General features: G+C 44.0%; 2 protein-coding genes across 7 annotated transcripts; one reads left to right on the forward strand and one right to left on the reverse strand.

The window, feature by feature from the left end:
- Positions 1-32,135: 32,135 nt before the first annotated feature.
- On the reverse strand, positions 32,136-57,498 carry LOC120940115 (zinc finger protein 250-like). 3 transcript variants are annotated; one of them, XM_040352764.1, is made up of 5 exons: positions 57,358-57,498; positions 49,674-49,831; positions 47,236-47,359; positions 43,511-43,624; positions 32,136-34,926 (listed from the first exon to the last, which is right to left on the reverse strand). In XM_040352764.1, the coding sequence occupies exons 2-5, from the start codon at positions 49,749-49,751 to the stop codon at positions 32,231-32,233; spliced, it is 3,012 nt and encodes a 1,003-aa protein (XP_040208698.1). In that variant the 5' UTR covers positions 49,752-49,831; positions 57,358-57,498; the 3' UTR covers positions 32,136-32,230. The 3 variants fall into 3 exon arrangements, with proteins under 3 accessions (XP_040208698.1, XP_040208699.1, XP_040208700.1); XM_040352765.1 differs by lacking the exon at positions 57,358-57,498 and adding an exon at positions 52,191-52,298; XM_040352766.1 differs by lacking the exon at positions 57,358-57,498 and adding an exon at positions 52,208-52,292.
- Positions 57,499-57,598: 100 nt separating this feature from the next.
- WDR48 (WD repeat domain 48) lies at positions 57,599-110,037 on the forward strand. 4 transcript variants are annotated; one of them, XM_040352767.1, is made up of 20 exons: positions 57,599-57,702; positions 62,777-62,917; positions 65,109-65,187; positions 66,772-66,854; positions 69,237-69,366; positions 72,428-72,516; positions 75,143-75,244; positions 75,405-75,629; positions 77,737-77,811; positions 77,986-78,088; positions 79,881-79,978; positions 83,114-83,221; positions 83,666-83,762; positions 85,238-85,270; positions 90,064-90,159; positions 90,254-90,362; positions 98,655-98,742; positions 101,105-101,181; positions 103,413-103,605; positions 108,192-110,037. In XM_040352767.1, exons 1-20 carry the CDS (start codon positions 57,655-57,657, stop codon positions 108,285-108,287), a joined length of 2,070 nt encoding a protein of 689 aa, XP_040208701.1. In that variant the 5' UTR covers positions 57,599-57,654; the 3' UTR covers positions 108,288-110,037. The 4 variants fall into 4 exon arrangements, with proteins under 4 accessions (XP_040208701.1, XP_040208702.1, XP_040208703.1 ...); XM_040352768.1 differs by having other exon boundaries at positions 65,112-65,187; XM_040352769.1 differs by lacking the exon at positions 85,238-85,270.
- The last annotated feature ends 11,859 nt before the right edge of the window (positions 110,038-121,896 follow it).

Consider the following 121,896-nt stretch of genomic DNA (forward strand, 5'->3'; position numbering starts at 1 on the left):
CGCTATTGTCTTCCGGCTTCTCGTTCCGGCCAATCAGGACAGGAGGCGGATCGTGTTGGCTGGGAGGAGAAGCCGAGGAAGCCATGGAGGGGTAAGTGAGGGGAGGAGACCGTCGCCATGGAGGGGTGAGTGTGGGGGGCCATCACTGTGGAGAGGCTGAGTGCAGGCGGACCTGGGGGGGTTTGATTGCCGCCCCCCCAAAAAGTTTAGCCATCACTGGTTCCCATATTACCTAGTAACACTACTACTAACTACTAAAATTACTTTCTGCTACAATTCATATCCCAAAAAATATATAATTATAAAAAAATTATATTCTTCTACATAATTTTGGTAAAATAAATCGCAATAGGCGTATATATTGATTGGTTTGCGCAAAAGTTATTTCTTCTACAAACTACCGGATCGAATTGGGGACTTTTATTTATTTTTATTGTTTTTACTGGTAATGGAGACGATCCACGATTTTTAGTGTGGAGCTCCACATATGTAAACAAGGCAGATCTTCGTTTTGACAGGGGGAAAGGATCAATTTTGTGTTCCTGGAAAGCAGCACACATAAGTAAAAGCAGTACACATAGTACAGTAAAACACTGGCTAGGCACACAGTTAACCCTGTGATCACCCGAGATGTTTTAACTCCTTCCCAGTCAGTGTCATTAGTACAGTGACAGTGCATATTTTTAGCACTGATCACTGTATTAGTGTCACTGATTCCCACAAAGTGTCAAAAGTGTCAGTTAGTGTCTGATTGTCCACTGCAGTCCAGTGTTTATAGTGTATAGTCCAGTGAGCTTTGAAGAAGAGGGGACAACCTCGAAACACGTCAGCTGCCTTTTGACTATACATCTCATCATTGATACTGCCCAGCTGATCTTGCTGGATGATGCAAATGATGGACTTTACACTATATGCTTGACTCATTACTTGTTTGTGAGTATGCATTTTTATCTTTTATGTAACCACTTGCCGACCACCTGCCGTCATTATACTGCGACAGGTCGGCTCGTTCCTGCAAACCACTGCACTTCGGGGGACCCGATGTCCGCCTGCCACTCACGTTTGCAGGCACGACAGCCAAAACGGGGATCTGTGTATGTAAGCAGACATACATAGCAGGGGAGGAGGGACAGATCTGCTGTTCCTAGTGATTAGAAACAGCGATCTCTCTCCTCCTCCAGTCAGTCCCATCACCCCCAGTTAGAAACACACATGAGGGAACACATTTAACCCCTTGATCGCCCCATAGTGTTAACCCCTTCCCTGCCAGTGACATTTACACAGTAATCAGTGCATTTTTATAGCACTGATCACTGTGTAAATGGTAATGGTCCCAAAAAAGTGTCAAAAGTGTCCGATCTGTCCTCCGCAATGTTGCAGTCCTGCTAAAAATTGCAGATCGACGTCATTACTAGTAAAAAATAATAATAAAAATGCCATAAATCTACTACCTATTTTGTAGACGCTATAACTTTTGCGCAAACCAATCAATAAACGCTTATTAAGTAAAAAATATTGTGTTTTTTTTCAAAATTGTCGCTCTTTTTTTGTTTATAGTGCAAAAAATAAAAACAACAGAGGAGATCAAATACCACCAAAATAAAGCCACTATACCTCTCTATACTACCTACATCTGCCACTATACCACTCTATACTACCCACATCTTCCACTATACCACCCTATGCTACCCAAACCCTCCACTATACTACCCAAACCTGCCACTATATCACCCTATACTACCCAAACCTCCCACTATACCACCTTTACTACCCAAACCTGCCACTATACCACCTATATTGTACCCTTCTGAACTCCCCTTTACTGTGTCCTCCAACCCCCCTGTACTATGCCCCCCCCCCCCTCGTACTGTATAAAGTCATACATAAATACAGGCCACTGATAGGCTAGAAGAGGCATTTATGGCAGGGAGCAGTGTGTACAGGGAGTTGGATAGATTCAAAAAGGAGTGGAAGCAGTGTGTAGGGAAAAAGTCAGTGTATACAGAGGGTCAGTGTATATGGGGGGGGGGTGCAGTGTGTAAAGAAGGCGGGACAGTGTGTATAGGGGGTGAATTTAATTTGGGATAATTCCCTAGTTGTGTATTTTTTGTTGCTAATCAGGTTCAAAAGCCACGCCCAATATGTAGCATCATTTAGCCACACCCACTCCTTGCCACCATGCGCATATCGTGCCACAGGTCACCACCTCCTGTAGGGGCCCTAGTGCATTACCATACCTCCCAACTTTCTGAGATGGGAATGAGGGACACCTATCAGCAAAAGTATGCAGGCATAGGACACTCCCCTTGCCACGCCCCCTTAAAGGAGAATTGTACAAAAAAATAAGATTGGTTAAACCCACAAGTGCTTTTTTTTACCACTACTATTCCTTTATATTGGCTTTTGGAATTTACAAATGCAGCAATTTAGAAATCAGATGAAAGGTTTAGCGCTGGGAAACACTTTTTGATAGATAAAAACTACTGTATAGATCAGACCAAAATGAGGGACAAATGAGGAGGAATGAGGGACAGAGGGACATTGCTAAAAATCAGGGACAGTCCCTCGAAATCAGGGACAGTTGGGAGGTATGCATTACTTTGCCCAGGGGCCCATGATTTTAATAAGATGGCCCTGCAGGCAGGGCTTGGCACTACATAGCTGCTGGCAAATCTAATGAAGATTGTAAAATAAGATTGTAATGTGTGTGATGAGCCTAAAAGTGTACAATCGGATTGTAACGTGTGTGGTGACCTTTAGTTTCTGATCCCTAACTAAAAATAAATAAATGCAATCAATGGATAACAATTTTTTTTTTCAAGACAGCGAGGGTTATCATAACTGTTTTCTGTTGCTACTTACAAAAGCCCAGACGTGACACCACAGGCCAGCTCGGGGTCACCGGAGGGTGTCGTTATATAAATAACGCGCGGCTCCCATTTGCTTCCTCTCTTATATAGTGTGCTGAGGGGTGGAATATCAGGTCAAGGGCTTCAGAAGGAGGGAGGAGGGACCTGACAAAATATCACGCAATATCCTTGTTTTAGGAAACGTTTAGAGAATCTTTGTAGCCGCCAAGCTGTTTGTTTCCGGCTGGCCTAGGTGACAAGGACAACTCATTATAATGGCAGCCTAGATATGTCTTTTTAAAGGCTAATGCAGGAAAAGAACTCAGGCTATGCATATGACCCCTGTGCTATGTGCAGGCGGCCTCCTTGCATGCTATGGGTTAAATGGTGACATTGAGGGCTCAGTATCAGAGAGGAGAGCCTGCACTATGTACATGACAGCTGCTCCAACACAACAGCCCATACTCTGCATACCTCCACTTCCCACCATACTCTGCATACCTTCACTTCCCACCATACTCCTAGCATAGGGGGAGAGGGAAGGGTGCTCTGGCTCCCTCTAGTGGCCGTGTCAGGAAAGTGCGCTGGAGGAGTCTGTTGCATGCGGTCTTATATATATATAACATTGCGGGAATATATTATACAATGATGACACTCGGAGCTCCGTTTGCTGCCATCATTACACTGTGACTGAGGATTCAGCACCTTGGACAGGACACAACACAGAGCACACTGATCATCACCGATCAGCCATAACATTATCACCTCTGACATTCATCATCTCCTTACACCTGACATTCGCTGGGATATATCAGCAAGTGAACATGTTGCCCCTGAAGTTAGAAGCAGAAAAACTGGACTAGTGTAAAGATTTGGGCAACTTTGACAAGGATTTTAGGGATTTTAGTGTTGCCGACTCTTTCTACTGTTTACGACTTTGACAAGGGCCAAATAAAAGTGACATTAAATTTTTTATTTCATTTTTTAACCACTTCAGCCCCGGAAGATTTGGTTCTCAATGACCAGGCAATTTTTTGCGATTTGCCACGGCGTCGCTTTAACCTCCCTGGCGGTATGATTCTGTCTGGAATTACATACCAAAAGCGGTACAATTATTTTGCAAGGAAATTTGGCGTTTTATACTGTAGGCCTGCAATTCTTAGGAATAACTCGCTTAAATCTGACCAAACAAGAGTCTAGTAGGCATCCCGGGTATGATTTTTTTTTTAAAACAAAATTATAAATTATAATATAATAAATAATTATAAATAATTATAACAAATAATAATATAATTATAATAAAAATTATTTAATAATGTAATCAACTCAAAATCACTGAAATTTGCTCAGTTGCAGAATTGTCGCTGTCATTACTTTTATTTTTTTATGACGTATTTCCCCACAAATCGCTATCGCTCAATTCTGCAAGTGATTATAATTTATTATCGCTGTTTTCTAGCTGCTCTAAAACCATTTTTGACATAAAGGGACACTTTTGGACAATCTACAGTTTTCAGGCAGAAAGAACAGTTTTTATTATATAAAAGTACATGTAGGGCACTGGGCAGACCACTAGGGACAAGGGGGGTGTGTATTTTTTACATACAGTACTGTAATCTATAAGATTACAGTATACTGTATGTAATGTGTTTATTTACTTTTTTGAATTTGGCGCCGTTCTCCGCCCCCGTGCGTCGTAACGTCGCAGGGAACGGAGATCGGCGGCACATGGGGACACTGTGAATCGAGCGAGGAGGAACCGGACGCTCACACAGCGGGGATGCATCTCAGGGTCCAGGGACAAGGTGAGTAACTTGTCTGTGGATGCTGCGAGCAGGTAAGCCGCGCCGCTGCACACTCTGCACATCTACCCTGAGCGTGACTCGGGGATACCGATCGCAGCATGAAAAATCCACCCCGAGTCACGCTCGGGGATACCACCAGGGAGGTTAACTGAAATTTGCGCGGTCGTACGAGGTTGTACCCAAAATTTACGTCATTTTTTTCCCTACAAATAGAGCTTTCTTTTGGTGGTATTTGATCATCTCTGTGGTTTTTATTTTTTGTGCTACAGACAAAAGAAGAGTGACAATTTTGGAAAAAAACACAGTGTGGGTTATTTACTAAAGGAGAAAACACTTTGCACTATAGTACACCTGGAAGTGCAGTCGCTGTAGATCCGAGGGGGACATGCAAGGAAAATAAAAAACAGCAATTTAGCTTGCACTTGATTGGATAATAAAATCAGCAGAGCTTCACCTCATTTCAGATCTACCCCTCAGATTTACAGCGACTGCAATTTCAAGTGCACGTTGCACTTTTAGTGGATTTGTCTTTCGTAAATAACCCCCGCTAACTTTTACTTTTAAATATCCCAAGTTTTAAAAAAAAAACTATAATAATTTTTTCCTCAGTTTAGGCCGATATGTATTCTTCTACATATTTTTGGTAAAAAAAATCATAATAAGCATATATATATTGGTTTGGTCAAAAGTTAAAGCGCCTACAAAATGGGGATAGATTTATGTCGTTTTTATTATTATTTCTTTTTTTACTAGTAATGGCGGCGATCTGCAATTTTTATCAGGACTGTGATATTGCAGTGGACAGATTGGACACTCTTGACACATCTTTGGCACCAGTGGCATTTATACAGCGATCAGTGCTATAAAAATGCACTGATTACTGTATAAACGTCACTGGCAGGGAAGGGGTTAACACCAGGGGGCGAGCAAGGGGTTAACTGGGTTTTCTCAGTGCGTGTTCTAACTGTGTGGGGGGGGGGGGCGGAGTGACTAGGAGAGAGAGATCGTGTTCATACTTAGTATGAACACACGATCAGTCTCACCCCTGAGAGAACTGGGGTCTGTTTACACACACAGATTCCGATATTCGCTCAATCACGAGCGATCGCAGGTGCCGGGCGCCCCCTAGTGGCCAAAAGGCAAAGCAACGTAAGGTAACGTGGTTTCACCCAGGGAAGCTGGTTGGGAAGGGGTTAAATTAAAATAACAAACATGTCCTAATCACCCCCGGCAGTGTTTGATCGCTCGGTTCTCAGTGTTAGAGACAGTGGGCTACAGATGCAGCATCCCCCTCCCCCTTAAAGGTGCCAAATGTGGCACCGGAGGGGCGGTGGAATCCGATCAGCGGAAGTTCTATTTATGGGTGGAACTCCGCTTTAATAATGTGATATTAAAGTTTTTTTTTATTATTATATTTATTAAAATAACAAACATATTATACTTACCTGCTCTGTTGCAGTGGATTTGCACAGAACAGCCCAGATCTTCCTCTTTTCGGGTCCCTGTTCAGCGTTCCTGGCCCCTCCCTCCTGTTGAGTGCCCCCACAGCAAGCAGCTTGCTATGGGGGCACTCGAGTTGAGCCACTGCTCTGTGTGTCTATTCAGGCACGGCAGCCCCACCCCCTCTCTCTCCTCATCGGATCACTGACTTTAACTGACAGCAGCAGGAGCCAATTGCGCCCGCTGTGTGCCAATCAGAAGGGAGAGTCCTGGACAGCAAGGCTCTCATGCAACATCGCTGGATTGAGATGCGGCTCAGGTAAGTATTAAGAGTAAAAGTAAGTAAAAATGAAATAAAGCCGGGACAGGGCCATATCATGTTAAAAATTGCAGAAGATCAGCGGGGAGGGGGATATAGATACTTTTACAGTATATCATGTGTGTAAACCACAGCTTGCATTCATTGTAAGAGATACAGTAGTTATAAATTGGGTAGTTGAAATAGAGGAGATTAACATATATAATGAGAGATGATAGCTATTTATTTTTATGGTACAGACAGGGGCGGACTCACCATTCGGGCTCTCGGGCACTGCCCGAGGGCCCCATGCCACTAGGGGGCCCCATCAGGGTTGCCAACCTCAGTAAAACCAGGGACAGTATGTAAAAATCTGCCTCTCCAGTACCTTTTCAGTGTGTGTATGTGTATTCCGTGTGTATGTATACTGTGTGTATATACAGTGTATGTATACTGTATGTGTGTGTATACTGTGTGGCCCCATAATATATCGTCTGGGGGCCCCATAACCTCCTATTGCCCGGGGGCCCCATAGTCTCCTATTGCCCGGGGGCCCCATAATCTCATATTGTCCGGGGGCCTCATGAGTTGTCAGTCCGCCCCTGAGTACAGATGCAAGTGATATTAGGTAAGGAATAAAGGGAGGAATATGAGAGAAATCTCCCAGGAAATGGCCACATGTCCAGAGATACCATTTTTAACTCACAATCATAAGTTACAATCCTGTCTTAGCCCTGGTTCACACCAATGAGGCTTTGAAATTGCACTACTACAGTACAATTTCAAAGCCGCAGATAAGTGAGATTTGAATCTCCGATTTCATTGCGGCTTGCGACCTCATTTAACAGTCAATGCAAGTGGCAATGAAATCGCAAAATAAGTCTAGCGGGGTCATACTGTCATGGACTATTGATAGTGATGTGGACTTGAATCCCCACCCGAGTTCCCGTTACATTTGTACATACGTGTTTATATTTCTTCAAAGCAATGCATTGTGGGACTAGAGGTACCAGGAGAAACAGACTCCATTGACATTTAGTAGGAATAGACTACACTTCCCACAATGCCTTGCCTTCTTGGAACACATGACACCTCCGCACAGCATTATGGGGGAGGTTACTTAAAGGCAGGGAGGAGCTGAACTCGCTCTTTTGGGATCTGCGCCTTCTCCTCTGCGGAGCAGAGGTGAGCATCACAGCCAAGCAGTTAGGCCTGAAGCCTGAGAGGAGATCCATCTGGAGGGTGGCCATCGGTAGAAAGACAAGACCAAGTGCCTCTGGCTCGTCCCTTTTTGAGACCGGAGAAGCTCGCCAGCTGACGATCTTAGCAGTGGAGAGCCGGATACCGGAGATCGTGTGTGTGTGGAGCGGTGACTGATTGGCGCGTCTTTCATGAAGTACTCAGATGGATTGGGCCTGTTCGGGTGAGAGGGCACATACCCAAGTTTCAATGCTACCCCAGCTTTTAAACTATTAGTACTCCTTAAACCGGAGCCACGTGTTGATCCCTGATTAAACAGAGAGGTCTAGCAACTGAGAGTTACACCAGCAGAGTACTGACGCTGACTGGATATCGGTCCACCAGTTTGTTGTGTTCCCCATACCCTTGTTTTCTTGACTGAGTTAATTCCTTCTCCTGTGGATTACAATTAAAAGTGCACCAACGTTTGCAACATAGACTTCGTCCTCAAGGGACACTCTGAAGCTATTTGAACTAGACCTAGCCAAGGTTTCTGCACTAGCAGTACTGCAGAACTGCCCACTAGGGGGAGCTTGTGAGCATAGACTCATTCGTATTAGCATTTTAGGCTTGTTTTATTGACTACTACAGGGACGCCTGCAGAGTCGGTTCTATACAAATGTTTATGAGTGTTTAACTTGTTGTCCAACCCTTTCTTCCCCTTTGTTACATACCAAGTAAAGTAACCCCCTTGGTTTTACTATATTTAATTGTGTGAGGTGTGTTTACTCTGAAGAGCCGCAAGTCAAAAAATCATAGTGTGCATACCGCCCAACCCTCCTGGATTTCGCGGGAATGTCCCGCGATCCGCGCTAAATCCCGCGGTCCCGCGAGCAGTGCTATTGCCCCTAAATTTCGCGCCACCCCCTTCCCCCCGCGATTACCGTGATACGCGTTCCCGCGATTGGCACCAACCCCCCCCGCTCAACAACTCAGATCTACGTAATCCCCCCCCCTCAACAAATTAGATCCGCGGACCCCCCCGCTCAACAACTTTGATCTGCGGACCCCCCCGCTCAAAAACTCCGATCCGTGGCCCCCCCGCTCAACAACTTTGATCCGCGGAACCCCCCCGCTCAACAACTCAGATCTGTGGCCCCCCCCCACTCATCAACTTTGATCCGCGGAACCCCCCCGCTCAACAACTCAGATCCGTGGACCCCCCCGCTCATCAACTTTGATCCGCGGAACCCCCCCCCCCCCGCAAAGTTGAATGACATGTGGCCATTCCCTGGGAGATTTCTCTCATATTTTCTGAACTTGCCCTTTAATCACTGGGTTCTGGTCTAACGTGTTGTCCGTAATTAATACCTGTGTCCTTAACCCTTGTACCTACAGCTATGGACATCTGCCTATTGGGTTGGTGGAGAACCTGATTCCTCCAGTAGCGGGAAGGACGTTGGTCGGTCTTCTTCTTTTCTATGCCAAAAAGGCTATTGCATTGCACTGGAAGAAACAGATACCCATTCCCCCACCCACTCACCCCCACCCCCCGTCCAATCCATTCTGGAAAACATTAGTGAACAATATTTTTCCATTACAGTATACAAAGATACTTATGCTAATCGGGGTTGCCCTGCAAAATAGGAGAGTGTGGTCTAAATGGCCAGCTGTCCCTCCCACGACATCACTGTGATTGGTTGATATGTTGTTACAGCAGAGTGTTTCCATTGGTTTTCCTGCACTTTAGCTTTGACGAGGCCACCTATGGAAACTCCTCTAATATTATGTTATTAAGTTATAGCAAACCTTATATAACTGCTTGATTTACCCTATGTGTTAATCTACACCTTAATGATTAAAGTGTTATCTGGGGTTATACATTACTGTATTTGCTGGGGTATAAGACTACCTTTTACACTTAAAAAAACTGGCCAAAAAGCAGGGGTCGTCTTATACACCGGGTCAGCTGCTCGGATGCCTGCTGGATGTGCGGTAATACTGTATGTAGCTTCGGCTACATACAGTATATACCACTTAGCCAATCCCGGTGAGTGATGTATTCAAATCGGATTGGAGTAACAACCACTGCCAATCCGAACAGGATACATACAGTAGCCTGCTCGGATTGGCTTTGAGAGTCAGAGAGGCGTGGGCTGATGACGTTACAGCCTCTGCCAATCCAAGCAGACTTTGTATTAAAGCGGGGGTTCACCCTTAGAGGGCACTTTTCCCCCTTAGATTCCTGCTCGTTTTTACTAGGGGAATCGGCTATTTGTATTAAAATATGTGCAGTACTTACCCGTTTTCGAGCTGCATCTTCTTCCGTCGCTTCCGGGTATGGGCTTCGGGAATGGGAGTTCCTTCTTGATTGACAGTCTTCCGAGAGGCTTCCGACGGTCGCATCCATCGCGTCACGATTTTCCGAAAGAAGCCGAACGTCGGTGCGCAGGCGCAGTATAGAGCCGCACCGACGTTCGGCTTCTTTCGGCTACGAGTGACGCGATGGATGCGACCGTCGGAAGCCTCTCGGAAGAATGTCAATCAAGAAGGAACGCCCGCTCCCGAAGACCCATACCCGGAAGCGACGGAAGAAGATGCAGCTCGAAAACGGGTAAGTACGGCTCATATTTTAATACAAATAGCCGATTCCCCTAGACCGAACGAGCAGGAATCTAGGGGAAGAAAATTATTTTTTTTAGAAATGGGTGAACTCCCGCTTTAATTTATAGAATACATCGCTCGCCGTGATTGGCTCCAGCTCCAGCAAGAATGAAGAAGAATATGGCTCCAGAAGGAAGAAATATGAAGTGTCGGAAGTGGGGTCGTCTTATACGGTGAGTACAGACAAAAAATCTTAAAAAAAATGTAAAATCAGGGGGTCGTCTTATACGCCCAGTCGCCTTATACGCCCAGTTGCCTTATACACCGGCAAATACGGTACTTCATTTGCACCCCTGCGTGGGTAGCAATGTCATATTACGTTTTGTTTTGGTTTTGTTTCATAGTTTTCTCAAGTTGTGATGTACGTGAGAAAAACCTTAAAAGGGGTTTAAACCCTTGGGGTATTTCACCCTTAATGCATTCTATGCATTGAGGTGAAAACCTCTTGTAGTGCACCAACCCCACAGAGCCCCCCTTTTACTTACCTGAGCACGATCGTTCATGCGCTGGGGACGAGCACACCCGCTCCAGCCGGTGTTTCGGGTCCTGATTAGATAGAGTGATAGCAGTGCAGCCATTGGCTCCCACTGCTGTCAATCAAATCGAATGATGCAGGTGCCCGGGCGGAACCGAGTCCTGCTGTCTGTGTCAATGGACGCAGCAGCAGGACACAGGAGTGCGCCCGCATGGGTGCACTGAGGGAGAGAGCTTCTTCGACAAGGCATTTGAGAGGAGGAGGAGCTAGAAGTGCCGCTGAGGGACCCCAGAAGAGGAGGATCGGGGGCCACCCTGTGCAAAACCAATAGCACAGAGGAGGTAAGTATGATATTTTTTTTTTTTTTTTTTTTTTTTAAAGGAACGTTTACATATCCTTTAATTAACAAATAAAAGGCATCTCTGTTTCCACCATACTTCACAATAATATGATCACTTGAAATTCATGAATTCAATATTTCAGTTCTTCTAATTTCCATTCAGTGTGAATCCGATGCTCATTGAGTCTAAATAAATCAGAAGGAAAGTTATGGCTACTCAGTTATTTGCTGATTTGATTACTTTGATAGAATCACACATCAGGGATAAGGAATAATTCAGTTAAAGCATGCATAGCCACCATGAAGTCCCTATTTCATTTGCATAAATACACATACAAGAGTCAATTTATACAGGAGAGTCAATTAACCTATCAGCATCATTTACAACATTGCTTTAACAGGGGAAATACTCTTATGTAAAATAGCTGGGTTACATTTATGCATATGTGTTTTATTATGTTGCATCCAAGTAGACTGAAACCCAACCACTACAATTGTATATAAGCTTTAACAGTGTTATTAAAGCTGAAATGTTGTATTTTTTTTAATACAGCACTAAATACATTAGCTATGTGTAATGGTGTGTGTTGCATTACGTGCAGGTGGCTGAATATGCTACAAATCCTCACTGCTGTGCCTTCTCAGAGCTATGGGATATTGTCCCGAGTGGCTGTCTTCCAGCGCTGAAAAGGTTAACAGCAGTGGCTGCTACAGAGAAAGGTTGCTCCACTCACCGGCCCCCTCCACCATTCATAGAAATTCTACTATTATTGCCCTATAATGCCTTCTCTGAATGGGCAGGGGAGATCCCAGTCAGCTGCTCTATCACCCATTTACAGAATGCAATGACAATGACAATAATAATAGGAGTTTTGTGAATGGTGGCGAGGGCAGAAGGGGGCGGGCAAGCAGAACAACTACAGTGCTGGAAGCAGTTGTGGCTGGCGCTCCAATTTTTTATTTTTTTAGGGTGGGGGCGGCAAACAAAACACACGACCCCCCGTACCCCCCCATAGTTCGGTCGATCAGTCAGTTATTAATTCGCTTTTGTCACACAACTGGCACAATGCTCTGCGCCCCGAGCCCACCCTTTTTTTAAGCCAATTAGAGCCTCACGCTCTAATCATGTGCTTCACAACAACAAAAAACATAAAAATCCATGCGCCCAGCACCCTGCAGGTATATTAGGGTCCGGGAGCATTGGATTAGCGGGCTGCGCCCCTGTGCCCCTAAGGCTCCATTCACACCTAGGCGACAAAACGCCCGACGCTCGATACGCTGGAGGGGCGAATTTCCATTGCTGTCTATGAGATGGTTCACATCTCACGCCGAACGCCGAAACGCCGTACGCCTGCCGCCTGAAAACAAGTCCCGGACCCTTTTTTTCAGGCGGCATTGGTGTTCGGCCATAGACAGCAATGGAAATGATTTGTGAAAAAAAAAAAAAGTTACACAAATCGCGGCAAAATACGCCGCATACAGTGTGAATGCAGCCTTATGGAGCGGCCGACACTGGCTGGAAGACAGCTGTTCAGGACAGTTTCTGGCAGCTGTGAAGGAGGCATAGCAGGGAAGATATTTTAACCAGAAGCAGCCTCCTCCAAGTAACGGGATACACACCATTACATATAACTGATATGTTTGGTGCTGTATCCCAAAAGAAACCCCAAAAACTAAACTATAGCTTTAAATCTTTCCAAGAAAAGCATTCATTTACTAGTATACCTTATATTTTATCTTTCTTGTCCCTTGTTTGTGTGAAGCCCTTCTTTGCTGGAAAAGTGGTCCTGCAAAGTTTGGTGCTCATAACCTCCACTTCCAGGGTGGTTCCACTGACTTGCAGGCTATCTCTGAAGACACTCCTGGTTGGGTCTTTGCGTGCTTGGGCGCCATCCATGGGCCAGCTGTGTTCAGTGTGTGTGGCAAGAGATGCGTTTCACGTCAGAGCGCGTCATCAGGGGAGCTTGTTTAACTTTATGACACGCTCTGACCCGAAACGTGTTGGGAAAGGCCAGAACCTTTGACATCATCATGCCCCCGCCGAGGCTGGCTGCCGATGTGCTGTCCTACCGAGGAAGGTGCTACATCATGATGAGTTATGGGGGCCCCTTTATAAACTCTAGGCAGTACTTCATTTAGCTATATATGACTGAAGGTTCAGGGCTGTGTTTTGCTTTTTTCTTAACAAAAAATGTAAAGTTCAATACTACTGAATTGTAAACTAGTAAGAGATAATGGCCCGGATTCAGAAAGACTTACGCCGACGTATCTACTGATACGCCGCGTAAGTGCACGGATGCGCCATCGTATCTATATGCCTTATTCTGCAAGTAAGATACGCCTGAATTTTGGCTTCATACGACCAACGTAAGTTTCCTACACCGTCGTATCTTGGGCGCATATTTACGCTGGCTGCAAGGGGGCGCTTCCATTGAATATGTAAATGACCTAGATACGCCGATTCACGAACGTACTTGCACCCGTCGCAGTAATCTACGCCGTTTACGTAAGGCGTACATCCGACGTAAAGTTATTCCACATATAAGGAGGCGCATCCCATGCAAAGGTATGGACGTCGGAACAGTCGTCGTATTTTACGTAGTTTACGTAAGTCGTACGTGAATGGGGCTGGGCGTAGGTTACGTTCAGTGATTCAACGTATCTTAAGCGTTAGGTCCGACGTGATTCTGAGCATGCGCACTGGGAAGCGCCCACGGGACAGCGCATGCGTCGTTCGTTCGGCCATTCATTTGCATGGGGTCACGGTTCATTTAAATGAATCACGCCCACTTCCTTCCTACTTTGAATTAGGCGGGCTTACATCGGCCACTTTACGTTATGCCGGCGCAACGTTGGGAGCGAGTTTTTTGTGAATACTGTTCTTGCCTCACTGATTTATGTTGGCGTAGCGCATATTTCACTTTGTGAAATCCAAATTATAATTTTTTTACTTTAAAAAACAATGCTGCACATACATAAACCAATTTTCAAAGTAAATTTTCATAAAAAAACGCCCATGTGTTAAATTTCATTTTTAGTGACATACAAATATTTATGGAACCAAAGGACTTCTTGCCGCTTTAAAATCAGAAAAACTCTCTAGGTAAAGTTAAGAAGACCATTTTTCTCTATTACAGATCAATGTCATTTTACAAGTACATTTTTGGATTTTTTATTTTTTTTATGGGAAAAATTAGACGTCTTTTGTTGATAAATACTGTAACATGGAGAGCACTTTACATTTGTCATATGGGTGAGGAAATTTTAAAAAGATATTATATAGAGCCAGGTTATTACTACATGCTGTGAGGCCATTCTTTGCTTATAGTGGTCACCAATCACTACCTATTGAGGAGATTGGACAAATGGAGGAAAGGATCAGAGCGTGTATGGCTTTTCAGGCTTACATTGACCTTTCTGAAATATAAGGGCTCATGCACACTGCAGCTCAAAAAAAGCTGCTTTTACAGGCATTTGAGCTTTTATTTCTGTGCCTAAAAGCTTGAAGAAGCTTGTGCTTTTTTGCACATTTTTAATGAGTTTCTTCAAGCTTCTTTGAGCATATCCATACCTCCCAACATTCTGAGATGGCAATGAGGGACACCTATTAGAAAATGTATGTAGGCATAGGTCACACACCGTGCCACGCCCTCTTATAGGAGAATTGTACAAAAAAAATATATTAGTTAAACCCACAAGTCCATTTTTTTTACCACTACCATTCCTTTATTCCTTTAAATCCTTTGGAATTTAGAAATGTAGCAATTTAGAAACTGGTAACTGGATGAAAGGTTTAGCACTATAAAACAATTTTAGATAGCTAATTAGTGCATTTTATATACAACTATATAGTTCAGACCAAAATGAGGGACAAATGAGGAGGAAAGAGGGACAGAGGGATATTGTTCCAAATCAGGGACAATCCCTCGAAATCAGGGACAGTTGGGAGCTATGTCATAAGCATTTTGTTTCACAAACCCTCCTCTCAGCTCATTTTATTTTTATTTATTTATTCTGCATTTTTGAGCTTCTTTGAGCCTTTTCAAGCTCTCTTTCATGCATTTTTGGGCACTTAGGTGTCTTTTCTGTCCGAAAGCACGAGTTTGGTGGGGGTTTGCCTGTAAGAGCATATGCCTGTAAACTCCTGAAAAAGCCATAGGCCCGGATTCAGATAGATTTGTCTATCTGCGGGCGTAACGTATCCGCCGTAATTTAGGGCGCAAGTTCCGTATTCAGAAAGGACTTGCGCCCTTAGTTACGACGGCGTAACATATGTTGTGCGGCGTAAGCCCGCCTAATTCAAATGGGGATGATGTGGGCGTGTTTTATTTAAATCAATGGTGACCCCGCGTATTTGACGTATTTTATGAACGGCGCATGCGCCGTTCGTGGAAAAAATCCAAGTGCGCATGCTCGAAATTACGCAGCAAGTCGTCATTGCTTTAGCCGTGAGCGTAACTTACGTACAGCCCTATTCGCGAACGACTTACGCAAACGACGTAAAATTTTCAAAACTCGCCGCGGGAACGACGTCCATACTTAACATTAGCTACGCCTCATATAGCAGGGGTAACTTTACTCCGAAAAAAAGCCTAACGTAAACGATGTAAAAAATTGTTGGATCTTAGGGAAATCTATGCGTAACTGATTCTCTGAATCAGGCGCATAGATACGACGGGCCGCACTCAAAGATACGACGGCGTATCTGGAGATACTCCGTCGTATCTCGTATCTGAATCCGGGCCATAGTGTGCATGGATACATTGGCTACCATGGAGGGGTGTTTCCAGGCATTAAAGCTTAAAAGCCTGTAGGAGCAGATTCTTTGAGCTGCAGTATGCAGCTCAAAGGGTCTTTGTAAACTGGTGAGTTTTCTGTACTCTCAGAGGTGGTGGAATCATTGAACTATGGGTGGTTGTTGTACAGAAGATTCTTTATGTTTACAGATTACACTGTTGGGACATTAATGTTTCAATGTTGATATAATATTAAAGTGTTTGGGTTCACTGGTTTAATTTATTTTGTTTATTATATCTTGAATATTTTGTTACACATGCAACTACAGTAGCTCTTGGTTGGAGACCATTTTTATGGAGGAGAGCTGGGAAAATTATTATATTGCCTTTAAAATTGCCTAATTCTTATTGCATTATGTTTTATCACTCTTTCTCTAATTTATTTTTTATTATTCTTCATTTAAATGACTGGACACTAAGTAAGCCTAACAGTACCTTACAAAGCTATAACCCTTATAAAAGTAAATCTCATCTCCTTATAGCATCAATATACAAGATGTTTTAGAGTGAACAGCTTTTCTATCTACAAACTTACTTTAAAGTGGATGTAAACCCACTCTCATCCTTTCTAAACTACTGCCATAGTGCCGATCTATACGGATATACATGCCTCCTGCATGCATCCTTACCTGTCAAATGTCTCCCCTCTGTCTGTTATGAGACCCGAAAAACTGCAGATTCTGTGAGTGGGTCTGTTGTCTGGAGCTCGGTGGGTGGAGTTGTGGTGTCAGTAGACTCCCCGCCCACCTCTACACTCCCCTTGTCAACATGCATTTTCTCCTAGGTATTCCTTACACTAAATTCAGAAAAGTAACAGCATGACTTCAGAAAAGGAGTAGGGGTGGGTATTAAAAAATAATGGGGTAGATTCAGGTAGGGCTGCGCACTCTTACGGAGGCGCAGCGTACCGTTTTAACGCTACGCCTCCGTAAATTACTTGCGCTACGCTTCATTCACGAAGCAGTAGCTCCGTAATTTGCGCGTGCGCTCCGTAAAACTGGCCGGCGTAAGCGCGCGTAATTTTAATGATCCCGTAGGATAATTTAAATCCCGTGGATCATTTAAATTAGGCGCGTTCCCGCGTCGAACGTAGTGCGCATGCTCCGTCGGGAAACTTTCCCGACGTGCATTGCGGTAAATGACGTCGCAAGGACATCATTTGCTTCAACGTGAACATAAATGGCGTCCAGTGCCATTCACGATTCACTTACGCAAACGACGTAATTTTCAAAAATCGCGACGCGGGAACGACGGGTATACTTAGCATTGGCCGGGCGCGCGTACGGTTGTGAATCGGTGCGAGTATGCAATTTGCATACTCTACGCTGACCACTACGGGAACGCCACCTAGCGGCCAGCGTAAGAATGCAGCCTACGATACGATGGCATAAGAGCCTTATGCCAGTCATATCTTAGGCTACAGTCGGCGTATCAAGCTTTCTGAATACAGAAAAGTCGATACGCCGGCGCAAATTAGCAATTACGCTGCGTATCTATGGATACGCAGGCGTAATTGCTATCTGAATCTACCCCAATGCCTGTCTCCAGGCTAGTGCATGAGATATGTAAATAACCTGATGTTGCAACTGATCAGGTGACCTCAGACACACACACACAATGCAATATAACAATCTGATCACTCAAGCTTCTCCTCTGCCCAGCTCTCACTAGATACATCTAACCTAAATCAGATCACTTGTCTGTGTATATTCTGCTTTCTGTTCTGTGTTTTCACTGCAATACGCATTTCCTCATCACACTGAACTGTGGATCACACCCCATGATGAGAAACATCCAGTCAAAACACAGTAATTGCAGCCAATTCTGGGAGAGCTGGGAGGGAGAGGAGGGGAGAGGGATGTGAATTGTGAACTTTTTACACAGGATGTGCCTCTGCCTCAGGCTAGTCCATGAGATATGTAAATAACCTGTCACTCACAGCAAGGGGGCGGAACGGACTAGGGTTTTTCTCTGTAAGTCCGTTTTATTTCACTGAACAATAAAAGAGGATTGCTCAGAGCTGGATAAACTCTGTGTGGCAAGACTGGGCACAGATGATAGGAAATCGTATACTGTACATTGTGACATTAAAAAAAAAAATCGGGTTTACATTCACTTTAATACAAAAGTATCTTGCAGGATTGCACTAAAAAACAAATTCTGATTGCATCGTATTTTATCTCTGTTTCTCAAATTACTTCTTCAATATCCTTGTCTTAAATTTTAGTTCCATCTGAACACTATGTGAGCCTAACAGTACTTGACTAAACTTTAAGCATATCTCTACTTTTGCAGTAAAATTTGAGAAAACCCTACTATATGTTTGCTATGTGTTTCCATTCACACAGCGTGTCTAATAAAAATTGTAAAAAAATATTTCTTATCTTTTAGATGTTTCTCAGGAAGAGGCGTCTTGGTTGACTGCAAGGTTTTTTGAACAGTGAGTCTTTCCATAATCTGTCCTCATTTACATACATATATACTTTATACTAAAATACCTCCCCTGGCTTCCATCTTTTCACTAACAAGAACAATTGTGTTTGTCACAAACCTTTATAAGGAGCTTGAGGTGACAAGAGTGGCCTCTTGCGCAACTCCCATACAAGCAGCCCTGGAAGTGGAGACAGGAACTTCTAGGGCAGCCGAAGTGCGCAGATGCAAGGAAGTCAGACCAGTGAACAGGCTTCAGGAACACAGATAAAAAGGGAATAAGCTTAAAGACCATTCAGCGATGATCCCATGCAGGCCTCATGTTTAAATAGACCATCGGGCACTAGGGTGTGTGGCGGAAGCACGCCATGGTGCGATTTTGTGTGCACATGCATGAAAGTAAGCATGACTTCTCAACAGCTGACATGAGGTTCCTGACAGTGGTAAAGAACTAATAAGCCCTTGTGTGACTCTTGGAGGTTACATATACTAAGGTGCAACAGAAAGCAGGAGGTTGGTAAAGGCAATACAAAGGAGTTGCAAGCACAGTTTCACCACATTATGACACATAGGGGTTGATTTACTAAAGGCAAATCCACTCTGCACTTGAAAGTGCACTTGTAAGTGCAGTCGCTGTAGATCTGAGGGGAACCTCTGAAATTAGGCCCCTTTCACACATGCGGACCGTATGTCCGCTTTTTCATCCATCCGTTTACGGATGAAAAAGGGACATACTTTAATCCCTATGAGATAGTGGGTGTCAGCGGATGAACATCCGCTGACACCCAATCTCATCAGTGTCCGCAATGCTCCGATTCTGCAGACGGAGGAAAATCCTATTGAACAGCATGACATTCCTCCTTCTGCTTCCCTGTGGCTACTGAACCCAGCTCCACTTGCTTGCAGAAAATGCTAGCACCTGGCTGCCTGGCTGATCTTCCTCCAAGTCCTCCTGACTGACATTCTGCCCCAGTCCTGCCTGACTGGCTTACACAGATGGAGACTTCCCAGGGCAAGGTTAGATGGAGACTTGGCACTATGTTGTCTTCAAGAGAGGCCTGCTGCAGATGTAAGTCTCTTGAGCACCCGGCCTGAGGTAGAATCACCCACTGATAAGAGATACCTCAAAGGCTACCGACACCCTCTTCTCAGCACTGCTTCTCCATCTTCCACCACCGACTCCCCTTCTAGAATGGCCCATGTCCATTTATGGGGTTGTCTCAGCCCCCTGCCACATTTGGGGATTGGCTGAGGCCCCATAAATATTCATGGCAGCTCCACCTAACCCCCACCCTCTAGTTCTAGAAGATTCTCCAACCTTATGGGGTTGTCTCAGCCCCCTGCCACATTTGGGGATTGGCTGAGGCCCCATAAATATTCATGGCAGCTCCTCCTAACCCACACCCTCTAGTTCTAGAAGATTCTCCAACCTTCCAGGCACCAGGGGGGGCACCAGAGATTTGCCAGGATGAGTCATCCAGCCCTGGCTTCTATTAACCCTGACCCAATTCAAAGATTTAGGTTATTCCTGGCAAGAATATACTTTTACCTACTCTCAACGCTAGTAGCACTAGAGGGTGCTACATATCAGTTTGCACATCATCCTCTGCATGCTTGCTAAAATTTTAAATCAAGCTTACAATGGGCGTACCTAGTCTGGTACATTTCTAATCTTCAGTGCAGTGGGTGTGTTTTGGGAAACTTTGGGCATCCCTTGTGTACAAGGCAAGGCTTTGGTGAAAAATGAAGGTGCTTATCTTGTCACTGTATTCAGTCTATTTTTTATTGGAAATGTATTCTTCACATTTTATAACAACGCCAAATGTGCACATTTCCCTACTGTGTCACTCTGCGCTGTGACAGATGACTTCCAAAAGCTCCAAGGAAACGGTAATACTAGCTGTACAAATTGATGTTAATTAAAATACAAAGCAGCTCAATAGAAAAGGCCTTCCCGAGGTAACATAATAATAAAATCAATCTGTACAACAAAGTATCGAACCGTATCCAATGGCACGATTGTTAGAACACTCATTCACAAAAAAAAATCCTACATGCACAAACAGGATTTCAACGGTCTACTAATTATATACAAATTATTCAATGACTCATAGAGCAGGAAATATCAGTTATGAATAAGTGAACCATGTGTATGAATAAAAAGAAATAATATGAAGGTTTGACAGTCTGTGAGAACAGGAAAATAGGTGGTTAGAAGCCAATAATTACAGATAAAAGTTTGACTATGTAGTGTTACTATATCAATCCACAGTTCACCTGCCAGCACTCCCATCTTTTTACCATTCTACAATCGTTAATTTTGGCTGCAGAGCTTACGTTATAGTTCCCTAGCAACAGCATTGATAGAAAATACAGAGGATTGCCAGTCTCAGGGTCTTGCTTCTTTAGAAGTGGGATATCTGTAGCATAGTAGCTGGATTCAGGTAGGCGGGCGCATCCTTGCGGCGGCGTAGCGTATCGTATTTACACTACGCTGCAAGTTAGCAAGGCAAGTACTGTATTCACAAAGTACTTGCCTGCTAAGTTATGGCGGCGTAGCGTGAATGCAGCGGGCGTAAGCCCGCCTAATTCAAATTAGGCTGAGGGGGCGTGTTTTATGTTAATATGGGTTGACCTGATGTGATTGAAATTTTTTAGGAACGGCGCATGCGCCGTCCGTGTACATATCCCAGTGTGCATTGCGGCAAAGTACGCCGCAAGGACCTATTGGTTTCAACGTGGACGTAAATTACGTCCAGCCCTATTCACGGACGACTTACGCAAACGACATAAAAATTTCAAATTTCGACGCGGGAATGACGGCCATACTTAACATTACTAGTCCAGCTATTTGATGGAATAACTATACACCTGAAAATGCCTTACGTAAACGGCGTATCTGTACTGCGTAGGCCGGGCGTACATTCGTGAATCGGCGTATCTAGTGATTTACATATTCTACGCCGACCTCAATGGAAGCACCACCTAGCGGCCAGCCTAAAAATTACACTTTAAGATACGACGGTGTAAGACACTTACGCCGCTCGTATCTTAGCCCAATTTAAGCGTATCTGGTTACCAGAATACGCTTAAATTTGCGTCGGCGCAGATTCAGACTTAGGCTGGCGTATCTACTGATACGCCAGCCTAAGTCTTTCTGAATCTGCCTACATGTGTTTATTCACAAATGTGCTCAGCCCTGCACAGCATGAAGAGCTGTCTGTTTACCTTTTTTGTGCTAGCATGTAGCTTGGTGCAGGCAGTGACTGGATACTTATTCATAGCTCCCAACTGTCCCTAATTTGGAGGGACTGTCCCTGATTTGGAGCACTGTCCCGCTGTCCCTCATTCTCCTCATTTGTCCCTCATTTTGGTCTGATCTGTACAGTTGTATATAAAATGCACTTTTTATCTTTCAAAACGTGTTTACAGTGATAAAACGCTCATCCAAAATCTAAATTGCTGCATTTGTAAATTTCAAAAGCCAATAAAAAAGGAAAGGTAACGGTTTAACTAATCTTTTTTTTTATGTTAATTCTTCTTTAATGGGGTGTTGGAGGGGCGTGTCTATGCCTACATGCTTTTGCTAGTAGGTGTGCCTCATTGCCATCTCAAGAGTCTGTTCATTCATGCCATGCATCCCTACATTCCTATCAAACATGGCTATGTAAAACAAAACCAAAGAATTTCCAAGCTCAACTTACCAACCAGCTTGCAACCAACTGAATTATTCTGTCTAAAGCCCCATACACACGGTCATACTTTTTGCCAACCAACTTCAAAATCGTCAACTTTTCTAATTTGTGTGACCGTGTGTACGCTCCATCGGACCAACTTTTTCGGGTTTCATCCAACAAAAAGTTGGGTCTGCAAACGGACCAACTTTTCGGCAACAAAAGTCCGATGGTGCCTTGTCTGACTGTGTGTACAGCAAGCCAACCAACTTTTGGACAAAGTGCAAATACGCATGCTCAGAACCAATGTTAAAATCAACCAACAAAAGCAGAAGTTAACCAAAGGGTGGCGGTAAAGAGCAGAAAAACCATGTGATGTTGGGTAATTTTTAGAAAAGTTTGCAGAAAAGTCTGAGCGTGTGTATGCTATGGGTGTGGCCGGACAAATCAATTAGGAAAAAAATCCAAGGGAAAGTTTGTTGGATGTGTGACTGTGTGTATGAGCCTTAACAGTATGCGTTAAAACAGGGGTTTGGTTTGCACACATTTGCAAATACATGCGTAAGTTACAGGGCCCCACCAAGGCACCCCAGTATTTTCTGTAGTCCTAACTCTAAATTTTGAGATCCTCCACAGTGGAAGCACATGCATTATAATAGATAGGCAAAGGGCAGGTGAGCCTGGAGGGAGCCCACCCCCTCTTTAAAGGCACAGGGACACTCGGGACACCCAGCACATAGCATCATGGCAGAAAAGTTGTCCAGTGTGTCCCCCTCACCAAAACTATTTTATTCCAGAGAATAAATAATCCTGCAACTTTATAAAACTCTGGTTAGGCCACATCTAAAGTATTCTGTCCAGTTCTGGTCACCAGTCCGCATGAACGATGTTCTGGAACTGGAGAGAGTCCAGAGAAGGGCAACTAAATGAATAAGGGGACTGGAGGACCTCAATCATGAGGAACGACTACAGGCGCTAAATTTATTCCCCCTGGAGAAGAGACACTTGAGTGGAGATATGATACTGTATTTCCCTGAAAATAGGACCTACCCCGGAAAAAATACCTACTGAGATTTTCCAGGATGGCTGCAATAAAAGCCCTACCCAGAAAATAAGATTTAGTTTAAAATGCTTGTACAATCCTATAATACACAATTACCTTATTATATAATGTACAGTTTGTGTGTGTTTCTGTAATATTACTGTGCCAAATACCGCTACTCTCCTCCTCTTCTCCCAGCTGTCAGCGGGGGATCTCGGCCCCCCTCTGCAGTGCTCAGAGCGGGGAAGAGAGCTGTGGTGAGTAATGTAAGCACCAAGCGGCGCTGTAACAAAGGTATTCAGCAAGAGTTCTGTGAATGGCAGAGAGGGCGAAAGGGGACAGGTGGACAGCACAATTTTTCTCTGTAGTTAACCTTCAGAGTGCCAGAAGACAGCCACTTCAGCACAGCATCCTGCGGCTGTGAAGGGGACACTGCAGGGATGATGTTTAGCATAAGCAACTGCTTGCTGGTAATGGGATACTCACCATTACATGTATGGGTCTCTACTAAAAATATATTTACTAAGCTTAAGCTTTAATTTAGATTAAGATAATTAATACATCATGTCAATTTCATATGCAATTTTTTTAAGTATATCCTCTTTAGTCACTATTTAAACACAAGTTTGAACCAACATTCCGTCAGAAAAAAATCCACAGTTTTCTTGTCGGAATTTCCGATCGTGTGTACGCGGCATTAGAGGACACAGGGCCACACAATGAGATTGGAGGAAAAGCGGTTTAACCTTAAGCTGTGTAGGGGGTTTTTCACTGTCAGGACGATAAGGATGTGGCACTCTCTTCCACAATCTGTGGTGTCAGTGGAGAGTATTACTAGTTTTAAAAGACTCTTGGACATGCATCTAAGTGAACACAACATACAGGGATATGGGAAACGATTACCGACATTGACACACATGCACCTTATAGGTTATACTGGATGGACTATTGTCTTTTTTCCAACCTTACCTACTATGACTAAGCAAATGGCCACTGCCCTCACCTATAACTTGCCTTTGCAGAGAGAAGCACATGGAAGGGCAACGCATGCAAAAAATAAATAAATGTCAAGCTCTTACCGACCAGCCTGCAACCAACTAAATAATCCTGTCTAACATGTGCTTCTCTTGTGGAGGCTCTCAAATTTTACAGTTAGGACTACAGAAACTACGGGGGTGCCTTGACGGGGCTCTGTAGCTTATGCATATATTTGCAAATGTGTGCAGACTAAACAGGATAATTCGGTTGGTTGCAGGCTGGTCGGTAAGTTGAGCTTGGAATTTCTTTGATTTTGTTTTGCATGCATTGCCCTTTTTATTTGCTCCTTGCTGCAAAGGCCAGTTATAGGTGAGGGCGGTGACCATTTGTTTAAACATGACTACGTGGGTAAGTCCATATAACTGATGTTTATCCATTCACTAAGACTAGGTTCCCATCTATACGCGTCAGGAACGCGCACAAAATCACACACTTTTATCGACATGCACAGAAATGCACTGCCTTTTAGCAAACGTGCAGCAATGCCATTAAGGTTTGGTTCACACCTACAGTCGCATTCAAACACAGGCGCTTTTCCATGCTTTTCTGCATGTACACTCTTCATGCTGTATGTGGGTGCCCATGTAAATAAGCCCCGAAAAACAACAATGTTGTGGAATTTAGGGTTACTAGAGATTATAGAACCAATCTTTCCAAACTAGGATTTCAACCTTAACATTTTTCCTGACGTAAAGGTTTCTATGAACATTTTGTGCCATTTCATGTTCCTGATGATCACTGAGGGGCTCCAGCATGCAGCACTATATGGCCTCTTCTCCTACTCTATGCTTCTTATTCCCACCAATAAAATGAAGTGATATCATGAGACACAATCCCTATATAAAGGCACTGCAAAAATCAGGGTGTTAACTTATTCCCAATGAATTTGTGCTAAAGGTTCTGCTCAATGTGCCTCAAAGGCTTAAGGCAGAAGTAAAGTCCTCAGTCCTAACCTCTGCTTCACTGGTCCAAGGTGACTCACCGGCACCATTGTCTTCTCTGCTTTTTCCAGGTGCCAGTCTTTGACCATCTTGATTGGCTGGCACAGGATGACATCACTCATGGCAGGGGTGTTTCTGAAAGCAACGGGCCTTTGTGAAAGACTATAGGTTTGGCCCCTGGGCTGCAAATGACATAATGTGACAGCTGAATATTGGGCTTGACCTAAAGAGATGTGGTTACATAGAGTCCAAGTTCACTTATATAATATAAAGTGAGGCAGTGGAAAAGGAAATGCACAGCACATTGCAGGGGCCAGGGCCCAACATTAGATGGGGCACCTGTTCAGACATAAGTAGTAGGTGACTTACTTACTACTGACCGCTGACCTCTGCTTCACTTACTACTGACCTCTGAACTCTGTGTGATTTATTACTGACCTCTGAGTCATTAGTGATCGCTGAAATATGTGTCATTACTACTGACGCCTGAACTCTACCTCACTTACTACTGACCAGTGAACTCTGAGTCACTTACTACTGACCCCTGAACTTTGCATCACTTACTACTGATCCCTGAGTCATTACTTACCTCTGAAATCTGCATTACTAACTACTGACCTTTAAACTTTGCATTGCTTGCTGCTGACCCCTGAACTCTGCATCACTTACTGCTGACCTCTGCATCACTTACTACTCACTTCAGAATGCTGCATCACTTATTACTGACCCCTGAACTCTACATCACTTATTGCTGACCCCTGAACTCTATATCACTTATATATTGATCGCTGCATTACTACTAACCTTTGACCTCTGCATCATTGCGTCTTCCTTGGACTAGGAGAAACATGGATAGTAATGTTTAAATATTTATGCCCTTTATTATTGTGTGTATAATTATATATATATATATATATATATAATTAGATAGTTAGGATATAAGGATAATCTTGATATATCTCCATTAACTTGTTGGGTGGTACACCACATGTTAAATTGAATATATATATGTTTGTTATTTATCTATCCTGTGTGAACTACCATTTGCTCATGCATGTGTTATGCATGTTTTTTTTCTGTGGTATGCTATGTAGGGGGAAGATGTAGCACCCTGATGTTTAGGCAGGGTTGCTAGTAAATGTACCTGCCAGGTATAGTTGCCTTAGCCAATTGATAGGAGATCAATTGATTTCACCCTAATTCTGTAATTGCTGCACTTTTCTCTTCTGTCACTAGATGACTGCGTATCTGGTGGCATTAGATAAGACAAGGGCATTGCAAGAACATATTAGGAATAGATTGGTGAATCCCAGCCAATGGGCAGGGATCTTCTTGGGTCCTTTGGCCTGCTGGGAGAGCCTATTTATTTTGGTGAGGTCAGGTGATCAGGGTTCGGTGCCACCTGGATGGCTGTCTGGGTGGACTAGTGTTGTGCTGCCTGGGGCTGCTAAGCCTATCCCAGAGACACATGGCTGCTAGGCTGTCTGAGGGCCTATCCAGAAGCAAGAGAGCAGCGTAGGGTTGGGACTAAGGCTTGCAGTCCAAGCAGAAGTGACAGTTCTGCCGGCCGGACAACCCGTCGTAGTCGGAGGTAGAAGGGAAGCTGTCGCCACAAAGGGACCATCCACTTTATTACCAGGGACCACAGTGAGTAGCTGAAGCAAGTACCAGAGCAGTATTCTCACCACCTGGGGACGGTGAAGAATTGGGAAACTTCAGCAGGTGTCAAGCCAGGGACCCAGCCAGTGGAGGTGAAAATTGCAGAGCAGCCTTGCGTGTCAAGCCAGGGACAGAGCAGGACGTGGGGTGACGCTTGAGGAGCAGGGCCGCCATCAGCGGGGTACAGGCAGTACACCTGTAAGGGGCCCGGAGGTCCCCAGGGGCCCGGATGGCAACCCCCTTTAAAAAAAAAAAAAAAAAAACTTTTTTTTTTAGGGGTCCGGAGGTCCCCAGGGGCCCGGTGGCAACTCCCCTTTTTTATTTGCCACCGTGGATCTTCTATTCCTACGAGAGCGCGCAAAGCGATCTATTCTGCAACAAGTACAGTGAGTTGGATCATCATTTTGGACTGGCTTTTATTATGCTAAAACTACTGGCTAATGGCTATTATTACTAATATGTGGGGGCAATGTTATACTAGTACTACTGGCTATTATTACTAATGTGGGGGCAATGTTATACTAGTACTACTGGCTATTATTACTAATGTGGGGGCAATGTTATACTAGTACTACTGGCTATTATTACTAATGTGGGGGCAATGTTAAACTACTGGCTATGGCTATTATTACTAATGTCATGTGGGGGCAATGTTAAACTACTGGCTATTATTACTGTGTGGGGGCAATGTTATACTACTGGCTATTATTACTATGTGGGGGCAATGTTATACTACTGGCAATTATTACTAATGTGGGGGCAATGTTGCACTGGAACAGTGATGGTGATGACGAATGGGGGCAATGGCGGACATTACAGTGATAAGTGGGGGCAATGGTGGACATTACGTGATGAGCGGGGGCAATGGTGGATGCAAGTATAAGTATTGCGGGATGCAGTAATTTCAACACAAAACAGAGCTTAAATACAGTATTTGTAAATCCAACGGACTGTTTAAATGTTAAATTAAAAGTAAAAATCATTTGGATCGCTATGCTGTGGTTCCTGTAGGCTTTGCGGGCGTTCGGGGGGGGTTGGGGCCCCCAAATTCCTTCAAACGGCCCTGATTAGACCAAAGGGGGTCTGGGACTTCGCTACACTTGGCTGCCCATGAATACAGACACACAGGTTTGTAAACCTGTCGCAAAGACTTTGCTGTAGGAGAGGCAGTCTGATTTGTAACTAATTGTGCTGCTGTTTTGCTGTATAAATGTCCCTCTGCTCAGTCTCCATATGTACTTTTCTGTGACAACAATAGAGATAACACAGTATTAGTTTAATTACTACTGACACACTGAAGTTAAGAGAAGCTAAATCTATTTTTATTAGTGTATTTGTCTACACTACAGTCTCACACCTCGCCCTCTGCTAATATTTATCGTCTGTCCTCACCTAACCCCACTTCACTCAGCGTCCTCTCCACTTGTCTGTTCAGTCAATGTTTTCCTCTGGAACATTGTTTTGTTCTCCTTCTTCTCCTGCCCTTTTTCATTTTCACTCATCAAACAAAAAGATAAAGCGTTCAATTTTAATAATCAGTAATATGTCAGAACACACAGCGGTACATTAGGTCTTTTTCAGACAGACACAGAAAAGGGATGCCTCATTTTTAAGGGCAAGAATACTATCTGTCACTATTTATTACTTCAGGTATGTTGATGAGAAGTTGGCATAAAAGCACCTGGGTGAGAAGTCTCAGATGAAAGTTACAATTCTAAGATTCATTGATAGCTACCAACCGATGCTTCTCACACCATCAGACGGAGTTCTAAGTACTGTATTTCACTATATAAACTCAGTTTACTGTTAAAAAAAGTGTAACATTTAAAACTCAGGTGGGTGTAACAAGATGTCCGTCTGTATTTTCTGTACTGGCTGAAAATGTTCATAACCTAAAAATGAAAATGAATGTAGCGACAACATGCAGGGATATGCAATTAGCGGACCTCCAGCTGTTGCAAAACTACAAGTCCCATCATGCCTCTGCCTCTGGGTGTCATGCTTGTGGCTGTCAGAGTCTTGCTATGGCTCATGGGAATCGTAGTTCTGCAACAGCTGGAGGTCCGCTAATTGCATATCCCCAATCTAAGGCATAATTCACACCTTTTTTTAACAGTAAACTTAGGCCCCGTACAGACGACCGAACATGTCTGCTGAAACAGGTCCGCGGACCAGTTTCAGCAGACATGTTCGGTCGTCTGTACAGCCGTGCGGACAGGATTCCACCATACATTTGCCCGCCGGGCCTTTTTCCAGCGGGCAAATATTTCCAAACTTGTTTAGAAACAGCCCGCTGGAATCCTGTCCGCTCGGACATGTTCGGTCGTCTGTACAGACCTACCGTACATGTCCGAGCGCCCGCCATCCCTCGCATGCATCGAATGACTTCGACGCCCCGCGTATTGTTTACGCACGGATTTCTGTATGATGGCGAGTACAGCCATCATACAGAAATCCCCGGGCATACATGTACGGTGAAAACGGTCCGGCGGACCGGTTTCATCGTACATGTTTGCTCGTCTGTACGCGGCCTTAGGCCCAGATTCTCAACGCCATGTACGCCCTCGTAAGTCCTAATCTGGGCCGTCGTATCTATGCGACTGATTCTTAGAATCAGTTACGCATAGATATACATTAGATCCGACAGACGTAAGGCTCTTACGCCGTCGGATCTTAACTGCAATTCTTTTTTTTGCCCGCTAGGTGGCGCCTCCGTCGGTTTCCCCGTTGAGTATGCAAATTAGCTAGATACGCGAATTCTCGAACGTACGCGCGGCCGACGCAGTGAAGTTACGACGTTTACATTAGGATTTTCCGGCGTAAAGTTGCCCCTCCTATATGAGGGGCAACCAATGTTAAGTATGGCCGTCGTTCCCGCGTCGAAATTTAAAAATGTACGTTGTTTGCGTAAGTCGTCCGTGAATGGGGCTGGACGCCATTTACGTTCACGTCGAAACCAATGACGTCCTTGCAACGTCATTTGGAGCAATGCACCCTGGGATATTTTACGGACGGCGCGTGCGCAGTACATTCGGCGCGGGAACGCGCTTAATTTAAATGCTACACGCCCCCTACCCGCCTATTTTGAATTAGGCGGGCTTGCGCCAGGTGATTTACGCTACCCTGCCGCAGCTTTACAGGCAAGTTCTTTGTGAATAAAGCACTTGAAAAACTTGCAGCGGCGTAGCGTAAATGAGATACGTTACGCCCGCCCTAAGTTACGCCATTCTACGAGAATCTGGGCCTTAGTTTATATAGTGCAATACAGTACTTAGAAGTCCGTCTGGCTGTTTACATGTTGAATTTTAAAAGCAGCGAACTTCAGTCTGATTAGCAAACCTGTGTAGCGCTACCCCCGCAGGAGCCGCTGGTTAGATTTGGGTCGGCATGTTATGTTACCTGTGATGCGTCTAGGGATGATGATGAGCAATGACGGAATGTCCAAACAGCAGGGTGTCGTTTTCTGTGCTTTTTTTTCTTGCCCAACACGGCAAACCATTAACTTGAGGTAGATAGAGATAGGTTGGTGAAAGGAGAACTCGCAGATTCAGGCCTATGGATGACGGAAACAATCCTGCTTCCAATGGGACTCTAATCCCTCGTCGCCACTCCAGCCGGAGTGGGTATAGTGTACCTGGACAGGCCTCTCACACCGACCTGGCAGCCAGGGTATCACTCGGAACTTGAGGAGAAATTAAGTCTCTGCCACAAACTTAATAGAACTGAAAAGTCAGAACGGGACCTCTGCCACAGGTAGGTAGTGAGGTAAATCCTCCTTGGTAGATTAGTGCCTGAATCTCCCTCAGGTAGTCTCTCAAATGGTCACCGACTGACAGGTTGCCATCAAACAAACTGTCAATGTCCGGTCACCTTGATCCCGATCAATTGTCTAGGCCCTGTTGGATCGCCTGCCCCCGGGCTCACCTCAGAATGACTCCCCATCGAACAGCACAACTCGCTTGGGATCTTCTTCAGAATTTTGGGGACCCAGTGGATGACTGGGGCCCCGCCACAGCTTTAGTTGCTCCGGGCCATCGTGGTCCCGGAACTAAGGACACCGCGTAGCACGTGCGCCACGGCCTGGTAGGCCACATCGCCGGGGCCTGTGATGTGCGCACACCCTGAAGGTGGGTGCCGCACCCGGAACCAGGAACAGAACTAAGATGGCGTCCGCTCTAGAAGTACCCTCCCCCAGCATGCCCCGCGAGGGAGAAACTCCTTTGATTGGCTGCTGGCAAGAGGCGCTTTTAGACTGAGCTCCACTGCTGCCACCTGTCGCCCAGAGATGGAAAGGTATCTCTGGAACACAGAATGAACTGGCAGTGCAGCCCAGCTAGAGTAGAGGCCTAATTTACATAAATTAGCTGGACGAGAGTAAACTAACTCTCTCATCCCCCTCTAAATTTAAGATAGCACCTGGACTGAAAGTACACAGGCGCTACACACCTGTGAGATGAGCAGGCATGCCGTTGCTTTTAAAATGCAACATCTAAACAGTCAGCCGGAGTTCTAAGTTCTGTATTTTACTATATAAACTCAGTTTACTGTTAAAAAAAAGTGTAGAATGCAAAACTCCGGTGAGTGTAACAAGATGTCCGCTTGCCGCCTTCTCACTCTATCCTTACTATGGAGGAGTGCGGGGTGTAGCAAGATGGCAGGGATGGAACGTCACTTCCGTTACACATTCTGACAGGTCGCATAATCTGATGAAACACAGGCAGTCCTACTGTACATTTGCATGCATACGGATCCATGCACCCACATGGATGTCACATTGGAAGCAGCAGATGTGTTCGTGCAGCCACTCGTCCCAATTGACAGCAATGGGACTGCCTGGAAACAGGGATGCACTGAACTCACCATAGGTGTATTGGCTATGTATGCCCCATGTGAATGAGTTCAAAAACAAGAAAACATTTTTCTTATCTTGCTTCTACAAACGAATAGTCCCATAAACCCTCATATACTGTAGATCAGGGGTATGAACTTCATTTTTTTTAGCCCTCTCCTCATATAGTACATTCCCTTACATCAGTGTCCTCATTGTCCATTACGGACAATAGGGTACGACTTGTCATGCAATTTGAAACTATCAAATTGCATGACAAGTCACACTGGTGTGACCAATCAGTGATGTTCGGCTCCGGCGCCCCACTCCACCTCAGGCCAAACACGGTACTGCACACTGCTTTGGCCTGAATCGTGCTTGTGTTGCGAGACACTCGCAAACCGAGTTACGATTAAAAAAAAAATTAAATACAGTGCTCGTATTGCGAAATGCTCGGTAACAGCGTTACTCGCAATCCTCTGAGATTCCACTGTGTATTTGTGTGTGTGTGTGTGTGTGTGTGTGTGTGTGTGTGTGTGTGTGTGTGTGTGTATATATATATATATATATATAAAAATAAAAAAAATATTCCTCTCTCTCTCTTATACATAAAATCTGTAAAAATGAGAATGCTTTGACACATTTTAGGTCTGGAAACAGGAAAGAGTGAATAAAGGTGATTTTCTAATACAATATTTTTTTTTTATAGACGGTTTAAAACGGTACAATTCTAAAGATGTGCATTCACAGAAAAGGCTCTATAAAAAGAAGTCTACAGATTCACGTAATTAAAGTGTGATCCCACGCGTTCCTCTTCATCCTCCAGTTTTACGGTGATGATGTTAAAGGTGACATCACTTCCAGCATTTGCAGACACACCATCCACATCTTCTTCACCATTGTTCTCTTTGGGAAGACCTGAGCTCTTGTGAACGTGTAGATCACCAGTGTGAGTTTTTTGGTGCTTTACCAGCAAAGCCTTCTTGGAAAAACTAACCCCACAGTCAGAACACGAGAAAGGTTTATCTCCTGTATGAAGCCTCATGTGTTCTACAAGAGACGCCTTCCAGTTGAAGCCCTTCCCACATTCTGAGCATGAAAAACGTTTGTTCCCTTCGTGGGTGGCCTTGTGCCTCGCTAGGCCTGCGCTGGTGTCATAGCCCTGCCCACATTCCAAGCAAACAAACGGCTGTTGCCCATTGTGCACCTTCTTGTGCTTATCGAGGTGCGGCTTCTGCGTAAAACCTTTCCCGCACTCGGAGCAAGAATACGGCTTCTCCCCGGAATGGATGCGCTCGTGTTTTACGAGAACCGAACGGACGCTAAAGCTTTTGCCACATTCCGAACAGGAAAAAGGTTTCTCCCCAGAGTGAGTTCTGGTGTGTCTGGCAAAGTCAGCCTTCTGCATAAAACCTTTCCCGCACTCCGAGCATCTAAAAGGACTGGCCCCTTTGTGAATTTTTTCATGCTGTGTGAGTGTGGAGTACTGCACAAAGCTCTTCCCGCACTCAGAACAGATGAACGGCTTTCTCTCGGTATGAGTGGTCCGGTGCCGTGCGAGGTGTGAGTTATTCATAAAGCTTTTCCCGCATTCATCGCAGGTGAAAGGTTTCCCACTCTTGTGCGTTTTCTCATGCTGCTTTAGATTATACTCCCTGGAAAAACATTTGCCACAATCAGAACAGGAAAATGATTTGGTCTCACCATGGTGGTGGGTCAGCTCGGAATCGATCTTCCCACAGTTTTGGTAAGAGGACTCTGTGGAAAGCTCTGAGACCTTGCTGTGGGTGCATTGATGGATTACCGCTTGGACCTTCTGGCTACAGGCAAAGGGTTTTTCCCCGATGTGGGTTCTTTGGTGGGTAGCAAGTGCATTTGTATCGGAGAAGCATTCGCCGCATTCAGCGCACAAGTGAGGCTTGACTTCTGTGTGGGTCTGCTGGTGCTCAGACAATATGGACATGCTACTAAAACATTTCCCGCACTCAGGGCAGGGATATGGATGCTCTTCGGAATCAACCTGCAAGTCTTTATGGAATTCCGAATCATATGATAACATTTTGCCAGAGTCTCCATTTGGACATCCTTTCTTCTCATGGACTTTCCGATGTTGCTCAAGGGTGGCCTCCTCAGAGAAAAATTGGCCGCATTCAGCACACAAGTGAGGCTTGACGTCTGTGTGGGTCTGCTGGTGCTCAGACAATATGGACATGCTACTAAAACACTTCCCGCACTCCAAGCATGAAAATGCTGCCTTTGTGTTATGAAGGGTGTCATGCCTTGGATACGGTCGTTCTCCAGAATGAACCTGCAAGTCTGTACAGATTTCTGAATTGTATTTAAACACTTTGTCAGAGTCTCCAGTTAGACATCCTTTCATGCTATGTTGCTCAAGGGCGGCCTCTAAGTGAAAACACTTCCCGCACTCAGAGCATGGAAAAGCTGCCTTTGCTTTATGAAGCGCCTGATGCCTTTTCAGGTTCCTCCTGCGTGAGAAGCGCTTGTCGCAGTCCGAACACGCAAAGGGTTTTTCCCCAGTGTGCATACTCCGATGTTGCTCTAGGTTGGCCCGTTTATAAAAACCCTTCCCGCACTCGGGGCAAGAAAGCAGATTATCAGTAGAGTGGACCCTCAGGTGTTCCACCAATGACGACTTCCAGTTAAAAGCTTTCGGGCATTCCGAACACGCAAAGGTTTTCTCTCTAGTGTGGATTTTAACATGTTCCAAGAGCAACGACCTCCACCGGAACAGTTTCCCGCACTCGGAACAGGAAAAGGGCTTGTTGTACGAATGGGTCAGTTTATGACTAGCGAGGTCGTCTGCAGATGGGAAAGACGCCGAGCACTCCCAACAGAAGTAACACTTATCCTCTGAATGAATGACCTTATGTTTGTCCAGATGGTTTTTCTGCCTAAAACACTTCCCGCACATAGGACAGGCAAACGGTCGATCACCGGTGTGGATTCTATAATGTTTAATGAGGATGGAGCTTGCGCTAAAGCATTTACTGCACACATTGCAAGAAAACGGCTTCTGTTCTGTGTGGGTTTGGATGTGTTTACAAAGGTCGGCGTTCTGGCTGAAAACCATCCCGCAGTCAGAACAGGAATACGGCACCTCGTCCTTGTGATCCCTCCTGTGAAGTAAAAATGTCGGGTACTGAGCAAAACATTTGCCGCAGTCTGAGCAAACAAAGGGCTTTCTGTCAATGTGAGTGATCTGATGACGGATAAGATGTACTCTGCTACTAAAACCCTTCCCACATTTATGGCACGGGAAAGGCTTGGATACTCGGCAAGGTTTAGGGTGTTCCTTAGGAACGGACGTGTCACAAAACAGCTTTTCATTTTCCAAGGGAGAAAGCGTCTGCTCCTCGGGGTCAGAGGTTTGGAGGTCTATAGGATCTGCGTTGCGAGGACCTTGCTGTGCCGTTAAATTGTGCTGCGCTGTTACACATTGCTCAGAATCTGCAAAAATATAAATAAATAAATAAAAATCATGTGCACACAATATTAAAGCCATACTAAAGTAAAATTTTTTAAAGTAAAAAATACCCCCAAATTTTTTTTTTAAATGCTTTTGCACAGAGCAGCCCAGATCCTCCTCTTCTAGGGTCCCTACTCTGTGCTTTTAGCCCCTCCCTTCTGTGCCCCCACAGCAAGCAGCTTGCTATGGGGGCACCTGAGCCGAGCCACAGCTCCCTGTGTCCATTCAGATATGGAGCTGTGGTCCAGTCTGGCTCCGCCCCCTTTCTATCCTCATTGGGTGACTGACTTTGATTGAAAGCAACGGGAGCCAATGGCATCGTGCTGCTATCCCAGCCAATGAGAAGAGGAGTCCTGGACAGCCGAGACACTCCTACAACATCGTTGGATCTAGATGGGGCTCAAGTATTAGGGGGGCTCCTACACACAGAAGGTGTTTTATCTTAACCGCTTAAGACCCGGACCATTATGCAGGTTAAGGACCTTGCCCCTTTTTGCGATTCGGCACTGCGTTGCTTTAACTGACAATTGCGCGGTCGTGCGACGTGGCTCCCAAACAAAATTGGCGTCCTTTTTTCCCCTCAAATAGAGCTTTCTTTTGGTGGTATTTGATCACCTCTGCGGTTTTTATTTTTTGCGCTATAAACAAAAATGGAGCGACAATTTTGAAAAAAATGCAATATTGCTATAATAAATATCCCCAAAAAACATTTGTTTTCCTCAGTTTAGGCCGATACGCATTCTTCTACATATTTTTGGTAAATAAAAAATAAATAAAAAACGCAATAACCGTTTATTGATTGGTTTGCACAAAAGTTATAGCGTTTACAAAATAGGGGATAGTTTTATGGCATTTTTATTAATAATTATTTTTTTTTCACTACTAATGGCGGCGATCAGCAATTTTTTTCGTGACTGCGACATTATGGCGGACACATCGGACACTTTTGACACATTTTTGGGACCATTGTCATTTTCACAGCGAAAAGTGCTATAAAAATGCACTGATTACTGTGAAAATTACAATGGCAGTGAAGGGGTTAAGTGTGCCCTAAGGGGAACAGACGATCAGTGACACTGCTACAGAGAAGAACAGGGAAGGTTTGTTTACACTCACCTCTCCCTGTTCTTCAGCTCCTGTGACCCGATCGTGGGACACCTGTGGTGATCGGGTCCCGCGGGCGCGGTCACGGAGCTTCGCGGGCGGCGCGCGACCCACTGCTGGACAGTTAAAGGGCAACGTATCTGTATGTGCCTGTTCCCAGCCGTGCCATTCTGCCGACGTATATCGGCTTTAGGCGGTCCTTACGTGGTTAAAGTGGATGAGAGTGGGTTTACATCCATTCTAAACTCCTGCCATAGCGGTTATCTATAAGTTGTGATGTCAGTAGACTCCCCGCCCACCTCTACACTACCCTTGTGAACATGAATTTTCTCCTGTGTATTTCTTAGGCCCCGTACACACGACCGAACATGTCCGCTGAAACTGGTCCGCGGGCTCTTTTCAGCGGACAAGTTCGGTCGTGTGTAGGGCCTAGCGTACCATTTTCCAGCGGACATTTGTCCAGCAGACCGTTTCCCAGCGGACAAAAATTTCTTAGCATGCTAAGAAACATGTCCGCTGGAAACCTGTCCGTCGGACATGTTCGGTCGTCTGTACAGACTTACCGTACATGTCCGAGCGGCCGCCATCCCTCGAATGCGTCGAATCACTTCGACGCATGCGTGGAAGCATTGAACTTCCAGGGCCGCGCACGTCGCCGCGGATTTCTATATGATGGTGTGTACAGCCATCATACAGGAATCTCCGGGCGGACATGTCCGCTGAAAACGGTCCGGCGGACCGTTTTCATCGGACATGTTTGCCCGTGTGTATGAGGCCTAACACTGAACTTCTGCTAAGATCACTAACATCCAGTCAAAACCCAGAAAAGTCACCACATGATTTCAGCATGCCCAATCATGCTGAGGTGTGAAGCAGCCAATCCTGGGAGAGCTGGAAAAGAGAGGAGGCGGCATCTGAAGTACACAGAATGTCTCTCTCAGGCTCATGCATGAGATATTTAAATCACTTGTCACTCACAGCAGGGGGGAGGGGGGGGGGGAAGGACTGACTCCTATTTCTCTGTCTGAATGTTTTTCATCTTACTGAAAAAAAGATAAGGGCCCTTTTTACACTGGGGCGCGAGCGGTGTCGGCTGTAAAGCGCCGCTATTTTTGCGGAGGTATTCTAGCGGGGTGCTTTTAAAAAAAGGGATTTTTAATACAGCTTACCTGTAAAATCCTTTTCTTGGAGTACATCACGGGACACAGAGCGGCATATTCATTACTATATGGGTTATATGGAGTACCTTCAGGTGATGGACACTGGCAATCTCAAACAGGAAGTGCCCCTCCCTATATAACCCCCTCCCATAGGAGGAGTACCTCAGTTTTGTAGCAAGCAGTATGCCTCCCAAAATGGTCCCCATAAGAGGGGTGGGAGCTCTGTGTCCCGTGATGTACTCCAAGAAAAGGATTTTACAGGTAAGCTGTATTAAAAATCCCTTTTTCTTTCTCGTACATCACGGGACACAGAGCGGCATATTCATTACTATGTGGGATGTCCCAAAGCAATGCTTTAATGAGGGGAGGGAGACATCTTCCCAAGACAAAAGGATTTAATTTAGAGATATACTCAAATCATAATAAATCCAACTTAGTTGAGAAAAATAATTTTTAAATTTAACTCAAAAGGGAGCCCCCGGAATCCGAGGGTCTCAAACTGCAGCCTGCAGCACTGCCTGCCCAAAGGCTGTATCAGTATTCCTTCTTACGTCCAACTGGTAGAATTTTGTAAACGTGTGGACAGAAGACCAGGTTGCCGCCTTGCAAACTTGAGCCATAGAGATCTGGTGGTGTGCTGCCCAGGAGGCGCCCATGGCCCTAGTAGAATGAGCCTTTAATGATAACGGAGGAGGCAACCCTTTCAAGCCGTAGGCCTGAGTGATTAACTGTTTAATCCATCTCGAGATGGTGGATTTTGCAGCTGCCTGCCCCTTCTTGGGCCCATCCGGTAAAATGAACAACACATCTGTTTTCCGGATCTTCTCTGTAGCCTTAAGATAGGCCTTCATGGCCCTGACAATATCCAAGGTATGCAGCAACCCTTCCTTTCTGGAAGTAGGTTTAGGGAAGAAGGATGGTAATACCAAATCCTGGTTTAGATGAAAACTGGATATAACCTTCGGTAGGAAGGAAGGATGAGGGCGGAGAACGACCTTGTCCTTATGTAAAATAAGATATGGTTCCTTACAGGATAAGGCTGCCAGTTCCGAGACTCTTCTGGCGGAAACTATGGCGACCAAAAATACTAACTTCCTTGTCAGTAAAACCAAAGGAATTTCAGCCAACGGCTCAAAAGGTTGTTTCTGTAAACTTGACAGAACAAGATTTAAATCCCACGGACAAAGCGGGGATTTAACTGGAGGATTAATACGTAAGACCCCTTGAAGGAAGGTCTTAACCAGCGAGTGGGTGGCCAGCGGCCGCTGAAACCACACTGACAAAGCTGAAATCTGTCCTTTGATTGTGCTTAATGCCAGTCCTTTATCCACTCCTAGCTGGAGAAAACTTAATACTCTATCGATGGTAAACTTGCGAGAAAGCCATCGCTTGGACTCACACCAGCCTACATAGGCCTTCCAGACCCTGTAATAAATCACCCTAGAGACCGGTTTCCTGGCTCGATTAGGGTAGAGATTACTTTCCGAGACAGACCTCTACCCCTGAGAATCAGGGATTCAGCTTCCAGGCCGTCAAATTTAGATGCCGTAAGGCAGGGTGGAGGATCGGACCTTGCGATAGCAGGTCTGGCCGTAGAGGAAGAGTCCAAGGGTCTCCCACTACCATCTTCAGGATTAGTGAATACCATGCCCTTCTGGGCCAAGCTGGAGCTACCAGGATGACTGGTATGTGCTCCACCCTGATCCTGCGCAGCAGGCGGGGTAGTAACTGGAGCGGGGGAAATGCATAAAGAAGTTTGAACTGATGCCAAGGGCAAACTAACGCATCGGTTCCGCAGGCTCTGGGATCCTTTGTGCGGGACATGAACCTGTCTAGCTTCTTGTTTAGTCTCGATGCCATGATATCCACGTCCGGCACTCCCCACTTCTGGCAGAGTGTCTGAAAGACCTGTGGATGCAGAGACCACTCCCCCGGCAATAGAGTCTGGCGACTTAAGAAGTCCGCCTGTAGGTTGTCCACTCCGGGAATGAATATAGCCGATATGCAGGGCACATGGGCTTCTGCCCACAAGAAAATCAAGCTCACTTCTTTCTGAGCGGCTTGACTCTTGGTTCCCCCTTGGTGATTTATGTATGCCACCGCCGTGGCATTGTCCGATTGTATTCTCACCGGGAACCCCTGCAGTTTGGACGTCCAAGCCCTGAGGGCTAGCCGGGCAGCTCTGAGCTCCAAGATATTGATGGGCAACTGCTTCTCTGCCGCTGCCCAAGTGCCCTGGCGAGTGCAACCATCCAAAATTGCTCCCCAGCCGATCAGGCTGGCGTCTGTGGTTACTATCTTCCAGGTCACAGGACTGAACGTCTTTCCCTTCAGGAGATTCTGAGGGTTTAACCACCAAGATAGACTTTGCCGGACTCTTGGTGAGAGTGGCAAAGGAATCTCCAAGGCCTGAGGCCTCTTGCTCCATGCTGACAGGATGGCTGCCTGCAGGATGCGAGTGTGGCTCTGAGCATATGGTACCGCCTCGAAGGTGGCCACCATCTTGCCTAGTAGCCGCATACATAGGCGAACAGTTGGCTTTCTCTTGCTCAGAACTATTTGTATTAGCTCTTTGATGGCCTTGACCTTTAATAGAGGTAGAAACACCTTCTGTTGTTCTGTATCCAATCTCATGCCGAGATATTCCAGCTGCCTTGTGGGCCGAAATGCTGATTTGTCTCGATTTAGGACCCAGCCGAACCTCTCGAGGTACTGAACCGTGAGGGCGACTGCTCGTTCCAGGCCAGGAAACGAGTGGTCTACGACCAAGAGGTCGTCCAGGTAAGCTAGGACCGTGACCCCTTGGGTCCTTAGATTGGCTAGGATTGGGGCTAGGACCTTCGTGAATACCCGGGGGGCCGTAGCCAACCCGAAGGGGAGCGCCACAAATTGGAAATGACGCTGAGCCACCGAGAAGCGTAGAAATACCTGATGTGGCTGAAAAATTGGCACATGAAGGTAAGCATCCTTTATGTCTATGGACGCCATGAAGTCGTCCTTCTGGAGCACGGCGACAGCTGACCGAATAGTTTCCATCCGGAATGAGCGGACCTTTAGGTACGCATTTACTCCCTTTAAGTCCAAAATTGGCCCGACATCACCGTTGGGCTTTGGGATGATAAACAGGTTGGAGTAGAACCCCAAGCCCTGTTCCTGGACTGGTACTTCTACTATCACCTTCTGGCACAGCAGATGATTCAATGCCGCCATCAACGCGGCTCCCTTCACCGGGTCGCCTGGTACTCTTGACTCCTGGTAATGAGGAGGAGGGAATTCTGAAAATTCTAGTTTGTAGCCCGTGGCCACGGAAGACCGTACCCAGCAGTCGGGAATGCTGGCCTCCCAAACTTCTGCAAAGAGACGTAGCCTTCCCCCCACCATCGTGGGTGGGGGCGCCCCTTCATAAGGCCGACTTGGGGGCTGGCTTCGCAGGCTTGCGGTACCACTGCTTCTTGCCCCCAGTGGCTTGGCCTTGTGGCTTATTGTTAAAGCCTGATCTTGCAGGAGGCCGTCGATACTGTCTGGTATTAGAGGGCCCCTGTCCCGGGGAGGGCTGGCGCTTAAACGCGGGCCCTCAGGCTTTCTTCTTGACTGGCAAGAGAGTGCTTTTGCCGCTTGATATAGTCTGAATATATCTATCCAGATCTTCTCCGAAGAGTCGTCCTCCATGGAAGGGAAACCCTACCAGGAGCTTTTTGCATGGGGGCTCAGCCTCCCAACTCTTCAACCATAAGAGCCTTCTCATATGGATTAGAAATAAGGATAAACGTGATGCCTGCTGGATGGAGTCCTTGATAGCATCCACCGTAAAGCGTATAGCCCTCGGTATATCCGAAAATTCCTCTGCCTGCTGGGCAGGGATAAGTTTAAGCATTTGCTTAGTCTTATCTGATAATGCTTGGGTAATTCCAATAGCAGCCACAGCGGGCTGAACTATCGCCCCTGCTGAAGTAAAGGTGGCTTTCAGTAATGTTTCCAAGCGTTTATCAACCGGATCCTTAAACACCTGTACGTTTTCCACCGGACAAGTTAAAGATTTGTTCACATAGGAGATGGCTGCGTCCACCGCCGGGGGCGCCCATCTTTTGGAGAATTTCTCCTCCATAGGATATAAAACAGAGAATTTTTTAGGTGGTAAAAAGACTCTATCTGGCTTAATCCAATCCTGAAACATGACCTCCTCGAGTAGAGGATGGATCGGGAAAACTGCGTTGCTTTGAGGCGTTCTTAAAGAGCCTAAAGCTGAAACCGCCGATACTTGAGGTTCTGGTATGGGTAACTTAAATGCCTCATGGACCATGTCCGTTAAGGCCTGAACCCACAAACTTTCCCCTTGGGAGGCTGAACCAGACCCCTCAGTATCCAGATCCTCGATCTCTGAACCACCCTGGTCCAAAGCGTCAAGTCTATCCAATTCCCCTAGGGAAAGGATTTCTGTGTCTGAGGGTTCTTGCTCGGGTGACGGAGACCTAGTCCGCTTTCTACCCGATATAGCTTTAGCTATCCTTTTTGCCATTCTTTTCTCTAGTTCACCTAAAGAAACAGCAAGAACTCTCTCAGTGACAAAGCCGGGGTTGGACTGACCTGGATCAGCCCCAGCACCAGATCCCCCAGGTCCCATCAAGGCGTGCCCTGATATGTCCTGTGGGGAGAGCAGCGGCATAGCCGTGTCTGAGCCCTCGGATTTTGCGGGGGAATCCCCACCCTTTGTACCCTCTGACCCAGAAGGCATGGTACAATACCGAGGTACACCTGCTATCACCCAGCCACAGACGTAGCTAAGGGGATCTGTCGGTTTGGGAGCGATAGAGACTAACGCCCAAACTGAGAAGGGAGATCAGCAGTTCTTTCCCTTCTTCTTTTTCCTTTTTTTTTTTTTTTTTTTTTTTTGAAGAGGAAAAGAAACCACTCTGTCTCCCACTAAGTATTGCCAATAGCCATCTGCTGAAAAAAGGAAAAGAAAACCTATCTGTAGGTTTGACAGTCCTTAGAAAAAACTGCAATTCTTCCTTTCGCCACCGGGTGTCCTCGGCGTGCTCCGCTCTGTGTCATCCTCTCCTCTAGCTCAGGATGACACTGAGCTCTTAGCAGCTAATGGAAGGACCTCCCCTTCCTTTACTTGTGATTCGCCGCCCACCGGGACGCGCCCCCACCACGGAAACGGCGCGAAAATAGTTTATATCTCGGGCACGCGCGCGCGCCCCCGTCGGCGGGGGCCATCACACATGGAGGAGGACGGAGCAGCGCAGGCACCCAGGCAGGTAAGCCCTTTAGGTAGGTCACAGACCTGCTTTTAGCATGGGAAAAAGACTCCCCTCTTACAGAGATCCCACACCTAGCGCCAGCAGCCCAGCTAAGCAACACTTACCAGGGAGGTCACATATTACTGGGGAAAAAAGATTGAATCATCCTGTCTCTGTCATAGACATAGTGATTCCTTGCCAATGCAGAGCATACCCAGGCCTGTCCCCCTGTGCACCCCCTGTAGGGAACCTGCTAAGAACCAAGTTCCGCAAGCTCCCCCAATACTTACCTGCTCCATGCCGCAGGACTTTTGCACAGCAAGAGGTCCAATCTTCCCCCATCTCCGTGGGTGGCGTCTAGACCTTCAGGCCCTGGGTTCCTATGAAGGATCCACTGTCCTGGGCCCATATAGCACCCTGGCAACAGAAACATTAGGCCCCCAAAGGTTTCTAAGTTCTGGGCCCAGGGTCCAGCTCTCTGAACAGAAAGCATTATGGGCTACACCCCAATGGTTTGGGGTCCGGTTGCTGACCACTTTAGCACTGAGGCCTTTGGACAGAACCGGTTAGCCCACCTTAATCCCAAGGATGTGGAGGTAAGCTAAACCATGACCAACACCTAAGACACTGGCGTAAAAACTGAGGTACTCCTCCTATGGGAGGGGGTTATATAGGGAGGGGCACTTCCTGTTTGAGATTGCCAGTGTCCATCACCTGAAGGTACTCCATATAACCCACATAGTAATGAATATGCCGCTCTGTGTCCCGTGATGTACGAGAAAGAAAAAGGTTTACAACCCCTTTAAGCTTTGACAATAAAACCTGAAAGTGGATTGCTTTCTGTACAGAGCTGCACCAGATTTTGCATTCTTCAGGTTTTAGTAAACCTCCCCTATTGTGTACTATTGACATGTGACCAATCACAGCGATCACATGGTACCAGGGCCAGCCTGGTACAGGAGGGTTTATTCAGATAACCTGCATCATTTATTAAGGGTAACCCTCGTGACACAATATAGAAGGACATTTCAATGTTACTCTGGTTGTCATGTAATTACCTGAAGGGGGACCGAGGAACCTCCGCTTGGTTCTGGAACCATCTGCCTTGGATATCCATGGCTCTTCTCCTTTCTCAATCCTATGTATGATGTCTGGCTTTACAGGGAGGTATCCTTGCAAAAAAAAAATAATAATATTACGGGATCACTCCTTTTCCTAAAATCTTCAAGTACGTTTCACATGAGAGATGGATTTGTCCACCTGCAGGAAACACGAAAGTCTAGGAGTTTAACTACTTCCCACCCGGCCACTGCACATATACGGCCGGGTGGGGCTGTCTCCTGAGTGGATGTTCAGGAACGTCCCTCAGAAGGAGGGGGATCGCACGCGCGCGTTCCCGCGCATCGGCACGATCCCGATACACCCGTGTTGACATCACCTTTGAGAAAGCCACATGACGAAACACCTCAGGTGACCAGCTAACACAGACGTCTTGCGTCCCATCCGGCTTAGGGGAGTGCGGCTGTGGATCTTGAGTGTAAACACACCTTCCCCGTTCTTCTCTGTGGCAGTGTCACTGATCATCTGTTCCCTGTCATAGGGAACGACGATCAGTGACGTCACATGTCCAGCCACGCCCCACCTACAGTAAGAATCACTCCCTTAGGGCACACTTAATCCTTTAGTGCCCCCTAGTGGTTAACCCCTTTACTGCCATTGTCATTTTCACAGTAATCAGTGCATTTTTATAGCCCTTTTCGCTGTGAAAATGACAATGGTCCCAAAAGTGTTCCATGTGTCCGCCATAATGTCGCAGTCACAAAAAAAACAAAAAACGGTGATTGCCGCAATTACTAGTAAAATATTTTTTTATAAAAATGCCATAAAACTATCCCCTATTTTGTAAACGCTATGGGCTAGATTCATAAAGGATTTACGTCGGCGTATCTCGAGATACGCCGTCGTAACTCCGAATGCGGGCCGCCGCATCTCGGCGCCTGATTCATAGGATCAGATACTCCTCAATGTTGCCTAGATACGAGCGGCGTAAGTCTCCTACGCTGTCGTATCTTAGGGTGCATATTTACGCTGACCGCTAGGGGCGCTTCCGTAGATTTCCACGTAGAATATGCAAATGAGATAGATACGCCGATTCAGAAACGTACGTCCGCCCGGCGCATTGATTTACGTTGTTTACGTAAGGCCTTTTCCGGCGTAAAGTTACCCCTGCTATATAAGGCGTAGCCAATGTTAAGTATGAACGTCCGGTCAGCATCATATTTTGCGTCGTTTGCGTAAGTCGTACACGAATAGGGCTGTGCGTAAGTTACGTTCACAGCTAAAGCAATGACTATTTGCGGCGTAATTTGGAGCATGCGCACTGGGATTCTTTCATGGACGGCGCATGCGCTAGTAACGTCAATTACGTGGGGTCACGATTAATTAGCATACAACACGCCCCCTACCAGCCTATTTTGAATTAGGCGGGCTTACGCCGGCCCATATACGCTACGCCGCCGTAACTTCGGGCGCAGGTTCTTTCTGAATACGGGACTTGCCTCTCAAAGTTACGGCGGCGTAGCGTATATGAGATACGCTACGCCCGCCTAAAGATATGCATTTGTTTCTGAATCTAGCCCTATACATTTTGCGCAAAACGATTTTTTTCTACCAAAAATATGTAGAAGAATACGTATCGGCCTAAACTGAGGAAAAAATATTATTTTTTTATATTTTTTGGGGATATTTATTATAGCAAAAAGTAAAAAATATAGATTTTTTTTCAAAATTGTCGCTTTTTTTGTTTATAGTGCAAAAAATAAAAACCGCAGAGGTGATCAAATACCACCAAAAGAAAGCTCTATTTTTGGGGAAAAAAGGACGCCAATTTTGTTTGGTAGCAACGTTACACGACCGCGCAATTGTCAGTTAAAGCGACGCAGTGCCGAATCGCAAAAGGGGGCAAGGTCCTTAACCTGCATATTGGTCCGGGTCTTAAGTGGTTAATAAGCACACCTGCACATTAATCAATGCCCTCATAGGGTGTGAACTGCCTAGGACTTGTTTGCCTATGTTGTGAGGATTCGTTTTATATCATTTATTACTTTGCACCTCTACTGCATCAGCAGTCGGATTTAGACATTTGAAGCATCTTGGAGGCTTTTTTCACCACATTTACTCATTATAAGAGTTGCACTTCACATAATACACTCACCTCTAGGAGGCAGGGTACCATACCATTAACTCACTTACTTCTAGAGTCACCTACCTTTTTGGAAACACACCACAGGAAGAGTGATCCACTAACATATTGCTGTTCAGCAACAGGGTACACCACCTGACTGTAGAGATCACCCTACATGTCCAGCTTTATCTCTATAGGCCTCTCTGAATTAGCAACGGGAGCTTATACACCATATAAGCTCACCCATGTTGTGGTTACCCGTCATTTCATTTATTTATTATACATCTGTGGGATCACCAGCACCTAGATCTGCTTTTTTCCACACAGTCAATACAGGATTGGATTTCACCATCTATATACCAACCATTAGTGGGCAGCGCCATTCCCCCTTTACATATAACACTCATTTTCAGCCCCCATAACTGGGGTACTACAGGGGAGCAGCAGCTTTACCCAGCACCTCAGCGCAGATTTATTATAGGGGTTATCATTCTGTTAACCACTTAAGACCCCCTACCGACAAAATACGTCGGCAGAATGGCACTGCTGGGCACAATCACGTACCTGTAGGTGTCCCTTTAAGCCCAGCCGTGGGGTCGCGAGCGTGCCGGTCTGAAGCTCCGTGACCGCGCCCCCGGGACCCAATCAGGTCACCGGAGCTGAAGAACGGGGAGAGGTGTGTGTAAACAAACCTTCCCCGTTCTTCACAGTGGCAGTGTCACTGATCATCTGTTCCCTGATATAGGGAAAGACGATCAATGACGTCACACGTCCAGCCCCGCCCCCTACAGTTAGAAACATATATGAGGTCACACTTAACTACTAGGGGGCGCTGTAGGGGTTAACTCCTAAACTGCAATTGTCATTTTCACAGTAATCAGCGCATTTTTATAGCACTTTTTGCTGTGAAAATGACAATGGTCCCAAAAATGTGTCAAAATTGTCCAATGTGTCCGCCATAATGTTGCAGTCACAAAAAAAAAAAAAAAACCCGCTGATCGCCGCCATTAGTAGTATAAAAAAAATTATTATTAAAAATGCAATAAAAACTATCCCCTATTTTGTAAACGCTATAATTTTTCCGCAAACCGATCGATAAACGCTTATTGTGATTTTATTTTACCAAAAATAGGTAGAAGAATACGTATCGGCCTAAACTGAGGAAAAAAAAATGTTTTTTTTTTAATATATTTTTGGGGTTTTATTTATTATAGCAAAAAGTAAAAAAATATTCATTTTTTTCAAAATTGTTGCTCTATTTTTGTTTATAGCGCAAAAAATAAAAACCGCAGAGGTGATCAAATACCACCAAAAGAAAGCTCTATTTGTGGGAAAAAAGGACGCCAATTTTGTTTGGGAGCCACGTCGCACGACCGCGCAATTGTCAGTTAAAGCGACTCAGTGCCGAATCGCAAAAAAGGGGCAAGGTCCTTAACCTGCATAATGGTCCGGGTCTTAAGTGGTTAAATTAAGACTACAAAAATCAAAAAGTGATAGGGTGCAAAACTAACGCATCCTCAAAAAGAGAGGGGGGGGGGGAAAAAGCATCTACACTGGTATTGGGTGGGATGTCACAATAGGCAAAAGAAGACTATTTACCTAAAGATCTCATAGACCAGAAGTTCTCCATCATGACATTCTTATAGGTCTCCTTCTGTCCAATCTTCAGGGATTCCCACTCTTCTTTTGAGAAATAGATTGCCACATCATCAAACGATAACACCTTATAAAAAGGAAAAGAAAATTAATCACTTCAGCCCCAGGCCAATTCTGCCACTTGTCACACACTGTATGTAAAGATCTTACAAAATTGTTTACTAGAAAATTACTTTAGAACCCCCAACACACACACAATATTATATATACACACATACATATACATATACACACACTGTATATGTGTGTGTATATATATATATATATATATATATATATATATATATATATATATATATATATATATATATATATCAGGGTTTGACAAATTTGCTTGCAATCTAGGAGCCAGCCAAAAAAATTAGGAGCCAGAAAACACGCCACATCCCGCCGAGCTCGCACGCAGAAGCAAACGCATTCGTGAGTAGCGCCCGCATATGTAAACGGTATTCAAACCACACACGTGAGGTATCGCTGCAAAAGTTAGAGCGAGAGCAATAATTCTAGCACTAAACCTCCTCTGTAACTCAAAACATACAACCTGTAGAATTTTTTAAACGTCGCCTATAAAAGTTTGTCGCCATTTCACAAGCGGGCGAAATTTTGAAGCGTGACATGTTGGGTATCAATTTACTCGGTGTAACATTATTTTTCACAATATAAAAAAAATTGGGCTTACTTTACTGTTGTCTTATTTTTTTATTTAAAAAAGTGTCTTTTTTTCCCCATAAAAGTGCACTTGTAAGACCGCTGCGCAAATACGGTGTGACAGAAAGTATTGCAACGACCGCCATTTTATTCTCTAGGGCAGGGGTGTCAAACTCAATTTCATCATGGGCGGCATCAGCATTATGATTGTTTTCAAAAGGGCCAGTAGTATCTGTAAGATTAGATGTCCAGCTCATCCCCTTCCCTTACATTAGATGTCAAGAGCCACCCCACCATCAGAAGTGGAGCCCCTTCTCCATTACTCTCTCTTACATGACAGTGCACCCCCCTTCCCTTATGCTGCCGCTGGGAAGAAGCTGGATGCATTTCTTGAAAGGGGGAGGAGGACAAGAAAAGGTCTGGAGCTCTCCTGCAGCTGCAGGAGAGGTACGAGGGCCACATGAAATGGCCTGGAGGGCCGGATTCGACCCGCGGGCTTTGTGTTTGACACCTATGCTCTAGGGTGTTGGAATAAAAAAATATATATATATATACACACACACACACACACACACACACACACACACACACACATATATATATATATATAATGTTTGGGGGTTCTAATTAGAGGGAAGGAGATGGCAGTGAAAACAGTAAAAAACACATTAGAATTGCTGGATTGTTGTTTTACTTGTAATGCCAACGGCCACCACAAGATGCCGCCAGATCATAGAAGGAAGCTTAGGCCTGCAGAAGGCTGCAAAGCCACGGCCTCAATTACCGGCTGGCGCGGCAAGGGCGCACGGAGACACAGGATCCTGTATCTTCGTGCACCCCCACCTCCCCCGCTGCCGGATCGCGGCGGACCCGCACCGGGCGGTAATTGAGGCCGCAGCTTTGCGGCCTTCTGCAGGCTTAAAGCGGTGGTTCCCCCTTAAAAACAACTTTTTTTTATTCCACTGCCCCCCCACATTCCATCACGATTAAGGCTCTTATTATTTTTTTCCTGCTGTACATACCTTAGTACAGCATATTCACACGTGCATCCGGGTTGCGAGTGGGCGTTCCTCACATGCTGTTGATTGACGTTTTGCCCAAAAACGAGCTCTCCCCCCGTCGCGTAAGCCGCGTCACGATTGGTGAAAGGAGCCGAACGGCGATGCGCATGCGCAGTATAGCGCCGACTCGCCGTTCGGCTCCTTTTGCCAACCGTGACGCGGCTTACGCGACGGGGGGAGAGCTCGTTTTTGGGCAAAACGTCGAAATCAACAGCATGTGAGGAACACCCACTCCCGCGGGACTCGCAACCCGGATGCACGGGTGAATATGCTGTACTAAGGTATGTACAGCAGGAAAAAAATAATAAGAGCCTTAATCGTGATGGAATGTGGGGGGGCAGTGGAATAAAAAAAAGTTGTTTTTAAGGGGGAACCACCGCTTTAAGCTTCCTTCTGTGATCTGGTGCCATCTTGTGGTGGTCGTTGGCATTACAAGTAAGACAGCAATCCAACAATTCTAATGTGTTTTTTTACTGTTTTCACTGACATCTCCTCCTTGCCTCCAATTAGAGCCCCCAGGTGCCAGGTCACTATTTCTTCTCGCAATTGCGATCAGGCGCCCGGATTTTGTCGAGCCCTGCAATAGGGAATCGCTGGCTCCTGGCGTAAGCACTTAACCCTTAGGCAGTTTATGAACGTGATAAGAATGGGAAGTGGATCATTTATATTCACCTGTGGAGAGTGACGATAGGAAGAGCTCTGCACTGGAGTGATCATTATCCTGGGATTATAGTGATCTCTCTTCTCCATCCATATACAGTATATACAGAACCTCCTTCACAGCTTTACTCCAGGACATGAGTCTTCATTTGGCATTACTGGAAATCACCCTAAAAATAGACGATAAATGTTACATACACAGTACATCCGGAAAGTATTCACAGAGCTTCACTAGGTTGCCAGCACTGAACTTATTCTCTCTGGAGAAGAGACGCTTGAGAGGGGAAATGATTTCAATTTACAAATACCATACTGGTGACCCCACAATAGGGAGAAAACTTGTTTGCAGAAGGGAGTTTAACCACTTCTCCCCCGGGCCTATTCTTCCACTTCTCTCCTTCATGTAAAAATCTTTTTTTTATTCTAGAAAATTAATCAGAACACCCAAACATTATATATATATATTTTTTTTAAGCAGACACCCTAGGGAATAAAATGGCGGTCATTGCAACTTTTTTTTCCCCTCGCAATGTATTTGCGCAATCATTTTTCAAACGCCTTTTTGGAAAAAAAAAATGGTTTCATGAATTAAAAAAATAACAAAACAGTAAAGTTAGCCCAATTTTTTTGTATAAAGTGAAAGATGATGTTTTTAGGCCGAGTAAATAGATACCCGACATGTCACGCTTCAAAATTGCGCACACTCATGGAATGGCGCCAAACTTCGGTACTTAAAAATCTCCATAGGCGACGCTTTTAATTTTTTTACGGGTTACTATTTTCGAGTTACAGAGGAGCTCTAGTGCTAGAATTATTGCATACGCTCTAACGCACGCGGCGATACCTCATATGTGGGGTTTGAACGGCATTTACATATGTGGGTGGGACTTATATGCGTGTTCGCTTCTGAGCGCGAGCTACTAGGGACAGGGGCGTTTATAAAAAAAAAAAAATGTATTTTACTTTTTTTTTTAATCACTTTTATTGTAAACATCTCTTGTAATAGAAATCACTGTGATAGGTCCTCTTTATGGAGAGAGGCGGGGTCAATAAGACCCCACATCTCTCCTCCAGGCTGGAAAGCATGAGATCCTGAAAAACAAACAAACACAAATCTCATGCCGACAGGCGCGATTGCGGCTTTGTTTACTTCCGGGTACCCGGGCGTGGCGTCACACCGCGCCCGGGCCTCCAAAGGTTGTCGAGATGATGCCCCAGTACACATCAAGCCAAGTACTCTACACACCCCCATACACTACACACCCGTACTCTACAACAGGGTTTGACAAATTTGCTTGGAATCTAGGAGCCAGCTAAAAAAGTTAGGAGCCAGAAAACGCGCCCCGTCCCGACGAGCTTGCGCGCAGAAGCGAACACATACGTGAGCAGCGCCCGCATATGTAAACGGTGTTCAAACCACACATGTGAGGTATCGCCGCGATTGGTAGAGCGAGAGCAATAATTCTAGCTCTAGACCTCCTCTAACTCAAAACAAGCAACCTGTAGAATTTTTTAAACAATGCCTATGGAGATTTTAAAGGGTAAAAGTTTGTCGCCATTCCACGAGCGGACGTAATTTTAAAGCGTGACATGTTGGGTATCAATTTACTCGGCGTAATATTATCTTTCATAATATAAAAAAAATTGGGGATAACTTTACTGTTGTCTTATTTTTTAATTAAAAAAAGTAATTTTTTCCCAAAAAAGTGCGCTTGTAAGACCGCTGCGCAAATACGGCGTGACAGAAAGTATTGCAACGATCGCCATTTTATTCTCTAGGATGATAGGATAAAAAATATATATAATGTTTGGGGGTTCTAATTAGAGGGAAGAAGATGGCATTGAAAATATTGAAAAATTACATTAGAATTGCTGTTTAACTTGTAATACCAACGGCCACCACCAGACGGCGCCAGCTTACACAACTGGTGGTAATAACTTGTAATACCAACAGCTCACCACCAGATGGCGCCCCCACTTCCAAGCCAAGTCGCCAGGACCCTATTTCTAGTCGCCATGGCGACCTGGCGCCCGGGATTTGTCGAGCCCTGCTCTACGAGGGACATTTTTTCTGCTTTCCAACACTTTAACTTCTGGTACAACATGTTAACGTGCTGCCTAATATGTCTCTCCCACTTTCAGGGGCGAATGTAAGAAGATAATCAATGACGGTGATCAGAATGTAATGGTGCGGAGTGACCACACTTCCTGTACACTCCGGGGATATTATTGGAGTCTTCTATAAGACGTTGTGTCCCCTCTATGACCCCACACAATGCGAGGAACCCCTCATATCACACCTGTCTCTCAGGTGAGGGTCACACAGGAAGTTGGTGATCTGAGGATAGGGGGGGACACATTTCTGAGAACACCCATCCACATGTCTCAGAACATCAATCCATACAGAGCTGTGTGATGTGATCTCAGGCTGTGTGCACCATGTAATGTCTTCCCCGGGAGCTGAGAAGTGACAAGTACTCTATAATGATCCGGCTGCGTACCCTCCGCCCACTGTGACCCCGGAATTACCTCTCCTCACCGCTCACCTCCGGGGACACACCGACACCTTCTACAACAACAGAATCGGAAGTAATGGGAGGGGGCGGTGACAAGAGAAGGGAGTGGGAGGGACTCCCTCCGTTCCAAGACTTCCCTTCCCTCCCCGACCAATCCCAGAGAGACTTAGGAGCGACCAGACTCCTCCCAGGAGAAGTAATAGAAGTGATGGGAGTGGGCGGTGACTTCAGCATGGAAGGGGCGGGGTCTCGAGCTCCAGCCTGCCTTCCCAAATCCTCAATCCCGGAGGGGAAGGACCAAAGGACATGGTAGTGGGCGGTGACCGGAACTATAGCGAACGCTCCGATTCATCACCGACCCGAAAAGTTGCTGAGGGGGGTCGCCAATTTTATTCATAGATGAAATCCCTCCTTTATTAACCGACCAATCCTGGAGAGACTTGAGGCGCCCGTGTTATCTATTGGGCGGACGTGATGGAAAGCAGGCGGTAAAAGGACTAGGGAGTGGGCGTGGCTTGTCCATGATCGAGCACAGCTCTAATCCCTCTCTTTCCTGGTCGACCAATCATGCTTCACCTGGGGGTGGGACAAGGGGAGGGGTGATGTAAATCGGCAGTGACAAGAGGGAATGGGCTAGAACCAGCAGTAGAGGGATAATGTAGGCGGGGCGCAAATGCCAAGAGGGGGCGTGTACTGTGTGGAAAGGGGGCGGTAAAGAAAAAAACACACCTAGCTCCTCCCCCCGCACATGGTACTTCTGTCTGCTGCCCAACGAGCCCGGTCAGCTACAATCTGCTGCTTCTCTATATCAGACCCCAACAGGTTATGTTTTCAGAATTTCCTTTAAGGACTACAATGAGAAACACGGCTCTATACAGGTCATGTTATCAGGATTTCCATTATTTTGCACAGGTGATTTAATCAGTTAAACTTCCGTTTCGTCTCAGGGAAATCCTGAAAACATGACCTGTCAGAATATAGAGCCATGTTTCTCGATCTAGTCTTTAATGGAAATCCTGAAAACATGACCTGTTGGGGTATAGAGCCGTGTTTTTCTCATCTCCAGTCCTCTAGGCTATGTCAACAGATCATGTTTTCAGGATTTCCCTGAGATGAAACAGCAGTTTAACAGATTAAATCACCTGTGCAAAATTATGGAAATCTTGAAAAAACATGACCTGTTGGGGTATAGAGCCGTGTTTCTCATCTCCAGGCCATGTTTTCAGCATTTCCATTAAGGACTAGAATGATGAACATGGCTCCTTACCCAACAGGCCATGCTTTCAGGATTTCCCTGAGATGAAACGGCAGTTTAACGAATCAATTCGCCTGTGCAAAATAATGGAAACCCTGAAAACATGACCTGTTGGGGTATAGAGCCGTGTTTATCAGTCTAGTCCTTAACGGAAATGCTGAAAACATGACCTGTTAACATGGCCTAGAGGACTGGAGATGAGAAACACAACTCTATACCCCAACCGGTCATGTTTTCAAGATTTCCATTATTTTGCACAGGTGCATAACTAGACACAAATACCTACGTTTTGATGTATAAATTGTGTATGACAAGTAGATCTTGTGGGCGTGAGAGCAATTTGTTCCTTCTCTATAAAGATATTTGTTTTTAAAGCTCTGTGCCAAAGCGATGACATCATCCACTCCAACCAGCCCCATAGACGCTCTGTTTAATCAATACAATTTACTGTAAAGAACACTAAACTTAAACAGGTTTTTCACAAAAACTGTAAAAGATATCAAACTGAAAAGATATAGCCGGATAGCTGAATATGTTGTGAACATTTTAAAGTTTGTTTGGTGTCTGTAGGTGAAAGTATGAAGGAGCTGACACTTTTGGTAGCGGAAGAATGTTTTAAGGATCTAAAGCATGCTCTCATTGACTTCAATGTTTAAAAAAAAGTGTTAAAAAGCATAATAATATTTTAAAAAGTATACATAGTACAAACAAAGTTGAAGTCCCATCATTAGCTGAACATTTTAAAAGTTGAATAGTCTTAATTGGGGTTGACCTGATACCACTTTTTTAGGACTGAGTACGAGTACCGATACTTTTTTTCAAGTATTTGACGATACAGAATACCGATACTTTTTTTCTAATGTGTCCCCAAATGCAGCCATGTCCCCCCACAGATGCAGCCATGTCCCCCCACAGATGCAGCCATGTCCCCCCCCCCCCATATCCAGCCATGTCTCCCCCCATATCCAGCCATGTCTCCCCCCATATCCAGCCATGTCCCCCCCCATATCCAGCCATGTCTCCCCCCATAACCAGCCATGTCTCCCCCCATAACCAGCCATGTCCCCCCCCATATCCAGCCATGTCTCCCCCCATAACCAGCCATGTCTCCCCCCATAACCAGCCATGTCCCCCATATGCAGCCATGTCTCCCCCCATATCCAGCCATGTCTCCCCCCATATCCAGCCATGTCTCCCCCCCATATCCAGTCATGTCTCCCCCCCCATATCCAGTCATGTCTCCCCCCATATCCAGTCATGTCCCCCCCCATGCAGCCATGTCTCCCCCCCATATGCAGCCATGTCTCCCCCCATATCCAGCCATGTCTCCCCCCCATATCCAGTCATGTCTCCCCCCATATCCAGTCATGTCTCCCCCCATATCCAGTCATGTCCCCCCCCATGCAGCCATGTCTCCCCCCCATATGCAGCCATGTCCCACCATATGCAGCCATGTCTCCCCCCATATCCAGCCATGTCCCCCCCATATCCAGCCGTGTCCCCCATATGCAGCCATGTCTCCCCCCATATCCAGCCATGTCTCCCTTACCTGCAACATGGGAACATTACAGATATCATTTGAATAGCTGTAAACACTCCCCCTTTGCTCGGGATTGGTCGGGGGTATTTGCGGGAGTACAAGTACTCCCGCAAATACTCTTAATCGGTCCCGATACCGATACTAGTATCGGTATCGGGACAACCCTAGTCTTAATAGGTGAAAGTATGCATAAGTTACGCAGAGCCAAAAAACGTACGGAATAAAATTAAAATTAATAAGAATAATAAAAAACAAATAACAATACTGGGAATGCTATTGAGCATTCCCACTAATTAACAGCAGAATGTGTCAGTTGGCTGACTCTGTAGTTGACCGTTGGGCAGCCAATCAGATTGAAGGTGTCAGGTGTCAGGTGTGAAGGAGATGCACAGATCTGACAGGCAACCCAATCGTAAAGTAAAGGATTGCACATGACAGACTGACAGAGCTGCTGCCCCATCACCACCATCCCCATCATTGTCACTGGGAGTAGTTACATGGACAGTTGTGTTCTGGGCTCTGTATGGGGGCTGCAGGAGGAGATTCCTTCTATTTTATCATATAGTGTCCAGAACATAACTGCCCACCGGACTCACCCCCTGCTACTGGTCTTTATCACCAAGATCTCAGCGCAGTCAGAGATCACATTGTGATTTCTATCTCTTGGTGGCCACAAAGTATAAATATCGTTCAAGGTTTACAACCATTTTATATGTCCACAGATTCTGTGTAGCATCAATAAATGAAGTGTAAATAGCAGGAATAGAAATAATTGCTTTATTTTTTCTCCCCAGAAGCACAAAATGACCCAACTGCCAATGAAATGGAGCGCACAGTCCATGGGACATTTCCATCGATCCCATCCAGCATCCAGGTGCCTCCTCATTAGCGTACGTTGGTGCCTCCTCATTAGTGCACGTCGGTGCCGCCTCACTAGTGCACGTCGGCGCCTCATCACTAGTGCACCTCAGCGCCTCCTCACTAGTGCACCTCAGCGCCTCCTCACTAGTGCACGTCGGTGTCTCCTCACTAGTGCACGTCGGTGTCTCCTCACTAGTGCACGTCGGTGTCTCCTCACTAGTGCACATCGGTGTCTCCTCACTAGTGCACCTCAGCGCCTCCTCACTAGTGCACGTCGGTGTCTCCTCACTAGTGCATGTCGGTGTCTCCTCACTAGTGCATGTCGGTGCCTCCTCATTAGTGCACATCAGCGCCTCCTCATTAGCAAACGTCAGTGCCTCCTCATTAGCAAACGTCAGTGCCTCCTCACTAGTGCACGTCAGTGCCTCCTTATTAGCGTACGGCGGTGCATCCAGAGAAATGTAGTCTATAGAACTACAAGAGCCAGCATGCACTAGGGTATGATTACATCATTTGCAGATAACTAGGGGAACAACTACAAGCGCTAGGATGGCTTGTTTGCTATATAAAGACATTGCACCATTCAGCATATGTGATCTGTAGAACTATAAGAGCCAGCATGCCTTGTTTGCAACATGACATTGCATCACCCAGCATGGTCTAGTGTGCCCTTTGTCGCCACTGTGCCCATTGTCGCCGCTGTGCCCTGTAAAATGCACTTACCTTTCTGCTTCCATGTCTCTCGATGTCTTCTCCCGCCCTCGATGACGCTTCAGCCAATCAGGTTACCGATAACCAGAATCGGTGAACCTGATTGGCTGAGATGGCCATCAGTCTTATCCAAGGGACGCAGCCCCCGTACGTTCCGAGGATAAGACATCCGGGAGTCGAGGAGCTGTACTCTGATAGGCACTTCCGCTCAGTTAACCAGCTGCCGTTATTCAGGTAACCGGCGCCCAATGTCCGGCTATCTGAATAGACCAGGCAGCTGGCAACAATAACATACATTCATGCAATACATGAATGTATGTTATTTGCGTGAGGGGGTGGCGCTGCAGCGCCCTCTATAGACGGCAGCCATCACTGCAGTTAGTAAAAAGTAAAAACGACATTTTAAGCAAGATAAAAATTCTTAAAGGGCCCGTTTTTTATTTTTTTTTGTGACTAGGGGGGGGGGGGGGGGGGGGGGGGGGGGGGGCTGGCGGCGCCCCCTATGGACGGGCCGCCAATACGTAATATGGGAGAAAAAACAGAAAAAGTGCACAATAAATAAAAGAAAAGTCCACAATTATAGTGCCGAAGATAAGTGATGGTGATGGGTGACAGATTTCTTGTAAGGTAACCACACTGTGAGCGTTCTCCTAATGGTGGTGAGTGGATGGCCCCTTACCTCACTGCTGTGCGGTTACAGCATGTAAATAAACGCCATCTCCAAAGATATGCAATGCTGCGGTATAAGTGATAGGTGACAAATTCTCTGTGAAGTGTCCACACTGTGCTAACAATAAGTGGATGGCCCCTTACCTCTCTGCTATGAGGTTACAGCATATCAATAGGCACAATCCCGATCCGGTGTGTTTTCATATGATGGTTTCCCTTGTGTGTAGTGTCGTAAGTCCTCTGGAACGCATCGCACTTGCGGTTGGAACGCATCGCGCATGCGCAGTTGACCGCAACGTCACTTCCGTAGCATTCTGCGACTGGGAGCTGACTATGACAACACAGCGGAAGTGTTCTACAGCTATTGGCGATAGTATGGGCGGAAGAGTTCTGAGAGGGATTTTGCGTGCCGGAAATGACAACAGAGTGTCAACATGCAAGATGGCAGCTCATCACAGGCAGAACACGGCCGGGCGGAGGAAAGTTCAGGTAGGACAGATGGCGGGAGATGATCAGGGGGTGTGTGCGGGGCATGTAGTCGGTGCTGGGGTGGTGTTGTGCGCTGCCGCTCGCAGACATACAGCTGGCCGGGGCCCGGGGGAGCCCTGTGTGCTGCACCCCATAATATGACCCCGTGTGTACGGAGGACTCCCAGCCTGTTCCCGTCAGATGATGGCTCTGTTTGTACGGGAGTTCCACATTGTACAGTGTGCTTCTAATACACAATCACAGCACCCCTCCCCCTCCTCTGATACTCTTCTCCCCGGAACACATTCCAGTCCCAGAGGGTTAGATCCTTCAGTGTCATTACACACACAGTCATTGTACACACACACGGGGACAGTGTCATTGTGTACACACACAGGGACAGTGTCATTGTACACACACAGTCATTGTGTACACACACAGGGACAGTGTCATTGTACACACACACAGGGACAGTGTCATTGTGTACACACACACACACACACAGACAGTGTCATTGTACACACACACATGGGGACGGTGTCATTTTGTGTACGCACGCACGCACACACACACACAGGGACAGTGTCATTGTACACACACACACACACAGACAGTGTCATTGTACACACACACATGGGGACGGTGTCATTTTGTGTACGCACGCACACACACACACACAGGGACGGTGTCATTTTGTGTACGCACACACAGGGACGGTGTCATTTTGTGTATGCACACACAGGGACGGTGTCATTTTGTGTACGCACACGGGGACGGTGTCATTTTGTGTACGCACACACACACACACACACACGGGGACGGTGTCATTTTGTGTACGCACACACACACACGGGGACGGTGTCATTTTGTGTATGCACACACACACGGGGACGGTGTCATTTTGTGTACGCACACACACACGGGGACGGTGTCATTTTGTGTACGCACACACACACGGGGACGGTGTCATTTTGTGTACGCACACACACACGGGGACGGTGTCATTTTGTGTACGCACACACACACACAGGGACGGTGTCATTTTGTGTACGCACACACACACACGGGGACGGTGTCATTTTGTGTACGCACACACACACACACGGGGAAGGTGTCATTTTGTGTACACACACACACGGGGACGGTGTCATTTTGTGTACGCACACACACGGGGACGGTGTCATTGTGTACACACACAGGGACAGTGTCATTGTACACACACAGTCATTGTGTACACACACAGGGACAGTGTCATTGTACACACACACAGGGACAGTGTCATTGTGTACACACACACACACACACAGACAGTGTCATTGTACACACACACATGGGGACGGTGTCATTTTGTGTACGCACGCACGCACACACACACACAGGGACAGTGTCATTGTACACACACACACACACAGACAGTGTCATTGTACACACACACATGGGGACGGTGTCATTTTGTGTACGCACGCACACACACACACACAGGGACGGTGTCATTTTGTGTACGCACACACAGGGACGGTGTCATTTTGTGTATGCACACACAGGGACGGTGTCATTTTGTGTACGCACACGGGGACGGTGTCATTTTGTGTACGCACACACACACACACACACACGGGGACGGTGTCATTTTGTGTACGCACACACACACACGGGGACGGTGTCATTTTGTGTATGCACACACACACGGGGACGGTGTCATTTTGTGTACGCACACACACACGGGGACGGTGTCATTTTGTGTACGCACACACACACGGGGACGGTGTCATTTTGTGTACGCACACACACACGGGGACGGTGTCATTTTGTGTACGCACACACACACACAGGGACGGTGTCATTTTGTGTACGCACACACACACACGGGGACGGTGTCATTTTGTGTACGCACACACACACACACGGGGAAGGTGTCATTTTGTGTACACACACACACGGGGACGGTGTCATTTTGTGTACGCACACACACGGGGACGGTGTCATTTTGTGTACGCACACACACACACACGGGGACGGTGTCATTTTGTGTACGCACACACACACGGGGACGGTGTCATTTTGTGTACGCACACACACACACGGGGACGGTGTCATTTTGTGTACACACACACACACACACGGGGACGGTGTCATTTTGTGTACGCACACACACACACACGGGGACGGTGTCATTTTATGTACGCACACACACACACGGGGACGGTGTCATTTTGTGTACGCACACACACACACGGGGACGGTGTCATTTTGTGTACGCACACACACACACGGGGACGGTGTCATTTTGTGTACGCACACACACACACACACACACGGGGACGTGTCATTTTGTGTACGCACACACACACACACAGGGACGGTGTCATTTTGTGTACACACACACACACGGGGACGGTGTCATTTTGTGTACGCGCACACACACACACACACAGGGACGGTGTCATTTTGTGTACGCGCACACACACACACACACACGGGGACGGTGTCATTTTGTGTACGCGCACACACACACACACACGGGGACGGTGTCATTTTGTGTACGCGCACACACACACACACACGGGGACGGTGTCATTTTGTGTACGCGCACACACACACACAGGGACGGTGTCATTTTGTGTACGCACACACACACGGGGACGGTGTCATTTTGTGTACACACACAGTTGTACACACGCACACAGTGTATTGGTGTGTATGAATCCGCGTTATGGAATTAAATACTGGCAGAGGTTATATATGGGTATGTATGTCTCAAGGGGAATCAATAAAACTTCAGCCTCTGCGTGTTACTTCTACCTGAGTGGAGTAAAAGTGTAAAAGAAACGAAATAGTAGGTGTGGCGCTATTCTATTAAATAATTACTTAAAATAGCACTGTGCTTGCCTATAGTGCATTAATTAAAGATATAAATAAATATAACAAATATTAAAGGAGAAAAGTGCAATATATCAAAATGTCAAAATTCACAGTGAATATTCACCTGGTGCAATTTCAAAAAAGTGCATTAGATGAACTTGTTCAGTCATTTGGAAAGAACTTTTGCAATCATATAGAAGTCCATATTTGGCAGGTAAAACCGAACCCTGGGTTTGCCCACAAGTGCTGAATGATTTAATACGTGCTTAGTGCCCAGTGAAAGTAACACTTTTCTTTCAGTAGGTGGGCACTGCGATCCGTGCCCCTGCAAAGCCCCCACTCACCAGATTTTCCACCCTCTCTTGGGGTATGAAACCTTCACAATGTATGCCACTGTGTAGCACTCTGGCAATCAAACGTCCCTTGTGCTGCTGGTATGTTCCAGTATGGCCCATGTACAGGAGAAAAAGCCCCAGATAGTGTTTTATCGTTTTTTAAAAACTGTTTATTGATAAAACTAAAAATGGCTAGTCACATTTTAGGCAAATTAAAAAGTCATATAATGCTGACAGTTGTTGTCTACCGCCTGAAAGTGTTGTGTGAGCTGGTTTAGCAGAACGCCACAACACTTCCGGACGGTAGACGACAACTGTCAGCATTATGTGCCTTTTTAAGTTGCCTAAATGTGAGTACCCATTTTTAGTGGCATACACTGTGAAGGTTTCATACCCCAAGAGGGGGTGGAAAATCTGGTGAGTGCGGGCTTTGCAGGGGTATGGATTGCAGTGACCACCTACTGAAAGAAAAGTGTTACTTTCACTGGGCACTAAGCACGTATTAAAGTGGAGGTTCCGACGTTTTTTTTTTTTAAAAGCCAGCAGCTACAAATACGGCAGCTGCTGATAAAAAATGGACACTTACCTGTCCAGCGCGCCCGCAATGTCAGCAGCCGAGGCTGAGCAATCGCTCGGTCCTTGGCTGCTTCCGCCACCATCCTCGGTGAGGGAATCAGGAAGTGAAGCTTTGCGGCTTCACTGCCCGATTCCCTACTGCACATGCGCGAGGATCGCGGCGCGCCGTCACTGGTCCCTGCTCTCTTCTGGGAACAGTGTTTCCCAGAAGACAGCGCGGGGGGGTGACGTAACAAGGCTGGATTCCCCGTGGGAGTCAGAACCCGGGAAGTGGTGCACCCCCTCCCCCCTGAAAGGTGTCAAATGTGACACCGGAGGGGGGGAGGGATCCAAAAAGCGGATGTTAATTTTTTGTGTGAACCTCCACTTTAAATCATCCAGCACTTGTGGGCAAACCCCGGATTCGGTTTTACCTGCCAAATATGGACTTCTATATGATTGCAAAAGTTGTTTCCAAATGACAGAACAATTTCATCTAATGCACTTTTTTGAAATTGCACCAGCTGAATATTCACTGTGAATTTTGATATATTGCACTAGCACGTATGCACTTTTCTCCTTTTTAATATTTTTTTATATTTATTTATCTTTAACCACTTCAATACCCAGCCATAGTTATATGACGTCCACAGATGGGATCTACCATCCTGGGTGGATGTCATATGACGGCCTGGGCTTTGTGGGGGGATATCTGAATGATGTCTGCAGCTAGAGGCATCATTCAGATATCCTTCTCTTGATGATTCTGCGCACGATAAGAACGATCATAGCGGCAGTTCCGCCGATTGATCGTTCTTATAGGCGGCGGGAGTGGACAACCCCCCCTCTCGCCACCATCCGGTGCTTCTCCGGGCTCTCCCGTGCCATCGTCCGGCGCCGCTGTCTTGTCACATGACGAGCATAGAGATGACTGGTGACCAGATGGTCACCAGTCATCTCTATGACCGTCGGAAGGCCCGGGCGCGATGTGATAACGTCACGCCCGGGTTCCCAAAAATAAACAAAGCCACGATTGAGGCTAGTAAGCATGAGATCGTTGAATTTTTTTTTCAAGCGCTGGCGGGGCACTGTTAACCCCCGCTAGTGGCCAAATAAGGGTTGAAAGCACCCACAAAGCGCCGCTGCCAAGGCACTTCCCATTGATTTCAATGGGAAGGGGCGCTTCAGGAGTGATGTATTCACCGCTCCTAAAGCGCTGCAAAGAAGCACCACTATAAGACATGCTGTGAACTCTGATGTTATTTACTATAGAATTGCATTATTATTATTATTATTATTATTATACATTACTTGTGATTTCATTATGGTTTATTATTTTGTAGGTTTCATATGTCATTAGAGATGAAGTGGAGAAGTACAACCGCAACGGAGTGAATGCTTTGCAGCTTGATCCTGCACTAAACAGGCTTTTTACAGCTGGACGAGACTCCATCATCAGAATATGGAGCGTGAATCAGCACAAAGTAAACATGTTATTCTGTATATGAATAAACTTTTCCTTACCTCTGTACACTTGTGTAATCTCTCTTCCCGTGGCATCCTTTTGAAACTTTTTTTTTTTTTTGTAATATATTTTAGGTGTTTATGCAGGGGTAGGTAACCTCAGCACTCCAGCTGTGGTGAAAATTCAAATCCTTTTAGGGTAAGCCTCTGACAACCACCGGCATGATTCTGAGGGGATTTGCCGTTTCACCACAGCTGGAGTGCCGACGTAGCCTATCCCTGTGTTGGACCACTTTCACACTGAGAAGTTTTTCAGGCGGTTTAGCGCTAAAAATAGCACCTAAATACCGCCTGAAAAACTCCTGCCCTGCAGTCTCAGTGTGAAAGCCCCAATTGCTTTCACACTGAGGCGATACGCTGACGGGACCTCTCCAAAAGTCCTGCCAGCAGCATCTTTGGAGCGGTGAGAGGAGCAGTGTGTTTACTGCTCCTTCCTATTGCAAACAATGGGACACCGAGGCTATACCGCTGGCATTAACCCTCTTTCGGCCGCTAGCGGGGGTTAAAACCGCACCGCTAGCGGCTGAATACCGCCGCAATTCCGACGGTATAGCGCCGCTATACCGTCAGCACACCTCCCGCCCCAGTGTGAAAGGGGCCTAAGCCTTACTTTATATTTTCTTTATACTAGTGGTTTTAAACTATATATATATATTTTTTTTTCCCCCTGAAATAATAAACATGTTATACTTATCTGCTCTGTGCATTTGGTATTGGTGGCACACGTGCATGCTCGATCCCAGGCCGGGCTGTGTGCGTCCATTCTCACACATAGCGGGGCTTGCCTCCCACCCTCTGTTCACAGGTTTGACTCACAGCGGCAGGAGCCAATGGGGGAACAGTTTTTTTTACTTTCATTCATTAAGTAAAAACTTTAAGCCTTTAGATCCACTTTAATGTGAGTGCAGCAAGATGGTGTGTTTTTTTTCTGGGGGGGGGGGGGGGGTTGTACAGGAGCAGAATTGTGATTTTTTATTTTTTTTTTGGCTCGTAGACTCTTTAATTTGGAGTGCCTAAAAAAAATGTGTAAACTCTGCAGTTTTCAGGCACTGCTATTTAAAGTCTTTGAGGCCAAAAACACACAGTTCTTCCCTGAAGAAGCTCCTGTATTTTCTTTGAGCTTTATGTGATGGGCAACAAGTAACACAACATAGATGTGGCCAGGCCCATTGTGAATAATGGATTTCTGCATTTTAAGTGAATCGCACGACAAAACGCTCAGGGTGAATATAAGGGCTTAAAGTGTTACTAAACCCACAACAGTAAAATCAGTATGTATGTGCAGTAAAGCATGCTTGTTATACTCACTGTGGAACCTAACGGGTTAATCCTCCACCTTGTGTAAAAAGACTGTTTGTTCCTGTCTTCTCTGATCCTCCCATTTTTCCAGGGTACCCAATCAATCTGCTAATAGTACAGAGCCATAGGAGACACTCTGCACATGCTCTGATTGGTGTGTATTGCTTGAGAGTACTATTATTATTTTCTTGGGGGATGCATGTGATCAGCACAGGGCCAATCGGCACTGTCCAGGCAGAGGTTCAGTGCTCCTGCAGCCTCAGAGAATGAAATATCCCCCAACAAGTTTTAACCAGACACTGATAGAAGTCACAAAACTGGTATATACTGCTCATAAGAAAAGATATTTAGCAGGTTATAGTTACTAAAATAATTCCATTTCCATGTTCTGTGGGGGTCCAGATATAGTGAATGCAGGCTGCTGGGTTTAGTAATACTTTACTTATATTATGTACTTATGATATAAAAGTAATCAAATCAACCTTTTTTTTTAATAATTATCTTGTGTGTAAATATTAAAAATGTGAAAACAGTCCTTTTTTGTTCTGTAATCTCACACCTGTTTAAAAACAATTGACTTCTTCAGTTTGTGAATTCAGATTGGACAAACTTTCATGCAGCTATCCATGGGAATTGTGATTAATTGAACAGAACTTGATTCTCCTAATCCACCTTCATTCACAGAAAATTTGGTAATATCTGCCAAAAGGATTTGCTTCACAATATCATATCACATCGTTGTCTTTTTGAATCTTTGGGTTGGTTTTCCACATTTTCAATGGGATATCATTTTGGCTTGTATTAGAATGTACCTATGCCCTTTGAATTTACCTTATTTCGCTTTTGTTCTAGCAGGACCCCTACATAGCATCTATGGAACATCATACAGACTGGGTGAATGACATTGTACTATGCTGTAATGGCAAAACATGTAAGTATGTTATTGGAACTCTATCTTTCATTTATGAGTTTTGTAATCTGTCTCATAACTGTTGAAGTGGACTGAACCTGCTGGAACTGTTGCTGGAACTGTAGGCATTTAAAAATTAACTACAATAACACTGCTTGATTATTTCCCAAACTGCTACAATAGACTCATGTTTAAGTGGTTTTAGCTTATAATTAAGAATTGCATGGCAGCTTAGACTAAGCAAAGAAGTAATCCTTTCATTATCATCTAATAGCCCAAGTAGACAGGCGAGTTTCCGACTCTCCCAAGAAACCTTGTATGGCAGTAACACCAGCACAGCCAGATGAATTGTCAAAAAAAGATTTATTAAGTATACTTTCAGTAATCTAAAGCGATATTAAAGCCTTGTTTATTTCAAAATACTTACCTCCTCTGTGTAGTGGTTTTGCACAGAGCATCCCAGGTTCTCATCTTCTCGAGTCCCACATTGGCACTCCTCCCTCCTGCCGGGTGCCCCCACAGCAAGCGGCTTGCTCTGGAAGCACCCTAGCAGGAGCGCTCCGGACCCGCAGCTCCATGTGTGTCCATTCACACACAGAGCTGTGGCTTGGCTCAGCCCCACCCCCTCCATCTCCCGATTGGCTCACTGGCTGTGATTGACAGCAATGGGAGCCAATGGTATGTCCATAGACACACAGTACAGGTAAGCTACACCCCCAACCCCTCCCCACTGGAGGTTGACTGGCAGCAGTAGGAGCCTGTGGTTCTGCTGCCCTCTGTTGCTCTTGTGACCGCAGGAAGTGATGGGAGCGGTGCTGAGACAGCGTAACAGTGGTGACAGGAGCCAGGTAAGAGTTTAGGGATGGGGTGGGGGAGTGGTACAGATAGTGGGCGTTGTTTACCCCTAATGCATTAAGAAAGGGAAAAAAAACCCTAAGGCTAGGTTCATGCATGTCCGGTGCGAAATTCCCCTCCATTTTCACTGCAAATTTCCCCCCTCCTGAACCATACCAGGCCACATGCCTTCAACATGTTGGGGACAAGGGCCTCTTCCCCACAACCCTGGCTGGTGGTTGTGGTGGTCTGTGGGTGAAGGGCTTATCGGAAACTGGCAGCTGGAGTAACCAATTGTACCCCTAATCCAAAAAAGTGTCAAAAATAAACAAAAAAAAGAGACAGTTCTTAACAATTCCTTTTATTTAAAAGAACAAAAACAATTCCTTTATTTAAAAGAACAAAAATAATGTTCCCCAGTGTCTCTCCAGTGGAAATCATGATAAATGCCGCCAACACGAAAGAAAGAGGCGAGGTCTGTCAGTTCTTGGCTAAAGAGCAGGGCCACCCATCAACATCACCGGATGGCCCCACCCCTTGTAACGTCATGGACCGATGCATGCTGGGTCAAGGGCGTCACAAGGGGGTGGGGAGTAACCATTTACATCATCGGGGGTTCCCCTTTAAAATCTATACCTAAGGCATTTTGGGTGGGGGGGTTTGTGTTCATAGAAAGCCGATTTTTGTTTCACGTCATGCTCATCTGATGCAGTTTAAAACACATCCAAATATTTGCAGTCTCATTAATTGTGCTGACTGTTTTATCTGCAGTAATATCAGCGTCATCGGATACCACAGTTAAGGTATGGAATGCACACAAGGGATTCTGCATGTCAACACTGAGAACACACAAGGTAAGGAATCTTATTTCAAGACCACAATATAGTTCTAAACTAACTAAGATTTAAAGTTCATACATCCCTTTTTTTTTTTTTTTTTTTTAATAAGGGTGTTCATAAATATCAGACACTATGATAACCATTTCCTGTTTTTATGATATTTAATCATAATATCATTTTAAAGTGTGTCTGACCTGGCCAAAAATGATGTTTACTATAGTGCCTGTGTTATGCCGCGTACACACGGTAATTTTTCGGCATGAAATAAAATGACATTTTTACAAACGTCATTTAAAATGATGGTGTGTGGGCTTCACATCATTTTCCGTCTTCTGAAAAACGACAAAAAAAAATTCGAACATGCTTCAATTTTTTATGTCATTTTTGAAAATTTTGTTTTTTGTGTTTTTAAAAATGATCGTTTTTAAACAACGTTTTAAACCCGCACATGCCCAGAAGCAAGTTATGAGACGGGAGCGCTCAAACCAGCTAAAAGCAGCCCAAAGGCGAATATAACTTCCCATTTAGAGTGCCGTTGTACGTCACCGCGCTTTGTTCATCATTTTTCCAAAACGATGGTGTGTGGGCAACATCGTTTTTTATGATGAAGTTGGAAAAACGTCTTTTTTTTTTTCATGATGAAAAATGTCATTTTCTTTCATGACAAAAAGTGATCGTGTGTATGGGGCATTGGACTTCTAATCAATCCCCATGCCTGTGGTTCCCAATGGATCCTAGACCTAATTTGTACAGTGGTCCTTGACTTTTGCCCAAGTCAGAATTAAACCCTTCCCTGTCTTAGTGCTAATCATTATTTAAGTGTCAAATGCCGGTCATCTGCCACCCAAAGTTTTGGAAATCCAATGGCACGAGTGTAGCTTGGTATCAATAGTGCAGGGTTTAAAGTGATTGTACCTCGCCCCCGCTTTCTCTTCACTGGCTGTGACTTGTCGACAGCAGCAGGAGCCTCCTGCTGCTGTCTCTAAACCAATGAGGGGGGAGAGAGCCTCCGCTCTCGTGCACAGTGCTGAGTCAAGATTGGGTTCAGGTAAGTATAAGGGGGGGGGGGGTGCTGGGGGCAGAGCATTACAGTAAAAAAAGCTTCTAACTTTAAGCTTTAACTTTAAGTTTTACAACCACTTTAATCTCAACATAGGACAGAAGATGACACCAGGTTTAGAATCTATTGGGCCGCACTCGCACAGCGAGTCAATTTAAAGACTTTGGCCCGGATTCGTAGAGCGGCGCATATTTCGGCCGGCGTAGCGCATCTCATTTGCGCTACGCCAACGTAACTCAGAGAGGCAAGAGCAGTATTCACAAAGCACTTGCTCCCTACGTTGCGCCGGCGTAACGTAAATCGGTCGGCATAAGCCCGCCTAATTCAAAGTAGGTGGAAGGTGGGCGTGCTACATGTAAATGAACCGTGACCCCATGCAAATGAATGGCCGAACGAACGGCGCAGAATCACGTTGAACATACTCCCTAAGATACGACGGCTCAATGCCTACGACGTGAACGTAACCTACGCCCAGCCCCATTCACGTACTACTACGTAAACAACGTAAAATACGACGGCTGTTCCGTCGTCCATACCTTTGCATGGGAATGCGTCTCCTATAGGTGGAAGAACTTTACGCCGGACGTACGCCTTACGCAAACAGCATATACTCATGCGACAGGCGCAAGTACATTTGTGAATCGGCGTATCTCGGTCATTTGCATATTCGACGTGTAAATCAATGGAAGCGCCCCTTGCGGCCATCGTAAATATGCGCCCAGGCTCCGACGGCGTACGAAACTTACGTCGGTCGGATGAAGCCACATTTCAGGCGTATCTTGCATTAAGAATCAGGCGCATAGATACGACGGCGCATCTGTGCACTTACGCGGCGTATATAGAGATACGTCGGCGTAAGTGTTTCAAAAATCCAGGCCTTTTACTTTAAAGCGGGGGTTCACCCGAATTTTTTTTTTTAACATTAGATTGAGGCTAATTGTGGGAAGCACAATCGGGTGGTTTTTTTTAAATCAATGCAGTACTTACCGTTTTAGAGATAGATGTTCTCCGCCGCTTCCTGAATACCATACCTGGAAGCGGCGGAGAACATCTATCTCTAAAACGGTAAGTACTGCATTGATTTAAAAAAAACACCCGAGTGTGCTTCCCGTAATTAGCCTCAATCTAATGTTAAAAAAAAAATTCTGGTGAACCCCCGCTTTAATGTTGTTGTTACCTGAGAAAGTGTTAAGGCATATGGGGTTCACTTTTGCTCCCATTTTATTAATGCTCTTGGGCTGAAAGGTAGAACAAGGTCTACACATTCACCTGTTTTGTTTGCATTGAACTAAAATATTTCTTGCATTCATTATTTTATATTGTGTTCTCTCCCCCAGGACTATGTGAAAGCCTTAGCTTATGCAAAAGACAAAGAATTGGTGGCATCTGCAGGATTGGACAGACAGATATTCCTCTGGGATGTAAATACTCTTACTGCACTGACTGCATCCAACAATACTGTCACTAGTGAGTAGTGCTTACATTATAAAGACTGTCTCTTGCTGCTTGATTTCAGACTCCTGAAAATGCAGTAGACCAAGACAACTGATTATTGCTGGCCAAGACTGCAATAATCAGTTGAAAATCTTAAATCAACCGGACCAGATGGCTTACACCTTAGGCCACGTTCACACAGGACTTGTCCATTTTGACAGACTCCGCTTGCTCAGCAGGGATCCGCTGACCTTTAAGAGCCATAGCAGGTGTGTGCCTCTGGGGAACCCGATGTGTGTGGCCGGCGGCCGTGATGTCCACCGGCCATCCGTGATCGTGGGCACGAGAGCCAGAATGGGGATTTTTGTATGTAAACACCCAAATCCCCGTTCTGAGAGGAGAGACAGATCGTCTGTTCATAGTAATTAGATTACCACCATGACTAGTAATAATAAAAATGACATAAATCTATCCTGTATTTTGTAGACACTACAACTTTTGCACAATCAAATTAATATATGCTTATTGCAATTTTTATTTTATTTTTTTGTTTCGATCCATCATTTTATGCTTTGCAAGGGTCTACCTGACTGGATTTTAATTGAATGACATAGCTGTGTCTAGTCAGGCAAGCCTTGCGGTACACAGTTGTTGGACACTATACAATCAAATTGTATCCTGAATGATCATCTTTAGAAAGAGTGCACTGTATCAGATCAGAGCACGGTGAACACATTGGGGTTGATTTACTAAAACTGGAGAGTGCAAAATCTGATACAGCTCTGCATGGTAGCCAGTTGGCGTTCTATTTTCAGCTTGTTCAATTAAGCTTTGACAACAAAAAAATTGGAAGCCGATTGATTTCTATGCAGAGCTGCACCAGATTTTTCACTCTCCAGTTTTAGTAAATCCGCTCCAGTATAAACCTGTTTCAGAGCATGCTATGTTCACCTTGTCAAGTCAATAAAATTGCTGTGGTGGTTAATGAATACCATCTAGGTAAATAATTAAATGATTTTCTGTTGCATACCATTTTTATAAATGTTCTAGACCAGGGGTGCCCAACCACTGGCCCGCGGAGCCCTCTGATGTGGCCCGCAACCTCCTGCTCTGAGATGGAATAGAATACTGTTATTAAAGATACGTTTATTACTAAAATCAGAGTGTATATATGGGCATATGTGTTCTGCAGTGGTTACTGGGCTGCTTTCATACTTACCTGCACTTGAGCCATAGACTTCTATTACCTGAGTTTGGTATGCTTTCTGAATGTGCACCACACCTACGGGATATAATAGAAGTCTATGGCAGGAAAGCCACAGGTGAACTGTGCTGCACCCGCAGTGCGGGTAAACAACAGTACATCAGTGTGAGAGCAGCCTTAGGCCCCTTTCACACAGTCAGTCAGACCCTCCATTCACATCTAAGGATTGGCAAATGTAAATGGACTTGTGTCTGTTTACAAATGCCTACCGCCAATCCAATCAGTACAGTGCGCTCTATAGAGTAGAGTGGGCTGCCATCCACCTGCTCCGCGACCGGTTACCAAGTCGCTTAAGTGGCCCTTGGACTTGAAAAGGTTGGGCACCCCTGTTCTAGACTATGTTTACTCACTAGACCTCTAGAAGGGTTTACCCCCTTTATGACCAGGTCTGTGCTTTAAAAAATAAAATACAAATTAAATGGTTTTCATGGAATCTCCTTTTATTTTATTTTTATTTTATTTATTTTTTTATTTTTTACATACTCGCATCCAAATAGTACTGTACTGTATTGTACTACTCTTTGGGGGGATTCGCATATCTGGTGATCAAGATTTTTTTTTTTTTTTACACTGTAATTGCGTTTGAACTGTCACAAATGTCTGTCCTATGACTCATTGTTATTGTGATGCTGTGATTGGCCCACAGCTATTACATGGTACTGGGTGCTGTGATTGGCCCAGGTACCATGTGATCACTGGTGACCAATCACAGATAACACCCTGTTGTAAACAATGATGTCACGAATGGATGTCCTAGAAGGGCTTATACTCGCCTCTAATGCAGCCCATATCTTTTACCTCAACTCCTTTTCACTGTTGCAGCGTTTGTTAGATTCTTTTGCATTTAACACTTCAGAAATGTTGGATCTCCCTCTTGCATACTGTGCTTTCATCCTCCAAGCTCTGTGTCTATTCTGTGTCCTGTAGTGATGTAGAGGTTGGAGGATGGATCGTCTGGCAGCGCTTGTTTCAAAGGTTACAGAGTTTTAAATGTAAAAGACTCGAGCTGCCAGATACGTTTTGTGTTCTTTGATTTTAGGGAAAGATTTATTTCATATTTATTTTTTAGTTATTTTATTTTTTATATGCTCATAAATAATGTGTGCATATTAGCAAACCATGGAAATAAATGTAACCATTGTATGCACCTCTGTTAGTTTTGTAGTTGGCCATCCCTTGTCACTGTTACTTTTTGGTAGACCGCTTAATCTAGATGCAGAGAATAATGTAAATGAAAGGCTTTTGATAAAAAAAAAAATATATATATATATATATATATATATATATATATATATATATATATATATATATATATATCAAATCCTGACTGCCATTATATAACAGCCAGAATACACATTACCTTTCATCAGTTACTTCCTGGTTTCTCACCTAGGCAAATGTTCTACATCCCAGGAGTCTTCGGGGGGGGGGGGGTACTCAGCTAAGCACACCCTTCTGCCTGCATGCCTGAGCTAAGGGCAGATGGATTCCAGTAAGTAAATGCTACATGAATCATTTGCCCTTACTCAAGATGGCCACGGTCAGAAATGATAGGGGGAAGTTTTTCAAAGAGATTTCTCAGCAAAATAAAGCATGGAGACATGGATCGATGGGGGAGTTTTGCTTTTGAATATTAAAAATGTATTAGATCGTGTTTGTGGTGCTCAGATGTAGGGAAGATCAATTTTAATGAGCACTATCTATGTTGTTCTTGGATTTGTCTCGCATGTATACACCAGTACTTACAGTGACATGTTGGCGACTTTCATGGAAGGTTTTCCTATTGCTGGCGTTTCTCTTCATTTCATTCTTTCATTTTGTGTTCTTTAGCTTCCTCCCTGAGTGGAAACAAAGATTCTATATACAGTCTGGCCATGAATCAGATGGGCACAGTCATTGTGTCTGGCTCCACGGAAAAGGTAAATTGAAATAGTTTTGGAATCCTTTTATTTGGTTACATTTAGAACTGAATATGAAACGTTATAATATGCATTATCTGAATAGTTGGTATACATAAATATTATAAATGTGTTTTAAGTTTACTTACTTAGTCAATGGTCTTATGGTTGCTTCCATGTCATCTGCTTGACCATTTGCTGACATCACCCGGGTATTCGCATGAAGTCAGGCAGCTGATAGGACAGAAACCGTCAGACCCCTGAGTCTTGGAGCAAAGATTCAGGCTACAAAGGAACATGTACAGTGTATCTAATTAAAGGGACAAATCTAGAACTTGTATAGGGATGCCTGTACAATTCTAATAATTTATAAACAAATAGTCACAATAATAACTGTCTACCTTTTTAAAAGAAACCTTTACTGAGAGCAATATCTATCCTGTCATTGCTGACCTCCTTCTGAAAGTGCTATGTGCCTCTTTCATAGATTAGTATTTCTAAGTCAGTATAGCAGGGGTGGGGAACCTGCGGCCCGCGGGCCGCATGCGGCCCGCAAAATCATTCCATCCGGCCCCCCTGCTGCTGAGTGTGTGTCCGCGGAGCTGTAAAAAGGAGCCGCCATAGTGTTCTGTCCGCACCACTGACTGAGCAGACAGATGCATCGCTGGAGGCTGAAGTGACTGAGTGAGAAGTACAGCGTGTGTCACTTGTGCCCAGGGGCGGACTTACAATTCCTGTCTCCAATTCGGTTGCTCTGCCTTTCCATTGCCTTCTCAGCCAATGAGAGTGGCACTGTAACCCGCCCCCTTCTTGAGCCCGGCACATTTGACTGTTCAAGAAGGAGGTGCTGGAAATGGAGGGCGGCAGGAATAGGACACTGCTGGGACGGACCTAATGCCGAATGTAAGTTATCTGGATGCATGTAATCAGTAGCAGGGCTTGTTAGGAATGTGTGACATTTCTCTGTTGTCTTCCAGTCCCTCGTTCTGCACGAATGCTCAGAGCAGATCTTATGCCTGACTCCTGTCGATGCTCAGGTCACTGGTCAGGAAGGGAGAGAGGCTGCAGACAGAGACAGCAGTGTCCTGTGAGGGGGGAGAGAAATAAGAGTTTTGTCTAATGCTCCGAGTGTGAGGGAGATGTTATCCACTGACACAGCAACGTCATGCCTTCCCTCCAATGCTTGTCATTCTGTGCTGTCCTGACTGTATTCTCTTAGCTGTGCCTGCCAATAGACATTGCATTTCTTTGACTGTGTGCTGTGAGGAATGCAAAGTGGGGAGCAATATGATGAGTCTCTAAATTCCTTGCAACAGCATGTCTTCTGGGTGATAGGTCTGTGTAAGGCTCTGGGAGAAAGACCATCAGTGAACCTTGCAGAGTTATGGTTGTCAGTGTTGGTATGTGGATTACAGTGGCTACTAATACTACCTGGGCTGAGTGCAGGGAGGAGGGGGGGCTCTGCTTGTAGGGTCCATGAGCAAAGCACAGCATTTAACTGACCATAGACCAGCAAAGGAAAAGTCTATCCGATCACTAAACTGTAATTTGTGGATGTGTAGAAATGTATCATTCACCTCTGCTGTGTTCAGTACTAGCAGGGATATACTGTTGGAGGTCACTAGTGCACCCTATTCTGTGTAATTATGTATGGTTTATTGCAATGCATCACCATAAAAAGTGGCTTATTGTTATCCAGACAGATAGCAGCAATATTGTGCAAGTACTTTTACTGCAAGAACCATTGTTACCCCTCTCCTTCAGTGTCTGCTATTGTACATCTGCCATTCAACACAACAGGACAGACACATCTTATTCATTTATTCATGTACTATACACATATGATCAATTGCTGTGCCAATAACTCCTAGCACAGAATAATATATATATATATATATATATATATATATATATATATATATATATATATATCATATATTCATCCAAGTAGGTTTACAGGTGGCTGGATGTAAACAGGCTAGTGTCTCTTATACCCGCCTACCTTCAAGTTTGTTTGAATCCAGAAAGAAAATTTTGTACGGCCCCCGAATGATGTTACAAAAATCCGAATGGCCCTTGGCAGAAAAAAGGTTCCTCACCCCTGCAGTATAGGTATGCGTCAATTTGGGTCAAAATCAAATCATTATGTTTGATCTTTGTTCTTTTTCTGGGAAGGTATCTCAGAAGGTACTGAAACCAGTTATCCTTGTGACAGCCAGGCAGCTTGCATTTTCAGAAGATGGTGTTAGCAATCGGACTCCATATTTTTCTAAATGAGAATGGCAACTCCCCTCACTTCCTGTGGTTTTATAATAGTCATTGTGGCAGGAGGTGAAGGGAAATCTTCAATGAGGGCAACAGGCTACAATAAATTCGAATAGAGGTTCCAGCCTTTTTCCACCCAATATTAAGTCTTTTTATTGTTCTTTTGTACCTGTTAGAGAAAGTTCCCTGTTTTGTGTGTTTGTGTGACAATGTTGTTACCAGGACAAGAAGTGAGGGAAGCAACAGGACTTTAGAAAGCATCACAAAAAAACGGATGGGTTGTAACCGTTCCTATTCATATTTCATTTGTTTGAGAAGTTTCCTGTCTTACTGAATACATGAAAATAAATATTAATTAGGCCTTCCTATTTCTTGATCACAGGTGCTAAGGGTTTGGGACCCCAGGACCTGTGCCAAGCTGATGAAACTGAAAGGACACACAGACAATGTAAAAGCTTTACTGCTAAACAGAGATGGGACACAGGTACAAGCCCAATTTCCTTTATTCTCAATGTTCTCCGTATCTGTAGGTCTGTAAGTTGGCTTGTCTCTCCTTTTTTTTTAAGCTGGCCTGCTTGGTGTGTAAAACATAACATTTTCACAATGGATTTAATGTTTTTACTTAATGGGCCTCTTATTTATAGTGTCTTTCAGGCAGCTCAGATGGCACAATCCGTTTGTGGTCTTTAGGCCAGCAGAGATGTATAGCCACCTATCGGGTGCATGACGAGGGTGTCTGGGCTCTCCAGGTCAATGAAGGCTTCACCCATGTTTACTCCGGAGGGAGAGATCGCAAGATCTACTGTACAGATTTGAGAAATCCAGATCTGCGGCTGCTCATCTGTGAAGAAAAGGCTCCTGTTTTAAAAGTTCGTTTTTTTTTTTTCCTCTAAAGGTTATTTAGGGTTTTTTTTCTTTTTTTTTTCTTTCAATGCTGCAGAATTCCTCATTTCAAAGTAATGAATAATATTTTCAATATAATGGTTCTAGCCTCTGTGAAAATAAATTCAAGTCAGCAGTTACAAATACTGTAGCCACTGACTTTTAATATAAGGACACTTACCTATCCAGGGAGCCCGCGATGTTGGTACCCGACGCCAACCAGTCTATTGGCTCGGGGTGCAGGCGCCGGCATTCTTACTAAGGCAAACAGGAAGTGAAGCTTTGCGTTTTCACAGCCTTTTTCCCACTGCGCATGAGTGAGTCGCACAGTGTTTTCTGAATGGTCCCGTCCTCTTCTGGGACACACACAAGTCCCAGAAGGCACACAAAAGCAGTGTACCATGCTTCTGTAATCTTATCTCAAAGTTGTTAGACAGAGCCATAGTATTAGGTAATTCGCATAGAATAAAATACAACATACGGAAGAGGAAACATGTAAAAATGTCACATAAATGTAACTTCTAAGGTAAACACTGCAATAGTAACTTAAAACTTGTGCTCCTTGAAAATACCCTGTACCTTCAGTTTGGAACCATTGCATGCAGTTGCTCTGAGATCCATTGGGCTAGTCATACTTGGCTTGTATTTTTTTTTTTTATTCCTGCTGAATTGGCCAGAATCCTATCCATGAGTAGTGCCATCAGCATGACTCAGCTCAGCAAAAGTCGAAAAAAAATCAACTGATAAGGTGAAATAGTATTGGCTGAACAGTGACCACATCCTATGACTGCAGTCACAGTTTAAATATTCGGTACACCATGGGAAACTGAAGCTGTCTGAATGCAATAACCAACGGTGCATATTCCTCCATCCATAATGTTTATTGTAGATGGGGGAAACAAATATTTTTTCTTGTTCTGCCCCATGTGCTGAGTAAAACCTATGCATGTTTGGCTAGGCTTGGATTAAACTTCTTTCTACGCTGTTTTGTGATTGGATACCTCAACTGTCTATCTGCTTTACCACAATGCCTTTATAATTTATGAGTAAAGGAACTACATACTTGGAAACCAAAGGAACGTGAGCTATTAAGAATATCTTGCATTGGAAAATGGTGGTTTAGTTTTTATTGTGTAGTTTTCCATTTGGTGTTTTGTCACATATAGCTATTAGCAGCCCTCAAAATTTCCACTCGCCTACTAGCATTTGGCGAGTGGATTTAAGCTGGGGGCGAGTAATGACAGGGCTGTATGACCAATCTCCCTCCAATCTGTGCCTACACTTGGAGACCAATGTAGATGGAGAGCAGAAAGTAATGGGTGAGGTGGAGGATTGCAAAAATTACTACTCCGGTGCAGCGCTCACTGAAAGTTGCCCTGACATGAGAGCGGCAGCCTTCTAGTTTGTGCAGTTTTCTTCTCCTTGTGCTCTATGTAAGTTTAGCCTGAGCACTGTGAACAGACTGGTCTCAATGTGTGCTGTCAGTGTGCGCTGTGCTATGGTGTCAATGGCTGTGCAGTTGTGTGGATCTCAGCGCTGGATTGTACTCCCTCTCCTCTCTGCCAGCCTGAATAAAAGGGGGAAGTGGGGACATGCAAGCGTGGAGCCGCACACACAGGCTCCTGATGATGAGATGAATGGGGGAGAGAGGATGGATGAAAGTTGCAGAGGAGACAGCAAGAGAATGGGCAACCAGTTCTAGTGCCCTGTCCCTCTGGTCTGCCCCCAGTGCCCTGTCCCTCTGGTCTGCCCCCAGTGCCCTGTCCCTCTGGTCTGCCCCCAGTGCCCTGTCCCTCTGGTCTGCCCCCAGTGCCCTGTCCCATTTTGTTAAAGTTGTTGTTGGTAATATTTAATTTTGTAACTTGATCCTGCATAAAACATTGTCATTCCATGAGATAATCTACGAGGGTGTGTTTACGGGTGCAATTAGGCGCAGGGCAGTGTATGAATTAGGTGGGGCAACTGGTGGCGAGTAACTCTTGAGGCCTGGCTAGTGGCTCAGGACTTGAAATTTTGAGCCCTGGCTATTACTACCACAGTTGTCCATGCATTGTGTGATGTTTTACATAGTAAAGTCTCTGTATGTCTTTACAGATGGAACTTGACAGATCTGTTGACCCTCCAACTGCCCTTTGGGTTTCAACCACCAAGTCATCTGTTAATAAATGGGTAAGAATTGATTTTTCATTTTCATGTTTGTTTTTTTGTCCCTGCAGAACTACAGATCTCCAGCTCTTAGAACTAGAATTCCCAGCATGTTGGAAAAACTTGATGGAGCTTTTGTTTTTAATGTTTTATTAATAACTCAGGAAACAAAGTTAACAGGACACTATTCTCTTTTAGCCTTTAAAGGGTATTCTGAACTTCAGAGCCTCAGGAGAATATGAAAATGATTGTAGCACACCGTTGAGCCCAATCTGCTCACAGCCTGACCAGGTCATTAAAGGTAATCTTAAGCTCTCATTCCACACTAAGTAGACTGTTCGTGTGTATCTTTTAAGTACTGGTTTATGCCAAAGAAGTATACATATTTATGTTGTTAAAAGAGAAGACCCTAATGCCGCGTACACACGACCGTTTTTCGGGTTGTAAAAAATTATGTTTTTAATGGTCTAGAAAAAACAACGTTTTTTTCAACCCGATTGTTAAAACGGCCTTGCCTACACACGATTGTGAAAAAAAAATGCTCTAGCAAAGCGCGGTGACGTACAACACTTACGACGGCACTATTAAGGGAAAGTTCCATCCAGATGATGCCACTCTTGGGGCTGCTTTTGCTGATTTAGTGTTAGTAAAAGACGATTCACGCTTTTTCAGTATGTTACTGCATGATGAATGTGCTATCTCCATTACGAACGTTAGTTTTACCAGAACGAGCGCTCCCGTCTCATAACTTCTGAGCATGTGCGTTTTTTTCACGTCGTTCAAGCCCACACACAACCATTTTTTACGACGTTAAAAACAATGTGAAAAATTAGAGCATGTTTGAATTTTTTTTTTACATCGTGAAAAATATTCTGGAGCCCACACACGATCGTTTTTAATGACATTAAAAAAAAACGTAATTTCTTACAACCCGAAAAACGGTTGTGTGTACACGGCATTAGACTGAAAACTGAGCGAATAAACAATGCTGATCACTCGGTTCTCAGGGCTCCCTGAGCAAAGAGCTTGTGACAGTCAGTCTCCGGCTCCCTGCTCTGCCTCCAAACCCCCCTCCCCTAAAGCTCTCTGGAGCGCTGGGCTGTGGAGGGGCGGGAGCGTCGGGCTCAGCCTCTCAACAGCTTGCTGAGCTGGGTGCTGGTCCAGGCATGTGGGCGGATCCCAACCTCACTGATGCAATCTTGCCCGAGCATGGACCAGCTCTGTGACAACAGCCGACAGCGGGCTTCAGACTGCTGTCTGCTGAAAACGTGTCACAGGATTGCAGAACAAGCTTTGGCTTGTACCCCTTTTAAAACCTCTGGGGTAATGTGTATGTGCTTGCATTATAATTTTTATAATGTTTTCTGGTGCACAACGCCTTATTAGAGAAACATAATTCTAAATCATTCTATCTGATGGACAATGTTGCCATTCTATGCCAATCAGGATAAGCATCTCTAGTTAAATTTTATATGCATATGCTAAACTGTATTTGTTCCCAATTTTCTAAAAAACAAACAAACGTTGTTTTGGTCATCCTGGACACTTTAGCTTCAAACACATGCAACTGCTCCCCCCTCCCTCTTCAGCCGAGGTCCTGGCAGGGGCTAGGGAAGCCTTGCACAATCTGCAAACAATGTTAATTGATTCTGCCAGGACCTTAACGGAATGAAAGCCTGGTGACAAGAAGCAGCATCATGATTCTGGAATGTGTTTGGATGTGTCAAAGATGATTAAAAAAAATGTCAGCATAGCGGTAGCGATGAATTTTCAATTAAATACAGCATAGCTTATGTAAATACTTTAACTAGGGATGGTTTATCTTAATAGGAATGGGTTGGTTTGAGTAGCATTATATTCCTGAGCACTAGAAATTTGCTCTTGACTGTGTTTCTACTGTTTATACCCTGTATTTCAAAATGATCAATTTTTTTTTGTCCTCACTTTGCATGCATCAGCATTGTTCAAACTATAGATAACCTGAAAAAAACTGTACTTCTTATTTTATTTTTTAATTTAATACATAAAAGTGCATTTTTTTATTTATAGTTAGCTTTTCAGTTCGGTCGTTGTTTGTGTTTCTCTCTCTCCAGGAGGCGCTAGCATTATTCAGTGCAACATTCTCAATGACAAAAGGCACATACTAACCAAAGATACAAATAACAACGTGGCCTATTGGGATGTTTTGAAAGTAAGTACTAAAATGATACTGTAATAGTACCCTTAATACATGAATTGAAATCCAGGCAGTAAAGCAGGGACTGGCTGAATTTCAATATATGTATGGGCGCTGTGGTTGAACAGAAGTCAATTTTATCATTCGACTTCTGTTCAGCCGCCCTGTTGAAAAAAGAAACGCTGATCTGTGTATTCTGACGATGGGGGAGTCTCCCCGCTGTCAGAAGACAATGACACAGTGGAGAGGATTCCCCCATCCACCTCAAAAGTGTGGGTGGGAAAATAGGGTCGTCGTCTTCCTTCTTTTTATTCGTCCAGCAGGGTGGAATGAAAAAATCTGACCCATTTATTATACAGTTTTCTGGTTCAGTTTCCTTTAGAGTTACTGTCAACTAATGTAGTGCAAGGGGCCTACCTGATTGCATACACATTGAAAGTGTTTAGTTTTGACCTCCATATGGTTTTGGAAAATTGTACAAGAAAATTGTATAATGTATTGCCAGCCTTACACATACAGATCCAATTCGCACCAATTACAAAGACTTGGGGCCAATTCGCACTATGTGTGCTGTGGTAAAATGTCTGTCACGGCAGGGACACACAGTAAACAATTGTTTCCTATGTGTCCCATTCACACTGCAACGCAGTCTAGTGCTGCGCTTCAGTGTGCTGCGCTAGAATGCAGACATTACAGGCCCAACTGGCCTGAATCACAGGGCAATGTCAGGCAGCACAGTGCGCCGCCCGACATGGCAGTTTACGAAGTGTACATTTTCTACACTTTAAATGAAGCTTGTACAAAAAACAAGGAGGCAGTGCGTTGCGCTGAATCGTGCATCACACTGCTCCTTAACAGCCGGCAATGCAAAGCGGCTGAAACGCTGAATCAGTCTGGCTGCTCTGCGATTTCACATAGTGTAAGTATGAATTCGCTCTTAATCAGATTGGTAAGAAATGTGTTATGCTATATGCAGTGACATAATTTGCATGATTGATTTCTTAGATGATTGGATTTGCTTAAAATTATAGGTATAATTAGTAATTGATTGATCTCTATGATCAGGATGTGATTCCCTTTTGATCACATAAGAGATCATTTAAACATATGTGTTACAAAATCAATCCGTGACGGAAATGAAACAGCTGAGCTTTGATTAAAGTATAACTAAAGGCAAAACTTTTTATTTTGTTTGAGTGGAGAGGGATTGGAACACCTGTCAGTTTTTATTGCTGTCTGTGTCCCAGTTAAGGAGAGTCACCCTCCCTATTTGCCTGCTCACCATAATCATTAAAGAGGAAGTAAACCCTCTGCAAAAAAAAAAAACACCCTGCAAGACAAAGGCATAATGAGCTAGTATGCTACTTGCCTGAGATCGAAGCCCCCGCAGAGGTCCTCGTTCCCCCTTCTCCATCGCCGCCATCTCTCCTGGAGGGACTTTCAGGTATCACGGCTCCGGTGATTTGACTGGCCGGGGCCACGATGACGTCACTCCCGTGTATGCCTGCGGGAGCCTCCAGTCACCGAACGATCTCCTTTAGAAACGGCACGCTCGCTGTTTCTAAAGCTCTCCACAGTGCGCCTGCGCCGTTGACATTGGTGCCCGTCTTTCTTGCACCTACAGCTAAACCTTAATCTAGGCTTACCTGTAGGTAAAAGTGGTTTGTAAGGGTTTACAACCACTTTAAGAGTGGAAGTTAAAGAAAATCCCAAACTTAAGAAAAGTAATAGAGGGGAAATCTTCAAATGGGGACACTAGTTTTGGTGACCTGGGGGTCCCCAAAGAATTCCCATAATTTGCAGGGATTTCCTCTTGCTTCCTGTTTGGCTCTGGGACAGGAAGTGAAGGGAAATCTCTCCAATGGGACACAGATGGCGGAAAAAATATCTCTCGGGGCTTAGAACCCCCCTTACTCTATCCAAAATTACATAAATAAGGTTTTCAAACAAATAAAGAGATTTCCATGCTCAAGCTTACCAACCAGGAAGCGACAAAGGAAATTGACCTGTCTAACAATATGTGTTAAGAACAGGGGTTTAGTTGCACACATTTGCAAATACATGTGTAAGCTGCAGGCCCCGCCAAGGCACCCTATTTCCTGCAGTCCCTAACTACTGAAAGTCTCCATCTTGGAAGCACTTGCATTTATAACGGATAGGTAGGGGACAGGTGAGCCTGGAAGGAGCCACCCCTCCTTAAAGGTACATGGTCACACTGAACACCCAGCAAATAGCACTATGGCAACAAGGGCGTCCGTGCGTTGCCTGAACAATATATTCGGGTACAAAAAAGTGACCACTGGGAGGGCAACGTATGTCAAACAAATAGATTTCCATGCTCAAACTTACAACCAGCCAGCGACCAACCAAATTGACCTGTCTAACAATATGCGTTAGGAACAGGGATTTATTTGCACACATTTGCAAATACATGCGTAAGCTGCAGACCCCGCCATGCACCCCGATTCCTGCAGCATGACATAAAAAAGTTTTGCCTGTAGTTCTACTTTAAGTCAGCAATTAATCTGTTTCAAATTGTAGGGTCAGCATATGTCTTTTCCGCCAGGCTTTTTGTTATATATTATCTGAGACAGTTTGGACACTGTTGTTTTATTTATTTATATGTTTTTTTTTCTTGTATTGCAAATGCACCTAGCATGTACTACATAAATGTGTGTTACAGCTCAATGCTTGCTATTTTACGCCTTGCAAACAAGTATTTATGACTGTTTAAATGGCTCACTTATTGTCCGTGTATAGGCAATTGAAGCATGCATTACTGGACCTCTTAGCCAAGTGGTCTGGTCATTGCCTACATCAACCTCTTAATGTTTTTGTTGGGAGATAGTTTGATTATTTGTGCATTTTCTACAGTTCCACACTTACAAGTTTGGTGCTGGTCGAGATGTAAGGCTCTTCAGGCTCAGCTTAGACTACAGGAAAATGGTGCCCAGGCCGCTCACAAGATCAGCAGAATGTAAAGCTAAAATAGTAAAAGATGAGCAATGCCTTCAGCTCGGTTCGCCACCCATAAACGAAACCCCCCTCCCAATGCATTTCGCCCATGTGGGGTTTATTCATAAAGGCGCTATTGTGACTATTTGTCTTGCTTAAATTTGGAGATTGCCAACTGTCTGTTTGATTTTTCAGGCTTGCAAAGTTGAGGATTTGGGAAAAGTGGACTTTGAAGAAGAAATTAAATCCAGGTTTAAGATGGTTTATGTTCCAAATTGGTTCTCTGTTGATCTGAAGACGGGGGTAGGTGTCCTTAAGTGTATTTTTTTAAACACGTGTAATACTCAGAGGGTGCACTAGGTGGTAGTGCTAGAGAATACAGTACTGTACTTGGCTTTTTGCAATTTAAATATTAAAAAAACTCAACTTTTGTATAAAAATTTCTCATACCCACTCTCTCCCTCATCTCTTTGACTAGCTAATTTTGGGTAAAACTTGTTAGAGAGGGTGGAGTCTCAGCAGGGCACATGTTGTTCAGATAAATATTAAAATATTAATATGTAATGTGCTTGGGATGATATATGATCTTCCAGGAAAGTAGCTGACAGCTACATGTGTCCTATTATTTCTTAAGCCTCTCATTTAAAAAAATATATCCTGTTTTTCCAGTAGACTGGATTTTATTTTTTCATTGTAAATTATCGTTCTTAAATGTAACCTCCAGATTTTGTATTTATTTTTTGGCAGATGCTGACCATTACTTTAGATGAGAGTGACTGCTTTGCAGCCTGGGTATCGGCTAAGGATGCTGGCTTCAGCAGCCCAGATGGATCCGATCCAAAATGTGAGCTAAATTGTTATTACTGTTGTGACAATGTTTGACCAGGAAACCAGATTTGTTAAAACGAATCTCCATACAGAGACTTTTATGCATATAAAGGTCTTTTCTTACCTTTTTGCAAATCTGTGATTCATTGTGATTGTAATGATGCAGACACTGCCAAACCAGAAAAAAACATGCACTAATGGAAGAAGCGCCAGACCAAAGGATACAAGTTCAGATTCATTTATCAATTTATACAAAAAAAAAACGGCCAACACGTTTCAGGGGTCAGAAAAACTCCACCATCATCACAGCTTCAGTTAAAATAAGGAACCTGAATGGAATCAAGCTCTTGAGTGCGCAAGCAGATATTACTGACAGTAACTCTTCTGATCCAGCAGTTAACTTCCCTACATGGAGTCACACAGCAAAGCTCTGTTTTGGGTGCCTTCAAGGCTTTTATTTTAACTGAAGCCCTGATGAAGAGGGGGTTTGTTTTTTCTGCCACCCCCCCCCCCCCCCCCAAAACACATTCAATGTTTTTATGGTATTAATGAATTTTGACTCTTTATCCTTTTATCTGGTACTCCTTCCATTAGTGCATGTTTTATGTGGAAACCTTCTAGGGTACTCACTGGAGGGTAGCCTTGTCTGTTGCGAGCTTTTCAAATGTTTTTGTCCTCTTAAAACTTTGTATGAACTTCATAGACAAGCCATAGTAGTGGAGTGTATGGCTACAGTCCTGGCCAAAAATATTGGCACTGTCAGATAATGCACCATTTTGCCCAGAAAATTGTTGCATTGTAGGCATTCTTATGTTTATTTTATTTTTTTGTATTGGTATGACACAAAAGTGTAAAAACAATAAGCCAAATCTGACACATTCCATGCAAAACTCCAAAAATGGAGTGGACAAAATAATTGGCACCCTCAATTTAATATTTGGCAGCGCACCTCTTGGGGGGAAAAAAAACTGCAGTCGATCGCTTCCTATAACCATCAATGAGTTCTTTAACCTCTCTACTGGAATTTTTGACCACCTCTTCTTTCACCAACTGCTCCAGTTCTCTCAGATTGGAAGGGTTCCTTTTTCCAACTGCCGTTTTGCGATCTCTCCACAGGTGCTCTATGGGAATTAGATCTGGACTCATTGCTGGCCAGTTTAGTACTATCCAGTGCTTTGTTTTAAACCATTTCTGGGTACTTTTTGACATGTGCCTTGGGTCAGTCTTGCTGTAAGAGCCATGACCTCTGACAGAGACCCAACTTTCTGACACTGGACCCTACTTTGCACCCCAGAATAAAGGCATGGTCAAGATATGCAGTGCCTCAAGCAGCAAAGCAACCCTACAACATCAAGTAAACCTCCACCATGTTTGACTGTAGGGACTGTATTCTTTTTCTTTAAAGGCCTCAGTTTTTTTTTTTCCTTATCTGAAAACAGTAGAATGATGGGCTTTACCAAAAAGCTGTAATTTTGTTTCGTCTGTCCACAGCACAGTCTCCCAAAAGGATTTTGGCTTCCTCAGGTAAGTTTTGACAAACTCCAATCTGGCTTTTCTATGTTTCCGTGTCAGTAGTGGGGTCCTCCTTGGTCTCCTATCATAGCCTCCCTTTTCATTCAGATGGCGACATATAGTGCGAGCTGACACCGTTGTTCCCTGTGCCTGAAGGTCAGCTTGAATTTGTCTGGAAGTTGATCTTTATCAACCGTTCAAACAATCCTTCATTGCAAGCTTTGATCAATTTTTCTCTTTCATCCATGCCCAAGGAGATTAGTTACAGTGCCATGGGCTGTAGACTTCTTGGCAATGTTGTGCACAGTGGACGCAGGAACATTAGGATCTCTGGAGATGAACTTGTAACCCTGAGATTGTCCATGCTTCTTCACAATTGTTCTAAAATCATCAGACAATTCTTTGCTGCTCTTTTTTTTTTTCTCTCCATGCTCCGTGTGGCACACAGAAACACAACAGAAAGGTTGAGTTAATTTTTCTCCATTTTAACTGGTTGCCAGTGTGATTTTCTATATTGTCTACACCTGTTCATTGATACAGGTGAGTTTAATTACAAGAACATCACAAACTTGGAATGCAATTATTTGTGTCATACCAATACAACAAAAAGAAATAAACATGAGAATGCCTAAAAATGTGTAACTGCAACAAGCTATGTGGATGGAGTCAGAAGGCTATGACAGGCAGCTATGTGGGTGGAGTCAGAAGGCTATGACAGGCAGCTATGTGGGTGGAGTCAGAAGGCTATGACAGGCAGCTATGTGGGTGGAGTCAGAAGGCTATGACAGGCAGCTATGTGGGTGGAGTCAGGCTATGACAGACAGCTATGTGGGTGAAGTCAGAAGGCTATGGCAGGCAGCTATGTGGGTGGAGTCAGAAGGCTATGACAGGCAGCTATGTAGATGGAGCCTTCTGTTATAAAAGAAAAACATCTGTTACAGCATACACTTTTTGTAATTTAGAACAAATATTGCACATATTGCGTAGCATGAGATGACGTAAAAGAAAAATGACCCCTTACAGGAAATTATAAGACTCTCATATGCCAAAAGTAACCCTCTCACAGTGTACATCACTGTATAGACTGAGGAAAGAGTTCCACATATATTACTTTACTATTACTGTGCATTTGTTACTACAATGCTATATTGCACTGTCACCCTTAGGAAAAAGCCAAGTAAACAGCTAGTTTCAGCAGTGGTTCTCAACCCTTTCCTCAAGTACCCCCAACAGGCCATGTTTGCAGGTTTTCCTTTATCTTGCATAGGGGGTGCTTTAAATCAGAATCAATGGCTTGGGATTTTGGACAGCTATTTTATCTAAGAGAAATTCCCAAAACATGGCCTGTTGGGGGTACTTGAGGACAGGGTTGAGAACCTCTGGCTTTTGTCATCCAGCCCCTGAGGTATAGATGAATATATTGATTTATTAGTTTCTAGCCACAGCGGCCAATTTCTTTTTAATTTCTCTGAGCACCCTCTGTGTTTACGGAGAGAGGAGTTATGTATAGAGTAAAGTATATCACACCACTGATTATATGCCGTAGGTCAGGGATATGCAATTAGCGGACCTCCAGCTGTTGCCAAACTACAAGTCCCATCATGCCTCTGCCTATGGGTGTCATGCTTGATGCTGTCAGAGTCTCGCTATGCCTCATGGGATTTGTAGTTTGGCAACAGCTGGAGGTCCGCTAATTGCATATCCCTGCCGTAGGTGAAGGTGAAATCCACTTCTGTAAGATGAGTTTTTGTGCTAAATATAGGGAACGTATCCACAATAAATGCATTTCAGCAGGAAGAATATTTTCAGGCATTATTCCCAAAATAGCGATTTTTGGATCCACCAGCACCTGCGTAGGACAGAATGAATTAAGGTTCAAAAAGATAGACTCCCAATAATAATGGAGTTTGGGACAGTGCCACGTGTAGGAGAAAATCTGGGGGAATGTGGCGATGTTGCAAGTATAAAGCTTCAATGTGGAGTAATGTACTCCTATGAAGGATGAACTGCTGAGTCAGGCGCTGCAAAGGGGATAAAGAGACCTTTCGTCAAATTTTCCTGTGCTTGGCTGCAGTCCTTATCTTTCACAGAATCTGTTGCCATGACCAAAGGCTATATACCTGTATGTGAGCATTGACAGCTGTTTGCATAGTAAAGTATAAGTCTCCTATGAGTCCCCGCTTGGTGTCAGAAGTGGAGGTTGCCATAGTTAAAATTACAGAGGGATTATATTTAAGCTGATAAGTAGAGAAAGTTCAAAAAGGAGGGGGAGGGGAAATAACATATAAGCACTCACATTAGCCCACATCCGAAATAGTAGTTCAAAAAAAGGGGTTGTACTACACTAGGTAGTGACATGGCGGACTTTCAAAGGCAATGACAGGGACATTTTGAGTATAAAAGAAATATACATTTGTAACATACAAACAACATAGAAACATAGAAACGATTATGTTTCTATGTTGTTTGTATGTTACAAATGTATATTTCTTTTCAGACGTATACAAGTAGCAATATCTTCTTGTCATAAAATCTCAAAGCTCGTCCCGAAGAAGCCGCAAGGCGAAACGCGTCGGCGAGATAAATATATTGCTTTATATGTATTTATGTATTTTTCTCAACATTTATTGAAATTTATTTGTATATTTGTATTTTTGTAATTAAATCTATTTTTATATAACTCAAAATGTCCCTGTCATTGCCTTTGAAAGTCCGCCATGTCACTACCTAGTGTAGTACAACCCCTTTTTTTGAGATAAGTAGAGAAACTAACAATTTTTACTGACCTTTTCTTTTCTACACAGCTAATTACCATGTTTTGCCGAAGAGAGGCAGTACATCAAATGGGCTGTGTATAATGTTATCATCCCACTCCAACTCACACACAATCTGTTTGTGTCTTCTAAAACACTCCTCCTCTCCATACACCGCTTTCTGTCTCTTGTCCTTCTTTCCACTATGAACATGGTGCATTGTATCCATGTAGGCATGAGATCAGTGATTGAAGGAGTGGAAGCTCTATAAATATCGAAAAGCAAATTCCATAAATAAAAGATTTCTAGAGAAAATGTTAACTTGTAAGCTACGGATAGGGGTCTTATATTTTACTTGAATGAAAACTTTTATACCAACTATAAATTTTAACTAATTTAGCATGGGAATGTCACAAATCAAATCACCTGCTCGATTTATAACAAAAGAACACCACAGATATCTTATAATGCATCCCACCTGCTGATGGAAATGGGTGCTGGCTCTGCATGTAGGAAGGAATCGAAGAAAAGACTGGACAGCCACGCTCTGTTGACGCCTTTATTGAAGATGGTTTAAAAATTCTTCTGGTACAAAGACATCAGAGGCACAGGATTAATGAAAAGCTGTCGGCTGCCGCCCAATTCAATTTCTCTCCTTCTCCTTTATCTTTGGCTTTCACCTCTTTTCGGCAGCTCGAGCCTCTAGGAGGCCAAGAAGGATTACCTGTCCCTGATATTTTATATATATATATATATATATGTCTGTTATGTCTCTAGTCTTTAATGTGTTGATCTAATTTAAGCTTATATTGGCCCAGATCTCACTGTAATTGATTTTAGACCCCTCTTCACGTAATTCTTCTACATATCATGTGTTAGTTAGTTAATCCAAAAGGTATCAATTTTATTAATTAATTATCTAGTCAGTGCATTCATAATAGTTCTTCTTGTTTTCAGTCCTCTATGATCGAAATGTGTATATATTAATAAAAAGCTGACATGTTTCACACCACTATGGGGTGCTTAGTCATGACTAAGCACCCCATAGTGGTGTGAAACATGTCAGCTTTTCATTGATCCTGTGCCTCTGATGTCTTTGTACAAGAAGAATTTTTAAACCGTCTTCCATAAAGGTGTCGACAGAGTCAACCAGTCTTTTCTTCAATTTATACCTGCTTGATTATGCTGTAATAAAGACAGCTGTAATAAAGACCGCCAAATCTCCACTGTTTGGCCCAGGGTGGAGATTGTGACATCATCTGCCCGCCGCTTCACCCCAGCCAATAAAAGGAAGCCTTGTATTCACTGCAAAACATACAAGGTTTCCTGTGGTTTAATTTTGTTCTGGCAACAGATGGAAAGCCCCTGTATCTGCTGCTGGAACACAGCCCTGTATAATGTGGGTAGCTAATGCTACATAAAATGTATACAGTGCTGATAGCGGTCACATCAATTGGTAAAGTAACTCGTTTGTTTGGGCTGGCTTGGCCCAAAAGAGCTATTTAACGTGAAAGTAAACCTGGAGTTTGGCTTTAAGTAAATAGTATTATGGTATCTTTTTTTTATTTTATTAATTTTAATATATATATATATATATATATATATATATATATATATATATATATAATAATATATATATATATATATATATATATATATATATATAATATACGTATAAGGTAAACATATGTTATTTAATATTAGTTGATGTGGTGCCTAGGTTAGTTTCCTTCTTTATTTTTTTTCCCCGCCAGATCTATTACTTACCTATGGGAAAGACTGCGAGGCAGTGCTGATGAAGCCTACACACGGCCAAGATTCCCGGCCAAAGCTCCATGGCAGTTTTCCTGTCGGGTTCTCGGCTTTCCCCTCGGTTTTCTCGGCTGACTTTTTAACGCCGAGAAAACCGAGCGTGTGTACAGGGCTTAATTCTTCCTTTTTTTTTTTTTCTTGCGTTTAGGCTCTGGATCCTTAGTTTTAATTTTAGTTTCTTTGTCACCAAGACAGACTTGTGTGAACATATAGAATGAAAGTAGTGTTTTGTGTTTGCAGTGAACCTTGGGGGTCTTTTATTACAAGCATTACTTGAGTTTTGGCCAAAAACTCACATCAACCCCATGGAGGAAGAGGAAAATGAAGTCAATCACGGTGAGTTGACAATCTGTGAAGGGAAGCCTACATTGTGAATATGACTGAGGAATCCATAACTGATGTCTGCCATCTCTGTCATTTTCTTGTGCAGTTGTAAATGGAGAGCAGGAAAATCGGATCCAGAAAGGCAATGGCTATTTTCAGGTGCCGCCTCATACTCCAGTAATCTTTGGTGAAGCAGGTGGACGTACTCTGTTCAGGTATAGCCAAATCCATAGTGAAGGCTCCTCTACGATCTTATGTTACTTGCATGTCTCATGTATAACGTTGCTTTTTCTGCAGATAGTACCTTTTAAGATAAAAAAAGAGAAGAGGATTGTGAATGTATTCATCTAAAGCAGGGATCCTACAGCCCTCCAGCTGTTGCGGAACTACACATCCTATGCGGCATTGTAAAACTCCGACATTCACACACGTGACTAGGCATGATGGGAAATGTAGTTCCTGAACAACTGTAGGGCCGTAGTTTGAAGACCTATGATCTAAAGCAGGGGTCCTCAAACTACGGCCCGCGGGCCACATGCGGCCCGCGGAGGACTTTTAACTGGCCCACCCGACCCTGACAGGCAACGCCGGTTACACGGCAGGTTGTAACACAGCGATCCCGCTGTGTCACGGAGATCACAGTGTTAACAGTTCGGGGGTGCTGTGATAAATGTCCCGCCCTCCTCCTCCTAGACTAGCTCGTGTGATAGAGCCAGTGTTCTGTCTATCACACAAGCTGGTCTAGGAGGAGGAGGGCAAGACATTTATCACAGCGCGCCCGAACTGTTGATCCCGCTGTGTCACGAAGCTCACAGTGTTGGTAACAGTTCGGGCGCGCTGTGATAAATGACCTGCCCTCCTCCTCCTAGACCAGCTTGTGTGATAGACAGAACACTGGCTCTATCACTCGAGCTAGTCTAGGAGGAGGAGGGCAGGACATTTATCACAGCGCGCCCAAACTGTTACCAACACTGTGAGCTTCGTGACACAGCGGGATCGTGACACAGCGGGATCGTGACACAGCGGGATCGTGACACAGCGGGATCGTGACACAGCGGGATCATGACAGCAGTTTGGCACAATAAGGAGAAAGGCTGTGAGGGGCTTACGATGGTGAGGGAGGCTGATGATGATGAAATGATGATGTAATGATGATGGTGGGGGGGGGGGGGGCTGATGATGAAATGATGATGTGGGGGGGGGCTTGCAATGAGGGTCTGATGATGTAATGATGAAGGTGGGGGGGCTTGCAATGGTGAGGGGGGGTTGCAATGAGGGGCTGATGATGATGATGATGATGTAATGATGATTGGGGGGGCTTGCAATGATCTTGATCGGCTTGCAATTAATGATTGTGAGGGGGGCTTGCAATGAGGGGCTTACAATGATGATGGTGAGGGGGGCTTACAAAGGTGAGGGGGGGTTGCAATGAGGGGCTGATGATGATGATGATGTAATGATGATTGGGGGGGCTTGCAATGATCTTGATCGGCTTGCAATTAATGATTGTGAGGGGGGGCTTGCAATGAGGGGCTTACAATGATGATGGTGAGGGGGGCTTACAAAGGTGAGGGGGGGTTGCAATGAGGGGCTGATGGTGATGATGTAATGATGATTGGGGGGGCTTGCAATGATCTTGATCGGCTTGCAATTGATGATTGTGAGGGGGGGCTTGCAATGAGGGGCTTACACTGATGATGGCGAGGGGGGGGGCTTGCAATGCGGGGATGATGATGATAATGTAATGATGAGGTGGGGGGGGCTTGCAATGATCATGATCGGTTTGCAATTAATGATTGTGAGGGGGGGCTTGCAATGAGGGGCTTATAATGATGAAGGGGGAGGGGCTGCAATGATCGTGAGGGGCTTGCAATGGTGAGGGGGGGGGGGGCTTGAAATGATGGCTTGAATTTGAAATGGTGGTGAGGGGGGTCTTGCAATGATGGTCTGAAATGACAGTGAGGGGGGGCTCAAAATAACATATGTGCAGTGTGCATAGGAAATTGTTCATAGTTTTTTTTATAGTCCGGCCCTCTAACGGTCTGAGGGACAGTGAACCGGCCCCCTGTTTAAAAAGTTTGAGGACCCCTGATCTAAAGGGTAAAACGCAGCTCTGATCAAAACTTTATTTTGTTTTGTGTAGAGTGGGAAGGAGACCTTGTCAGGTTTTTATTGCTGTTCTTTTTTGTTTTTCCACCATTCTTAATCTATTTTACACCAGGACATTAAGGTGACCAGGGGTCATGGGGACAAGCGGCAGTAAAAAAAGAAAGATCTAACAGAGAGTGCTCTTATTGCTTTTTTTTGTCCTTTTTGAGAGCCATCTCATCACTTCCTGTTCCTGGGACACTTTTATGTTTTTGCTATAATTGGGCTTTACTTTAAGTTTCAATAGGTCAGGTGTGAGATAAATAATCAAAACCTATCTAGGAGAAGGATAGGCTATTGTTTACCAGGGACTCCAAATACTATACTATTTTACGTATGTATGTAGTTATGTTAACGGGTGTTTTAGCCATGTCTCTTATGTACACCTGACCTATTTTACCCTTTCGCTGACAGACCTTTTTGCACCTGTTAGAAATAATAATTTTAGGTGTGAAGATTAGCTAAAATCCCCAAATATTATATATTTTCTGAAAACATTGTTTTAGTGCACACAATATATTGGCCAAGTTTTTTATTTATTTTTTAATTAAAAATATGAGGTAACATCAAGCAAATAGCTACCTAACACATCAGACCATACCTGCTCTGTGCAATGGTTTTGCTCAGAGTGGCCCCAATCCTCCTCTTCTGGGGTCTCCTGCCGGAACTTCCAGCTCCTCCTCTTCTCTGTGTGTCACCAAAGGAAGCTACTTCCTATGGTGGCATATGTGCGGGCTTTCTCCTGAGCCAGATTGTGTGTACCTATAGACACACACAGTGTGGCTTGGTCCTGCCCTTTCTCCCTTCTCAAGGGATTTGTTTGACAGCAGCAGAAGCCAATCGCTCCTGCTGCTCTCAGCCAGAGAGCGGGAAGAGGGGAAACTAGAAGCCGGGCACAACGCTGAATTGATACAGGACTCGGTATGTATTTAGGGAGAAGAGGGTTGGAACAGCAATTGCAAAGCTTTATGCCTTAATGCTTAGCCTTAAAGCCTTTACAACCACATAAAAGACGCGTTAAAAGGTCTTACAGATCATAATTTTAGCGTTAACTGTGACTAATGTCGCTAGACATATTGCTCTTACTCCAACATGTGTAGGGCAATTAACATTTTTATTTGTAGTTGCTCCCAAAGGGGAGGGGTTTAAGTGCTTAGGTGTTAGTCATTTTTTTACACTTTTTCTTTTTTCATTTTATCTTTATTGCCATCGCATAGGGGACCAATAGCTCTTGAAAGTGTGACAGATTCTCTTTAATGAAACATCAGGGGTCTAGTAGACAATCGACTGGTGAATTTTATTTGTACTGAATTCATACTGACTTGCAATAAAATGCAGTGAAAATTTATGTACGTTTCCATCCATTTTATGTGCATTTTAGCACGTTGACTTGCGTTGGTGCACATTTTGGCGTGTGCTTTAACATGCAATTAAAAGGCACTGCATTTAGCAGGACATTACTTCCTGTAAGTCGCAAACTTTTTCTTTACTTGCATTGCACTGCGTTTTACACGTTGACCTGTTGCATTAAAATGCATACATGTTTAATTTTAATGCAATGCTACACAACGCAGCATTGTAGTGTGAACGGTACATCTGAAAACAATTGTATTTTAGGTGTCCTAGCATTCACCTGCTTTTTACAGCTGCGCTAATGCAAATCAATGAACTACATAGTTACATAGTTACATAGTTACATAGTTAGTCAGGTTGAAAAAAGACACAAGTCCATCCAGTTCAACCTCAAAAAAATAAACAAACAAAATAAAAAACACAATACAATCCCATACACCCAACTCCATACCCACAGTTGATCCAGAGGAAGGCAAAAAACCCCAGCAGAGCATGATCCAATTTGCTACAGCAGGGGAAAAAATTCCTTCCTGATCCCCGAGAGGCAATCGGATTTACCCTGGATCAACTTTACCTACAAATCTTAGTACTCAGTTATTTTATGTACATTTAGGAAAGAATCCAGGCCTTTCTTAAAGCAATCTACTGAGCTGGCCAGAACCACCTCTGGAGGGAGTCTGTTCCACATTTTCACAGCTCTTACTGTGAAAAAACCTTTCCGTATTTGGAGGTGAAATCTCTTTTCCTCTAGACGTAAAGAGTGCCCCCTTGTCCTCAGTGTTGACCGTAAAGTGAATAACTCAACACCAAGTTCACTGTATGGACCTCTTATATATTTGTACATGTTGATCATATCCCCCCTAATTCTCCTCTTCTCAAGAGTGAATAGATTTAGTTCTTCTAATCTTTCCTCATAGCTGAGCTCCTCCATGCCTCTTATCAGTTTGGTTGCTCTTCTCTGCACTTTCTCCAGTTCTCCGATATCCTTTTTGAGAACTGGTGCCCAAAACTGAACTGCATATTCCAGATGAGGTCTTACTAATGATTTGTACAGGGGCAAAATTATATCTCTGTCTCGGGAGTCCATACCTCTCTTAATACAAGAAAGGACTTTGCTCGCTTTGGAAACCGCAGCTTGGCATTGCATGCCATTATTGAGCTTATGATCAACTAAAACCCCCAGATCCTTCTCCACTACAGATCCCCCCAGTTGTACTCCCCCTAGTATGTATGATGCATGCATATTCTTAGCCCCCAAGTGCATAACTTTACATTTATCAACATTAAACCTCATCTGCCACTCAGTCGCCCAATTAGACAGAGCATTGAGGTCGGCTTGTAAATTGGAGACATCCTGCAAGGACGTTATTCCACTGCATAGCTTGGTGTCATCTGCAAAGACAGAAATGTTACTTTTGATCCCAGATCCAATATCATTTATAAATATATTGAAAAGTAAGGGTCCCAGCACTGAACCTTGGGGTACACCACTGATAACATTGGACCATTCAGAGTAAGAATCATTAACCACGACTCTCTGAATTCTGGCTTTCAGCCAATTTTCTATCCATTTACAAACTGATATATCCAATCCTGTAGACCTTACCTTACACATGAGCCGTGTGTGTGGAACTGCATCGAACGCTTTTGCAAAATCCAAATATATCACGTCCACAGCCACGCCTCTGTCCAGGGTTTTACTTACCTCTTCATAAAAGGAAATCAGGTTTGTCTGACAACTTCTGTCTTTCATGAATCCATGTTGTCTGCTGCTTAAATAGTTTTTTTCCTGCAAGAACTCATCCATGTGGTCTTTTATTAAACGTTCCAGTATCTTCCCAACTATAGAAGTTAGACTAACAGGTCTATAGTTACTTGGTAAAGACTTTGTTCCCTTTTTAAATATAGGCACCACATTGGCTCTACGCCAATCCAGTGGTACTATTCCTGTCATTAATGAGTCCCTAAATATTAGATACAGTGGCTTTGAAATGACAGAGCTCAACTCACCTAGGATCCGTGGGTGGATGCCATCTGGTCCAGGTGCTTTATCCACCTTTATTCTGTCTAAATATTTCTGGACCATATCACTTTTGAGCCATTGTGGATTTGGGGCTGTGTCACTCCCACCCCCATTTTGGACATGAGCTCCCCCATGCTCCATTGTATACACAGAGCTGAAGAAAGCATTTAATAAATTTGCCTTCTCTTTGTCCCCAGTCACCCACTCTAGATTATTTTGTAAGGGGCCTACATGCTCAGACTTCACCTTTTTACTATTAATATATTTAAAGAATTTTTTGGGGTTTGTCCTACTATCTTTTGCAATCTGTCGTTCATTTTGAATTTTTGCATCCTTGATTTCCTTTTTACATATCCTGTTATATTCTTTGTAACATTTAAACAACACTAGTGTTCCTTCATTTTTATATTTTTTAAAAGCTACTTTCTTATTGTTTATAGCTTTTTTAACTTTGTCCGTGAGCCACATAGGTTTTATTTTTAGCCTTTTAAACTTATTGCCCATGGGAACATACTTTGCAGTGAGGTTCCACACAGTCTTTTTGAAAAATTCCCATTTCTGTTCTGTGTTCATCTGTGTCAATAGTCCCTCCCAGTCCAAGTCCTGGAGAGCAGCCCTCATCCTTGGAAAATTTGCTCTCTTAAAATTTAGTGTTTTAATATTTCCTGTATGTATTTCCTGCTTATAGTTAACATTAAATGAAATCATGTTATGATCACTGCTACCCAGGTGTTCCTTTATCTGAACATTAGTAATAAGCTCTGCATGGTTTGAGATTATCAGGTCCAACAGAGCATCATTCCTAGTTGGGGCCTCAATAAACTGCACCATAAAATTGTCCTGCAATAGGTTTTTAAATTTTTGTCCTTTAACTGTCCCAGAAGTGCCATTAATCCAGTCAATTTCTGGGTAGTTAAAATCCCCCATTATTATCACCGTCCCAGCCCTTGCAGCCCTTTCCATCTGTGCAAGGAGCTGAGTCTCCACCTCCTCATTAACATTGGGTGGTTTATAACAAACTCCAATGATTAATTTTGAACTACGCACATCTGTATGCAGTTCCACCCATAATGCTTCAGCCTCACCACACTCTCCATCAACCAGGTTCTCTTTCACGCTTGCTTTGAGGTCACTTCTCACATAGAGACAGACCCCTCCACCTTTCCTTTTTACCCTGTCTTTCCGAAAGAGAGCATAGCCAGGAATATTAATAGCCCAGTCATGTGAGGATTGAAGCCAAGTTTCAGCAATACCAATTACATCATAGCTCTCCTCATGCACCATAGCTTCCAACTCACCTGTTTTGCTTGGCAGACTTCTGGCATTGGTGAACAAGTGTGAACAACTAGTGTGAATTGGCCGTTAAACTCCAAAAAGGTGTTTATAACTACGCTTAACTTTTTAGTGTATGTAAACCTTATCAATGCACTTCTCTTATTTTCTCTTTTAGCCTGTTTAATACCATTGGAAGCATTGCTTTTATCAGAAGCTCTGAGCTGTAATATGTCCTCTGCACACTTTTTGTTATCTCAAAGAACTCTCCTAGTTTTTGGGTTGAACTATAGAATGATGAGCCTGGTTGTAGCAGTCTTAAGAATAGGATTGAATAATTTAGCAATACACTGGACAGGGCTGACACAACTCGGTCCACAAAAATGCTGTGGTCAGCCCACAACAGGGCTTTTTTTCTGGTAGATTAATTTTTTCTTGACATACACCATTAAATATCCATATGTGCAACTTGTTTGAAAGCATGGAACATTTGAGGTAATTTTGTTCAATTATATTTAAAGTATAAGTTCACCTTTTGGAACGTTTTTAGGGTGGAACATGTCACGCTACCACTGATTGCCAATCACCTCTTTCCCTGTGACAGCAGTATGGGGAGAAGTTCCCCGCACAAGCTGTCACTTTTTGTAGAGTGCGGCTGTGCGGGGCTCTGCCCACACCGCTGCGTCATTCATTTAGAGTTCTGGACTACAAGTACTGACATCCTTTGCGGATGCCGGCTTGTAGTCCTTAATGAACTAGCGTGGTGCTGTTGAGCGCTGTGGTAGTTCATTAAGTCTACATGTCAATGTGAAAATGCCTGCCTGTATGTATGCCTGCCTGTATGATGTACGGTCAGACAGATTACGCTCAGACCTGCATGTCACAAGCTATCTGCTGATTGCTGGTGCAATGCTTTGCAGGCTCCTACAGAAAAAAAAAATAGTAAGTGCACATTTACCTGCAAAAAGAATGTTCATTAAAAAAAAAAAATATGGAAAATTATTTGTATTGGTTTTGCACATAAAAGCAATACAAAACAAGTTATATGAGCCCCCCCCCCAAAAAAAAAAAATTAGTTACTTGCACAGATTGACAAAATAGGCGTATATCCAAGGATATACTCAAAATGATGATTGGGAAATCATCCAAAAACGTTGAATCTTGACTATACCAATGCTATAGCAACCTTACAGTAACCTCAATCAAACTGATATTGTATCCCCACAAGGGGGGGGGGGGCAATAAAGCACCACATGAAGGTTAACCGCAGTATAAGTTGTCACCAAGGCCAAAACGATGAGAGTTGCCAGGAACAGGTGTCAGGACAGCCTCATGTAAGAGCAGAAGTATCGGAGACCCAACTACTCTTTTTCAAGTCAATGCCTTATCGATCGGAGCTTTTCAAAAAGTTAGGGAAGGGGCCTCTGCGGTTTCCAATGTAATACAGTTGCTTTAGGAGCATAAAACAGGGTAACAGTAAGCTGGGTTCTCTGTGCCCTAGGAAGCGCCAGCTCCTCCACCAATCCAAGTTTTTTTTTTTTTTTTTCTAAATGTGAACTTTTCCTTTAATTAAAATAGGCAAATGGGAAGCATATCAGTTTTTTTGTTTTGTTTGCTCTCTCTGGGTTAAAAGGGAACATTTCACTTTTGAATAAATCTTTTTGTCTGCATTTTTTACTAGAGTAATGGTTGCCATTTCTTTCTCTTCAAGGCTACTGTGTAGAGATTCCGGCGGAGAGACTGAATCCATGCTACTCAATGAAACTGTTCCACAATGGGTGGTAGATATAACTGTGGATGTAAGTGTTTTTCTTTTTTTTTTTTTTCTTTTTTTTTCTCTTATAGGGAAAACATATGTAACACATATAATGTAAAAACTGTGGATGATTATCAGACAATGTCCACATATAAAATAAATATATATATATATATATATATATATATATATATATATATATATATATATATATATATATATATATATATATATATATATATATATATATAAAAATAATATATATATGTGTATTTAAGCAGTCTGTACAATCAAGAAATTAATCATATTATCCACTAATTGGGACCATCTACATAAATATCCTGACTGTACATTAGCCCCCAGTACGTTTTTTCCGTTGTTGTGAACACTTCTACCAGGGGGCATTTTTAGCGTGACTGCTGCAGTCCTGGACAGTGAGCAGGAGCCAATCATTGGCTCCTGCTTAAATGTTTAGAACAACTAGCTGCAGTGATCATTTGGTATAATTTTTGTAAAATTTGTACAGGCTTTTCAACCATGTTGGTGCTGGCCACCGGCTTGTTTCTTTCTTTCCTAGACCCTTTTCAGATAGGGAGGGTTCCTTCAAGCAGATCCACCTGCTCAAAGAGGAATCTGTTCGCTGATCCCTGCTGAGCAGGGGAACACAGCCCCCTGTTCCCTATGGGATGGTCGGATGGCAACAGACCGCCTGTCCGTTTTCATCCGACTGTCATTTTTTCCGAACTGCCGGACGGATGAGGAACGTATCCCCATCCATCAGTTTTTTTTTTATCGAATCGGATGCCGACGGGTGTCGGCAAACACATGCTCGCTGACATCAGCTTCCCCATAGAAACCAATGGGTGGTCCAATCGGGTCCGCCTGAAAAACAGACAGGCTTATCTGATCAGTTCGCTGGTGTGAAAGGGGCCTTAAAGTGGTTGTAAAGTCTTTGTTATTTTTAAGGGAAAAAAAAAAAACATGTAATACTTGCCTGCTCTGTGTAGTGGTTTTGCACAGAGCAGTCCAGATTCTCCTCCTCTCGGTTCCCTCTTCGGTGCTTCTGCCCCCTCCCTCCTGTTTAGCATAGAATGCATTAAGATACTTTCTGACTTTACATCCACTTTAAGCTGCAGCAAACATATAATGAAAATAAAAATAAAAGTTTGTTTAATTTTAATAATGATTTTTTGTTATTTAGCTGCTAATTAATCCCTTTATCCCCTTTCTGTTTGCTAGTTTTTTTTTATTAAACATAGCACACAAATGTTTAATAATAAGGATGAGCTCGGGCGTGTTTGCAACTCCACGTGCTCGCCAGGAAGCTGACACTCCGCAGCGCTAATCACAGGCAGTAAGACATTCCCCGTTCCGCGGCTGCACAGATCTGGAAATTTCTCACTACCTGTGATTAGCACTGCCGAGTGTCAGCTTCCTGGCAGGCGCGAGCACGTGGAGTTGCGAACACGCCTGAGCTCATCCTTTATTTAATATATAGTTTTGTTTTTAAAGCTGAAGTTTAGTAAAAAAAATAATTATGCTCCAATAGCTGGAGTCGCATCATTTACCTTTAATGAAGTATGTCCCCATCTGTTATGTTACTGGATCCTGTAGAAATCCTCTGTGCGGGGATGACAGGTCCTCTTCCTGCTGCTGAATTTCTGGCACAGAGAGAGCCAATAGGTGAGACTCGTCTTTGAGCTGCTTTACTAAAGACCCGCCCCCTTCTTCCTCCATTAAGAAGAGCCTGTACATTGATTACACTGCATGTACCACAATCTGTGAATGCGGAACCGTCTGATGATGGAGAGGATTCTCTCTCCCATTCACAGATCATGTTGCATGCAGTGTAATCAATTAGCGGGCATTTCTCAATGGAGGAAGGAGGGGGCAGGCTCCTGTCAGAACTCTTAGCAGCAGTGAAGAGGACCTGTCATCCCTGCACAGAATGTTTCTACTGAACCCTGCTACCTGATTAACATCTGACATACTTCATTACAGATAAATGTGACTGCAGACTGACTAAACTTAAAGATGGTCATACACTATACAATCTGATTGTTCAATCTCCTTTAGAAAAATCGATATAAGAGGAGGACACACCTAAACAATCCATTCAGTGTGTGTCAAATCGGACAGGCCCTTGTACTTTTTAGTGGTAGATCTAAATGCGATTGTACATTCATTCAGTTTTAGTTTTGATATCATAAGGTATTACAAAGTTGTTATCCAATGGGCTTCAAGCTGCAGTAATGAAAAAAATGGAATGGGCCATTCATGGTAAACAACTGCTAGTCTTGAAGTGGTTAACCAGCGAATGCCATGCTACTTCCATTTTAAATGTGTGAACACGTAGAGGTCTGTTTATTTAAATCTAATAACCTTCATTTCATGCTTTTTTGTAGAAAAACATGCCCAAATTTAATAAGATTCCATTCTACCTCCAACCCCATTCATCATCGGGAGCAAAGACACTGAAGAAGTAAGTATATTTGTAGTGAATGTCAGTCACTTGTTTCCATTTTTCATTTTTTTTTTCTTAACATAACCAGTGGTTGGTCTAAGAGCTCATTTGTGCTTTTTATGAAAAACAAAATAAAACAAGCCAGGGTTCAAATATCTTTAAGTTTTTGTTTAAAGCAGAACTCAACCTACCAATTGAATTATTTGCCAAGTGCATCCTCACTTACAAGAACTGATGTAGAAAATTGCCGATTTTAGATTTTTCACCGCTGTCAGCAATTGACTCTGTCAGAATGGGCCCCTCACCCAGAGTTGCTTGCAGAGATTTGTCTGGGGACAGAGGCTGGATGTGGTTCTTTTGGCATCCAGATTCAATATCCTTCACTTCATCTTCTTGCAAAAGATAACACGCAGGCTTGGCCAGCAAAAATGTGGTGTGCTTAATTTCATCAGTCTGATTTTCTGTTTCTTCCACCTTAATGGGGTTGTAAAGGAAAATAATTTTTTCCCTAAATAGCTTCCTTTACCTTAGTGCAGTCCTCCTTCACTTACCTCATCCTTCCATTTTGCTTTTAAATGTCCTTCTTTCTTCTGAGAAATCTTCACTTCCTGTTCTTCTGTCTGTAACTCCACACCGTAATGCGAGGCTTTCTCCCTGGTGTGGAGAAAGTATCTTGAGGGGGGAGGGGGTGAGCAGGAGTGCCAGGACGCCCACTAACACACAGCTCCTTTCTCTATCTGCAAAGTAGAGAGTGTCCCGACTTGCCTGCTCGCCTCCTCCCCCCTCAAGAGGCTTTCTCCACACCAGGGAGAAAGCCTTAGCATTACTGTGTGGAGTTACAGACAGAAGAACAGGAAGTGAGGATTTCTCAGAAGAAATACGGACATTTAAAACAAAATGGAAGGATGAGGTAAGTGAAGGAGGACTGCACTAAGGTAAAGGAAGCTCTTTAGGGAAAACAACATTTTCCTTTACAACCACTTTAAGCCCGTACACACAGGCTGAATGTCGGGCGGCATCGGCCTGTTCAATAGAAACCTACCAAAATTCAGTCCATGTGTACTGCTGTTCAGCCGGCTTCTGTCAAATGCCGCGTGCAGACGATCGGACATTCTGACAACAAAACCATGGATTTTTTTCTGACGGATGTTGGCTCAAACTTGTCTTGCATACACACAGTCACACAAATGTTGTCGGAAATTGCAAACGTCAAGAACGTGGTGATGTACACCACGTATGACGAGCCGAGAAAAATGGAGTTCAATAGCCAGTGCAGCTCTTCTGCTTGATTCCGAGCACGAGTGGAATTTTGTGCATCAGAATTGTGTACACATGCTCGGAATTTCTGACCAGAAAATTTGAGAACCAGCTCTCAAATTTTTGTTGTCAGAAATTCTGACAGCAAATGTCCGATGGAGCCTACACACGATTGTAATTTCCCACAACAAGCTCCCATCAAACATTTGTTTGGAAATTCCGAGCGTGTGTACGCGGCAAAAGGGTCATGGCTGAAAAAGGTCTGCGGACTGGTTCCTGGTCAGGTAGATGCTCATGCCTCTGTAGACGCAAGCTTTGGGCAAAAGATCTTGCAGGCAGCATTTGTGTGGGGGTTCTCCCCTGTTTTATTTTGGGTTTGTACCCGTTTGGCCTTGCTGCCATCTTGCCCAACCCTCATGTTCACTGCTTTGGGACATCCCAAGTAGACATGAATATCAACTGTGTCCAGTGATATAAGATTTAAGAAATTTGGGATTTTTGGTTTACCTGTAAAATCCCTTTATTTGAGTACATCACAGGACCTAGAGATCCCTCCCCTCAAATGCCTGGGCGTGGATTCCTGCCTTTTTTTGGCCAGCATCCATTCACCTGCAGTACCGCATTTGGCCAGAGGTGCGTGGATGCTGGAGCCGATCTGAGTTGTTTGGAAATACTCAAATACTCAGTTTCCGAGTCTCTCTGAATTCAGGCGAGCCATCCCCGAGTATTTCTGAGGCTCTCCAGTGCCCCACCTCTGGCCACATGCGGTATTGCATGCAATAGAAGTCAACGCGGAAAAAAATATTTTCGTTTCCATTGACTTCTATGGGGAAACTTGCTTTGATATGTGAGTGCTTTGGATTACGAGCATTCTCCTGGAACGAATTATGCTCGTAATCCAAGGTTCCACTGTAATTTATTATTGTAGCAGAGTTTGTGTATAAACCATTTCTGAATGACGAATAACATTTTATGCATGTCAACTTTTGCAGGGACAGACTGTCAGCCAGTGACATGCTGCAAGTCAGAAAGGTGATGGAGCATGTCTATGAGAAGATTATAAATGTGGATACAGAATCTCAGACAACCAGCTCCTCAAATAATGAGAAGCCAGGAGAACAAGAGAAAGAAGAAGACATTGCTGTGCTGGCTGAAGAGAAGATTGAACTCCTGTGTCAGGACCAGGTAATATTTACTTGGTTGTCTTTGTTCTGGGAGATTTGGATTTGTGTGGTTGATAGTACAGTAAAGATGGTGTTAGATTGGCTACATACTGTAGCCAGAAGTTCTATTGGGTACAGAATCTATGCAGACTTATACATTATGACAGTATAAAAACTGCAGTAACATGGCCATTTAGACGGATACTGCTGAAGTGAGATCAGTGAAAGATGGGTTTAAAATTAATATGAGTTACTGCACTGTGTGGGACTAACACACATAATAATGTTATGTTTATATGTGTGTATATATATATATATATATATATATATATATATATATATATATATATATATATATATATATATATATATATAGTATTTGCTGGCGTATAAGACTACCTTTTACACTTAAAAAAAATGGCCACAAAGCAGGGGTCGTCTTATACGCCAGGTCAGCTGCTTGGATGCCTGATGCATGCTTCGGCTACATACAGTATATACCGCTTTGCCAATCCCGTTGAGCGACATATTCAAATGAATATAAAGCCTGCTCGATTGGAGTAACAACCTCTGCCTATCTGAGCAGGCTACATACAGTAGCCTGCTCGGATTGGCTTTGAGAGTCAGAGAGGCGTGGGCTGATGATGTTACAGCCTCTGCCAATCCAAGCAGGCTTTGTATTCATTAATAGAATACATCGCTCGCTGTGATTGGCTCCAGCTCCAGCAAGAAGGAAGAAGAATATGACTCCAGAAGGAAGAAATATGAAGCGTTGGAAGCCTCGGAAGGGGGGTCGTCTTATACAGTGAGTACAGGCAAAAAATCTTAAAAAAAATGTAAAATTAGGGGGTCGTCTTATACGCCCGGTCGCCTTATACACCGGCAAATACGGTATATATATATATTATAAATAATATAATATAATATAATTACACATTAAAACCTTGGTTTGAGAGAGCGTTTGCAAGACAAGCTAAATGTTTTAATGAATTTTGCCTTGATATACAAGCGATGTCTTCATATAAGAATAGCGTCATGTCACAACTGAGAATAAAAGAGAGGAGCCTCTAAGTGTAGCAATATGGTTACATTTAATGAAGGTACAACATTTAGCCTCTTTTTGCTACACTTAGAGGTGCCTCTCTTCTCTTTTATACCCTGTAAAAAAAATGCTTTGATAAAGCAAGGTTTTACTGTGTGTGTGTGTGTGTGTGTGTTTGTATATATGTGTGTGTGTGTGTATATGTGTGTATATATATATATATATATATATATATATATATATATATATATATATATATATATATATATATATATATATATATATATATATATATATATATATATATATATATATATATAATTAAATTTCTTCGTCCTAATATAAAAGCATACACACAGGCTGTAAGTGAAGTTATATGCAGTACAATCAGTGATTTCACCCAGACTGTACACAAATATACGAGAAAAGAAGTAGGAGAAAGAAAATGACCTGAGAAATGACTGTTCTGTGCACCCTCCTAACATACATTCTTATCATTTTGTTAAATTACTTATAAAACAAAGTTTAGAAAACACCTTAAGCATAACATATCTCTTTGGTACATATATTATTTCTTTGTTCTGTTCAGGGCCGAGGGTTAACTTTATAAATGTTTTCTATCAAGTCAGGTAAATACGGGATATTGCATACAAACACCTTCATATTTACCCTATGCAGCTAGTGAATGGAGCTCTAGAACCTGCTTACTTAATGTTTTTACGCACACACATGAATAAGTCAGTGTGTGGCACGCCCCCTTTTTTTTTAGTTCTCGCAGCTCTGTAGGAAAGAGCTGATGCTTGAGCTATTAGAGAGCCCTGAATGCTTTGTAAATGCATATCATGGAAGTTTTCTGTATCTAGCATTTAAATGGTGCTTAAAGTTGTAGTCTTGTTTTCTTTTGTTTTCTTTAAAAATAACAAATGTGTTATACTTGCCTGCCCTGTGTAGTGGTTTTGCACAGAGCAGCCCTGATCATCCTCTTCTTGGGTGCCTCTTTGGCTCTCCTGGCCCCTCCCTCCTGTTAAGTGCTCCCACAGCAAGCAGCTTAGTATGGGGGCACCCGAGCCGAGTTACAGGTCCCTGTGTCCATTCAGACATGGAGCCCTGGTTCGGCCCCGCCCCCTTTCCTGATCAGCTAACTGACTTTGAATGACAGCTGCGGGAGCCAATGGCACCGCTGCTCTGTCTTAGCCAATCAGGAGGAAAGTCCCAGATGGCTGAGGCACTCGTGGACATTGCTGGAGAGAGATGGGGCTCAGGTAAGTATTAAGGGGTGCTGGGGCGGCTGTTGCACACATTTTTTTTTTTTTTTTTTTTATCTTGATGCAAAAAATGCATTAAGATAAAAAAAAAACTTCTGATTTTACAACCCCTTTTAATATGTAATATAGTTAAGATTTTATAAAAAAAATGTGAGGTGCAAACAAGGTCAGTTTAGAAACGTGTTTAAAATTAATGCCAAAAACATTTTAGTTTCCTTTTTAAAGTATGTGAATAGAAGTAAATTTTGTACACCAGCCATGTAAAAATCCACATTACACATGGTTATTTTGAAGGCCCAGATTTTACTGTGCATGGAAAAAATCTTCCAGTAAACAATGATTATTATTGTGCATGCCCAGAAAATAAACATTAATTGTTGGACACTCCACTTGTATTAGGTATTGGCCTACCCTCTTCATTTAAATCAAATGTCAGATATTATTTTCACAAGCTCTAGACTAATTGGACCTTCAATTTAAATCAGCCAAATACTTTATGGGTGCATCAAAACAAAAGGTGTTCAATGTCTAATAGTTTATTTTATTTCTAAAGCAGACACAGCCTAAATAGATAAACCTGTCCCCTGCCAGCATGTTGCAGAATGCGACCCTTGCTGTACATGGGTAAACAGTGGTGTCATTGTAGATGTCCAGCATGGCCTTTACTGAGTCAGACCACTGCTCCCCTAAGAGTGAAATGGTTCTTCCCTGCAGCATGTAGTAGTGTGCTCTGCCGTGGTATGAACAGATCTTGCTCTTTAGCATCATCTTCGTTGTGTTAAGCAAGGTCCCATTACAAAAAGCCATGCTGAGAAAAAATATGGGGGGTGCCATTGTTGACCTCTTTTCGAAATTGCTAGCTTTTTGGCTGTCTTTAGCTTCAGTACTTTGAGACACCAACTAGTAACTCGCTTGCAGAACAGGAAAGCCAGACGTCCTGATCTGCAAACTTTTACTGAGCTAGTGAGTCAGGAAATAATAAAGACAGAGGCCCAGATTCAGATAGGAGATACGACGGCGTATCTAAGATCCGCCAGGTGTAACTGTTACACCGTTGGATCTTAGGCTGCAATTCCAGGCCGGCCACTAGGTGGCGCTTCCGTGTCTTTTACGCGTCGAATATGCTAATGAGCATTTACGCCGATTCAGAAACGGACGCCCGCCCGTCGCTTTTTTTTTTACGTCGCTTGCGTTCGGCCTTTTTCGGCGTATAGTTACCCCTGCTATGTGAGGCGTATCCTATGTTAAGTTTGGCCGTCGTTCCCACGCCGAGTTTTGAATTTTTACGTTGTTTGCGTAAGTCGTTCGCGGATACGGATGGACGTAATTTACGCTCATGTCAAAACCAATGACGTCCTAGCGACGTCATTGGGAGCAATGCACGCAGGGAAAATTCGCGGACTGCGCATTTAAATCGGCGCAGGGATGCGCCTGATTTAAATACTACACTCCGCAAGTTTTGAGGTAAGTGCTTTCTGAATACAGCACTTTCCTCACAAAATTGTGGCGGCGTAACGTAAATCAGATAGGTTACGCGGATCTCTAGATCCGCGTAACCTATCTGAATCTACCCCATGGTAAACATTCCTTCCTGCACCTTGTGTTTTTCACCTGCATTGGCTGCGTTCTGATCATGTAGTATGACGGTGTCATTTGTTGCCCTGTCTATCTTCACATTCCTGTGTTGAGGTTTCTGTTTGAAATATAAGGCATTTGGTATGGCATTGCACAGGTAATGTATGACCTCTGTCTGTTGTATGAGACCTGACACTCCCTGTGAAGAAACCCAAAACCCTGAATACATCTGTCTAGTGCTCATACAAGTTAGAGCTACACAGTAATTAGATCTGACACAGACACAAGCAGGCAGAGCATCACAGACACACAGAGAACTCTTATGCAGCTGGAGATGTGTTTCATTATCACTCCCACATTGGTGATAGGGGGCGGGGGGGACAGGAAGTAGTTCTGTTCCCGTGGCACTTAGGGACCAGCTAGCTGAAGCAATACATGTACAAAAGAAAATCGATCAGCCATAACACTGTGAGACCATCATTACAGTGTAAGGCAAACAAACACAGATAATTTACCTACACTAACTACTATTTAAATCAATGAAAAGATTTGAAAGTGTATAATGCCTTTTAACTGTGTTAGATCACTATGACAGCCAGGGGATTTGCATTTTAAGAAGACACGATTGACAGTCTCAATATTTACTCAGTTCTTGCTTCTTTTTAGGAGAATTCCTCTCACTTATTTGTTGTATTCATGTTCCAATGCCTGTCTTGTTTTTTGCAGATTTTAGATCCCAATATGGACCTGAGAACTGTGAAACATTTCATCTGGAAGAGTGGAGGTGATCTGACCCTCCACTACCGCCAGAAATCCACGTGAAAGAAATCTGAAGAGTGACTAAACTGACATTATTCGTCTGAATTCAACATTAGTACTGTATAGAAGCCTGCTGAACTCTTGAACACAGAGCCAGTATGGGCATCCATGTGTATGCTTAGTTAATCTAACAAATAAGCAATTACCCACTGACTCTGCTGTAGTTACTTGAGTTACCTGAAGGATCCAGAAAACGGAGGCAGCCCAACGTTATTTTGTTTGTGTTTTAATGTAAAAAGTCTTTGATACACACTTTGTAATGCTTCCTCTGCTTATCTGTCCCAAGAGTCTTCAAGCTCTGATTTTCTGTCTTTCAGAAGAGCTTGTTGGTGTAAAGTTCCCAGCCCCTTGCACCATGTGTGTCTAAGTACATTCCAGTCTGCAGGTAGTAGTTTTAACTGTCCAGTTCAGCAAGGTAAGGAACAGTCCCTATGAAGGAGGGTTATTTGAATTGTTCCCTGGTGGGCAGCCATTGTATAGGCTATTCAGCTGTTTAGTTATTTTTTTTTTTTAAAGTAGAAGGGATACCATCATCCCTCCAGGAAACTTATTGGGTTCCTGGTGAATTGACGAGCTGCGTTTTCATGTGCCACACAATGGCTGCCTGTAATGTTGGCATAGACTGGGTACACTGAAAGACAACTCCACTTTTCTGACAGTATAACATTATAAGGTATGAAGCGATGTGATATCTTTATTCTTGTAAATAGCATTAGTAATAGTGTTTTGTTTTCTCCTTTACCTCGGGTTCAGTTGCACTGGAGATTTGTACATGCTTACTACCATAGTATCTCTTTCACATACAGGCCTCGATAAGGCAGCACAAAGTACAGGAGCATGGTACAAAGTGTTGTAAACCTTGCCAGCCAATCAGATCTAAATATATTCTTTTGATCGCAGTTAAAGGAAATCTGTTTAGCTGTTTTGGATTATTGCACTTTACATGTTGTCAGAAATTTGCACTACTTTTATTGATAAAGCCAAATTGAAACGGATTTGTTGCCAAGGTGGCAGTTGTCTGATGGATGTAGATACTGTATATTCGTAGAAAGCATTTAAAATCTTTGTATTGGAGCCATTCTATGCCTTTAAGTATTCGTTGTACACAATAAGTCAATGAATACAAGCCAGATGATATAAGGTAAAACAATTCAGCCAAAAGGGTACCTGCAAGAGTTAAGCTGCCCATAGATGGAGCGAAATTTGGATGGTTCAGCAGGGACCAAACCAATTACGATCTACTGATGGGCACTGTGGTTGTACTGATCGACTCCTGTACAACCACCCTGCTAGAAAATTTTCACTCGCTCAGCGCTGCAGGCTATACACAAGGAAGTCTCCCCACTGTCTGAATAGGACAGTGGGAAGATTCCCCCATCCACATCGAATGTGTGGATGGGGGTATCCGGTCAGCTTCTTTTTTTTTTTTTTTATTCAATCAAAAAACTGGCTCATCTATGGCCTTTTTTATGCTTTCATTTTAATTAAAATATGATTTATATAATTACATTTAATATAGAATCGGGTTATTATAGGGAGATGCAAAGAGACTATTTGTTGAGCATGATCACCATTGCTGTTGTGTGTTTGTATCAGTGGAATGCAGCTGTGTCTGTACAAGCCCGGAGCAGTTCAAAGAACATTCCATAGACCCATCCATGTGTAGTGTTCCTCCATGACAACAAGCAAAATGTGTTCATTACTTGGTACAGTGGATTTTTTAAATCCTTTCATTTCTATAACATAAAAAAAAGAAGAACCATAGGAAATGTTAACATAGCTGAAGACTGCCTCATTCTACCCTATAATATTACATTTGTCAGAATGGTGGAGTCATTATTTAAATATGATGGTTCAAAGAGCACTGACATGCATTGCAAATCATCTGATCTTTCTTAAGTCTGACTATCTGAAGCAGGGATCCTCAAACTACGGCCCTCCAGCTGTTGCGGAACTACACATTCCATGAGGCATTGTAAACCTCTGACATTCACAGATATGACTAGGCATGATGGGAATTGTAGTTCCTGAACAACTGGAGGGCCGTAGTTTGAAGATCCCTGATCTAAAGTGTTGAGAATCAATGACTGGTTCTTTATTGGCTGAAGACATTTCCAAGCCTTGGCACCATCTTGGACAGGCCACCCATGTATGTTTCGCACACTGTCATCACAATCATTAATGCCGTGTTTCATAGCTTTGGACCAGTAGGTAGCTAAAGGGCCATAAGGCAGGTAAGAATTTGTGTCATAAGGTTTCTATATGGTGATGCACAATTCTTACATTGCTTCATGGAAAGTGTATATGGAACCTCTATTTGGGATTTTTGAGGCAATAAAACAGATTTTCTATAAAAAATAATTTATACATTGCTTCATGGAAGGAATGTCACTGGTGAATGAGCTGATTTGGAAAGACAAATGGCCTCCTGAGTTATAGTGTAATTTTTGCTCTTTGTATCATCAAATAACTCCCAAAGTCTTTTGTTTTCTTCCATTTTAATTGTTGGTAGTAAAGCGCACCAGCACTTTGATAATAAAAAAGATGCCAACAGTTCTTGTGTAATTATCTCCCTGTATGAGGAATGATATGGCATGGTGCGGGTCATGATGCTGTGCATCGTACTAAACTCCGTTCCCCCCCCCTTGCCACAATACTGATCATTAGCCACTGAGCCAAACCTTCCATTCTGATGACGTGTATGTACCACGGCTGCTCTGACTCTCTATATTTTGTACCATAAGAGGTCCCAGAATTTGTGGAAAAGTTTCTGGAACTTAAAAACAAAGTAAGGCAAATTTCATACTTGCTAGACAAATAATTTTTGGAGATGTAAATAAGGTTAACGTTTTGTGTATAGGTTAATTATGCCAGATGCAAGGTGCTGTTTTATGGATCGAATTGTCATTTCATTTCATTTTATTTCATCTAGTGGTCATTTAATTAAACAGCAGAAGATGATTTGGATCCACTGCTGGGTAGGAGCGTTTAAAGAGGAAGTAACGTGTCACCTAATGGTTCCAGTTAAATAATAATAAAAGAAAAAAAGAAAAATTCTTTACCTTTTGCATTACTGAACAAATGCCGTAGACACCCAGAGAAATGATATTGTAAGCACGGCAGGTAGAATGTTATATAACTGTCCAGTTTTTTTAGGTAGATTCAGCTGATTAAGCAGAAGTTTTGAGCTGTTCAGTTTGGAATCTCTCTTAATATTATATTTTCTTCTTGACACAGAAATCTGACCATACAGAGGAAAAAGAGGTTACAAGAAATAGTTTGATTTAAAGCGGAGGTTCACACAAAAATCCACTTTTTCACATTAGCTCCAGCATACTGCTAACATCTGCAGTATGCTGTGTTTTTTTTTTTTTTTGTAATTATCGTTTGAGCCCTTGTTTACCGGCTCCGAGCGGGGAATCCTGCGGGGAATGGGCGTTTCTAAGCGAAGAGGAGTTGATTGACGGCTGCTAAGGCACGTCACCCCTTCCGAAAATACACAAAGTCACACTCGGGCGTTTACGGCGCCTGCGCCTGCCGTGTAGAGCTGACTGCGCAGGCGCTGTAAACACCCGAGTGTGACTTCGGGTATTTTCGAAAGGCATGACACGCTTTAGCAGCCCGTCAATCAACTCCTCTTTGCTTAGGAACGCCTCTACCCGGAAGTAATCCCCCGCTCGGAGCTGGATAACAACGGCTCGTATAACGATAAGTACAAAAAAAAAGAAATGGCATACTGCAGATGTTAGCAGTATTCTGGAGGCATATAGCTAATGTCAGAATGTTTATTTTTGGGTGAACCCCCGCTTTAATGATTGTGATTTGGTATTGTAGGAATCGGGCATTGTATGATTCCTAAACAACAAATATTGGGGTGCTCTGCCAGCATCCTGACTGGTATGGAAATGTTTATCTGATCCCCCATGAGTCTCAAAGAAAAACTTGCCAAATCACTTTTCTCTGTTTAAGGTGGGTTTGGGTCTGCATTTGATCTTCAGGCTGGGTTCACACTGATGCAAATTGGATACTGATTTTCCCGCATCTAATTCTCATGTCAGGAGAGTGTGACTGGCTCTCAATGGAGCTGGTTCACACAGCTTCGGGGTGGCCGCGGTCCGCACTGGAAAAGAGTCCTGTGCGCCTTTTGGCTCCATTTCAGGTTCAAATTCAGGCAGAAATTTGGACCCGATTCACACCTGAATCAGTGTACAGGGACGCACTGGACGCCCTGCTGTGAGCTGCAGCCACTGCAAGTGTGAACCCAGCCTTACTGCTGTTTCCAACCTCAGTTGGGAAGCATCACCACATGTGCTGGCCGATCTGCTGTCATTTAGTGAATTCTCCATTTCTTCCTATGAAGAGTCTGCCAGAAGATACAGAAATGCTGTGTCATCTGCCCTATGGTAGATTACCTATAGAAAGATTATATAAATAATTAAAAATATATATATAATCCTGTGTGGCCTTTAGTCATATACTGACCTCTGGACATCATAGCAGGCACATAGAGTTGTCTTTCATATGGTTTATTTTACCTCCTAAAGCATTGTTATATGCAACCCAGCACTTGGGCAGAGGAACTCAAACGTGTTGTAGGACTTCATCAGGGACGTGGGCACTATCCACCACCCATGTCTCACTGTAGGCCAGAGGTGTGATGGGTGACCAGTAGTGAGGTGCAGCTTCCTAGAAAATTATGTTTAAAATTTCCCCTGTTTCAAGATTTGTGGGCTGCCCTGACATAAGATTTGTGTGGGTATCCCCAGATGCTTGCTAGGGGTTCCAGGGGTCTGGTTAGAAGGATTAGAATCCCTGCAGGGGTACTTTAAGACAGTAAAAATGGTGCTTGTGCTAAAAAGTTGATCTGACTTTCAATAGCTAAGCCCCTAGGGTGGGGTAATAACACCCTCAGGGGTTACAGAAGCGCAGTGAAGACCTGACCCTTCTACGCTTAAAAAAGAACAGAGGAATCCTAAATATTTCAGGTGTCAATGTCTGGTGGGTTTCAGTTAAGGTCGTCCTCCCATGTATTGCCAGCTTGAAGTGATTTGATCTAGTGAGGGGGATTCCCCATGTATATAAACCACAGCAGACAGAGATACAAATCCTCTCTAGGTTGCTTTTCTCTGGTACCAGGCCGTAGGCTTGTATGTTGCACTTCCATTCCAGTGTGGATTTATTCTAATTTGCTGTATTACAAATTGCTTCAAGCTGGCAGTCTGTTGCTAGAATCCTATGTCAAATCTTGTTTGAAGTTGTGTTGTCTTTTCTGAACACTGCCAACAGACTTGTTCATTGTTTACTTGTGCAATGAGCAGTGATTTGCTGCCAGTCACAGCAACCAATCCTAAGTCTGCTTTGGGATGGAAACCTGAGCAATGACTATGTTCACATCTACTCTTCTGAAGGGATATGCGTCCACAATTGATGGATGATCAGCTGATTGTAAACTTCCTGGTTTTCCCATGGTGAGATTAAACACTTGATCTTCCATTACAAACTTTCTTTGCAAAATGCTGTTTGACTGTGTGGGTTTAGTTCCCCCAGAGTCATAGGTTCCGAACAAGCAGGTGAAAATCAGAATTCCTCCCTTCTGAGGTTAATAGCTCCTAGCATAGAAGCCAGTTCATAAGCACAACCGCAGCAAGCATTTTCAACATAAGGTTAGCAGTGACAGCCTCCATACTTTTGCCATGCTCCCTTTTAGGCTAATGTCAAACAAGGATTTAAACATATCCTACTTCTTACCACACAGACATGTGTAGCACATATCCCCTAGCTTAAAGTGGTGCTAACGTCAAAATGTTTTTTTTTTTACCTTAACCACTTAAGACCCCGGACCATTATGCAGGTTAAGGACCTTGCCCCTTTTTGCGATTCCGCACTGCGTCGCTTTAACTGACAATTGCGTGGACCTGCGACGTGGCCCCCAAACAAAATTGGCGTCCTTTTTTTCCCCCACAAATAGAGCTTTCTTTTGGTGGTATTTGATCACCTCTGTGGTTTTTATTGTTTGCGCTATAAACAAAAATAGAGCGACAATTTTGAAAAAAATACAATATTTTTTACTTTTTGCTATAATAAATATCCCCAAAAAATATATAAAAAAAAAAAATTCCCTCAGTTTAGGCCGATACGTATTCTTCTACTTATTTAATAAGCGTCTATTGATTGGTTTGCGCAAAAGTTATAGCGTTTACAAAATAGGGGATAGTTTTATGGCATTTTTATTTAAAAAAAAAAAATTATTTTATAAAAAAAATTTCGTGACTGCGACATTATGGCGGACACATTGGACACATTTTTGGGACCATTGTCATTTTCACAGCGAAAAGTGCTATAAAAAAAAATGCACTGATTACTGTGAAAATGACAATGGTAGGGATTAACCACTAGGATACGAATGCATCCCTTCCTGCGTAAGCAAACCTGGAGGACTTTATCATGCAAACAGCTTCCCACTCTTCCATCTCTGTGTGGTTGCTAACATTAAAGAACCATGAAATGGAAATGTGATTATCATTCCCTGGCTTTACATTTGTTAAGATGGGGTCTATTCCCACCCCCCAAAGTAGATGGGGTCTATTCCCACCCCCCAAAGTAGATGGGGTCTATTCCCACCCCCCAAAGTAGATGGGGGTCTATTCCCACCCCCCAAAGTAGATGGGGTCTATTCCCACCCCCCAAAGTAGATGGGGTCTATTCCCACCCCCCAAAGTAGATGGGGTCTATTAGTATTTAGAGTGACCAAAAATATTCACATAGACACAAGAAAGGTGGTGGTAGCAGTCCGAAATGGCTATCGCATGCAATGCACGACAATGGAAGGGTCACTTGATATTTTTGGGCATTTTAAGACTAGCTTTTTAGTGGTCTGATATTTCCAGTAAGGCCAGTCCTGCAACACAAATCATGTTCAGTGTGAGGGAGCAGTGAAGCAAAGTTACTATGTATTAGTGCTGAAGAAGGAGGTCCTGTATATTTAATATACATAAAAAGTATAATACAAACAAGGCTTTCTGAAATGTAATATGCATTTCTTTTGGCAACCCATCAAAATGATGGTCCAGTGGGAATGTATAGAGGCCAGAGGGAGAGGGCAAATTTTAACACTAACAGGAAGTGCCAGAGCTTTGTCCAATAAGAGCAACCCAGCACTGGGGCAGAGGAACTCAAACGTGTTGTAGGTATGTGAAGGTTTTATACACGGATAGCGAAGTCAGGCATATGCAGGCAGCTAGCATTTTCGGCAAAAAAAAAAAAAAGGCCAGTAATGGCTGTCCACATCTTTCTTTCATGATACCTATACAAGAAAAATAAATCACTCGCACGGCGGTTCTTCTATTCCACCTTTATTTAGGCTGGCCATGTAAGACCAGAGTATTGCCTGTGATCACCTGGTGGTTTCTGACCTACTAAGAGGTCTGTAAAAGTTTCTGGCAGCCAGCGGTTCTTGTTTTCAGCTGGTTGGAGAATTCATTTGCGATCAGCATCTGATCGGTTTATGGAAAGAGGTAAGGATGAAAACTGAGTACATGCACCAGCTATGCTAGGAATACACTATAGTGTCAAAAGTTTGTGGACTCCTGACCATCACACCTGTATGAGCGTATTGGACATTGCCAAACCATAGGCATTGATATGGAGTTAAAGGGGTTGTAAAGGTTTGTTTTTTATTTTCTAAATAGGTTACTTTAAGCTAGTGCATTGTTGGTTCACTTACCTTTTCCTTCCATCTCCCTTCTAAATGTTTTTTTTTTTCTTTGTCTGAATTTCTCACTTCCTGTTCCTCCTCAGTAAGGTGTTCAGTAAGCTGTTCTAAATGACTTTCCACTGCTCGGATGATGGTGGAAAGCTTACTGAGGAGAAACGGCAAGTGAGAAATTCAAACAAAGAAAAAAACATTTAGAAAGGAAATCGAAGGAAAAGGTAAGTGACCCAACAATGCACTAGCTTAAAGGAACCAATTTTAGAAAATTAAAGACAAACCTTTTACAACCCCTTTAAACCTTTCTTTATGGCTAAAGCAGCCTCCTTTCCTCTGGAAAGGTTTTCCATAATTTTGTGCTCACTCAGTCAAATCTTTATTTGTAAGGTCAGGTACTGAATTTGGACAAGAAGACCTGACTCGTATTCAGCACTCTCATTCATCCCAGAAGTGTTCAGTAGGGCTGAGGTTGTAGCTCTGTGCAGGTCACTTAAAGCGGTGGTTCACCCTCATTACCAACATTCTAGCATTAAATTAAGCATAGTAGTGCGAGCTACAGTATGCCTTTATTTTTTTAGCCCCGTACTCACTGTTTAATCCTATAGTGAAGATTCCGACTCCCCGCGGGGAATGGGCGTTCCTATCCAGAGGGAAGATGATTGACGGCCGGCTCTGGCACGTCACGCTCCCCGAAGATAGCCGGAGTAGGTCCCGGCTCTTCACGGCGCCTGCGCAGGCGCCGTGAAGAGCCAAGTCCTATTTCGGCTATTTGCGGAGAAGCATGACGCGCCAGAGCCGGCCGTCAATCATCTTCCCTCTGGATAGGAACGCCCATTCCCCGCGGGGAGTCGGAATCTTCACTATAGGATTAAACAGTGAGTACGGGGCTAAAAAAATAAAGGCATACTGTAGCTCGCACTACTATGCTTAATTTAATGCTAGAATTTTTTTTTATTTTTTTTATAGAGTTTTTCTTTAAGTTCCTCTACAGCAAACTCGTCAAATCATGTCGGTATAGTCCTGGCTTTTTGCATAGTGATGCTGGAACAGAAAGGAGCCTTTTACAAACTCTTGCCATAATGTAAGTGCACAATTGTCAGAAATGCCTTTGTATACTGTAGTATTAAAGTGGTTGTAAACCCTTTACAACCACTTTAACCTACAGGTAAGCCTGTAGGTGCTTGAAATATCTCCCAGATCTGCACGGTCTAGGAGATATTTGCAAATCGCTGTACATCGATTTCTTCTAGCGTTGCGCCAAAGTTAGAAAGGGCACGCTCGGATCATGCCGTTAAATGCGGCTCTCGCGTGCAATGCGACTCCGGGCAGTCACAGAGCTGGAGTTCACGGCCCCAGAAGGAAGAGGGGTGAAGAATGGACTAGCGAGGAAGACGGGAACATTGCAAGCTTCTCCTGCAGGTAAGTGTCACATAATGGGCTACTATGTGATGCATAGTAGTCCATTATGCTTTACCTTTGCAGGTAAACGGAGAGGCAGTAACACCCATCAGGGTTTACTTCCTCTTTAACAGTACCCTTCACTTGGAAATAATTTGGAGTGGTGTCAACATACTTTTGGCAATATATTGTATCGTTGCATCCTTGCCCATTAAGGCCCATAGCCAATAAGGCAGGCCCTTATACTACATACTTTGTACTATCTCTTTCAGATCTATTAACATCAGATTGTAACGTGGTGAGCTAAAAGTCTGAGGCCCCGTACACACGACCGAGAAACTCGATGAGCAAAACACATCGTTTTTCTCGTCGAGTTTCTCGTTCGGCCGTCAAAAAACTTGTCGAGCCAAATTTCCCCATTGCCCAACGAGGAAATAGAGAACATGCTCTCTATTTGGCTCGACGAGTTTCCAGACGGGTTTCTCGGCTAAAAGTGTACACACGACCGGTTTTCTCGGCAGAATACGTCTCCCATCGAGTTTCTTGCTGGATTCTGCCGAGAAAACCGGTCGTGTACACGGCCTCAGTCCAGGTTTCCTTTTGCTTCAAATGGCTAGTTTGGGTCAAGTTAGCCCAAATAAACTATACCTATAACAAAGTTATTCTGCTGCTCTCAGCACTGTATCGTAGAGGCATATGCAGTATGTAGTGCTGTGTTCTGGCAGCATCATGGGTGACTTCCCATCTGCTGCAGGAAGAAAATCAAACACGGCTACAGATTCAAGGCCACACCCTGCCATGACAGCATTGAGCAGTCCCAGGCCCAACTCTCAGCTAAAAATGGGCAAAGTCCAGATTGGCCGCACTACTGTAGAAATCTCCTTTATTTGGAAAATCTCCAAACAGGGAAAAAACCTGAAGGAATTAGCAGCGGAGGAGCATGGTGACCTGCATTTCTACAGTAGTGCCACCGTCCGGACTTCCTTTTTCCTTCATTCAGAGGAAGCCTTGTATTTTTATCAATGGATACAAGGCTTCTACTAATTGGCCGAGGTGGAGAGGCAGGTGTCAACCCGATTTCCAACTCGGTCAATCAGCAGAAGCTTTGCCTGTTATACTGCTAGAACACAGCGCTGCACACTTTATGTAGCAGATGCTACTACAGTGATACAGCAGCAGAATAACATGGTTATGGAAATGGTATTTAGTGCAAGGAAACCTGGACATAGGCTTTAATTCTAATCACATTTCACTACTGTAAGCGGACTTCCGAGTGGTTGATGTGAAGCACTCTTATCATTGCTCTTTGTTGTATACTATTAATAAAGCCAAAAGCCCCTCTAAGCTTGTAATGCCATCAAACATTTCACTCCACATGTAATATATATTTAGGCATGTTATATTTTCATATTTAGAATGAATGCAGTTTTATTATACTATTCACTCCCTAATTATAACTGCTATATGTTACTAAAATTTGCAAAAGAAATCACCAATACTAAATTTTTGTTGTGTGTTTTTATGGATTGCTCATCCCATTCCTTTGGAACATGTAGCCTACTTTTATTTATGGTTTGATCCCTAATGAAAGCCCTTTTTAAACCCTTTTGATGCAGTTGTAGCTCTGGGGAACATACCAATTACTTTAATGAAGTGTATTTTATGGTTGTATAGAATAAAAGATTTGATTAAATAGCACTCGTATTGTGACTTGTGAGGTTTACACAGATATTTATGTTGGATATTTTATGTCGGGCCCCGTACACACGACCGAGTTTCTCGGCAGAATTCAGCCAGAAACTCGATCGGAGCCGTATTCTGCCGAGAAACCTGGTCGTGTGTACACTTTTGGCCGAGGAAACCGACGAGGAACTCGTCAAGCCAAATAGAGAACATGTTCTCCATTTCCTCGTTAGTCAATGGGGAAACTTGGCTCGCCGAGATCCTCGGCGGCTTCACAAGGAACTCGACGAGCAAAACGATGTGTTTTGCCCGTCGCGTTTCTCGGATGTGTGTACGGGGCCTCAGTGTATAAATTGAGGGAAAAGGCTGACTAACAAAGACAATCCAGCCCTAATTCAGAGAAGATTAGCCCATTATCTAGGGCCGCCACTTTTATACCACAAAATGCAGATTTTTACAAAGAATCTCAAGGCAACAAGACATATTAATGGGTGAACTGCAAAGACAAGATACTCTCACTGGGCTAAAGGCCAACACGACCCTCGCATCTTGTTTAATCTCTTGTAACTAGTTTTATTTTTATTCTTCTTCCCCCCAGCCCCTTAATCTTTTTTGGGAGAGCCTTTGTGTCACAGTCAGGGTTCAGGCTCCAGACCAATAGCTATAGCACAAGGCCCGCGGGCCGAATCCGGCCCGCCAGGCTTTGACATGTGGTCTGCGCAGCGGCCCCCATCAGCAGGGGGATCGCTCTCATGGACGTGATTAGTGGTGCAACGGATTGTCACCGATCCGTGATCCGAACGGGTCACCCCGTTTGGATCGGCACACCACGCGATCTGTGGAGTGCTCCGCAGCCTCGGCCATAGGAAATTCCCCGGCTTCGGCCTAGCTCCGGAGCGGCGGCCATCTTGGTACACCCGGCGGCAGCTGTCTCCTCAGGAAGTGATGTTTCGCCGCCGCCATCTTGCTCCACTCCAGTAGAGAAAGTCGGCTTGCCTAGTAACCAGTGCACAGCTTGACACTCTGCACTGCCTCAGCTCGCTGATTACAGACCCGGGACCACAACCGCAGACATGAGTATCTGAGAAAGTATCTGAGATCTGCACCTGCGGGTAGGAGAGACACCATCACCCGGGGAGCATGGCTGTCTGTACTGAGCAGAGGGGGACACCTGTGACACCAGAGAGGAGGGGGACCAGTGTCACTGGGGTCCCCCTCCTCTCTGGTGTCACTGGGGTCCCTCTCCTCTTTGGTGTCACCCTCTTCTCATCTCTGGTGTCACTGAGGAGAGGAGGGGGACCCCAGTGACACCAGAAAGGAGGAGGCAGCGCACTCCTGAACCCTGTGCTCCCTACGCAGTGCAAGAAAACTGGAGTGCAGATACAACCGGCCCTTTGAGGGCAACCAAACTGCTGATGCAGCCCCCGATGAATTTGAGTTTAACACTCCTACTCTAACTGGTCCTCACCAGAACTCCTGATGGTGGAGATGGGCTTTGCTGTGTGCTAGTGCCAGGTTGTGGTTCTCAGCATTGCCCCACCAGGAGGTGAGCAAGCTAGGTGTCCGGTAGCAGATGGGGACCAAGCAGAAGCATATTCAATAAACAGGCCAAAGATCAGAAAACACATTTTTCAGGTTGGGATCAAGCCAAAGTGTAGTCAAGGAACAACCTAAAAGTTGGTACTGAGGGGGTAGTGAAGATAAGGACAGCAACAGGAGTCAAAGTAGCAAGATATTGGCTGGAGAAAAACACAATAATCTGACAAACAGTGCGGCGACATGGCTTAAAGTGTTAATAAACCCACAACAGTAAAGTAGTAGTAATTCAGTAAAGCATGGAGGTTCTGAGGTGGATGAAAGTGGGAGAGCGTGTGATGGGTTGGGTGCTGGCGTTGTACGCGTCCCCGAGAGCAAGAGTAAAGGTGAATGGCACTTTGTCAGACTATTTCCAAATATACAATGGTACGAGACAAGGGTGTCCCTTGTCACCCTTATTATTTGCAATGATATTGGAACCCTTTCTCTGCAAAATAAGAAGAAATAACGGAATACAGGGAACGTGTATTGGGTCGGATGAACATAAGGTCTCGGCATATGCCGATGACCTGTTGTTCTATCTATCCACACCACAGACTTCATTACCTGCCTTGATGGAAGAAGTATCTAGGTTTGGGGCCCTATCCAATTTTAAAATTAATTTTGAGAAGTCTATATTATTTCCTAGCCATGTATCTTTAAGTATGGCGAACACTCTACAAGAAGCATATCGCTTCATATGGAATAAAAAATCACTAGTGTACTTAGGGACGCATATAACGCCTGACCCTAAACTTTTATACGACCTGAATTATGGTACCTTAATGGAAGGGGTAAGAGAGGATCTTCAGAAATGGAAGGGGCAGTTTTTAACTTGGTTTGGAAGGGTGAACGCAATAAAAATGAACATACTACCTAAAATAATTTATGTCTTACATACAGTGCCAATTCACCTCCCACAGAGTTTTTTTAAGGGCATACGGAAGGCTTTTGTATCCTTTGTATGGAACGATAAACGCCCCAGATTAGCCTATGAAATTTTGTGTAGAGAAAAGTCAGAGGGCGGAGTGGGGCTGCCAGATGTAATATCATATTATAGGGCAATGGCACTAGTACGTATACTAAATTGGAATCACGATCACTCAACTAAAACATGGGTAAAATTAGAGCAAACAATGGCAGGAAGGAACCTAGCAGGAGCTCCTTGGATACCGAAGACAGAAAGAGGGCTCTCAAAATGGATGTCACCATTAACTAATAATACATTAAGGATATGGGATAAAATAA

Source organism: Rana temporaria, chromosome 5 (assembly GCF_905171775.1).
Source record: "Rana temporaria chromosome 5, aRanTem1.1, whole genome shotgun sequence".
NCBI lineage: Eukaryota > Metazoa > Chordata > Amphibia > Anura > Ranidae > Rana > Rana temporaria.

Excerpts from the sequence above, each read along its gene's own strand:
- WDR48 (XM_040352767.1), top strand. The coding sequence starts at position 57,655 with ATGGCAGCTCATCACAGGCAGAACACGGCCGGGCGGAGGAAAGTTCAG. Across the intron at positions 69,367-72,427 it reads ATCCAACAATACTGTCACTA|CTTCCTCCCTGAGTGGAAAC; the intron begins GTGAGTAGTGCT and ends TGTGTTCTTTAG. Across the intron at positions 83,222-83,665 it reads CTGTTGATCTGAAGACGGGG|ATGCTGACCATTACTTTAGA; the intron begins GTAGGTGTCCTT and ends ATTTTTTGGCAG.
- LOC120940115 (XM_040352764.1), bottom strand. The coding sequence starts at position 49,751 with ATGGAGAAGAGAGATCACTATAATCCCAGGATAATGATCACTCCAGTG. Across the intron at positions 47,360-49,673 it reads CCTATCGTCACTCTCCACAG|GTGTTATCGTTTGATGATGT; the intron begins GTGAATATAAAT and ends CCTTTTTATAAG. Across the intron at positions 34,927-43,510 it reads GTTCCTCGGTCCCCCTTCAG|ATTCTGAGCAATGTGTAACA; the intron begins GTAATTACATGA and ends ATATTTTTGCAG.